We start from the raw sequence: 132310 nt of genomic DNA, 5'->3' as shown, positions 1-132310 counted from the left end.
TAGGGAAAACGACGCATCGCCAGGGACTCGCCCTGGGGAGAAAACGGACCAACACAGATACTGTGGATCAAACGGTTTCTCCGTTTATTAACTGCACAACACTCGGTTATATATGTTTCTAGTATCTACTCACACATAAGCCATTTGTTGATTGGTTAACATGTGCCGTTCATGCGCTTAAACAATAGTCTAATTGGATAAAGTCTTCTGATCATGCGAATAGTTCCTCCACCTGCATGCTGTCTTGCACCCTGTCTTCAGTCACGTTGCCCTCCTGTTATCAGTCACGTACACCTGACCTTGTTCTACTTTTTGTGCTTACTTCAACAAACTTATAACAAAGAACAGTAGCGTCTTGTGCTAGCAAACAGAGAATAACAGTTGTGCCTTATGCAGTTTCCCTCGTTCTCCCACAAGTTCTCCCACACTTCTCCCACACTTATCACAACTGCAAACGGTCAACACATTCCTTAAACTTAGTTTCCCAGGCATGCTTCTCATTCTTTCTTGTTCTCTCATGGGAACACTGTAATCTTGTCAAGGTCAATATCCTCCCCAGGCCCCTCGGTCCAGCCGAGGTCCTCCACAGATAAGGTCTCCCCTCAGCTTCCTTTTCCCCAGACTAAACAACCCCAGTTCCCTCAGCCGCTCCTCATAAGACTTGTGCTCCAGGTCCCTCACCAGCTTTGTTGCCCTTGAAAACAGGGTTTTCAGAGAGGTCTCATCTGCCCCTGCTTCCCCCAGGATGATCTGAGCACATAGGTGCTAGGGCAGCTGCTGGGACAGTCCAGGCTATGGCTCTTGCTCCAGTGTTGCCATCCTGGCTGGGTTTGAAGTCAGCACATACCGCATCTTTAATCAGGTGTCTCTGCCGCCTCTTTAGCATCCTCACAGCCTGGGATACATCCACCAGCCCCTTGCTTTGGATCTGCTCACACAGGTAACTGGCAGCACAGAAGATCCCGCTCTGGCTGGCATCATCCCTGCGGAGGAGAGCAAGGGGAGACTCACTTGCCCTGCGATCACCTGGCAGTGCTGAGCCTCAGAGGTGTCCCACTAGCCACGCAGGCTCTCAGGATGGTCTTGTCCACAGATCCCACACCAAGCCAGCCTCCACAGGGAAGCCTTCCTCCCTGAACACAGCTGAATTCATGTCCATATGTCCACCCTTCACCTGAGCTGAGATGTAGCTGTGACCCAAGTTCACTCATAAAGCCTGGGCTGAGCCAGCTCTGTGCCACAGCTGCTCCTCCAAGAGACATCGCTCACCAGGAGGTGACAAGGATATGTCTGTGTTGGCTCTGCTGCTGGTGTCTCCACCTTCCCTAGCAGGCTGATGATGGTGGCAGGGTGCAGGGAAAGATGCTGCTGCATGGGCCAGTCTTTCAGTTGCCAGAACCAGACCTCCAGTACAGACTTCTTGGGCTAGTGGGGAAGAAAGACAGTGGGTTGGACAGAGAAGAAACCCATCGGCTTCATGGAGGGACAGCGTGTGCCAGTCCTGGCTCAGCCTTGCACACTGGATCAAGGGAGCAGCTCCACAGTGGGGTGGCCCAGTCCCAGACAGCAACCCTGCCCTTCTCCATCAAGTGCTCTGTGACCAGCAGATGGACAGAGCACAAGATAAGAACTGACCACCAGGTGCAGCTCAGACTGATGCCAGTCCAGCGCCCAGCTACCCCTGTCCCCATCCACAAACCACCACCAAGATGCACAGACTCTATCCACGGCTGCTTTCCTCCAAGTTATAAAGGTACATAAATGTACCTGTGCTCTGCCTTGTACCTCTGTCTGCAGCCTCACCCTCTTGGGACTAACCTCTCTCCCAAGGTGAAAGGCCCTGCTCTGGCCAGTGCCCTTCCAGGACCTCATCAGATCCTTCTGACTGCTGTGGCCTCTGCCATCCTCAGCTGTGACTTTGACCCCAAATCAAAGCCTACTGATGCTGGAGCCTGTCTGGTGCTCCCAGCTCTTGCAAAGGCTGTTCTCAAAGGAATTCACAGTCTCTGTGCAAAGAGCCCACTTGCTGCTTGTTGGTGAGGGCAAATGTCCAGGCTGTGAAGCCAACTCCAGGCTCTTTTGAGATTGGGTGGATGTGGAAATGGCCATAGGCAGCTTCATTCTGGGTGAGCCAGAACTCCACATGTCTGGGGGGAGACACACACATGATCACACACAGCCCCGACCTGCACACACGGCAGAGCTCAGCACCTCACATCGTTACACTCACACCAGCCCCTCGCCCATAAACCACAGTACGCATGTGGGTGCTCTTCCAGCTGTGTGCTTGGGACCAACCCATGGTGCTGCAGCCAGAAAAATAACACTCCCACAGAGGGGACACCTGGGCACAGATAAGCAAAACCCGAGGGATGCCCCTGTTCCCCCTTGCTGTGAGAGTGGGGATACCCCACCGTTGTAGTGCCATGGTGCTGGGACTGCCCTCATGGCTCTCCCAGGTTGTTATGGAGGCATGCACAATCAAATCCAACAGGTGTTAAAAGTCAGATTTATTCTTCAGTAAAAAGTTAGAACTCCAGTAACATTTGTAAACCACAGGCTCAATGATGTACGGGGAATTAGTACTACACAGCTGACTTAAGAATTCTTAAGGTTTAGAAATGATGACTCAAAATGCGCATATCACTCACCTAAAAGATGAGGGCTCTCAACCTGCAGGAGTTACCTCGGGCGGTGTCCTGACCCAAGGGGGAGTCCCCGACTGCAGACCCACTGCTCCGAGGAAGACCAATTCCAAAAATGCCCTCTGGCGGGACCCCATTTATACCCTTGTAGAATCTGATCTGTGGTCATTTTAATCCCTATTGGCCTAAAGGTCACTTCAGTGTACCTGGCGCATCTCGACTGGTCAGTTCAATTTTCAACCTGCGGCCTCTAGGATTTGGGGTTTTTTCCTCTCTTCCCTGCCTGGAGAAGTTTCGTTTCCTGTCGGGGGGGGGGGGGGGGGGGGGGGTGTACTGCCACACAATCCACCCTGTGACCACAGTCACGATTCGACTGGTTTCCTTGGAGTGGTGGTACAGTCACCTCTTGCCTCCAAAGTTAAAAGGGAGCGCAGTCTGATGAATTTGACGCTCATCGTGGGTCATCATTCCATTCTGGTCTAGAATTAAAGTGGAATATCTGAAACAGGAATATTCAGTGCACAAACAGGTTTTTAAGGGAGTATACTTAACTGTTAGTACAGAATTCACTACCAAGTATTTGATAGAACTTATTGCAATACAGATTACAGTAATCATAACTACAAGCATTATTAAAGATTGGAGAAGGCTGGTCATCCACCCTGTCAAAGAAAATCTGAACATATCAAAACCTTTCCCAGCCAATTAGTCCCTGGTGCAGAAACAATTGCCTCTGAATCTCTTGCCACTTTCTTTTGTTGATTTGATCTTGAAGCTACATTGACACATTTGGAGTGAACACAGCAGTCGTCCATCAACAGGTTCAAAACTCCACATACACCTTTCTCTTTCAGTAGCATCAAACCCAATACGGCTCAATTTTGGATAGTCATTTTAACCGGTATGTTGTAACTGATTGTTCAAGAGTCCCAAACTGGCAGATGTAACATTGGCTAAGGTTGATAGTTGTAAACTCAGTTCTAGAATGCTCTATTGGTGTTCCCTTGGGTACCATATGCAGTTGCCCCCATGGAATTTCAGGGCATGGTGTAGTACCATTCCAACTCCACCCCGTGATCTCATGGGTTAGTTGGAGGATATAGTCACATCTGGTGTTCCATACCGAACTAGCATTTACCACACCTGGTGACCAATTATAAACAACATGAGTATAACCTCCTCCCCCATCCAATCTGAACCTCCAACTATAATTGTTACATTGCTCCCATGTGAGCTCAAGGGCTCGCGATATATTGATGTCCATCATTTTTGCCATGACATTGTCATCCAGATCTTTACCATCCATGCCTGCCACCATCATCGCTACCAGTAGAAGCACTGGAATGTCTCGTTTCTTCATTGTCCTGTAAGAAAGCACAAAACTAGGCCTCGGTCTTAAAACCAGGTCACAGGGTGTCGTGGTTTAACCCCAGCCAACAACTAAGCACCACGCAGCCGCTCACTCACTCCCCCCCACCCAGTGGGATGGGGGAGAAAATCGGGAAAAGAAGTAAAACTCGTAGGTTGAGATAAGAACAGTTTAATAGAACAGAAAAGAAGAAACTAATAATGATAATGATAACACTAATAAAATGACAACAGAAATAATAAAAGGATTGGAATATACAAATGATGCACAGCGCGATTGCTCACCACCCACCGAGCGATGCCCAGTTAATCCCCAAGTGGCTATCCCCTGCCCCCACCCCCCCAGTTCCTATACTAGATGGGACGTCACATGGTATGGAATACCCCTTTGGCCACTTTGGGTCAGCTGCCCTGGCTGTGTCCTGTGCCAACTTCTTGTGCCCCTCCAGCCTTCTTGCTGGCTGGGCATGAGAAGCTGAAAAATCCTTGACTTTAGACTAAACACTACTGAGCAACAACTGAAAACATCAGTGTTATCAACATTCTTCTCATACTGAACTCAAAACATAGCACTATACCAGGTACTAGGAAGACAATCAACTCCATCCCAGCAGAAACCAGGACAGTATCCACCCCTTATTCTATACCACTGACGTCATGCACAGTTCCCATACCTTTAGTTACATCCTGATCAATCATCATCACCTTTCCATCCCTTTAAGACATATGAGCAATGATATATATATATATATATATGTATACACACACAGAGATATCATTCCTTTAGTTCATGGGTCATGTTCATAAAATGTTCATTGAGTTCATTTAGTTTCCGACTCTGGGCTCCATCTGTCATACCACTCTTTCTGGGCAGGAGGGATGGTGCAAAGTCCTCTCAGTTGGTAGAGCAGAATTGGGCTTCAGTGCGGTGTAACGACCAGGTGACATTTGGCGCAGCGGGAGGATGGTGTGCACCGTTGGATTGTTGCATGCTGGAGTCAGTTCTGGTTCCATCACTACTGCGCTTTGCTCAGTTTTATCACAGTTCTTTTCTTGCTTGATCTAAGTGATTCTTACTATAGTACTATGGATATAGCACATAACAATTATAGTAAGGATAACATACAGTAGCAGGGTTATATAGCAACTAATATACAGTTTAATTCTGGCTATTCTCATCTAAAATTAAATCCCCTTGAGGCACACATTGGACTTCCCCATCTTTTCGCATCACCCACCAAGTGCACCCAGGCCCTTGAGCAAAAGCAATCCCACAAATGGGTTTACCTTTGCCTGAGGCAGGAGTAACCCAGACTGTCTTCCCTAACATATTTTTTATGTGCACTACAGGGACTTTATCCCCTTCTACAGTATGTAAAAATTCTGACTGTGCAGGGCCACCCCAATTGGCAGATCCTCTGGTGTTGACTAACCAGGTGGCTTTTGCTAAATGTGTATCCCAATGTTTGAAGGTTCCACCCCCCATTGCTCTCAATGTAGTCTTTAACAGTCCATTGTATTGCTCAATTTTCCCATAGGCTGGTGCATGATAGGGGATATGGTACACCCACTCAATGCCATGCTCTTTGGCCCAGGTGTCTACGAGGTTGTTTCGGAAATGAGTCCCGTTGTCTGACTCAATTCGTTCTGGGGTGCCATGTCGCCACAAGACCTGCTTTTCTAGGCCCAGGATAGTGTTCCGGGCGGTGGCATGGGGCACAAAATATGTTTCCAGCCATCCAGTGGTTGCTTCCACCATTGTGAGCGCATAGCGCTTGCCTTGGCGAGTTTGTGGGAGTGTGATATAGTCAATCTGCCAGGCTTCTCCATATTTATATTTCAGCCATCGCCCTCCATACCACAGGGGCTTTAACTGCTTCGCTTGCTTAATTGCAGCACATGTTTCACATTCATGGCTAACCTGTACAATAGTGTCCATGGTCAAGTCCACCCCTCAGTCACGAGCCCATCTATATGTTGCATCTCTTCCCTGATGGCCTGAAGCATCATGGGCCCACTGAGCCATAAATAGTTCACCCTTACATTGCCAGTCCAGGTCCACCTGAGCCACTTCAATCTTGGCAGCCTGATCCACTTGTTGGTTGTTTTGATGTTCTTCAGTGGCCCGACTCTTGGGTATGTGAGCATCTACATGACGTACTTTTACAACCAGATCCTCTAGCCGGGATGCAATATCTTGCCACAGTGCAGCAGCCCAAATGGGTTTACCTCTGCGCTGCCAGTTGCTCTGCTTCCATTGCTGTAGCCACCCCCACGGGGCATTTGCCACCATCCATGAGTCAGTATAGAGATAGAGCACTGGCCACTTTTCTCTTTCAGCAATATCTAATGCTAGCTGGATGGCTTTCACCTCTGCGAACTGACTCGATTCACCTTCTCCTTCAGCAGTTTCTGTGACTTGTCGTGTAGGACTCCATACGGCAGCTTTCCACCTCCGATGCTTTCCCACGATGCGACAGGATCCGTCAGTGAACAGGGCATATTGCCTCTCATTTTCTGGCAGTTTATTATACAGCGGGGCCTCTTCAGCATGTGCCACCTCCTCCTCTGGTGACATTCCAAAATCTTTGCCTTCTGGCCAGTCCGCGATCACTTCCAAAATTCCTGGGCGACTGGGGTTTCCTATGCAAGCCCGTTGTGCGATCAGTGCGGCCCACTTACTCCACGTGGCATCAGTCGCGTGATGTGTAGAGGAGACCCTCCCTTTGAACATCCAGCCCAGCACTGGCAGTCGGGGTGCTAAGAGGAGCTGTGTTTCAGTACCAACCACTTCTGAGGCAGCTCAAACTCCTTCATATGCTGCCAATATCTCTTTTTCAGTGGGAGTATAGCAGGCCTCAGATCCTCTGTATCCCCGACTCCAAAACCCCAGGGGTCGGCCTCGGGTCTCCCCAGGTGCTTTCTGCCAGAGGCTCCAGGTAGGGCCATTCTCCCCAGCTGCAGTATAGAGCACATTTTTAACATCTTGTCCTGTCCGGACTGGTCCAAGGGCTACTGCGTGAACAATCTCCCGTTTAATTTGTTCAAAGGCTTGTTGTTGCTCAGGGCCCCATTTAAAATCATTCTTCTTTCGGGTCACTTGGTAGAGAGGACTTACAATTTGACTGTAATTTGGAATATGCATTCTCCAAATCCCCACGACACCTAAGAAGGCTTGTGTTTCCTTTTTATTAGTTGGTGGAGACATAGCTGCTATTTTGTTGATCACGTCCATTGGGATCTGACGACGCCCATCTTGCCATTTTATTCCTAAAATCTGGATCTCCCGTGCAGGTCCCTTGACCTTACTTTCTTTTATGGCAAAACCGGCTTTCAGAAGGATTTGGATTATTTTCTTCCCTTTCTCAAAGACTTCTTCTGCTGTGTTGCCCCATACGATGATGTCATCAATGTATTGCAGGTGTTCCAGAGCTTCACCTTTTTCCAGTGCAGTCTGGGTTAGTCCATGGCAAATAGTGGGGCTGTGTTTCCACCCCTGGGGCAATCGATTCCAAGTGTACTGGACACCCCTCCAAGTAAAGGCAAATTGTGGATGACACTCTGCTGCCAGAGGGATTGAGAAAAACACATTAGCAATGTCAATTGTAGCATACCACTTGGCTGCCTTTGACTCTAGTTCGTATTGAAGTTCTAGCATATCTGGAACGGCAGCACTCAGTGGTGGCGTAACTTCATTCAGGCCGCGATAGTCTACTGTTAGTCTCCACTCCCCATTAGACTTTTGCACGGGCCATATGGGACTATTAAAAGGTGAGCGAGTTTTGCTGATCACTCCTTGGCTCTCCAGTTGGCGAATCAACTTGTGGATGGGAATCAGAGAGTCTCGGTTGGTGCGATATTGGCGCCAGTGCACCGTCGTGGTAGCAATTGGCACTTGTTGTTCTTCAACCCTCAGCAACCCCACAATCGAAGGGTCTTGAGAGAGACCAGGCAGGGTAGACAGCTGTTCCGTGCCCTCCGTCTCCAAGGCAGCTATACCAAAAGCCCATCGATACCCCTTTGGGTCCTTAAAATACCCTCTCCTGAGATAGTCTATGCCAAGGATGCACGGAGCCTCTGGACCAGTCACAATGGGGTGTTTCTGCCATTCATTCCCAGTTAGGCTTACTTCAGCTTCCAATACAGTTAACTCTTGGGATCTCCCTGTCACACCAGAAATACAAATGGGTTCTGCCCCTTCATAACTTGATGGCATTAGAGTACACTGTGCACCGGTGTCTACTAGAGCCTTATACTCCTGTGGGTCTAACGTGCCAGGCCATCGAATCCACACAGTCCAATAGACCCGGTTATCCCTTTCCTCCACCTGGCTGGAGGCAGGGCCCCTCTAATTCTGGTCAGAGTATCCAGTATTCACTTCTCGTAAAATTGGCTCAGAAGTCCCTTCAAGAGGATCAGAAATAAGATCAGCCCTTCTACTCTGTTTGGAAACCGGAGCAGCATTTTTCCTGGTAGAATCCTGTTTTGCGGTGGTTTTTCCTCGCAGCTCACGTACCCGTGCATTTAGGACCGAGGTAGGTTTTCCATCCCATTTCCTCATGTCCTCTCCATGATCACATAAGTAAAACCACAGGGCACCTCGCGGTGTGTACCTTCTATATTCTCTCTCTTGGGCAGAGGAGCACTCACTCCTAATAGCTGAGACATTGGCCCTTACAGGTGGGGAGTAGGACATCTCCTCTTTGAATTGCTGGAAATCCTCGGACAGCTTCTCCACAGCCGAAATGCAGGCTTGTAGGGAGGAGGAGAGATTTTCTTCGTATTGACGGAGTTGGCGAGCCACTTCATCCACTGTCGGTGCCTCTTAGTCTTTCCAGGTCATTATTGCCAGTGAGTTGGCATAGGACGATGGTGCGCTCCGTACAAACTTCCGCCACATGGGTCGTGTGCATTGGACTTCGTCTGGATCTTTGGGTAATTGTGGGTTGTCCGGATCATGATGAATTGTCTCTAGCACAGCTAATTCCCTCAGATATTGGATACCTCTTTCCATGGTGGTCCACTTGCTTGATTGACATATAACATCTTCCTTAAAGGGGTACCTTTCCTTCACACTTGACAGGAGTCGCCTCCAGAGGCTGAGGGCTTGTGTCCCTCTTCCAATTGCCTTGTCAATGCCACCTTCCCTGGCAAGCGATCCCAGCTGCTTGGCTTCCCTACCTTCTAATTCCAAGCTATTAGCCCCATTGTCCCAGCATCGGAGGAGCCAGGTGATAATATGCTCACCTATACGGCGGCCAAAATCTTTTCGCATATCCCGCAGCTCACTCAAGGATAGGGACCGGGTTATTACCTCTGGTTCTGCCTCTTCCTCCTGTTCCCGTGATGACCCTGGTTCGCCTTCATCCTTCGCTAAGCGAACTGATTTTTTTGTATATTTCTTTTTCTGTACGGGGGCAACTGATACTGGTGCAGGTTGGTCCACTGGTTCAGTTGCAGTACCGCTCGCCGGGTCTGGGATAACCGCAGTGTCTGTTGCCAAGGTTTGGGTAGCTGCTGTGCTCGTTGCTGGGGCTGGAGGGACCTCAGTGCCCGTTGCCGAGGTTTGGGTAGCTGCCGTGCTCATTGCCGAGGCTGGGGGGGCTGCAGTGCCTGTTGCCGAGGTTTGGGTAGCTGCCGTGCTCATTGCCGAGGCTGGGGGGGCTGCAGTGCCTGTCGCTGAGGTTTGGGTAGCCACAGTGCTCGTCGCCGGGGCTGGAGGGGCCGCAGTGCCCGTTGCCGAGGTTTGAGTGACCGCAGTGCTCATCGTTTTGTTGTTAGGTCCAGAGACCTTCTCTTCCCCTTGAGGGTGCTGAGTGGTGTCGAACAGGGCTCGATAGGCATGGGCCAGGCCCCAGCACGTTGCAGTAATTTGTATCTCTCTGGAGCTGCCGGGGTGACAGCATACCTTTTCCAAATATTTTACTAGTTCTTCTGGATTCTGCACTTGTTCAGGGGTGAATTTCCAAAACATTGGAGGTGCCCACTTTTCTAGGTACTTGCCCATACTACCCCACACACCCTGCCACTCATAATTATCCAGCCTCGGGGCAGATCTCTGGGTGATTTTCTTAAATAGTTGTTTAACCTTAAACGAGAGCTGAACCACATTCAGAAGCATGCTAATTCCTAGCAGTAGGGCTAGGACCGTGCTGGTCCCAACATCCCAAGAGTATTCAAATTTTTCAAAATTCTCAAACACCATTGTAACTGGACTGAAGGAGAAAAGGAGAGGGGAAGAAAGGTATCCCACCCATAGACTGGTTTTCCAAGGAGGAAAGATAAATGGTGTAATTATTAATAGTTTCCCACAGATGGCTTCCACAGTATAAAGGTGACAATGCTGAGTGCAAGTACCGGATTAATCCCACAGCCGACGACTTTATCATACCATAAACCAGTGTTATACAATACATCAAAGCGAAAACCTTAATCCACCTCCCACGGATGATAAGCAGCAGAAGAGGGACTACATACAGCAAGCGAGGTGATACATAACAGAACTTTTAAAACCAGAGCAACAACTCTAAGAACACATAAATCAACATAATGACCAGCGACTATTAGACCAATATAATGAATGCTTATAACAAATTTGTTTTAACAAGCTCTGGTCAGGTTTGTCGTTATCTCAACCCTTCGTGCCCCACGTTGGGTGCCAAAAAGGACTGTTGTGGTTTAACCCCAGCCAGCAACTAAACACCACGCAGCCGCTCACTCACTGCCCCCCACCCAGTGGGATGGGGGAGAAAATCGGGAAAAGAAGCAAAACCCGTGGGTTGAGATAAGAACGGTTTAATAGAACAGAAAAGAAGAAACTAATAATGATAATGATAACACTAATAAAATAACAACAGCAATAATGAAAGGATTGGAATGTACAAATGATGCGCAGTGCAATTGCTCACCACCCGCTGACCGACACCCAGCTAGTCCCCTGAGCGGCGATTCCCCGCCCCCACTTCCCCGTTCCTATACTGGATGGGACGTCACATGGTATGGAATACACCGTTGGCCACTTTGGGTCAGCTGCCCTGGCTGTGTCCTGTGCCAACTTCTTGTGCCCCTCCAGCCTTCTTGCTGGCTGGGCATGAGAAGCTGAAAAATCCTTGACTTTAGACTAAACACTACTGAGCAACAACTGAAGACATCAGTGTTATCAACATTCTTCGCATACTGAACTCAAAACATAGCACTGTACCAGGTACTAGGAAGACAGTTAACTCTATCCCAGCTGAAACCAGGACACCTGTTATGAAAGCAGCAGTGGGGACAGACACTAGCTCCTCACGCTTCCTACAAGGGAAGCTGCTCGCTTCCATTGCACCAGCAGCTTCAGCATGCACAGGTCACACACATGGGTGCTGGGTGCTCACAACATCCATTTGTCTCCAAAAGTGTTTCAAGGGTGTTGGCACACCCTTGAAGAGGGGTGAGAGCAGAGCCCTGCCCAGCAAACTCAACAAGCCTCTCTGCACAGCTGCAGCCATGGGAAGGGAAGGCAGCACCCACTCCCCTTCGTTTGGCTGCAAGGGGGGTCACACCCCAGCCTCCACTGGGTTCCTCTCACAATGGTCCCAGCCCCTGGCGCAGCCCCTAGCCTCCACTGGCCAGACCAGCCCTGCACCAAAACAACCACGGAGGGCCCAGTTGCACAGAGGGCACGTTTTATTTGCGCATCATTAATATTTATTTACACGTCATTAATAAGGAAATGTCCTCACCAGTGTAGATCTGAAGTAGGACAAGGAGAGATGTTCAACAAGTACCACTAAGCTGCACTCCAGGAAAGACCACTTGCCAGCTCAAAGTGTTTCTGCACAGACCTGGGGTGCAACCAGAGCCAGCTGACTGCCTCACCAGCCAGCACAGCAAAGCTTGGGCACATGAGGACATAGCTTTGAAACCAGCCTGCAGCCAGGAAAGCCTTCAGAAGAGCAAACAGCTCTGCTGTTCTCTGCTCCATGCCCCCTCAGCAGTCCAGTTCAATGCATGCCTTCTCTCCCTGAGGCATGGACCAGAAGCCCCGCTCCCAGGGCTGTGGGAGATGAAAGGCTCAGCCCCTATGAAGGGAAACAGTACACATGGCTTGGGAGGGACTCCACAGCACCTTCTCTAGCCAGGCCAGGAGCTGTGCCCGTGGCTCAACACCTAACAGGAACAGGGGAAACACAGGGTCTGTCGCAATGGCAGGACCACTCCCTGCCAGGGCACTGAAGGTCAGCTCTCCATCTCACACCCAGAAATCAGGCAACACTGCAGGATTAAAGGAAAGGGACAAGGGACAGATGCTTGCAGCCACCAGACATGGTAAGAAGCGCAGGACCCAGCCTGTTCATCACCACTCGGGCAGGGAGGAAGCAGGGCAGCAGCATTCATCACCACCTGCCTCCAATCAGACCAAGTATGGGCACCTCAGGCTCGACCGCCTTCACCCTCCATATGTCGCAACCTGTCCCCACAAACCACGGGACACACCCCGGGCTGCAGGCCACATCAGCAGCCATAGCAAAGTTCCCACAATTTCTTACCCCACCTCAGATAGGGTCCTGCTATGGACATACAGAGCAGAGTGTAAAATCAGGTCATCCTTAAAACGATTCCTCCCTGGTAAACCCTCTGAGCTGCCAGCAATCAGGAGTATTCAAAAGCATCTGCTTTGATAGATTATCTGTTAACACAGCTCTGCTTGTCCCTGCCCGGCAGGGTACTTGGTGTCACCCCAACAGGCAGAAGGAGGTGGCAGCCACATCTCATCAGCACGGTGCTGTTGGATGACAACGCTGGCAGTGCGTTCCACCCACTCCTGCCTCTTGGCTTTCTGCGCTGCCGGCACCGCCATGTGCAAAGGGTCATTCTGGAAGTGTTGCTCCTGAGGCTGGGGAGGGCCCAGTTCGGAGCCTGCTGCTGCCAGAGGGTCAGAGGATGAGTTGCTGTTGAAAGCAGATCTGGGATTGGGCTTGGGTGGACTCTGTCCCTCTTCCCATGACTGACTGAGGCTGCCCAACGATGAGGGGTCCTCAGGCTCTGGGCTGAGCCTCTCCAGCGCAGCTTCCTCCTGCACATCAGGTGCTGCCTGCCTAACCTGGTTTGGGAACTCGCAGATCTGCCGTGACAGCACTGCAAGAGAGGTAGAGCCAGCCTTGTCATTCCCACCTTGAGAGCGGGACACACCAAACTCTCACGGTCCTGCTCTGAGCATGGACCACCACAGAGCCCACAAGAAGGGAACAAACCGTTCAACTAGGACTGCCTCCTCCTGGGGAGGCGAGGAGAGGATGCTGCACAGCCGCCAGGCACAAGCACAGCTTGTGCTCCAAGAGGGACTGGATACGTCCAGTTCTGGCACTGTCCTTGGCCCAGGGCCCTGCCCTCAGGCGGGCCTCCACAACAGGACTGAGGAAGAGTCCAGAGCTGGGGTGAAACAGCAAAGCCAAACCAAGTGGTCATCCCAGGCAAGGGGCTGCTAGGTTGGAGGCACCCCAGAGTTCAGGCTGTCTCCAAGGAAGGTGCTCTGCCCCAGAGGGCAGCACTTCACCTGGAACCACACCTCAGCCCCTGGGCACTCACCTCTGAGCTCTGGCTGTAGCGCTCTGCTCCCAAATGAGTAGAGGCTGGGGGAGAGAATGAGGCAGAAGGACAGAACCAGGACCTGGAAACAGAAAGATCAGCAAAGCCCTCAGCAAAGGACATGGATAGGCATCACTGGGTGCAATAAATGCCTCTCTCCCAGACTTATGGGGACAGCAGAAACCCCTTCACAGACACTGGGGCTGAAGCCACTCACCATGATGCAGGTGCTTGCTGTGGTAGTTTTGGTGGCGGACTGTCTCACCAAGGCCTGCAGTTTCCACAGCTGCTCAAGCAGTGACCTGCAGAACAGGCAACACAGGTTAACACAGCAGCTGAACCAAGAGCTGCATTCCCCTCTTGCCCCTTTGCAGCCAGGGACAGACCACAATCCCAAGAAAAGGAACAACCTTCCCCACCACATCTCCTGCCATGTCCAACAATGAGAACTCACATGTTCTGCTTCTGCAGCAGCTGCACCTTCTTCTGCAGCTCGTGGTTCTGAGCCATGCAGGCTGCCACCCTTCCCAGGAAAGATGAACAGCACGGGGGAAAAACAGAGAGATTTTGTTAGTCAACAGCAGGGACTTCACCAGAGTCTCTCCCTCAGGGAATCAGCCACCAACTCCAGGTGGCTGGGGCAGCTACAAGTGCTCCTGGGGTCTACCTGGCACCAGCTGGAGCAAAGCCCAGAGAATGACATCTCACACCAGGTTTGGGGAGGGGTAAGCCCTGCCCAGCCCTGCATTGAAGCACCAGATTAATCCCTAAGGATGCTTGCTCCTAGCAGCACGCCAACCCTGCAGATCAGCAACACCAGGCTGTATTACAAACTGGCCTAACCTGGAGAACATGCTGGACCTGGCAGGCCAGTACCTGGCTCAAATGGAGCAAGCTCTGGGCCATCTCCAAGCTTAAGAGAGCAGGGCAGGATATGCCCTGAGCTTCTGAGCCTCTTGAGAAGACTACAGGGGTCAGCCTCGCTTTCTGCCCAGGGTGGCAAGACCCCAGCAGCAGCACAGCATGGCTGCTACGTGCCCATACCTGTTTTCCAGGCCGTCCACGTAGATCTTCTTCCCGTGACGACTATCCTGGGCTGACTGCTTGTTTTGGATCTTTCGATGCACTTTCTTCAGAAGCCGCTCTTCAGCCTACAAGGGCCATTTCTCATTAGCAGCCACCCCAGGGCATTGGCAATCCAGCCCTCACAAATCCTGCATGCATCTGTGCTCAGCCCTGCTTAGAAAGGCAGCAACCCACGTGCTTTTGTCCTCTGTCCCTCCCACACCACTGAACGAACTGCACGAGCTGCAAGGCAAACTCTAGCCTGCTGATGAGGCCAGCAGCTTCTCCAGTGTAGCAGAAGAGTGAGGCACACCTAAGGGAGATGAAAAGCACACGGCTCACAAGACATGAGGCAAGCAGGAAGAAAAAGGCACTTGTGGTGTAACTGCCTCCTGCAGGCAGTCGCAAGTGGAGAGACTGACAGCAGCCAGGTCTTGCTGCTCTTTGTATCTACCTGACTAGCAAAGCAGAGGCTGCTGTGCATGTGGGCACCCCCCGGGCCTCAAAGGGAGGAGGAAGACACCAAGCCCTGCTGCATGCTGCCCTGAACGCAGCACCTGGGTGCTAATGCTCTCACCAAAGCACCATCCTGCATTTTTGACCCCTACTCTGGCTGAAGGGTTTGAATAGTCTAAGTCTGTTTGGGAGTGACAGGCTGTAGTGAGGACTCACTTTGGTCAGTGGCAGACAGGTTGGTAATGAAACACCTTCTTTCTCCAGGAGCTGCCTCTCCTCCTCTGTCAGGACCAGCTCTGGGAAGTCAGACTAGAAAACAGCAAAAATATGCCCGCTGAGAATGCAAAGGGAGTCCACCCCAGGGCAGAGAGGGCATGCAGAAAGCCTACAGAACCAGGATCAGCTCTCCCAAAGCAGCATCACACTTTCCTCTGAGATATCCCTCACAGAAGCCAAGCCAGGAGAGAAGGGGAAATGTGAGCAGAAGCAAAGGCTGGGGCCCACATGCTTCCTAAGGCATGGCAGTCAGTACCTGCACAGTGGCTCCGGGCACAAGCTGGGGTCCAGTGTCCACAGCCACAGCAATGAAGAAACTGGAGCTCTGTTCCAGTGCCTCACTTGTGCCTTCCAAACCTGTCCATGTCTCTGGGGAAGGAAAGGAGAGCCAAGCTCCGGGCCTCAGTGAGGCAGCACTCGACCAGCCAGCTTTGAGTAGCACGAAACCACAATTTTATGGCAGTAGAAAGCCACCAAACTCAGCTTTCTCCATTGCTGCCTGGCACCTCCCCAAAAACCCCTATGTGGGACTGCTTTTCTGCCTGTAGCCAGGACAGAAAGAGCCCACACACATCACTTACCAAGGTCAATGGAAACATCTCCTTCTGCCATTTCAGACCTCACACTTTCAAGCACAGGCCAATCCCGATGGAGGGAATAGTTATGATCAAACTGCACAATGTCTGAGCTCCAAGGGCTGCTGGCAAAGTCACTGCCAGGGCTATGGGACAGATTCTGATCCTCAGAAATGCTGCTGTCACCGTCAGCAGGTGAATAACCCTGCAGCGTGCCTGGTTCATCTTCAAAGGGGCTCAGCAGGGAGCTGATGAAGTCATCCATCTCCTTGTTCAGGAGCTGCAGAGAAAAAGCTTTTAATAAGCAGGGAGCCAAACCTCCCCACAACCCAGCAGCAATTCCTCCTGAAGAACTCACCTCAGGGTCTGGCAGGCCCCAGTCTTCCAGCAAACTGTTCTCCTCCCCTGGGATTTCAGGGCAGAGAGCATCATCCTTCAGGAGGAAGTCAAACAGGTCCTCATCTGCCAGGGCAGCTGATTCCTCTGGGCACAACATCTGAGCAAGACACCCAAAGTGAGCACAGGCCTCAGGGGAGACACCAGCACTCCTTTGGGATGTCACTCAGCCCCTACTGACAAAGTCTCCCCATGCAACGGCAACAGCTGCCAGGGCCCTGCAGCAACAACCAGGCAATGAGTACTGTCCCAACAAGGCTGTTAGCAGCACCAGTGGCCCCACCAGACTACTGGGACCCAGCCACAGGAGCCAGGCTCCACCCAGAATGCAAAAGCTGCAGGAAGGAGAGGGAAAGTGGAAGGGCCCCAGACTTTTTGCCATGGAGGGTATGCAAGATCCTGCCATTCCACTGAAGCCTGAAGGTGTCATACCCCCGGCATGCAGCCAGCTGGGAAAGCCTCCCCATTAGCACCATTAAGATTTCAGATCTAGCTGACAGGTGTCACAGCCCACAAAAAACCCAAAAAACAAAACAAAAAAAGGCCAGGGCAGACTCCAGTCACAGGGCTGCTGTGCAAGTTGCCTGGGAGCAGGAAGTTGGTGTGCGGGGCTGCCCTGCCAGATAGCACGGAGAGCAGAGTCTAGCCAGCAGGAAGCAGAGCAGTGAGAGGAAGGGGAGGTGGGCAGAGTCCAGGCAATGCTGGGGCCTGTTGTTTCCACAGACATGAGGACTTTATATCTAGGAAGCATGCACTGGGCAGGCAGGAAGTTGATGAAGAGAACAAGAGGAGACAACAGCATGTGAGGTAGAAGGAAGGATCACAGGAGCATGCAGGGCAGGAACCATTCCCCCCACGCAGACAGCCACCCAAATGAAGCCAAAAAAAACCTCTCACAGCCTCAGCTGTGGGGCTGGCCCACAGGCAAGCATGGCGTGCCGCTGCCTGGGGCACAGCCGCAGCCTGCAGCCAGCGAGTCCCTGCCGGGCAGCACAACCCAAGGCCTGACAGTGCAGCCCCACGCAGGAGGAGGACTGAGGCCCCGGGCACCCCACCGGCGGGCTGTCAGCGGTAGGCCACACCACGGCTGCAAACTCCCCTAGCCGCCAGCCCTCGACGCCCAACGCCCCGCAGGGCCCCCCGGCCCTGGTGGGGTGAGGGTGACAATCCCAGCCCAGCCCGTCCCATCCCTCACCTCAGCGCGATAGCACCTGACCGCGCCACTTCCAACACGCCACCAGTGACATCACCTGCCTCCCAGCAAGCCGCGCGCGCACAGCGGCCCTGCCCCTCCCAGGGGTGACGTGGCAGCGCCGGCGCCTATTGGCCGACGGCGCGTGAGGGGGGGGTTACGTCCAGGGGTGCCTGGTGCTGTGCTTGGGTAGGGGCTCAAGGGTGTGAGCAGTGGGCGGAGCACAGCTCCGGGGTGCGGGCGCCGAGCAATGCTGCTCAGGCGCCGGGCAGCGCACAGCTCTAGGTGTGGGACCGGGATGCGGGGGAACTAGGTAGAGCGCAGCTTCAAGATGCTGTACTACGCCGTTCCGAACCGTGTCGCCCGGCGGCGCGCGGTGCCCCGGCGCATGCGCGGCGGGGGGCGGTGGGGCGGGAAGCGGGCGGTACCGCCCCGCCCCACTCCGCACAGCCTTGGCGGGGTCGCCGCGCTGCTCCTGCCTGCGCATAGGTATGGGGATATGGGGTCCCTGTAATCGGCAGCACCCTGATTCTCGGGAGATGTTGGAAGCGAATGTTCTGGGGGGAGCCCCCCGCTTACAGGGGGGCGGGGGGAGCAGCGTCTCGGTTACCGGGGCTGAGCCCTCCCTGCTCCCACTGGGGCGCCTCCCCGGGAGGGAGAGGCTGCGGCTATCCCAGGGGCTTCTGAGGAGACGGTCATGCCTTAGCCTAGTTTTGGGGCGTGCTTTATCGCCCCCGGGGCTGGCGACCCCGAGTGGTGCGGGCAGGCACAGCCGGGCTGGGCCTGGCCTTGACTCCGTTAATCCTGGCTCTGTCCTTGTCCTGCCCCAGAGTAGCCACCACAGGCCTCGGCCTGAAGTCAGTGCTCACCAGGCCCTAGTTGGCATCCCCGCCTCGGGGGGTCCCTGGGGACTGAGGGAGAGGCCTGGGTGTGGCCACAGGCCCTCAAACCAGGGGGATGAGTTTTGGCACTGGTCAGTTACAGCGGTGAAACTTTCCTGCTGCCCTTACTGCCTGTACGTGGGGGGAAATGAGTGGGAGGGGTGTCTCTGGCCCGTGGCGCAGTTTTGGGTGGGGATGCCGGAGGACACGCTCCCCACAGCCGCAACACAGCCAGGGGAGGTAACCACGGTAGCTCCTGATGATTGTCCTGACACAGAAGGCTGGTTTTGCCCCCCCCCCCCCCCAGATGGGGCGCTGGGATGGGATGCGTAGGGCTGGGGTAGGTGCTGTGGAGCAGAACTGACCCCCAACAGGGAAAAGCACAGGTCCCCACCATGCCCTGGCTGGAGCAGCTAACTGGGCAAGGGAAACCCTGCCACATCCTCTGCCTTTTCCCTGCCCAGCCTTGCTCTATGATGACTCCTGCAAGCTCCCTGGCCCATTGAATCTGCTGGCAGGATGTCTACATGCTTCTGCTATGGCTTCATTGCTGGCTGTTAGACCCATGTTTGGTAGCAATAATTGTTTACTCCCTTCTCCTCTTTCCCTGTGCCTCACTGCTGAGAGATGTATTTTTTGGGATCTTTAGCTTTGCTGGAGCCCACAGGTTGTCCGGTAAAAGGTCCGAACTGTTGTGTCCATTCCCCCCACCCCCAGACCACGGGGTGAAACCTCCCAAGTGCTAAATGAGCGGCTGCTGCTGCGCAATGTACATGATGGTGTGTGGTGAGCACCAGCCGAGTGCACGGCTTGCTTGCTGAATGGCAGTGGCGGGAGCTTGGTGCATCCTGAAGTGGCATGTCCTGGCAGATTTGGGGAAGGGGAGCAGGAAGGCTGGGGAACAGGGACCTGTGGGGTGCCCTCCTTTTTGTTGGCTGAGCATGCTGTCCTCCTGCCCTTGCTCACCCCTGTGCCTGCCTTGGTGGTGGGCAGCCTGGGGGTGCTGCTGTTTGTGCCCCCTCCCTTTGGAGGGTAGGGGATGCATGGGAAACACCAGTGGTTAATGGCCAGAGCTGCTTCACCCCAGTGCAGGTGAGCTTGTGGGCTGCCTGCAGCTGTGGCTGTGATCCCTCAGCCCCGATGCCTGTCCCCTGCCTGTTTCCCATGCTGAGCAGGGCTGTCCTCCCTATGGGGGCAAGAGGATGTTCCTGCCCCAGCTGCGGGTAATAGCTGGGTGGTTGCAGAGGTGCTGTGGGGCTGGGCTCACCAGCCACTTACGTTCCCCAGGAGCAAGCTTGGCCCCGGCTGGAAGAAACCATCTCACTGTCCAATGTGGCTACACAGCTGGGAAAGAGGAAGCAGGCTGAATAAGCTCAGCAGTGTGCAGCATTGTCGCTGGCCAGGGCTACTGGCTCAGCCTTCCCATCAGTGTGAGTCTGAGCCACCCATGCCCCCGGTGCCTGCCATGGCTGTGTATACTGGTCCCATACTGGAGGACCTGTCCAGAGCCGGGTCTGGCTTCTTACTGGGTTAATTTTTGACCCAGTTCCTTCTGCTGTTGTGCAAATGCTGGTGTGCAGGCAGAGCTGCTGCTGGCAGGCGTCGTGGTGGCCTGGGACCTGCCTGGCTGTGCCAGCAGCCATGCTGGCTGGGCAGGCAGCCCCGTGCCTATGGAAAGCCCCAGCAGTGGGGTGATTTGCAGCTGATAAAGCTTCCTGCAGCCAGCTCCTGGTGCTGCTTCACCCCCAGCCTGGGGGTGGTCCAGAGCAGGGCCTTTCCCAAATGAAATTTGTCATTGCTGAAAACAAAACAAAAACAAACAAAAAACCCAAACCTCATCCGGAGTCTCCCTTAGAAAGGGCATGTTAAAAATGGCAAAATTGTTGTGTTTGAAGATTTGTGGCTTGTTCTGGAAACTTGCTGAGTGTGCTGGCAGGCTGCTTCGATGCTATTGAATTTTGGTTGTTTGGTGTTGTGTGGTGTGGGTTTTTTGGGTGGGTTTTGTTTTTTTTTTTTTTTTTTTTTTTAGATATAAAACCTCTGTAACCATTCTTGTAGTGCTGAACTCAGCCGATACAAATATAGCAGTTATGTCATGTGATGGAAAACCCACTCTCAGTGGTCCTGCCAATGATGCAGTGGTTCCTCAGGTTGGTGTGGCACTGGGTCCCTGCAGCTGGCCCTGCCTTTAAGCAGAGCCCAAAGCCAGGAGACCTCCACCACTGTGATGGTTTTGCTCACCTAGTGCAGGGTGAGATGGAGGCAGCTGGGACTGCTCCCGAGGGGGTTGGACCCCACCAAGAACTCCCCCCCCATTTTGGGATCGGCTCAGGAGCATGCTCATAGCTCAAAGGGTTGCATGCAGCTTGCCATAAAATGCAGAAGTGCCTTAATCTGGCTGCCAGCTGGCCAGCTTGCTGCTCTGCTGCTTTATCTGCCTTTGTATACCGACAACCGATTGTGAATGGGTTTGCTTGCTCTGGAGGCGAGCTAGCGCAGAAATTTGGTGTGTGTTCATCGAGACTTGGTTTGTTTGGGGGTTTTGTTTTGGTTTTTTATTTCCAGAGGGATAGTTTGATTTTTTGCTGTCCTTTTCCTTTATTTTTCTGGTTTGCAGCACTGGGCTCCCACACTGTCCTGTCCCTTACGTCTAGTCCGGCTTTTCCTTCCCCACGTGGTACCCGGAGGGGAGAGGTCTGCAGGGGCCAAGCCCTACATTGACGCCCTCTCGCAGGAGGTGGTGTGCAGGCAGATTTGCAAACCCCATGTGATTAATTGCCACATTTGCTGACAAATCTCTCCAGGGTTTGAGGAGGTGTACTTCTTATGCAGCAGAGAGCGTTTCTGCTTTAGACATTGATGTCAGCAAAGTTCAATTGCTGGAGCCTGAACTGTTTCTGTAGAATATGGGAATTAAAATGAACCATCTATCTTCCTTTCTTCCGAGGGCTTGCTTGAAAGTAAGCACTTTCCCTTCTAAGCTCTGTCATTTTTGTAAGAGCTCAGGAGTAGGAAGGCTTGAGCAGTCATCTTCCTGCAAGGTCTTGGAAAGCGCGGTGGCCCTTGTGAAGGGCATGCTAAGGGGTGCCTCCAATGCAGCACCTGATTTTGAGTGGCTCTGGGAGGGCAAGAGGAGGCTGCAGAAATGGCCGGGGCAGGAGCGATGCTGGCATGGCCTGGCTCCTCTGTTCCTCTCTGTCATCTGGCATTCTCCCCTCCTTTTCCTTCGTGGTCTCTGACCTTGTCCTGGTGGTGGCATGTTCTCCTTTTCCTGCAGAGGGACAGAGCGCAGCTTTATGCTCAACTCGAGAATATTTTTAGATATAGAGAAGATGTTGAGTACTGGCCTGGTGACCGCAGCAGCCCACCCTGTGCATGAAATATTCAAAAAACCCTTTCTATGGCAGGATGTTCCTTGTCCCTTCGGTTCTGCAGCTTTGCTGGTGCTTTTGGGTGGACAGCTGTTGTGGTTTAACCCCAGCCAGCAACTAAGCACCACACAGCCACTCACTCACTCTCCTCACAGTGGGATGGGGGAGAGAATCGGAAGAGTAAAAGTGAGAAAACTCATGGGTTGAGATAAAGACAGTTTAATAAGTAAAGCAAAAGCTGTGCACGCAAACAAAGCAAAACAAGGAATTCATTCACTACTTCCCATCCGCAGGCAGGTGTTCGGCCATCTCCAGGAAAGCAGGGCTCCATCACACGTAATGGTTACTTGGGAAGACAAAATGCCATAACTCCAAGCGTCCTTCCCTTACTACTTCTTCCCCCCAGCTTTTATTGCTGAGCATGATGTCATATGGTATGGGATATCCCTTTGGTCAGTTGGGGTCAGCTGTCCTGGCTGTGTCCCCTCCCAACTTCTAGCGCACCTCCAACCTACTTGCTGGTGGGGTGGTGTGAGAGGCAGAAAAGGCCTTGATGCTGTGTAAGCACTGCTCGGCAATAACTAAAACATCCCTGTATTATCAACACTGTTCCCAGCACAAATCCAAAACATAGCCCCATACAAGCTACTATGAAGAAAATTAACTCCATCCCAGCCAAAACCAGCATAACAGCAATGGCATGTGCAGGCACCTCTGCTGCCTCCTTCCCGCTGCCAGCAGGCTCCCTTGCTCCAGACCCAAAATGCATTTTATTCCTCATCAGCGGAGCCAGTGGGGGCCATGGGCCTCCGCAGAAACATTGCTGAATGGCTCAGGAATGCGGAGCTGGAGCAGCTCCATGTGCTGGTGGAGGCAGCAAGATCCTCTGTCCCTGCCTCCCACCTGGCTTTGTGGCTCTGCAGGAGCAGGACCCCTGCCCTCTGCCTCTCCTTGTTCTGACTTGCTCCTGCCCAAAATCGGATGCAGGAACTTTTTATCCATCATAGATCCTGTCACTAGCCTGCTTGGGTCCATGGTTGGAAGCAGCCCATACCAGTGTACCCCCTTCCACAGGGGACCGAAGCTGGCAGCACCAGGCAGGGATGCACAGGTTTGCTATCTGCTGCTGTGGTGCAAGGCAGGCAAGGGAGGCTGCTAGCAAGCCTTGCCCAAGAACCTTCCCAGGCCAGGCTGAGGATGCATGTGGCCAGTAACTGAGGAGATTGAAGTAGATGGACGCCTGTAATCTTGAGAGCAGACAGCAGACGACCCTTTATTGTTAAAACACACACATACTTATAGTCACATATTCTGCAAAGTCACTGTACATGCGCACAAGCATAAAATATGATTGGTTATATCAACACTGTACACGCGCATAAACATAAGATATAATTGGTTATACTAACACTGTACACGCACATAAACATAGGACACAATTGGTTATACTAACTAAAACATGCGAAACTTGTCTCAGTCTAATTGGTCAAGATAAACTGCCGAATTGAGGTTCTTTGTGCCAAGTTCCCTTTATCGTGGAATGTGCACCTGTGTTCTTCTAATTGGCATCTTTCTTTTTTTGTCTTCTTGTTTATTCTTTTCAAGGTCTTCTAAAGGCATCTGGAATGCTCTTGCGACCGTTAGCTAAATATGTGTCCACAATTCCCCCTTTTTTGTTTTTCGACAAGTAACAACATGCTGTATTGCCCTTTGCAAAAACCTATGAACACAGATAATTCAACATGGCAAAAGCAACATTATACCTAATAAAATACATAAGAATAAAAGACTGTTCAGGTAATGCCAATGACACACAAAAAGAGGTTTGATTAATAGCTTTAGTCAGTGTCACCCAAACATTCTTACTGTCCCACGGTGTTAAATGATGTGGATCAATCACCGGTGCCACTGTCATACTGCTTACTACAGTCAGCGTGTTCCATATCAATCTCAGCATAAGGTTTCATCCATTTAGTTGGAATCCACTTCGGCCCATTTTCTGTAATGACACAAGCATAACCTCGGCCCCACGTTATTACTTTAAAAGGTCCCTCCCATTGCTGACGCTCAATATTTTTAACCCAGACTTTCCACCCATTATCAATATTTTGAATCCCACTATTCATTGTTTGAAAATGCCGAACTGCAGGGGGAACAACTGACTCTCCACGCAGGGTCAAAAAATTCATCACATATATTGCTTTCATGAGTCTATTTGAAGGAGGTTCCCCTAATTCCCCCGTTTTTTGTTTTTCCAAAAAGTCTTTTAATACTTTATGAGTACGTTCGATTATAGCTTGACCTGTGGGAGAATGAGGAATGCCAGTAATATGAGTAACTCCCCATTGCTGAAAAAATTCCTGAGTCCGTTGTGCTATAAAACATGGTCCATTATCTGTTTTTATCTGGGCCGGGACACCCATTACTGCAAATGCTTGTCGTAAGTGTGTTTGTAGATGTCGACTTGTTTCGCCCGCAAGTGCTGTGGCCCATATCATCAAGGAATATGTATCAACAGAAACATGAACATAACACAATTTTCCAAAAGCTGGTACATGAGTCACATCAGTCTGCCACAATTGCAAGGATTGCAGACCCCTAGGATTTACAGCGCCATCTCCGTGCCCAGATAATTTCTGGCACTCAGCACAGGATTGAATGATGGCTTTGGCATCTGCTATAGAAATTTGAAACTGTTTGGCTAATACTTTCGCTGGTTGGTGGAAAAAACTATGAGCTCCACGTGCCTGTAGAAGTTTATTGGGGGGTGGCCCAGTCCATACAGGATTAGCTAGCAAATCAGCTCGTTTATTCCCTTCTGTGATCCATCCAGGCAAACTGGTGTGACTTCGCACATGCATTATATAATAACACTTTGTCCGTTGGTTTAACAGAAATAGCAACATCTTAAATTTTTCAAACAATGTGATGTTATCAATTTCTTTCAAATAAGCCCGTCTCAAGCGTTTTACTACACCTACCACATCTAAAGAATCAGCAATAATATTGACCTCAACATGCTGCCACTTTTTAAATACTTCTATTACAGCTTGAAGTTCCACCACTTGGGGGGAGCCTTCACATGTGACAATGTGATTTTTCCATACCTGACCTTCTTTCCAAACTACTACTGCCTTTCCTGTTTTTCCACTGCCATCCGTAAATACTGTAGGACCATCAGTAGGTAACTCTGCACACAATTCTTTTTCTTCTAGTTGTATATTTTGTAGCAAGGTAAACATTTTGTGTGCAGGAAGATGAATATCTATCTTTCCTTCAAAATCTGCAAAAGCAATTTGTAAAGTTAGACTATTCTGTAGACACCATTGTAAATATCCTTGAGTCAAAGGAACGACAATCGTGTGTGGTTCTTGTCCACAAATCTCAATAATCCGACGTCTCCCCTTTATAATTAATTCTGAAATCATTTCAGTTCGAGAAACTATGGTTTTTCGGGCCTGGTGAGCTAAAAAGATCCATTCTATTATTAACAAGTCTTTGTGACTCCCCTCCCATTGATATATGATCCCGAGGGGTTGTTTTTCTCAGTTTAAAATGCTAAGATTAATGTCAAGATTTTCTTTAATTCTAAAAGCCTGACTCTGGGATATTATATCTGCTATCTTTTGTAATGCTTGTTTACCTTGAGGAGTCAATTGTCGAGGTGCCATTAAGGTAGTGTCGCCTCGTAACATTTCAAATAAAGGGGTCAGAAGCTCATTATCTATTCCCAACAGTGTTCGAACCCAATTGATTGTCCCCAGTAATTTTTGCACATCATTCAATGTTTCAGTCTTGCCTGTAATTTCCAGTTTTTGTGGAACTATAGTTTTTTCTAAAATCTTCCAGCTTAAATATTTCCATGGTTGCATTTTTTGTACCTTTTCTGGTGCTATTTTTAAACCAAAATCAGACAATTGTGTAGTCAATTCTTTGAGCTTTTCGGATAACTCTCTTTTCCCTGCTATCAAGATATCATCCATATAGTGATAAATAATCAAGTCTGGATTTTTTTGTCTAAACCCTTTTAGAGCTTGGGATACATAGGATTGGCATATGGTTGGAGAATTTTTCATTCCTTGTGGCAGAACTACCCAATGATAACGTTCCATGGGTTCGTGTTTGTTTATGGTGGGGATAGAAAAGGCAAATTTTTCCGCATCTTTTGGGTCTAAATATATTGTAAAGAAACAATCCTTTAAATCAATAATCAAAATGTTCCATCCTTGTGGAATCATAGTAGGCGTGGGTAACCCTAATTGAAGGGCTCCCATATTTTCCATTACTTCATTTATTTTTCTTAAATCATGCAATAGTCTCCATTTCCCAGATTTTTTTGGAATGACAAAAACTGGTGTATTCCAAGGGCTCGTGGTATTCACCAAGTGCCCTTGTTCCAATTGCTCCTGTACTAACTGTTTCAAGATGGCGACCTTAGATTCAGTCAGCGGCCATTGATCTACCCAAATCGGTTCCTCTGTTTTCCATTTCAGTTTTAGGCATGGTCGCCCGTCAATGGCTGCGCCACAAAATTGTCTCCTGTACTAAACACACATCCCATTTGACTTAATGCATCCCTGCCTATCAGGTTCATAGGGATATTGGTTACATAAGGTTTGATATAAGAAACTGAATTTTGACAAATCAATTGAATCATATATTTGCTTTGTCGAGTTTTTGATAATCCTCCCACACCGAACAGTTTCGAATCCATCTCAGAAAGCTCCCAAGTAACAGGCCAGTCCTCCCATGACAGAACTGTTACATCTGCTCCAGTGTCCACTAATGCTTGTAATTTTATTTTTTCTGGCCTGTTCTTTGCATTTTGTAACTCTGCTGATATACTAGGTTTTGTTTTATTGATCTCCATTGACCACATAATTTGAGCTTCTAATCCCGTAGATCCAAACCCTGCATTGCCACGCTGTTGATTAACCTTACATGGTACATTTGTTTTAAAAGGGACTAGCTGTGCAATTCTGCTTCCTTCCTGTATCGATACTGGTGGAGACAGCGTCCAAATCATAGCATAAATGCGGCCTGTGTAGTCCGCATCAATCACCCCGGGAAGCACAAAAATTCCTTGTAATGTTATACTAGACCGTCCCAACAACAGGGCACTAAGCCCATTACCTAATGGTCCTTGTGCGTTTACTGGCACACGGTGTACCTGAGAGTTCCATAGTAGAATGGTTTCTATTGTTGAGACATCCACTCCGTCACTTCCAGCTGTTCGGGCTGGCAATTCTGCCAGACATCCTTCTTGGCGCCGTTCTGGGATCCTTTCGGAGCTGTTGGGGTCATTGCACCGCTCCTCGCACTCTTCTTGTAGTTTCCCGGCAATGGGGTACCTCGAGGTGGCAGAGCTACACCTTCATTTGTGAAACGAGATCTACATTGGTTAGCATAATGTCTCCCTTTATGACAACGAGGGCATATATTAGGCCCAGCTTCCACTTTGTTTCGCCCTTCTTTACACTGAAATTGCAAGTGTCCCGGTTGTCCACATTTATAGCATTTCTTAACATTTTTTGTATCCATTCACATGGCTACAGCAAAAGCATTGGCCATTAATGTAGTTTTATGTTCCAAAGACCCAACTTTGTTACAGGCCTCTATCATATCTACTAGCGTCACTCTTCCTGGCATCGATTGTAGTATTTTTTTTACAGTCTGCATTTGCATTTTCCACAGCCAATTTTATTATCAGTGCTTCTTTGGCATCAGCATTATCTATTTGCTTTTCAATAGCATCTCGCAGACGATCAATAAAGGACATATAAGGTTCCGTATTACCCTGCCTTATACTTGTAAATGATTGTTCTGGCTTTCCAGCTTCAGGCAAGGTTACCATTGCCTTCAGAGCTAAGGAAGCTGATTCTTGTAATGCTTCCACGGGTAGCCTCGCTTGCCTATTAACATCTGCAAAGTCACCAGTCCCCATCATTTGTGCAGAAGTGATCATATACCTCGGATCTCCTTCTGGGCGGTCCAAATTTCTTAATGCCGCTAAATCACATAATTCTGCCCATTTCACCTTCCATAACAGACACTGAGTCGGGGTTAAAATCATTGTAGCCAATTGTGTACAGTCAAAGCCCGTTAAAATTTGACCAGAAAATATATTCTCCAATAACGCCTGACTAAACGGAGCAGACAGTCCATTAGCCATTACTGTTTTCCGTACTTCTTTTATTAAATCCCAATTGAAAGGTTGCCACACGTTTGGGGCATTCTGCCTGACTGTAACTGGAAAAGCCACAGGATTTAGACCTTCGGTTAACATTTTATCATTTATGTCCTTCCATCGCTTTTTTATAGCTTCTCCTGGGGATGTATCTGTCTCATAGGGAGGTGCAGAGGGGATAGGTCTCTGCTCGAGAGGCAGGTTACTTAAAGGTTGATCGTTGCCTCCATTAATGACATCTCCCTCGGTGTTTAATTCCTCATCACTGTCCGAATTATTTACCACCTCGCCACACACACTTCTCTTTTTTTCCGGGGTATCTTCAATTGAAATTTTTACAGCAGCAGCCACCTCCTTTTCTGCCTTAAGGGCTTTCAACGTTTCCAGCACCGATCTCCACGTAGCGGAGATTTTCTGAGCCTTCACGTCCCCACGCGATACAAAGTCCCAAATTACTTTTCCCATTTCTTCCCAATTTTTAACTTAAAAGACTTCTACATTCAAAGTGGGGGCACCATGGTCCTTAAGCCACTTCAGCATCATACGTAAAGTATTTGAATCATACTTAATCCCTCTCTCGGAGAGGATATGCGAAAGCATTTGTACAATTGCCCCTTCTTCCACAGACATCTGGGCACCCATTTTAATCCTCCTAGCCGCTCACCTTACTTCCAAACAAGCAGGGTGATTGATCTCCCAGGAGAAGGTTGTCCGCTCAGTCCAGCTGGCTAGACGATCGTTCGGCTAGAGTCTCCTCCGGACGCACTTCCAGCAATTCCAGCGTTTTCTCGGCCCGCAATCACGTCGGGGTCACCATTTGAGGAGATTGAAGTAGACGGACGCCTGTAATCTTGAGAGCAGACAGCAGACGACCCTTTATTGTTAAAACACACACATACTTATAGTCACATATTCTGCAAAGTCACTGTACATGCGCACAAGCATAAAATATGATTGGTTATATCAACACTGTACACGCGCATAAACATAAGATATAATTGGTTATACTAACACTGTACATGCGCATAAACATAGGACACAATTGGTTATACTAACTAAAACATGCGAAACTTGTCTCAGTCTAATTGGTCAAGATAAACTGCCGAATTGAGGTTCTTTGTGCCAAGTTCCCTTTATCGTGGAATGTGCACCTGTGTTCTTCTAATTGGCATCTTTCTTTTTTTGTCTTCTTGTTTATTCTGTTCAAGGTCTTCTAAAGGCATCTGGAATGCTCTTGCGACCGTTAGTTAAATATGTGTCCACAAGTAACCTTTCCCTGACAGCCGTAATAGGAGGCCTGGTAGGAGAAAATCAATCTAAAAGAGGACAAGCAGATATGGTGCATCCTGCCAGTGCTCTTGTGTCTTCCTACCAGCTGGGGTTTAAGGACAAGGCAGCCTGTGTCAAGGCAGAGCAGGGGACTCCTTCCCCATGAGCAGGCTCGCAGGGAGAGGAAAAGGGGTGTCACTACTGGAGAGCATCAGTTTGGGGCCAGCTGGGGACTGGGGATGCTGAGAAGGGCAGGGAGAAGGACCCGGTGCAGGGACCCCAAGGCATGCATCAACCTGGGAAAGCACTGAAAGCTTCTGCACGGCAGGTAAACCCAAAGGAAAGGGCTCACCCTACAAGCCACAGCAGGCAAGTGTGGGGGGGGCTTATTTACAACCTCCTTTTGTTATTTCTTTCCGATTTTGCTCTGCTGTAAGAATATCGTCGTTCTAATTGGGTGTTGTTAAACCTGGTGTTTCGGAGCCCTGTTGAGGGGTGCTTGCTCTGAAGCCGATCTATGCAATCCTTCAAGCTTGAAGCTGATCCTTAAAGCTGGACCCAGCTTGGGGCCCATTTCAGATGGCGTGGTATGGCTCTCGTGTGCCCTTGCAGCAAGAGCTGCAACAGCTGGGTCCCTCACCCTCCTGCGCATCACCCTGTGCATGGGCTCCCCTGCCCTGGGTTTGTGCCATGGCTGTTGCCATAGACCCCAGTCTCCAAGCACCAATGCAGTACTCGGCATGAGTGGTGCTTTCCCCAGGTAATTATTTTTAATGGCCAGGTTTGGTGCCTGGTGCCCTTATCTCACCTCCCCAAGCGACTCCATGCTTTTCTGTCCCTCCGTGTCCCTCTGTGCTCAGGCTGCCGGCTCAGCACCATCCGCTGGCGACGTGGGGGACCCTGATAGCCAGGGTAGGGCCCCACCAGCTCCAGGTCAAAGCTTGGTTTTCCTCTTGTGGCTTCTGTGTCATGGCAGGTTTAATTATAACCCCTTCCATCACGCTCTCCTGGCTTATCTCATGTGCTCCCGCGCGCTCGCTTCCTCCTTGCTGGCAGCATCTCCGCCGAGTACCAGCCACTGTCACTCCTGCAGGTGAGCAAAATTGGCTTTGGGACCTTGGGATGGGGAGACAAGGGTCCCAATGCTGGCCAGAGACCCCAGGGTCAGCATGGGGCTGGAAAGCAGGACCCCCTTGTGGGCTCGCCAGCGTGGGGTGCAGCCCTTGCTTGCCACTAGAAGCCAGGTCCCAGCTTTTGGGGAGCAGAGGTGCTGCCAGAGGAAGAGGAAGGACCCTGCGCATCGGAGGGGACTGCACAGGGACGGCAGTCAGAGCTAACCTGGCTGTCTCCTCCAGCAGGTGACATAGGAGTGGGTACAGCCAAGCCGCCACCATGGTCGCCCTCTCGCTGAAGATCAGCATCGGCAACATGGTAAAGACGATGCAGTTCAAGCCCTCCACCATGGTGTATGACGCCTGCCGGATGATCCATGAGCGGGTGCCCGAGGCCCAGATGGGACAGCGTAAGTCTGCAGTGGGGCTGTCCGCCGTGCTGCCATGCCAGGGCCACCCCGGCTTGGTTCCTGGCATTTCACCGGCTTCCCTTTCCTCTCTTGTCCCTGTGCCTGTCTGGGTTTTCCCAGCTGGCACAGAGCAGTGTGGGGGTGGGAGGAGCAAGGTCCAAGTCCTCCTGCCCAGTTGAGCTCCTCAGGCTCCCTTCTTGACACCCCAGAAGAAATTTGGGGGCTTGGGAGGTAGGAAAACACATTTGGAAGTGAAATATTCATCGAGCTCTTTGAGCCTGCTGCCCTTTCTGTCTCTGCTCCTCTCTCCTATTTGCATTTATCACCACTATCCAGGACTAGGTGGGTTTAAACAGTCGCAGGGGTCATAGCGAGCATTAATAAACCATATAAGTTAATTTTTCCTTTCTTGGGGAATATATAGTCCTCCTCCAGATCTCTCCCCCCCAGCAGCTCTCTGCCAGACTGTGCTGGTGCTCTGTTACCTTGCTAAGCTTTCTCAGCTCTAATGTTTCCTTGCGGCAGCAAGGCTCAAAAGTATGCTTATGGCACACGAGCTCATGATGCGATTCACGCCCACACGGATGTGGCCTGTCCTCGGCATGAATGGGGGGGGCTGGAGCGCTGGGACATCGTCTTGGGGGCTCTCCTGGGTCCCTGCCACCTCCGAAAGTGGCTCTGCCACGGAGGAGAGCTGGAGGAGAGCCATGCATCAGGCAGGCAGCAAACAGGAGGTCAGGAGTTGTGGAAAGAGGAGGGGGAGTGCTGCGACATCTGGGAGCTGCGAATTCCTCATGGATGAAAGGAAATGCCTTCTCATGCAGTGCCTGGCTAGCCTGTGGGACACGGTCTGGCAGATCATGGCTTTCGGTTTTGGAGAGGGACTGGATGTTTATGTGGATACGGGGCTGTAACTGTGTTGGAAGGAGCATTGCATTTCCTGCTTCTGGGTGTGAGCCAGCCTGCTTATAAAAAAAAAAAAAAAAAAAAAAAAAGGCAAGGGGAAAGCCTTAAAGGGAACTGCTTATTCCCAAGTTCCTTTTCAGTTGCTCACAGCTTTTCTTTTCCTATCAGTTCCTTGCAGCTTTTGTTTCTCTTTGCTCTCCTTACCCGGTGGCACTTGGGGGTCCCTTTTTGAGCTGCCCTAGTTTTTTTGTGACCTTTGGACTGGGGGAGCTGCAGTGTAGGTTTCCAGCCCTGCTCTTGCTCTGGCTTGGGAAGCACCTCTCCCTGCCCAAGCTATGGATCTGGGGCAAGCTGCTCAGTTTTTAGTGCTTTAGAATTATCCTTTTAAAATTTGCTTTGAAAATAGCTTTTTTTTTTTTTAATTAAAAAAAAAGGTAAGCCTCAGTGATTTTTCTGCTCACTGTTTAGTGGGATCCTAACAGCAGTGTTAGCCAGGCAGGAGCAGGGTGCCTCAAGAATTTGTCCCTCCCCTGCAGAGAGCTGCCAACGAGATGACTTATTATAAACTTAGCAGCCAGCCAAGACAGCCTGCAGCACGGGGTTGTTGTAAAGGTGGAGAAGGACCTTTCCCAGGGCAAAGCCAGGCGTGGTCCTGGCCTCTTACAGCAAGAAGACGGGGCTATCCCCACAGGTCCAAGCCAGGGTGCCACTGCCTGGGCATCAGCAGCAGTGCTCTCGCTGGGTACCCCAGCCCTGAGGGAGCAGGATTTGGTGAACAGCACTTCTACACTTTCTCACCACCTCTGAGACCTTGTAAGCTTCGATCCTGTCCTCCTTCGGCCTCCTCCCCAAATGGAGGAGTCCCAACTCCTTTAGTCCCTCATACCAAGGCTCTGTCATTTAAGTTGCCCCTCTCTGTATCTTTTCAAACTCTACCATGTCCTTCTGGGGAGGTGCGGACCACACCACCACAGAGTACTCAAAGTGTGGATGTGCCTAGGTTTTATAGACCAGTTCCCAGCACCCTTCCTGGTGATGCCCAGCATTTTACTACCTTGCTTTGGCAGCTGCTACACGTTGCACTGAAGATTTTGGAGAGCTGTCAACAATGACTCCAAGCTCTTCCTTCAGTTGTGGTCAGTTCCAAGTTTGGCATTGCGTAGGCATGCTTCAGGTGATTTTTTCCATAGATAACTATATGGTAAAACATCTACCTTGAAACTCGTTTGCCAGCTTTTTGCTGGGCTCCAGCATGCATAGTACTGCTGTGCTTCACATGCTGGGCTGTAGGTACATCCCTGGGCACAGGCTGGTGTCTTGGTGGCCCTGTCCTGCTTAGGATTACCATGGCAGAGACTTTACCTGTTTTTCAGCCAATGATTTTGGGCTGTTCCTCTCGGATGAAGACCTAAAGAAAGGGATCTGGCTGGAGGCTGGGAAGGCTCTGGACTACTACATGCTTCGCAACGGGGTAAGCATCCATCCCACATCCTTCCAGCTGGTACCCGCCTCAGCTATGTGGTCAGACGTGCCCACAGTGGGGAGGTGCTGTGGGTGCCTGCTCTGCTGCCTTGCATCATGCCTGGATGTGTACCTGTCCTGGTTTCAGCTGGGATAGAGTTAACTGTCTTCCTAGTAGCTGGTACAGTGCTATGTTTTGAGTTCAGTATGTGAAGAATGTTGATAACACTGATGTCTTCAGTTGTTGCTCAGTAGTGTTTAGTCTAAAGTCAAGGATTTTTCAGCTTCTCATGCCCAGCCAGCGAGAAAGCTGGAGGGGCACAAGAAGTTGGCACAGGACACAGCCAGGGCACCTGACCCAAACTGGCCAACGGTGTATTCCATACCATGGGACGTCCCATCTAGTATAGGAACGGGGAAGTGGGGGCGGGGAATCGCCGCTCAGGGGACTAGCTGGGTGTCGGTCGGCGGGTGGTGAGCAATTGCACTGCGCATCATTTGTACATTCCAATCCTTTCATTATTGCTGTTGTCATTTTATTAGTGTTATCATTATCATTATTAGTTTCTTCTTTTCTGTTCTATTAAACCGTTCTTATCTCAACCCACGGGTTTTGCTTCTTTTCCCGATTTTCTCCCCCATCCCACTGGGTGGGGGGGAGTGAGTGAGCGGCTGCGTGGTGTTTAGTTGCTGGCTGGGGTTAAACCACGACAGTACCCCATGCCCCCCCTCCCTCAATTGCACTGGGGAGATGGGAGCTGTTGGCACAGTGGCAGGATGCGGGCGCCCTGCGCCAGTGCCACTGCTGGGAGCTGTGCTCCGCTGTGCCTGCAGGACACCATGGAGTACAAGAAGAAGCAGCGGCCCCTGAAGATCCGCATGCTGGATGGGACAGTGAAAACAGTGATGGTGGATGACTCCAAAACAGTCATGGACATGCTCATGACAATCTGTGCCCGGATTGGTGAGAGGAGGGGGCAGCAGCAAGGGGGAGGAAGGGAAGTGGGGAGAGATGGCAGCGTCTGGTGGGGGGTACCAGGATACCGGCAGCAGCTCTGCAGCAGATAACCTGACAGTGGGGATGTCCGAGGGGGATGTGATGCTGGGGAGGGGATACCACTCTACACCCCTGCGTCGCTCCAGGCTCTGTATTTGGCAGTGATGTTGTGCTGAGCTTGGTCCGCTGCGCTCCTGCAGGTATCACCAACTATGATGAGTACTCACTTTTTCGGGAGATTATGGAAGAGAAGGAGGAGGAGGTTACTGGCACCCTCAAGAAGGACAAGACCCTGCTGCGAGATGAGAAGAAGGTGGAGAAGCTCAAGCAGAAGTTGCACACGGATGACGAGTGTACGTGCCTGCACGTGCTGGGGACAGGGTCAGCCTGTGCTGAAGGCAAGTGGGAAGGAGAGCTGGCAGGCAAGGAGGGGAGCAGGGGCCCCCCTGCAAGGGGAAGACCCAATGCAGGGGAGTGGAGAGGACTGTGATGAGGGGACATGTGCCCACACTCCTTGGAGTCTCTCCTGTGTGGAGGCCCAGGGCAGAGGGATGAGAGCCAGGATGCACCAAACAAACAGACATCCATTTCTTGCTCTGCGTGAGCAGCCCCGGGGCTGGGACCAGCCTTCCCTGGGTGTCCATCCTTGCTCACACCCTGGTGTTGCCTGCAGTGAATTGGCTGGACCACGGCCGGACCCTGCGTGAGCAAGGCATTGACAACAACGAAACGCTGCTGCTGCGGCGCAAGTTCTTCTACTCCGACCAGAACGTGGACTCGCGAGATCCTGTGCAGCTCAACCTGCTCTACATGCAGGTACAGCCCCCTGGAGCACCTCTCTCCGCTGTCCGTGCCAGCCCCCTGCCAGGGCTGGTGGCTGAGGGTTTTGGCCAGGAGCCACCACAGGGGGCACTTCAGGATGCCCAGTTATCTCCTGGGACAGATTTCCTGGGTAAGAGCCAACGCTGGCAATCCCAGCCCTGCCCTCTGTGTACTCTAGAGCTCCCCAGGGGATCCCGTGTCTCCTCTGCCTGGTATGAACCACCCTGATGTCCTGCTGCTGTTCCTTTCCCAGGCATGGTGATGGTCCCTGTAGGGGACAGCCTGCCCCTAGATCCTCCTCTTTTTCATGGCTACTTCTTTTCTGTCTGGAAAACAGGTCCTGCCTGGTGTGGAGGGGAGCGATGGCAGGGCTGTGTGGCTGCCCAGCCCGCAGCTGTGTCTTCTCTTCCTATGCAGGCTCACGATGACATCCTTAATGGTTCCCACCCTGTCTCCTTTGACAAAGCCTGTGAGTTTGCCGGCTGCCAGTGCCAGATCCAGTTCGGGCCGCACAACGAGCAGAAGCACAAGCCAGGCTTTCTGGAGTGAGTGTCCTGGGGAGCCCCTAGGCTTGTCTCCAGGCGGCTTGAGCAGCTCGGCAGCCCCCAGCACTGTGCCGGCACACAGCGCTTGGGGATGTGGGTGTCTCTGGAGTGACCTCTCTCCTCCCTGCAGCATGGTGCCCAAGCATGGAGGTCCATGCCAGCTACAAGGGGTGCCAGCTACCCATCCTGCTCCCTCTGGCACCTCCCTGGGACATGCAGCCAGCTCCCCTTCTGATGGGGGGGACCTCAGCCTGCCGTACAGCCTCCCATGATGTCACGTGAGGGGCTGCATCCTTAGCACCTCCACCCTGCTCTCAGCAGGATGGCTCCTGAGGCAGCTTTCATTACTGCAGCAACCTCTCCCACATCCTTCCTGCTCCCAAAAACTCCCAGCCCATGCCCTGGCAAGGGTTTGTCCAAGGCTTTGGGTTGGGCCTCTTTGTAGGCAAAGACAAATGCTGGCTTCAGGCTCTGCCACTAACAGCTGGCTTGGCTGTCTCTTGGCAGACTCAAGGATTTCCTGCCCAAGGAGTACATCAAGCAGAAAGGGGAGCGCAAGATCTTCATGGTATGGGGGGGGGGGGGGGGGGTGTTAAGACCTGGGCTTCTTGTTCTTCCTTGCCAAAGGTTAAGGCTGTTCTTGTCCCTGGAGGCAGCATGTAGTGGCTTGGCGGGTGAGAAATAGGAGCATGAAGCTGTAGGTGGGCAGACAAGGCAGCTCCTGAGGTCTCAGAGGGTCAGAGGGATGGTGTAGCAGGGGCAGGGGATGCCAGTGGGGCAGGGAGAGCCTGGAAAGGCAATGACAGGGTGATGGTGGCACAGCTAGGGGACCGTGGAGCTAGCGCGATGTTCTCTCTTTGCTGTTGCAGGCCCACAAGAACTGCGGGAACATGAGTGAGATCGAGGCCAAAGTTCGCTACGTGAAACTCGCCCGTTCCCTCAAGACCTACAGGGTCTCCTTCTTCCTGGTCAAGGTAGAGCAGTGGCTCCCCTGGCCAAAATTTCCCTTCTCCAGCATCTCTCCATCTGTAGTTGAGCTGCTACCCATCAACCTACATTGCTCCAGTTTTCCCTGCATCCCCACTATCTGCCTGTCCCTTCTTGGCCTTCCCTGTGTGCTGCCTTCCCACTTCTTGGTTCATACTTTTTCTCATTTTCAAGCCCCATGTCATGGTTGTCACCACCTGAAAGTGTGGCCTTGGGGGTGTTTGGTAGCCAAGGGAGGCCTTAAAGGTCTCTGCCTGGACGGATCTGTCCCAGGAGCAGCCCGTAACCCTTCTGTCATGGCCCGCAGGAGAAAATGAAGGGGAAGAACAAGCTGGTGCCACGGCTGCTGGGGATCACCGAGGAGTGCGTGATGCGCGTGGATGAGAAGACCAAGGAAGTGATTCAGGAGTGGAGCCTGACCAATATCAAGTGCTGGGCAGCCTCACCCAAGAGCTTCACCCTGGTAGGGGCCAGCCCTGGTCCTCCACCCTGCCTCCCTGGTGGTGCCCCTGTGGGGGGGCTGCTCTCATGCTAACCCCTCTCTTGGGTATTGCCCTGCAGTGGGACAGCCTTGCCCTCCTCCGGTGCCTCTCCCAGCCCCGGCTTCTGTTTTGGAGGCTGGCACTGGGCTGGCTCAGAATAGCTGCCAGTGCCCTGCTCCAGTGCTACCCTGTGCCATGCCGTTGCAGGATTTTGGAGATTACCAGGATGGTTACTACTCAGTGCAGACAACAGAGGGGGAACAGATTGCCCAGCTGATTGCTGGCTACATTGACATCATCCTGAAAAAGGTGAGGATGTGCTGGGAAGGGCAGCCGGGCACTGATAACAGTCTTCTCTCTGGAGAGGGGTGCAGGGTGCCCCTTCCAGCTGTCTCCAGACAGCCGTTGGCACACGGTGCTGCTGGGGGAACCCCATGGCCCTGGTATAGTGCCTGGGCTGCAGGAGGAGGGGGAGGCTGGGAGGTGTGTGCTGGCTGACATGTTTTCTCTTTCCCTCTGCAGAAAAAGAGCAAAGACCACTTTGGACTGGAGGGGGATGAGGAGTCCACCATGCTGGAAGACTCCGTGTCTCCAAAGAAGTCCTCTAGGAACAAGTTAGCTGCCAACCAGAAGTTGAATGGAGAGCAGGCTCCAGCCAAGCTTGCAGTACAGCATGTCTGGAGGAAGAGCTGCCAGTCCTTCAGCAGCAGCACTCCCAGAGAGCCTGGTGCCAGGGCCATGGGCATCCCTTGACCTGGTATTTCTCCCTGTTTCAGGTCAACCATCTTGCAGCAGCAGTTTAACCATGTAGGCAAGGCAGGGTTGGGCTCGGTGGCCCTGCCAGCCATCATGCGGACAGGGGCTGGAGGGCCAGAAAACTTCCAGGTGGGCACAATGCCGCAGGCTCAACTGCAAATCACCAGTGGCCAGATGCACCGAGGGCACATGCCTCCCCTGGTAAGCTCTCCCTGCACCCACCCTAGGGCACAGACTCCGAGAGGTGTCCATCAGGCTCATATAGACCCGTCCATTTGGGTCTGTAGCTAGGCATTTGCTTGCCATGAAGAGCAGGGGCTCTGTGCCGCTGGCCTGGCTGAGCTGGTGTCCTCCTGCAAACTTGAGCTCCACTCTGGCATTTTCCCCTGGCTGGCAGCCATGACCTCTCCTTCAGGTTGTGCCCCCCCAAGCTGCCATGCCCAGCCAGCCCTGGTTTACAGCAGAGCCCTGCATCTGGTGTTGGTGTCCCCCCCTTCTCTGCAGCCAGAGAAGCATTTAAAAAGGTCCCTCTGCATCTGTTCCCTAAGAGCTGCCTAACTGCGGGACTCACTCATGCCTACCCTGGGCAGATGCTTTGCAGTGGGCTGGGGCATTTCCCAGGGGGAGGTGCAGAGGGGAGACCCCCTTTTTGCTGGGTGCACCCCCCTTTTGCAGAGGCACTTGCCTAGAGCGCTGTCATCAACAGCATGTTACACCACGTTGGGGGGGGAGGTGCATGAGCTGAATATTTGAGCCTAGACGTGGAGCCCCTGGCATACCTCAATCTGTCCCTGTGTTGCAGACTTCAGCCCAGCAAGCCCTGACCGGCACCATCAACTCCAGCATGCAAGCTGTGCACACAGCCCAGGCCACGCTGGATGACTTCGAAACCTTGCCACCCCTTGGGCAGGATGCTGTGAGTGCTGGGTGAAGAGGGGGTGCTGGGGGGAACCTCACTGGAGGCTGCTGGCCAGGCTGGGTGAGGCTGGCCACATTCCTAGGAGAGGTGTCAGCAGCTACCAGGAAGATCTGCTGCCTGCAAAGAGGTGGGGTTGTATCCAGCTCTGGGGGCAGAAGCGGAGGGGGGCGCTTGGTCAGGATGGGCTGGGGAGTTTTGGGTGGTGACAGTTCTTCCTTTCTTCTTCCATGTCTCCTCTCTCCTGCATTATTCTGTGTGAGCGTAGGTGCAGCTCCCCACCTCCACCATCACCCCCCTGACCTTGTTCTCCCAATTTCAGGCATCCAAAGCTTGGCGCAAAAACAAGATGGATGAGTCAAAGCATGAGATCCACTCCCAAGTGGATGCTATCACTGCTGGCACAGCCTCGGTGGTCAACCTCACTGCAGGTATATGGAGGGTTGGAGAACAGGGATGCCCCTGTCTCTGGAGAAGGCTTGGTCTCTCTTGTCTGGCTGAAGGTTGTATCTCCTGCCCTCCATCAGAGACTGGAGGAGACAGCCAGACAGCCTGCCCTAGCTAGAGCTAAATCAGCCCCAACTGCTGCTAATGTGCCTGTAGAGCTAGCTGTGCCCCTGCAGCTCGCCCTGCCTTTACATCCCCCAACATCTCTGCCTGTGCCCAGCCCAGTCCTTCCTCCCAGTCCTTGGCTGACCTGCCATCCTCTGAACCAGGAGCGTGTTGTCCAGTCCCTGCTATAGCTCTGAGCACAGCCGCGGCACAGTGTAGCTCTCCTTCCCCAGGCTCTCCTGCCCAAACTCAGCCAATGCGACCGTCTTTTTGGCTTAGGAGCCAGGGTGTCTCTCCCCCCGCTCCTGGGAAGGAGGACCACATCGGTGACAGGCATGGGGATGCTCTTGGGGCATCGCTGAAGCACATCCCATCCTGACTCATCTCCTCCCTGTGCAGGGGATCCAGCAGACACAGACTACACCGCCGTGGGCTGTGCCATCACCACCATTTCTTCCAACCTGACGGAGATGTCCAAGGGCATGAAGATGCTGGCCGCGCTGATGGAGGACGAGGGAGGGAATGGGCGGCAGCTTCTGCAGGCAGCCAAGAACCTGGCGAGCGCTGTCTCGGACCTGCTGAAAATGGTGCAGCCTGCCAGTGCTGAGGTGGGGGGCAGGAGGGGCCGTGGGGCCAAGAGGTGGGTGGAAGCCAAGGGGAACCATCAGGACAGTTTTTAGGGCTTGCTCATGAGCCTGGTGTTGCTTTTGCCTCATTCCTCGCAGCCTCGCCAGAATCTCCTGCAGGCTGCCGGCCTTGTGGGCCAGACCAGCGGGGAGCTGCTGCAGCAGATTGGGGAGAGTGACACCAACCCTCAGTTCCAGGTGAGTGCACCTGGTGGCACCCAGGGACACCTGCTCCCTAAAACCATCAGCCTTTGCACAGGACCAGCAGGAGGGCTCCAGGCCAAAGCTTGGCCCTGTGCATGGCAGTGACTTTGCTCAGGGAAGGGACAGGCCATTGCCCATCTCTGGCCCTAGAGCCGTTGTGATATAATGCCTCTTATCTTGTGGATTTCCATGTAGATCCCAGAAAGCCAGTGTGCTTGGATCCTGCCTGCCTCTGACCCAAAGATGGTAAAAGGGGACTGTAGGCATGGCTTGGTGGTCCCTGACCTCTCTGATGCAAGGAGTGCTCCTCTGGGGATGATCAGCTGAACTCTTTGGAGAAGGGCTCTTGTCAAAAATCTGCTTTTCTGGTGGTCAGCTCTCAGAAGTCCACGCACTCAGGTCACTGCTTGGGCAAGTGCTGCCCCAGGAATCGTCCCTCACAGCTGCCTCAGCTCCTGCCTGCCGCCCCCTGCCCGTGGTCGGGAGCTGCCTGCCTGCCCCCATCGGGGAACTGGGAACCAGGGTGGCCGGAGCCTCGTGGGATGGTTTTTTTGGTTTTGTTTTTTTTTTTTTTGGCTGAGCTGGCTTCCAGCTGGCCTGTTTTCCCCACAACTGCTGCTTCCAGCACAAGGGAGGTAGCACACCATGCTGGGGAGGGGGATCCAGCCGTAGTATAGACCAAAACGGACTCCAGAAAGGAGGAGTTTCTGTTCACTGCAGCCGCATGGCCTCAACATGAGTGGAAAAGCCTGGACAGAGAGCCAAGGGGAGCAGAAAAGCTAGGACCAGGGCAGGGGGCCATGCATGGCCAGGCAACAGTGTCAGGACAGGGCAGCTCCAAAGGGCAGATTTAGGACCTGGAAGACAATTTGCACACGTGGGGTGCTCTGCCCTGCAGCTGCCAGACCCAAGCGTATCTGCTTCCCTCCCTGGGCTCCTCTGGCGGGGTGGCTGCTTCTTTGCCACAGTCAGATGCTGCGGTCTGAGGACTCTGGAGCTGGGTGCATGTGCTCTCCAGCCTCTCCTCCTGTCTGGAAGGTTGATGGTTTGCAATGGGAGTAGTCTTGGCTTGCAGGAGGTGAGGAGATGCTGTGGCATTTTTGGTTTGGTGGCCAGAGGCTTAGCTGCCGTGGGGTGCGGGGCCACTCACCACGGGTCTGGTGCCCAGTGGGGAAGCAGTTTATTGTGTGCTGGTCGCTACCTGTTGCATGCTGGCAGGGTGGCCCTATGCCTTCTCTGCCATCCCTGGGGGAGAGGAGGCTGGTTGCTGTGTCATACCCCTCCTTTAGCCCTGGGAATGACAGCAGAGATGTAGCCTGTTGCTAAAGAGCTAAAAAATAGCTGGCATGCCTGCAGTACAGGTGACCAGTGTGGGCAGCAGCTCCTGCTCACCTTTTGCTGGTGGGGTGAGCCCATGGGCAGGCAGTGCCATGGGATGGCACTGGCTGCTGCCCACAGTGCAGCTGTGCCCATGGCTGGCTTGTGCCTGCTGTTTGGCTAGAGCCCGGCATGGGGTGCAAAGCTGGGCAGTGCTGGCAGTGCCTCACAGCAGGTTGTCACTGTGGTACAGTCAGGGACTCGGTGCGGGTTGTTGCCTGGGGAGCGGGCAGTGAACAGGTCACGGGTGTTGGGGTGATGCTGAGTGTTGCCCGAGCTGCTCTGGGCAGTGGTCATGGCAGCGTCCTGGCACAAGGAGGTGCCACGGTGCAGGCTCAAAGCCAGGTTACAACCTCACTGCCGGCCGTCACACGTGGTAGGGATGGGTTCGAGGTGTTGCCAGCCACTCCAGGTGTTCAGTGCTGGGCTGGAGTGGATGAAAGCCCCCCCCGCTGCTGGTGCTCCCACTGCTGCTCCCGTGCTGACCCTCTCAGTCTCCCCCCAGGATGTGCTCATGCAGCTGGCGAAGGCGGTGGCCAGTGCTACCGCCACGCTGGTGCTCAAAGCCAAGAACGTGGCTCAGAAAATGGAGGACTCGGCGCTGCAGACGCAAGTGATCACTGCAGCCACCCAGTGTGCCCTCTCCACCTCCCAGCTGGTGGCCTGCACCAAGGTAAGTGATGTTAACCCTTGTCTCGGCGTCACTGCAAGCATCACCTGGGTGGTGGTGGCTCTAGCCGGTGGGGTTGTAGGTGTGCCAGGACTACATGTCCTCAGGTGGGATGTTAGGGGTCTGGAACCAGAAGCATGGGCTGCCTCGGGTGTTTGCCACCCCCCAATGCTGAATATCCTTTTTGGAGGAGCAGAAGTTGGGGACAGTTGTCCCTGCAGAGCTCCTACAAGGAACACACCACACTCGCCTCCCAGCCTTTTCTCCTCTCCTCCAGGTAGTGGCTCCCACAATCAGCTCCCCAGTCTGCCAGGAGCAGCTGATCGAGGCTGGCAAGTTGGTGGCCAAGTCGGCAGAGGGCTGCATAGAGGCCTCCAAGGTGGCCACCAGCAATGACCAGCTCCTGAAGCAGGTGGGGGGTGGCAGCCACAGCCGTCACCCAGGCCCTGAACGACCTGCTGCAGCATATCAAGCAGTACGCCATGGGCGGGCAGCCCATCGGGCGCTACGACCAGGCCACCGACACCATCCTCAACATCACCGAGAGCATATTCAGCTCCATGGGTGACGCGGGTGAGAGCGGCTGATGGCACCTGGGGTAGAGCATGATGGGTGGGGAGGTATCGGGAAGCCCATGGGACTTGCTAACAGGCCACCCTTCCTTTCTTTCCCAGGGGAAATGGTGCGTCAGGCTCGTATTCTGGCCCAGGCCACCTCTGACCTTGTCAACGCCATCAAAGCCGACGTGGAGGGAGAGACTGACCTGGAGAACTCGCGCAAGCTGCTGAGTGCAGCCAAGATCCTGGCTGATGCCACCGCCAAGATGGTGGAAGCTGCGAAGGTTCATGGCGTGCAGGAGGATAGGCGCTGGCCCCCATCTGATGCCATTGGCTCGGTGCTGCAGAGGGGACGAGCAGCCTCTGGGTTGGGGAGCAGTTCCCAGAGTAAGGTCCTGCACTGAGCCAAGGACCTGTGCAATGGAGTGGGGCTCCTCCTGAAGCTGTGGATAGTAGCAGAGTAGCTGTTAGATCTCCTGCTGCTGAGCTCTCTAGGAGAGGCTTTAGGCATATCCCCAGCACCATAAGCAGCTGGGCTGCCTGGGGGGTGTTCCCCAGCATCAGGCCAGAGCACAGTCGCTGCTGTCAGAAGGACAAGGGACCCGGTGGCCCCTGCAAGGTGTGATGGGTTTCCTGCTTTCTCCAGGGAGCCGCAGCCCACCCAGACAGTGAGGAGCAGCAGCAGCGGCTGCGCGAGGTGGCAGAGAGGCTCCGCACGGCAACCAATGCTGCAGCCCAGAATGCCATCAAGAAGAAGCTTGTGCACAAGCTGGAGGTGAGATGCTGGGCAAGGGGCTGTGGAGGGCGAGCAGACGTGGTCAGCAAATGAGACCTGGCTGGGAGTCCCCGTGTCTCTGAGCTTTCTGGAGGGATAAAGTCCTCTTCATGTACAGTGTCCATGCTGCATCCTGCAGAGACCTCCCCACTGCTCCCTTCCTTTCCCTTGTGCGCACTGTGTTGCTTTGGGATGACGGGCATCAAGGGTGCTAGGGATGCTCCGTTGTCGCAGGTGGAGACATAGGAGAAGCAGCTTAGGGGGAGCTGGGCCCTGGTGCATGGCAGGAAGGCTCCGGGGTAGGCTGCTCTGCCACTGGTGCTAACTCGTGCTGCCCCCCACCAGCACGCAACCAAGCAAGCTGCTGTCTCCGCAACCCAAACCATCGCTGCCCGCGCAGCACGCTGCCTCCTCCAACAAGAACCCTGCTGTGCAGCAGCAGCTAGTACAGAGCTGCAAGGTAAGGGCCCAGGCCAGATCCTGGCATCTCCTGTGCCACCTGTCTCTGTCCCTTCTCCCGTCAGCCATGCCAGGGCTCTGTGCTTGGCCTCAGTGGGCAGGCAGACCTTGGGGTCCTCATGTGGCTCCCCCGGGAGCCAGTCTTCTGGTCACTGGTCCTGAATTAGATCCATGGGGAGGGCCGTCTCCTCCCAGCTAAGCCTCTCCAATGACCCTCCTCTCTGGCAGGCAGTGGCAGAGCAGATCCCAATGCTGGTGCAGGGCATGCGAGGAAGCCAGTCCCAGATGGACAGCGCCAGCGCCCAGCTGGCTCTCGTTGTTGCCAGCCAGAACTTCCTGCAGGTATCTGCACTGCCCAGAGACTCCTGTGCCAGAGCTGGCACAGGTGTTACAGCTTTCATACCGTGCCTGGCCCTCCTAAGATACTGGGAAACCTACTGCACGTGGGCAGCAGAGAGATGCTGCATGTTTGTCCCCTTCTCACGGCTTTTTCTTTTGGCCTGGCAGCCTGGTGGGAAGATGGTAGCTGCAGCCAAGGCCACAGTCCCCACCATCACGGACCAAGCCTCCGTGATGCAGCTCAGCCAGTGCGCCAAGAACTTGGCCACGGCTCTGGCCGAGCTCCACACGGCCACCCAGAAGGTGAGAGGCTGGGTCCTGTCATGTGGCAGAACCCCAGCTACGCAGAGCAGGGTGGAGACGGTGGGGCAATGAGGACAGCCCGGTGGCAGGTCACAGTCTCTGCTGTGGCAGGGTGGGCTCGGCGGTTGCCCCGCTCACCTTCCCTTTTTCCCCATCGCAGGCTCAGGAGGCGTGTGGACCCCTGGAGATAGACTCCGCGCTGGGTCTCGTGCAGAGCCTGGAGAGGGACTTGCAGGAAGCTAAGGCAGCTGCCTGCGACAGCAAGCTCAAGCCTCTGCCGGGAGAGACGGTGAGGGCATGGGGAAGGGTGGTGTGGGAGCCACCAGGCTGGAGGCTGGAGGTGCAGTCCACCAGCATGTCCCCACTCATCCCCCCTGCAGATGGAGAAGTGTACCCAGGACCTGGGGAACAGCACAAAAGCTGTCAGCTCTGCCATCACTCACCTCCTGGGAGAGGTGGCTCAGGGCAACGAGAACTACACAGGTACTGGTCTCCATGCCGGGTCTGGGAGAGGGGAGGGGGCTGTGCTGGTAGCAACTGACCTCTCCACCCCCCCAGGGATTGCTGCCCGAGAGGTGGCCCAGGCCCTGTGCTCACTTGGCCAGGCTGCCCGCGGTGTGGCGGCCAGCACCCCCGACCTGCAGGTGCGGAATGCCATGCTGGAGTGCACTGGCTACATCATGGATAAAGCCAACAACCTCATCGAGGAGGTGTGGAAAGCGGTGGCTAAGCCTGGTGACCCAGAGAGCCAGCAGCACCTGGCCCAGGTGGGGGAGCCCTGGTGCCCCCCGCCAGCTCATGGGAAGGGCATGGGTCTGGCTGGGGGACAGTGACCGCTCTTTGCTTCTCCACAGGTGGCCAAGGCGGTGTCGCAGGCCCTGAGCTGCTGCGTCAACCGTCTGCCAGGACAGCGGGACATGGACGCTGCCATCTGCATGGTGGGAGAGACCAGCAAGAGGCTGCTCGTGGATTCGGTGAGCTGAGCTGGGGTGGGAGGGGAAGGGGGGAAGCCTTGTAGGGATGCAAGCCAGTCTGTCCGTGCTGGGTTCCTTTCTAGCGTGTCCCCAAGCAGGTGCCAGATCTTCATTCTCCATCTCCATCCTCTTCGCCGCCTCTCCTAACCCCTCTCCCTGCCTTCAGTTCCTTCCCAGCACCAAGAGCTTCCAGGAGGTGCAGAGCCAGCTGAACAGGGCAGCTGTGGGGCTCAACCAGTCTGCCAACAAGCTGGTGCAGGCGTCACGTGGCACCCCCTCAAGACCTAGCCACATCTTCCGGCAAATTTGGGCAGGACTTCAATGAGTTCCTGCAGGTGGGAGTGGAGATGGCCAGCCAGTCCCTGGTGAGAGCAAATACCCGTTGGGGGATCCTGGGTATGGTGAGAGGTTTGGGGTGCCTGGGAAGGCAGCTGACTGCAGGCAGGGTGGCCAGGCAGCAGTGGTTAGGGTGGCTGTGGCCAACGCAGCTGATGAGATGGGGGTCTGGGGCTGTGCAAAACTGCAGCAGCAGGGGGAAAGTGGCTTGGGTTGGTTCAGTGAGTGTTGCTGCCATATATATCCTTGCTGTTGGTGGATGAGTTGGATGAAGGGCTCAGCTTGGAAACCACCAGAGAAGACCCAGGGTTGGTGTGGAGCTTGGAAACCTGTTGCAGGTAACTCTTCTTGGCTTCTTGCAGAATAAGGAAGACCAGGTGCAGGTGGTGTTGAACCTGAAGAGCATCTCTATGTCCTCCAGTAAGCTGCTGCTGGCTGCAAAGGCGCTCTCTGCTGACCCCGCAGCCCCCAACCTCAAGAATCAGCTGGCAGCAGCGGCATGGTAGGAGGAACCACTCCCCGTGAGCTGTTTGCTGTAGCAGTGGGGCTGGGTGACGGAGCCGGCGTTGATCCGTGGGTCTCTCTCCATTGTTCCCAGCAGGGATATGACCAACAGCATTAACCAGCTGATCACCACGTGCACCCAGCAGGCGCCGGGCCAGAAGGAGTGTGACAATGCCCTGCGGGAGCTGGAGGTGAGAAGCTACATCTTGCCAAGGCAGTGGAGGGGCTGAGATGGCTGGGTGCTGAGATGGTGAGGAGGGGTCAGCTGCGCCCCACTACGAGGGGTGGGAGGGAGTGAAGAGGAGGTGCAAGTGGGAGGGCATGGATCCTTCCCCTGGATGTGACAGCCATGTCCTTGCAGACAGTGAAGGAACTGTTGGAGAACCCCACCCAGATCGTCAATGACATGTCCTACTTCAACTGCCTCGACAGTGTCATGGAGAACTCCAAGGTGAGCCCTGAGCTGGGGGTGGAGGTTTAGGGAAGGCTGGGGAGGTTTGGGAAGGATGTGGGGACAAAAGGAAAGGTGGTTCCTCCTCCGTTGATGAAGCACAATGAGCTCTGAGCCTGGGAGCACTGTGGGAGTGGGAGGTAGTCTCTAACTGGTGCGTGGTGTGTCCTGCAGGTGCTGGGTGAGTCCATGGCTGGCATCTCCCAGAACACCAAGAACAGCAAACTGCCCGAGTTCGGCGAGTCTATCAGTGCCACCTCCAAAGCTCTCTGTGGGCTGACAGAGGCAGCTGCCCAGGTGAGACGCACTTGGTCCCAGCCCTGAGCATTACACCTGGTGCATAGTTGCCGTACGCACCCCTCCCCTGCCCCTCCAAGCCTGGCTCCATGGGATGGTGCTGCTAGCCTCCTCCCCAGCCCATGCCTGCTCTGAGCCTCCCCACTGCACGCAAGCTCTCACTGCCTCTCTCGTGCTCCCAGGCTGCCTACCTTGTGGGGGTCTCAGACCCCAACAGCCAGGCTGGACAGCAGGGCTTGGTAGACCCCACTCAGTTTGCTAGAGCTAACCAAGCCATCCAGATGGCCTGCCAGAACTTGGTGGACCCTGCCTGCACCCAGTCCCAGGTGAGCATGAGGTGGGGCACCGTTACGGGCATTTTCTTGCACAAAAGGGAGTGTGAGGCTAGCAGGAAGAACTGTGTTCTAAGAGTTGGCCAAAATTACAGGTAGTGTCTCATCAGGCCCCATCAGCTGTACTGGGAACTAGCTGGCAACAGTGACAATCCAGATGGGGGGGCTGTATGGGTGTGCAGGACCTTAACAATCCTTCTTGGGTCCCAAGAGGGAACTCTGTGGTCACTGGTGCCCCATATGGGGCTGGCGGGAAGGGAGAGCTGTGGGGATGGGGAGACGCGGTGGGTCCTGCTTCACCCTGCTCTTCCCCGCAGGTGCTGTCAGCAGCCACCGTTGTAGCAAAGCACACCTCAGCCCTGTGCAACACATGCCGCCTGGCCTCCTCCCGCACCACCAACCCTGTGGCCAAGCGCCAGTTCGTCCAGTCAGCCAAGGAGGTGGCCAACAGCACGGCCAACCTAGTGAAGACCATCAAGGTGCGGTCTCCCTGCTGGGGCACCGTGGTGGGGATGGGATTTGGGGCATGGTGGCGGCTGGATAACTGTCCTGGTTTCTCCACGCCAGGCCCTGGACGGCGCATTCAACAAGGAGAACTGGGAGCAGTGCTGTGTTGCCACCGCCCCTCTCATAGAGGCTGTGGATAACCTGACAGCCTTTGCCTCCAACCCAGAGTTTGCCACTGTTCCTGCCCAGATTAGCCCAGAGGTAGGATGCTGCAGGGGCAGGGAGGGGATGGCCTGGCTGTGACAGGTGCTGCTGAAGGGTGGGGAGGAGCTGTGCCTTCCCCTGAGCTTGGTATGGGGCTTCAGTGTGGGGCTGGAGCTTGGGGGGGGTGGCAGCAAGCCTTGGGCTTCGAGGGGCTGCTCCAGTGTGAGGGTCATGGGAGAGGGAGGGGGTAACTTCCCACGCACAGTCCCTTGTGTGCATCACCAGCCCATCGTCTCCCCATGCAGGGGTGCAGAGCCATGGAGCCCATCGTCTCTTCAGCCAAGACCATGCTGGAGAGCTCTGCTGGCCTCATCCAGACCGCCCGCTCTCTGGCTGTCAACCCCAAGGACCCACTGCAGTGGTCAGTGCTGGCCAGCCACTCTCGCACCATCTCAGACTCCATCAAGAAGCTGATCACCAGCATGAGGTGAGGCAAGTCCTGCCTGCTTGGCCATGGCCCTGTCCCCACTGGTGGGTACCCCTGCTCAGGCTTACTCCAAGTGAGCATCCCCAGGGACGTTTTGGCTCATCTTCTCAGCCGCTGCTGGGGGGAGGCAAGGGATGGGATGGAAGATGCCATCCCTCATCCTGTATGGGAGCTGCTCCTCCAGCCCTGGCACAGGTTGATGGGGACGCATGCCAGCATGCCTGGGCTCTGACACCGGGTTGCTCCCGGCCCAGGAGAAGGGGTCCTGCCCCTCGCCAGCACCAGCTGAGACCAGGGGCGAAGGGGTGGCATAGTGCCTGCCAGCACCAGGCTGATCCATCTGTCACGCAGGGACAAAGCTCCGGGACAGCGGGAGAGTGATGAAGCCATCAAGGCACTGAACAGATGCATGCGGGAGGTGGACCAGGCCTCCCTCACTGCCATCAGCCAGCAGCTGCCCTCCTGAGAAGATATCTCCCAGGAGGTGGGTTGGGGACACTGCTGCAAGTTCAACTGGGGCGGGTGTCCTTCCCCCTGGCTCCCAGCAACGCGCAGTGACCCCGGCCCCACTGCAGCCTTATGCAATTCTCTCTCTTTGCGACAGGCTTTGCACAACCAGATGATTGCGGCCGTTCAGGAGATCAGCAACCTGATTGAACCCGTGGCCAGCGCGGCACGAGCTGAGGCCTCGCAGCTGGGGCACAAGGTAACGCGGGGATGGGGATGGGGAGCTGCTGATGAGGCGCTCGGTGCATGCGGAGGATCTTGTGGCAGGAGGAGAGGTGCGAGGCAGCCGGGGCTGGAAGCTGCTGGCACTGCTCTTCCCTAGGTGTCCCAGATGGCTCAGTACTTTGAGCCGCTCGTTATAGCAGCTATTGGCACTGCCTCCAAAACACCCAACCACCAGCAGCAGATGAACCTCCTGGACCAGACCAAAACGCTGGCTGAGTCTGCCCTGCAGATGCTATATACGGCCAAGGAGGCCAGTGGGAACCTGAAGGTGAGCAGGAGGGGCACATGTCAACAGCATGCTCCCCTTCGCGCATGGGTGCCACGTGAGAGGCTTGGCCCTGTGCCGCACACGTGTATGCCAGAGACAGAAATCTGGCTGGGGCTGCCGTAAGTGTGTGGCATCCTCGGTGGGAGGGGAGCTGCTGCCTGCTTTCTCTTGCTCTGACTCATCCTTGCAGCAAGCTGCCCACACCCAGGAGGCTCTGGAGGAGGCCATGCAGATGATGAAGGAAGCGGTGGAGGACCTGACCACCACCCTGAACGAGGCAGCCAGTGCTGCAGGTGTCGTGGGGGGCATGGTGGACTCTATCACCCAGGCCATCAACCAGGTGAGGGGAGCACGGAGAGGACCCAGCCAGGGCTGGGGATGGAGGAGAGGAAGAGTCAGTCAAACCCTACAAGGTCTCTGGGCTGGGGCTGGAGCCAGACTCTCCTGATGGTCTCTTGCAGCTGGATGATGGGCCAATGGGTGAGCCAGAGGGGACCTTTGTGGACTACCAGACCACGATGGTAAAGATGGCCAAGGCCATTGCAGTGACTGTGCAGGAGATGGTGAGTGCAAGCAAGCCTGTTGCCACAGAAAGTGGTGCCTGCCACCCAGGCGGGGTCACCACCCTCCTTGCTTGCCTGTCCCAGCGTAGGGCCCCTCCACCTCCTGCTCTTCTTCCATCAGCAGGTCACCAAATCCACAACCAACCCAGATGAGCTGGGCATACTGGCCAACCAGCTCACCAACGACTACAGGCAGCTGGCGCAAGAGGCCAAGCTGGCTGCACTCGCTGCCGAGAACGAAGAGGTGCGAGCGTGGGGTGTACTATGGGGCAGAGCAGGTTTTGCTGGGGCATGAGAGCAGAGGATGGGGGCACTTGAACCTCACGTTGGAGCTGGGGGCAGGCAGCATTCAGACCTCCCTTCCAACACAGTGTGGAAATGCGAAGCAAAGCCATGTTTCCTTTTTCCTCCTCCTGAGCTGGGAGGATTGGGAGAGAGGAGCTGGGTGGGGGTGGCTGGCGTTTCCCACTGGGTATCACGGATGCGGGGCTTAGTTCCCTGCTGGCTCTCTCACGCATGTGTTCCCCTCCAGATTGGCTCCCGCATCAAGCACCGGGTGCAGGAGCTGGGTCACAGCTGTGCTGCCCTGGTCACTAAAGCTGGAGCCCTGCAGTGCAGCCCCAGCGATGCCTACACCAAGAAGGAGCTGATAGTGCGCGCAAGGTTTCTGAGAAGGTGAGTGGCCCGGAGAGAGGTGCAGTGGCGTGGCGAGGTGGGGAGGGATGCTGGATTGAGCCACGTGCCCTTGGATTCACTGCGCTGGGTCCTCCCCTGGTCCTGTTGGGCTCTGTCAGCTCTCTCAGCCACGCTTGCCCTGGCCTGATTCAGCTGATGGGGTGGAGGATGGATCCCCCTCTCCAGGTACTTGTAACAGCAGCTGGTGCTGTGATGGGTGAGTGCGACATCCAGGTGCTGCCTGCTGACATGCCGATGATGTCCTGCCAGGGAAGACTAATCTACATACTGGTGGCAGCCCAAGGCCCTCCAAATCAGCTCTTGCAGCGGTGGGTGTAGCATTTGATGCATCTCTAGCCAGCCTGCAGCTCATGCTGGGTGATTGATCTCTCCTGTACTTTTTGCTGGCATGGTGGAAAGCATCCTGTCCGTCAGTCAATCTAAAGAGCACACTTCTGAATAACAGACAAAAATATGGCTAAAAAACTCTAGTTGATAAGGGTAGAGCAGCAATGCTTATAAGCAAGGTTACAAAAGCAAAACAAACACTTGTTCATAGTGCCTGGCACGTGTCTGCATACTCAGGGCCTCCTGCAAGGTCCTTCCTTTCCAAGATTGCTTTCCAATCAGGAAACGTGTTCTCCTATGAGTGCTTGCCCAAGTACAGAAATTGAGTTGAGCAGTTAAAGAAGGAATGAGCTGCGATGTTCTGATGCCCATTGTGCAAACTTTATTTATTTGGAAACTAGCAGAGTCCAATATCTCCTGGACCCCCAAACACGATAGGTACAAGGTAAAAATATGGAAGCTAAGAAGGGGTGTCCAGACCACATGGTTCCCAATTCCCCTCCTTGGTGTGAAGCAGCTCCATCCTGGGGAGGTATCGGAGGAGGTGTGCGGTGGAGGTTGCCTGAACCTGCTATGCTTCCCCAGTCACCCTGCTCGTACCCTGCAGGTGTCTCATGTGCTGGCAGCCCTGCAGGCTGGGAACCGTGGGACACAAGCCTGCATCACAGCAGCCAGCACTGTTTCTGGCATCATTGCTGACCTCGACACCACCATCATGTTTGCCACGGCAGGAAGCCTCAATTGGGAGAACTCTGAGACCTTCGCTGACCACAGGTACCTGGGTGCCTCGCCCAGCCTCTGCTCAGCCAGAGATAGGGGGTAGGCTATGTCCTGCAGTCTCTCGTCTTTCTGAGCTGTGGACCAGCCCCAAGGAGAGCTGCAAGTTCAGGTCACACTGGCTCTGTTTCCCCTCCAGCTTGTATGTACAGAAGGCAGGGTCTAGAGTCTCTCTACACCCCAAGGAGCATGTGTGTGTGGAGGGCTGTGTCCTCTCTGACTCCCTTCTTCTCCCTAGGGAGGGCATCTTGAAGACAGCCAAGGTACTGGTGGAGGACACCAAGGTGCTGGTGCAGAATGCCACAGCCAGCCAGGAGAAGCTAGCCCAGGCTGCCCAGTCCTCTGCATCCACAATCACCCACCTAGCAGAGGTGGTGAAGCTGGGTGCTGCCAGCCTGGGATCTGAAGACCCGGAGACTCAGGTGGGATGGGGTGTGTGGGGTTGAACAGAGGCTGCTCATAGCTTGCTTGAAGGGGCTGAGGGTTGAAGGTGGTGTGTGGTGCTCTGGGCTGGACTCTGCGTGTTGTGGAGAGGGCTGGCTGGGCTTTGGCTGGTGCTGGCTGAGCTGGACTCCGTGTATACCGTGTGCCCTGGGGTGTCTAAATTTCCCACTGCTGGGCCACACTAGCCCCAGCCTGAGTGTAACCATAGCCAAGCTGTTGCCCTGGTCTTGTTCTCCCCCAGGTGGTCCTGATCAATGCTGTGAAGGATGTGGCCAAGGCACTTGGGGACCTGATCAGTGCCACCAAGGCAGCTGCTGGCAAAGCTGGGGATGACCCTGCTGTCTACCAGCTGAAGAACTCTGCCAAGGTCTGAACTGGATGTGATGGGAAGGAGGGGATGGGGCAGGGGGCTGGAGAAAGAGCAGGGGGGCTTCTCTGCCTGCCTGGGGGCAGGAGGACAACTGGGAGGCAGTCAGGGCAAGGGGGGAGGAAGGGGCACATAAAAGGTGGAGCACAATATGCAGAGGAGACATTGATGGGAGAACAAGATGAGGTGGTGTGAGTAGAGTATGGGGACGGGGCAGTTTTGGACCAAACCACGAGGGAAGGACAGGTGCCAGCAGCAGCCCAGAGCTTGTGTGGGGCTTCACCTGGTGCTCTTCTCCCTTCCACAGGTGATGGTGACAAACGTCACTTCCTTGCTGAAGACGGTGAAGGCCATCGAGGATGAGGCCACGAAGGGGACGCAGGCACTGGAGGCCACAATAGAGCACATACGCCAAGAGCTGGCAGTGAGTACAGCCGCGATGGCGCGGCTGCTGTCCTGCCCACCAGCTGCCCCCACGCCTCACTGCCGCCTCTCACCTCGCAGGTCTTCTCCTCCCCCATGCCTCCCATCAAGGTCTCCACTCCGGAGGACTTCATCCGTATGACGAAAGGCATCATGATGGCCACAGCCAAAGCAGTGGCCGCTGGCAACTCGTGTCGGCAGGAGGATGTCATTGCCACGGCGAACCTGAGCTGCTGTGCCATTGCAGATATGCTGCGCACCTGCAAGGTGCGGCGGGGATCAGCAGGGGCTGTGGGTCTAGCATGGGTTTGTGAGGGGCAGCGTGCACCCTGCAGGGGAGGTGCCTGGATGTGAATTGGGGTTCACTGTCTCTGGGTTTCAGGAAGCCACCTACCACCCAGAGGTGAGCAGGGACATGTGGCAGCGGGCACTGCACTTTGGCAAGGAGTGCACTGATGGCTACCTGGAGCTGCTGGAGCATGTGTTGGTGGTGAGTGTCCCTGCCCTGGTTCCCAGAGCGTGCAGAGGCTGCCCATGGATGCCAGGGTGCTCCTCAAACCCCCAAGGTTCTCTGGGCTCTGCGCCTCCTCCCACTGAGGTCTTTGCACAGCCCCCTTCACTGCCTGTGCCGGCACAGCACATGGCCGAGCCCCTGCCATGGAAGCAGATGTCAGAGAAATGAACAGGTTCTGAAGAAAGGTATTTGGCTAACAACAGATTGAGATTAACTGGCTGTAAACAGGTGGAGGCTGGAAATTTGACAGCACGGGAGCAAAATCCTGAAGCAGCTTCCAGTGAGAGTAGTGGGAGTAAGAGACTTCAGCCAGTGGGAGAGGGGCAGTGCCTGTGATGGCAGAGGTGATGACTGCAAGCGCCAGCTACACCCTTTTGATCCAGTCTTCCTCTAGCTTAGTCCTCCTGAGGACTTCAGCTGGCTGCTTTAATTAACTGCCCTACAAAATGAGTGTAGTTTACAAGAAGTAAATTAAGACTGCATTAACCAAGAGAGTGGTAGAAAGGATCCAGTGAGGTCCTCCCAGCAGTTTGCATTCTTGGCAAGATCACAAAGGTGGAGTTGAGGGTGCTGGAGGGATGCACAGACCCATACCTGCGGAGCTGCGTGAGCCCTTGAACTGGGGTCAGGACAAAGATTGAGGGCGAGTCAGCTCTGCAGCAGGGTTTCACTAAGCTGGTTAGAAGGGCTTGGTAAGTGTGCCATTCAGGTTCACCAGAAAAAGCCCCTTTAGGCAGAGGGTAACCAGTGCTGGCAGCACAAAGAGGAGGTGGGCAGGAATCAATGGCTAGAAATTGAAGCTGGACAGAGGGGAGGTCAAAGGATGGTTTTATCCAAAGGAGGTAACCACTGGGGTACAGTTCCAAGGGGAGCAGCAAGTTTTCCGTCCTCTGCATCTAGATCAAACATCTGTCTGGAAGTCACATAAGTCATTGCAGCCAAGGCTGTAGTGCTAAGGAAAAATTCTCTGGCTGACCTGTTGTTAACAGATGATTGGGCTAATGACTTACTGTGGCAGTGCCCAAGGTCAGCCTACTTGCAGGAACACGCTATTCTGCTGTATTTTGGGTGTAACCGTCCAGCTGCCATGTGGCATCTCTTGAATATCATACATGCGGTACATCCCCTGAAACATTCACTGAAGGTGCATCTTAGTAAGCTCATAGCTTCCAGGCTGCCTTCAGCTCCTGATAGAGATCATTCAGCAGTTTTAAACACGTTTTCAGAGCAGACAGCAGACTTAATAATGTGGCATTTTGTCTGGATGTGCTTATGAGGGCAAACAGTCTGTTGCTGTGTGCCATCAGCTCAGGGACTCCGAGCCACATGCAGCTCTAATGACTTTGCTGGGATGGCCCCACATGAGTGAGTCCAGAATAAAGTCACGACCCCCTGTCACGGGGGGAATTTAAAAATGAGAGAGAGGTTTGGATCACTTAAAGAATCGCCTCCAATTGTATTAGCAATAGAAAAATGATTTAATAGAAATTTGTATAGAAGTGCGACTTCACAGAATTCATTGGCAAGGTTCACTCTATTACTTAGTACATGGATGAAATGCACACAGGAAAATTAAATCAGAATCAAACTAAACTTAGGTATATAGGGACCGAAAACATAATAGGGTAAAAGGAAATGTGGGAAAGGGTAAGCGAGACCCTCCTGTTGAGTCACGAGGTTCAGAGAAGACCCCCTTGCTTTCTAAACTCCTGTCAGAGTCTAGGTGTGGCTGGATCGACTCCTAGTCCCACACTTGGTCAACGGTTTATATCTAAAGGGATTATGAGTATAATAGCAGCCTAAAATTCATTCACAGTTGAATAAAATTCATGACAGTAATTTAAGTATAAATTTGAAAGTAATAACTTATAATATACTTGCTATAATATACTTACTATAAACTATTCAGGTTAGTACACACGTGCATAAAGACACTAAGAGAAATACATGTAAGAGAGAAAAAGAGAATAAAAGAGAGTAAAAGAGAGAGAAAAGGAGGTATACCTGTTAAAAATTCCCCTTGAGGTCAGTGAAAATATTCACGTCAAATGCTTCGGCATTTGTCTCAACAGGTGAAGGGTTGAGCCTCAAGGAGCAAAGAGAATCAGCCCAGGTCGTGTCGGCTTTTGGCGACAGACCTCCGATTTTCGCAAACAGGAAAGTTTGCGAGCTCTGAGAGGCGTCCCACTCAGAGGGAGATGCTGGTCGCAGCCTGCTGCAGTCCAGGAGAGCTCAAAGGGCCTCACTTAGTACCACTGTTTATAGATTCAGGAGATGATTGATTTTCATCATTAACAAATTGCTAGAATCCCAGCTGCGCTGGAAAATTCCGAGACTGTCTGAGAATAACTTAAAACATAGATACGGGATGCTCCAAGATTGTCAGGGGAGGACTGTAATGTCTCAAGGCTGTTATGTGAAAGAACTGGCTGCAGGTTGTTATGAGAACTGGCTATCTCTACTCCTGTCCCCCCACCTTCACTGGGCAGTAGGAGTCCTTGAGACACACAGCATATCTCCCTGTCTTAGCTGTGTAAGAGTTCCTGGCACAGTCAAGGGTCACTTAACTGCCCGACTCATTACACTTATGCTAAGGCCTAGCGAGCCTTCCCGAGTTCGTAAATCAGCCTGGAGAGGGGGAAAGAAATGCACCACCACACACCCCCAGCCTCTACAGCACTCTGGCCTGTGAAGGAAGGAATGAAGCATGTGGGTCACATTTATCAGAGGGCAGCAGGTTCCTGGAAAGCCATGAGCAGGAAGGATGTAGGGGAATGGGAAGGGAGATGGCGGATGCAATGCTGCCTTGCTCCCTGGCAGCAGCAAGACCATTGCTATATACTGGGTCCCCATGGGAACCAGCACCTCACACAGAGCGTGATCAAGTATGGTTAGGGTTCGAGAAAGGGGGTTATTTGATTCAGGATGGAAAACATGGCTCCCGGCAGAATAGTGGGAAAGCCTGCATATTTCACTGGGGAGGGGAAGGAATTCGAACCTCCACACAGACTTGGTATTTGGCAAAGATAGGTCTCTCTCCTCAAAAGCAGAGAGATCCAGTGGCTGAAAACTGCAGTGAAGCAATTCAGGGTGGGAAGAAATAAGGTGCAAAGGGGGATGAGGAAGAGAGTGACTCTGTGGCTGCTCTGGGTGTAGGTCGCTCCTCCAGCCCTGGGAGCCTCTGGGTCTGGGCAGCCAGCCTCCTCCGGGCACCCCAGCTCCCCTGGCCCTGCTGAGGCTGAAGTATGAGCTAATGCTGGCAGCATGGCTCCCCACCTGGGGCCTCTGATCCTTCATTCCCACCTCTCTTGGCTGCCCTTCACCCCTCACCAGAGCACACCCACCTTCCTGTGCTCCCCATCCCCAGCACCCGTGTTTCCTGGCTGGGGCGTTAACTGCTGTCTTCTCTCCCTTCTTCCCTCCCTGTCAGCTGGTGAATAAGATGACATTGGGGTGCCTGCCAGCGTCTAACTTCAGCATGAGCCTTGCTCACGGTGTGTCTGTGTGCCCAGCCCAGTGCTGGGGTGGCACTTGTGTGTGTCCACAAGGACCCCGGTGTGTGTACATGTGTACTCACACCCACTCTAGCTAACGGGGTGGCTGCCACCTGTGCGGTGCAAGTCGGGCCAGCAGTGAGCTCTGCTTGCACATACAGACCCTGTGTGTGCACACACATGTGACATGGTATGTGCATGTCTGCCTCCCTGCCCCAGTGAAGGACCCCTGTGGCTTTGCCTGCCACCTTGTGCTGGTGGGGCCAGCCCTCCTGGGCTGGGACATGGCTCCAGGGTCGTCCCCCCCCTTGCCCAGCTTGTGTTTGCAGACAAACTTCCAAAATGGGGACCAAGGGGGGAAATGCTTCTGGAGCTTGAAATACTTTTTTGGGGGGGGAGGGGGGGGAAATCCTGGAGGGGCTAGCCACTGAGTGCAGGAAGGCTTGCACTGAGGGACTTGTGTCTGCAAGATGTCCCAGAAGCTGTGGATGCTCATCCCATCCTCGGGCAGGAGGAGACCAGCCAGGGTCACTCGAGAAAGCATTGCAGACAATGCCCAATATATGCACACATGCAGTGGGGCTGGGGGATCCCACTCTCCTTCCCTGGGGAGCGCACCCTGAACAGGCCAGTGGGGCCCCCTCTTTTCCAGGTGCTTACCTCTGCTCCTTCCCCACAGATCCTTCAGAAGCCAACTCACAAGCTGAAGCAGCAGCTGGCAGGCTACTCCAAGCATGTGGCCAGCTCTGTCACTGAGCTCATTCAGGCAGCCGAGGCCATGAAAGGTAAGGAAAGGTCCTGCTCAAGGGGGCAGGACTAAGGACTGAGATTAGGGTGGAGGGCTCAGCAGCTGCTGGAGGAGGTAGGGCAAGTCAGAAATGAAGTTGCATGCAGGTTTAACCTGCCTCACTTCCTGGTTTTTCTAGGGACAGAGTGGGTTGACCCAGAAGACCCCACTGTCATCGCTGAGAACGAGCTGCTGGGGGCAGCAGCTGCCATTGAGGCTGCAGCCAAGAAGCTGGAGCAGCTGAAACCAAGGGCCAAGCCCAAGGTGTAGTGGTGCTGAGCCTTGTGCTCAGCTTGGGGCGGGCTGGGGCTCTCCTGCCTGGACCTCGGCCAGATGTGACAGGTCACACATGGGAAGCCCCATCCAAAAGCCAGTCTCTCTTTCTGTGCTCCTGCTGCCTCCCACATCCCCGGCTGGACCTTCCTCGGGCAGCCTGCACCCTCCTGCACCCCATGGCCTTTAATCCAGCTCTATATGTGCCCCCCTCAGCCCCCTGCAGCCATCTTCCTGCTCTGCCCTGTCTGTCCCAGCACCCCTGCCTGGGACTTATGCCCCGCTTTTGCCCACAGCAAGCAGATGAGAGCCTGAACTTTGAGGAGCAGATCCTGGAAGCTGCCAAATCCATTGCTGCAGCCACGAGTGCCCTGGTGAAGGCAGCCTCAGCAGCCCAGAGAGAATTAGTGGCCCAAGGAAAGGTAAGGCTGGAAGGGGGAAAGAAAATCTAGGGCTGTGGTGGGCTCTCCTTTCTCCCAGGGCTGCTTGCAGCCTTTGGGCCCCATGGCAAGGGGTGTGCGGTGCAGTGAGTCTCACTCCTCTCCTGCCTTGCAGGTGGGCGCCATCCCTGCCAATGCAGTGGACGATGGACAGTGGTCCCAGGGACTCATTTCAGCCGTGAGTATCAAGGTCATGCCCGTGGGATGGGGGGGATCCTCCTCTTGGCTCCTGCTGCAAAGATGAGGATGCTCTGCCTTTGCGCTTCTCCCCTGTGGAAGAAGCAGCCTCACTTCTTACTCCCTCTCCCACCAGCTGAGACATGGCATGGAAGCTGGTCATCCCCATCCCATGTCCCACGACCTCCTTGGGGCCGGTCTGGGCATATCCTCTCTGGGGGAGGCTCCTGCGCCCCCCCCTCCGACAGCCTCTCTTGCCACAGGCACGCATGGTGGCTGCTGCCACCAACAATCTCTGTGAAGCTGCCAATGCAGCAGTGCAGGGCCACGCCAGCAAGGAAAAGCTCATCTCATCAGCCAAACAGGTGGCTGCCTCCACAGCACAGCTCCTGGTGGCCTGCAAGGTGAAGGCTGACCATGACTCAGAGGCCATGAAACGGCTCCAGGTGAGTCCCAGGCTGCCCTTCAGCCCCAGCTGCCTCCTCCCAGCTGCTTGAGAGGTGGGTAGGAGTGGGGTGAGGGCACATGGGACTTCAGGATGGGGCCCTCCACAGTGGAGGTGTCTCCCCAAGGCTCACGCTCCCTGCCTGTGTGTATCTGGGGAGCTTGTTGGGGTGCAGGCTCCAGGTAGTTTGGACCTTACTGCTACTGCGTGATGGGCATATGTGTGATGCTGGGCTGCTGAGCCAGGGGGCATTCAGGGCTGATGAACTGGCATGGAAATGCCTGAAATGTGTGCACTGGATCCCTGGCATTCAAGAGGTTAATGTTTTGGGGGCATGTTTTGTAGCACTCTTAATCCTCAGAGGCCATGGCACACAAGAGGTTAATGCCCGCATGTTGGGGGGTTAACACGGGGTCCCAGTGCCAGTCCCACAAGGCGAAGGGCTGGGGAGGGTTAGCAGGGCTGCCCCCAGTCCTTGCCTCACAGCTCAGATGGGAGCCAGAGCCCAGCTGGGAGCAGCAGCACCTGAAATGGTCATGAGTGGGTGGTAGTAGTGTGGCAGTGAGCCATGTAAAGGAATCCCTGCCTGCAGCTCCCAGTATGCCCAGCTGTTTCTCCTGCCTGCCAGCCTGGCCTGGGGCAGGGGTTCCTTCACACACACCCCAGGCAGCAGTTGTGCCCTGGGGCTGGGACATACGCTGCCGCTCCCCCTCTTCCCTGCTGCAGGCTGCTGGCAATGCGGTGAAGAGATCCTCAGACAATCTGGTGAAGGCAGCACAGAAGGCAGCTGCCTTCCAGGATCATGACGAGACAGTGGTGGTGAAGGAGAAGATGGTCGGGGGAATTGCACAGGTGAGGAGTGTGGCTGCTCTCATGGAGCAGGGGTGGCTCTGGCTGCCACTGCAGCTGTGTGTGCCTGTCTCAGGAGTATGTCCTACCACCCACTGGCACAGGGCACATCTCTGGAGAGCCTCAAAAAAATGGTGCGGGTGCACCCATCTTACCCAGTGCCAATTAAACACCATGGCTTCGCTCTTGTCCTGCCATGCGTAGCAGCGGGCACAGCCGGTGACCATGCATGCTCCCAGGAGCGTAACGCCCTGGCTTCTTGATGTGGTGCCTGCACTATCCCAGTGTCCAGGACACGCATGAAGGGCAGAGCATTTGGTAAGGGGTGAGAGCTGCCTGGTATGGGCTGCCACAGGTCCCAGCGCTGCCTCCTGGCCACAGGCTTGCAGCTGAGACCCTCTGCAGGGCATGTGGGGCTGAGCCCCGGGAGCTCTGCTGCTCCCTGTTATCTCCAGAGGACCGCAGTCCCACCGTAGGGACAGTAGCCCTTGTGCCCAGGACCATGCCAGCCTAGGGAGGCTGTGTCTTTGATGGGGGGAAAGCAGCAGCCCAAGAGCCTGGCTCTGGGCTCGGCGTTGCCACAGTGGAGGCTCTGGCCATCCCCGACAGAGGCAGTTGTGACCCCGGGGCACTCGCCATGCTCTCCTGGCAGATCATCGCCGCCCAAGAGGAAATGCTGCACAAGGAGCGGGAGCTGGAGGAGGCGCGGAAGAAGCTGGCCATGATCCGGCAGCAGCAGTACAAGTTCCTGCCCTCAGAGCTGCGGGATGAGGAGCAGAACTGAGCCCCGCACTCTCCTGCCACTCACCGCACAGATTGCTGCCCACCTGCTTCTATTTAAGACAACCTGCCTCAAGTGAAGGGCTGCCTGGGCTAGACCAGAGTTCTGCCTGCACCCAGAGCGCTGGAACTAACCCAGCCAGCACTGCACCAGCAACTCTGCTTCCGTTGCCCAGCCCACCTTCCCATGTGCACCCAGGGCATGGCCAGAGCACCTGGAGGGGCCCAGCTGGGGTGGGAGCTGGGGCTGCACCAGCTCAGGGCTCACCTGCCAGCACCAGGGTGGGGGGCCAGAGAGCTCCCCAGTGCGGGGGATGTTTCCATGTGCCTTCGTCATTCCCATTTGTGCTCCTTTCTTCTCTCTCCTCTGTGTGGGAGGGGAGAGGCAGGCGGCTTGCCCTCTCTGTGCGATGGGGTGCAGAGAGCAGCGTGGTCCTTCACTGAGCTCTTGTATGGAGCCACCTTTTACCTCCAGTGCCTTATTGCTGGCTGAATCTCCCTCCTCTTTCTCTTCTTCCCCAGCTTCCCTGGGAGGCACCAAGCCCCACCACCACCATGAGCATCTTCAGCCTGGGCCCCTCTTGGGAGGGCTGGAAGCTGCACTGCCTCTACTCGGGGTGGGGGAATGCGATGGGTTTGCCCCTGGAGCTGCTCTTTGCCTTCCTGCTGGGCTTTCCCCCCTCATGGCCCCAGCCAGCTCTGCCCTCTTCCTCCTTCCCAAGTGCCTGCATCATTTTCCAAGATCTGCAGTATTTCTGTAACTTTTCCATTTCTCTAGTAACAAGCCTGCAGCTTTCAACGTTCGTTTATTAAGCTTCCCCTATTAAACATTGGAGGAAACCACCTTCCCCCCTAAGGCTCTGGGCTAGAGGGTGTCGATGTCTCCTTGGAAAGACGTGTTTATCAGTGAAATCTGGTTTTCCTGCTTTCTCATCACCTATGTATCAACAAGACCCCCTGGGAGAAAGGGGGGGGCTGGTGGGCAGGGGGGCCTACAGGCCCCTGTCCTCCCGGTGAGGGGGGGGGATGCTTTGTGGGTGCTTATACAGCATGGAAAATATTTGAGGCATGTCCAACCCCAGGTGGCTGTTGGGCTGGACCCCTGCTGCCAGCCATGTGCCAACCCTCACAGGTGCTGCCAGGGGGCTACTGCTGTGCAAGGGGGCCCTGGGGATTTTGTTGCTGGGGGATTTGGGCTTCAGGGGGGGACCAGACAGGCTCCTGGCCATAGTCCTGCCACCAGCCAAAAATATCCCTGGGTAGGGTGCTATGGGGGTGCAGGTGGGGGCTCCCCTGGTTACCATCAGCCTACCGCTGGGGAAGCAGCAGCACTTGGCATGCAGCAGGGATGGGAATATGTCTGGAGCCCTCCTGCCTGCTGGCACTGAGCTCAAGCCCCAAAATAGCCCCCTGGGGCCAACCTGTGTGGGTGGCAGCTGTCCTGAGCATGTCCCCACCTGTTCCCACCCTGTCACGCAGCAGGGGTTGGGGGGGGCCCAAGCAGTGGTGGGGCAGGCAGGGATACTGTGGGGTGGAGCAGGGACATGGTTGGGCTGGCATGTGTCCCCTGTCTCTAAGACCCGTCCACAGCAGCATAAGTTACAAGCATCGTGAGCAGCAAAGGCAGCATCCCGCAGCATCACTGCCAGTGACCCCCTGTCCCCCCACAGGCATGTCCCTGGGGGTGCAGAGGGGCTGTCCCCCTGGGACACTTGCCCCTGGACAGGCTCCAGGATGGATTTGTGGCTCTCACAGGCATCCCAGTCCTCCCAGCTGTCCCCTGACAATCTGCACTGGCCTGACTTGGCACCAGGCTCTCACCCAGGTACCAGCTGGACACGGGGGCCCCTCTGAGCAACCAGCAAGGATGGTGAGTGGGTGTGGCACAGCAGAGGCCCTGGCCTCATCTGGGCAGCCCGGGGCCACAGGAGCTCCAGCACCCCTGGCACGGGGCTGCAAGTACACACACACACACACACTCCTCCAGGCTGGGGTGCAGGCAAGGGGTGGTGGCACAAACACCAGGGGAGGGACACAGGCCATGAATTGCCCCAGCCCCCTAAATCTCCCCGGCCGGAGTGAGGGGTTATTTTGGCAGGCAGATTTGGGCAAGTGCACGCGGGGGCTTGGAGCTGGAACACTGCGGTCACAAGGCACCAGCACCTCTGTGGGGACCCAAATCCAGCCGAGCTGGAAGCGGGCAGGGAAGCCACAGCCTGACTTCTCAGGGAGCCCAAGGACGAGGCAAGACACTGAGGCACAGGTTGCACCCGGGAAGTTCCTGTTAGATGGTGGGACAAGCCTTTCCCCAGGAGCAGCAGTTGGACCCTGGACTGGGGCATGGAGGGGGGATCCCCATCCTTGGAAACCTTAGCCCAGGTGTTGTAGTTTAACCCCAGCCAGCAACTAAGCACCACACAGCTGCTCACTCACTCCCCCCAGAGTGGGATGGGGGGAAGAATCAGAAGGGTAAAAGAAAACTCATGGGTTGAGATAAAGACAGTTTAATAGGTAAAGCAAAAACCCCATGCACAAGCAAAGCAAAACAAGGAATTCATTCGCTACTTCCCGTCAGCAGGCAGGTGCTCAGCCATCTCCAGGAAAGCAGGGCTCCATCGAGTGTAACTGTTACTTGGGAAGACAAACATCATAACTCTGAACGTCCCCCCTTCCTTCTTTTTCTCCCAGCTTTATATGCTGAGCATGACATCATATGTTCTGGAATATCCCTTTGGTCAGTTGGGGTCAGCCGTCCTGGCTGTGTCCCCTCCCAACTTCTTGTGCACCCCCAGCCTACTCGCTGGTGGGGTGGTGCGAGAGGCAGAAAAGGCCTTGACTCTGTGTAAGCACTGCTCAGCAATAACAAAAACATCTCAGCATTATCAACACTGGTTCCAGCACAAATCCAAAACATGGCCCCATACCAGCTACTATGAAGAAAATTAACTCTATTCCAGCCAAAACCAGCACACTGGAGCAGGGCTGGGCATGGGGCAGCAATGGGAGGGATGCACACCCACACCCCTCTGCACCCCCTTGTCCTGGAGGCCACCCCAGAGGACAGCTTTGAGGGCAGACTCGTGGGCCCAGGCACCTGGATGGCCCCAGCTGTGCTGGTCAGATGTGACCCTGATGCCTGAAGCAAAGAGAAGCGGGCAGCAAGGGGGAACTGCTCCTTCAGGGGGGACATTCGAGGGCTGAAGCCCTGCCTTGCCCTTCCTGGCTGCTCGCACCATGCACATCATCATCTTTCCCCTGAGCACTGAGCCCATGAAGTTGCTCCAAGCCAAAGCATCTCACAGAAAGCCATCCATCCTCGCCCAGGAATGACGGGAGACGCATCTTCCCCCTCCCCTCAGAAGCCATGTGCTGGCAGTTACTGACTCTCCTTGTCCAAATACGTGCCTAATTCGTCAGTATTAATAGTTGCTCTCCAGAGCCCAGCAGTGGCTCTTCTGCTGCTTTCTCCACGGTGCCAGCAACCTCTCGGTCCTTGGCTGCTCCTGTCCCTCCTATACTCCCTGCAACCCAGGGCTGAGCAGTCTTAGAAAGCCACTTTCTCCAGCTCTCAAAAACTTTTTGCTCCTCTCTGCTTGGAGCACTGATGCTGAAAAGTTGTGGCAGGCAAGGGCTGGCTGGATGCGGTCCCAGGGCGATGGGCTGGGGGAGCCTGCGCACCCCTCCTGTCCCCATCCCAGCCTCCTCACATGCCACACAGCTCCTGCAGCCCCTCTGACAGCTCCTTCCAGCCCCCCCCGGGTCCAGAGCCCTCCCTGCAGCTGGGTATTCACCAGAAGCATTTATGAGTGTTATTAAAGTGCATGTTAGTTTTGGAGGAGCCGGGATCTGAAAGGTTTGCATTTTTTTGCCTGTGGAATATAGTTTATTCAGAGCAGAAAGACAGTGGGGCAGCGGGCTGCCCGTGCACCCTGTGTCGCCCTGAAATGCCACGCTATGGACTGTGCACAGGCTGGGTGTTCCTGTGGGTGCCAGGGACAGTGGCACCAGGGTGCAAGGCAGTGGGGAGATGGGTGCCAGGGAGCCTGCGCAGAGCAGAGGCCCTCCTGTCCCACTGTGACACAGGAGCTGGACAGGGAGGTTGGGGGCTCAGCTCACTTCTCTCCTGGAGGATTTTCCCCCATGTGGGCAGTGCCAGCCCACGCTGTCCCCAAGCTCAATCACAACTCATGGGTGTCCCTGAGTGCACTGCCAGCCTGTGACGTCCCCAATTGCAATCACAGTTTATGGGTGTCCCCAACTGCAATCACAGCCCGTGGGCGTCCCTGAGTGCAATCAGCCTGTGAGTGTCCCCAAGACTGCAGTGCCAGCCCATGGGTGCCCCCAACTGCAATCACAGCCCGTGGGTGTCCCTGAGTGCAATCATAGAATCATAGAATCATAGAATCATTTCGGTTGGAAAAGACCTTCAAGATCATCAAGTCCAACCATTAACCATGCCCCCTAAACCATGCCCTGGAGTACCCTGTCCACTCGCTTTTTGAATACCTCCAGGGATGGTGACTCAACCACTTCCCTGGGCAGCCCATTCCAATGTTTGACAACCCTCTCAGTAAAAAAATTTTTCCTAATATCTAACCTAAATCTCCCTTGCCTCAACTTGAGGCCATTTCCTCTTGTCCTATCTCCAGACACCTGACAGAAGAGACCAACACCCATCTCACTACAACCCCCTTTCAGGTAGTTGTAGAGAGCGATAAGGTCTCCCCTCAGCCTCCTCTTTTCTAGACTGAACAACCCCAGATCCCTCAGCCGCTCCTCATAAGACTTGTGCTCCAGGCCCCTCACCAACTTGGTTGCCCTTCTCTGGACACGCTCAAGCAGCTCAATGTCTTTCCTGTAGTGAGGGGCCCAAAACTGAACACAGTACTCGAGGTGCGGCCTCACCAGTGCCGAGTACAGGGGAACAACCACCTCCCTGTTCCTGCTGGCCACACTGTTCCTGATACAGGCTAGGATGCGATTGGCCTTCTTGGCCACCTGGGCAATCAGCCTGTGAGTGTCCCCAAGACTGCAGTGCCAGCCCATGGGTGCCCCCAATTGCTGTGCCAGCCCCTGAGGTGCCCCCAAGCCAGTGCCAGGAAGCAGGGTCCCAGGCCCCAGGGTACAGTGACAGGGCATGCCTAGGACAGTGCCAGCCTTGCGGTGTCCTCTAGCACAGGGACAGCTCTGGCCAGAGCAGAAGCAGGTCTCAGGCCCTGGGGGTGGAAGGCTGGTGGTGTCCCTGGGGCACGGTAACAGCACACTGCCAGCCCATGGGTGTCCCAAGTGCAGGGCCAGCTGCGGGATGTCCCCCACAGTGGTGAGAAGCAACAGGGTGTCCCTGGGGAAGTGCCACTAGAAACGCCCCTACGAAAGTGCTCCGGGGTGTCCCTAGCACAGTGCCCCCGGGGTGTCCCTAGTCCAGTGCCCCCGGGGTACCCCTAGTGCAGTGCTCTGGGGTGTCCCTAGCACAGTGCCACCAGTTTGTCCCTAGTGCAGTGCCCTGGGGTGTCCCTCACCCGGTGCCACCGGGATGTCACTAGCACAGTGCCCTCGGGGTACCCCTAGTGCATTGCCCCGTGGTGTCCCTCGCCCGGTGCCCCCGTGGGTGCCCGGCGCCGGGGCTGCGGTGGCGCCCGCCGGAGGTGCCGCCCTCCCGTCCCGCTCGGCGCGGCGGGGCCGGTGGCGAGCCTGTCCCTAAAAGGTGCTGGCGGGCGGCGGGGGAGGTGCCGGGTCGGCCCTCGTCCGGCGCGGCCCCTCCCCGGCTCTTAGGCGGCGCAGCGGGGCGGGGGGGCGCAGTGTCGGTGCTCCCGCCGCCCCCGGTGGTCCCGCCGCCCCTGGTGCTCCGCGCCCCGCCGCCGCCCCGCGCCCCGCCGCCACCATGGAGGCCATCAAGAAGAAGATGCAGATGCTGAAACTGGACAAGGAGAACGCCATCGACCGTGCCGAGCAGGCAGAGGCCGACAAGAAGCAGGCGGAGGACCGCTGCAAGCAGGTGGGTGTCCCACAGACCCCCCTGGCATTGCCCAGGGACCCCTGCCTTAAGGGTGTCCAGCCCCGGGGATCCCATCCTACTGGGTGTCCAGCCTGGGGACCCCTGTCCTAGGGGTGTTCTGCCCTGGGGACCTTGCCCCACTGGATGTCCAGCCTGTGGATCCCAGCTCTAGGGGTGCCCAGCCCTTGGGATCTCACTCCACTGGGTGCCTGTACCTGGGGACCTCACCCCACTGGATGTCCAGCCTGTGGATCCCAGCTCTAGGGGTGCCCAGCCCTTGGGATCTCACTCCACTGGGTGCCTGTACCTGGGGACCTCACCCTGCTGGGTGCCCATCCCCAGGGACCAGCACTCCAGCCTGTTGCCCCTGACCACTCACATCAGTCCCCCCCAAACATGCCATGTCTCGGTGGGATATCACAGTGCCACCTCCCTAGCCCTCTGCCGAGGAGACCCTTGGGGACAGTGTATTCCCACCCCAGCCACAGAGATAGGAACCTTCTTGGTGCCCCCTGGAGCTGTGTCCCCCAGTCGGAACCTCTCCAGTCCCTTGCACAGGGAGGGAGCCCACCACCCCCTTACCCCTGCTGGGCTCAGGGATGCTTGGGGGCTGCTCTGGCCCTGGGAACCAAGGGCTCTCCGAGGACGTGTGGCCCCAAAGTCGACAGAGTAAGCGTGTCTGCATGCTCCTGCTGTGCCCCCAGCCTTGGCCACCCCAGGAGGAGGATGGCCATCCCCTCCCCAGCCTTGCAGGCACTGCCATCCCCCCTGACACCTGCCCTCCGTCCCTTCTCCAGCTGGAGGAGGAACAGCAGGGCCTGCAGAAGAAGCTGAAAGGCACAGAGGATGAGGTGGAGAAGTACTCCGAGTCTGTCAAGGAGGCCCAGGAGAAGCTGGAGCAGGCGGAGAAGAAAGCTACAGATGTACGTAGGCGTGTCAGCAACTCCTCCCCTGCGCGGGCACCTGACCTCCGGGGGGTGAAGGAAGAGGGGGGCCTTATATGGAAAGCGTCCGTGGGGAAGACTGTCAGGATCCCATTCCTGCAATGCTGACACTGAACCCGGCTGAGATGCAGGGCAGGGACCGTCCGGATCCCGCTCAGGGTGTGGGGGCCAGGCAGGCTGCGGCAGGCACCGCTTGGTCCACTCTGGAGCTTCGTGGGCAGCCGCCTGCCTGGCTCCCCAAAGCTAACTGGGACAAGTGTCCCGAGCTATGTCACCAGTCCCTGGGCACATGCCTCCATGATGCTTGTAGAAAAAAAGTCTGTGGTGCTTGCTAAACTGGCAGGAAAGCAAAAAAGAGCAGAGAAATGGAAAAAGAGCTGACTGTGAGGAAGGATGCTTGGGGCGTGGGGGGGGGGGGCTCAGTCATTTTGGGGTCCAATGTGCCACCCTGTACCCTGGGAAGGGCAAGGCCAGGAAGAGTTTTATTTAGTGCCATGACTGATGTTTCTCCTGGGAAATGATCCTGCCAGGGAGATGTTAGGAAAGTGTTGAAATTAGCTTGTGCCTGGTCAGGATGAAGGGTGGAACAGCTGTGTGTGTCCACAGAGCTGCTCGAGAACAGGGTATAATGACCTGTGGTGCCACACAGGGTATTTGACACCCTATAAATAAATCCTCCTTTTGATAGCCAGCCCTTCTTTGATGAAAACTAACCCTGGAAACTGGAGGAGAAGCTAAAGGGGAGCCGGCTGGACTGCAGCCAGCAGGGCATGGCCAGCCTTTTTAGGACTGAGAACAAAAAATTCAATCCCAGCTGGTTTATGGAGCTAAATGGGGGAGATGCATCAAATCTCTGAGGCAGCCACCAAGGACAGGGGTGAGCAGACAAGGATGAGCAGCAGCAGCACAAGTCCCTGGGGTGGCCTGGAGCCCCCAGGGAGCAGCTGGGGGGCTCCCCAGCCTTGTTTGCTGACCATACAGACCTGCCCCAGTTTAGTTAGATACTAAACCAAGTAGTTAAAACATCAAAAATCCTCTGGAAGGGCACATTTATCCTGGCGTGGGGCAGGCATGTCAAGCTGGGCAGGACAACTGCCGTGTGTAGTGGGGGCCTGTACTGGTCTGACTGGATCCATGCTGGTGTGGGATAGGGCAAGCTTGGTGTGGGATCTGGCTGAGCGTGGACGGGATGTCCCCGGTGAGGAGCTTGGAGGAAGGAGCAAATGGTGGCACAGGGCAGACATCGGCTGCAAGGTGTGGAGCAGTTTGCTGCTGGCAGCAGGCAGTGCGATGCCGTCCTGGGCAGGGAGGGTACATTGCCATGCTCTTGGTCCACAGTGGCTCAGCAAGTCTGTGGGCTTCGGCAAGGAGAGTCCTGTCCCAGCAGATATGGGAGATGGGAGCCACTAACCCCTCCAGGGAAGGGCTGGATAGGGAGGCATGGAGAAGGAGCACTCCTGCAGTGTCAGGGAGGGCAGGCTGGCTGCAGGTGGGTGTTGCGGGCAGGGCTGGGAGCCCATCATCAGCACAGCTGCCCTGGGGACATGCCAAAGCCTGGACAGGCTGTGCCGTGTGTGGGGCACTGGGAGTCGCCAAGTCCCGGCACCAGGGACCTGAATGTGCCAACAGCACTAAGTGCCAGGGCTGGTGTTACCTCCTCCCCAGGACAAGGCGCAGCACTGCTCCCAGCTCTGGCAGAGGAAGCACAGGGTAGACCCCCGGAGCCCACCCTCCTGCCTCCCTGGGGACCCTCGTGCCCCCCTTGGCTGCCAGAACAGTGTGTGCCTGTGAGCACAGAGCATCCCCATCCCTCGACCGGGTTAGGGTCCATCACAGCAATCCAGGCAGGCTCCTGGTCTTGGCAAAAAATGTCAACGAATGCCTTAAAAGAATAAATCTCCCCCTGCTCCAGCATTGCCCTGCCTCTGACATGGGGTGGCAGCGCACAAAGCCCACAGGACTGCACTAAGAGGTGCAAATGCAACCTCCCCAGGCACTAGGAGGGGGGGTCAGATGGTGGCACAGACCGGAGAGCACCTGACCCCAGATTGGCAGCACCACGGCGCTGGCAGCCCCTTCCCAGCAGCTCTGTGAGGCCACTGTGGCCCCACCACCTCCTTGTTCCCAGGAGGGACAGCCCGTGGGGCCCGCGGCAGGATGCTGCCAGGGGCTGCTGGACACGGTGCAGCTGGGACAGTGGGTTTAGCCAGAGCAGCCCCCTCCAGCCCCCTGCATCCCCAGCTAGTGGCCTGTCCCTGGCCACCTCTGCAGTTCCCAAAGGCTTCACCCAAGTTCCCGCCCCGGTTGCTCTCCCCAGCTGAGACTTTGCTCTTATTTGGCAATTCCCTGAGCCGGTGGGAGGGAACGGGGCTCTGCTGGGAAGTGACTGCATCCCTGGGTGGGGCACCTCCCTGACTGGGAGGCACCCAGCCCGGCCAGGCGGCTGCCCCCCAACCTACCCCCTTCCTGCCTGCAGCCAGCTCGCCCCTGCCCCTTTTTTGGCGGGGACCCCGCTTTCTGCTCCAGGCCTTGTGTGCCGGCCTGGGAGCACTCGCGGCACCCAGGCGTCGGGCTGGGAGTGGTGCAGGACCGGCCAGGACTGGGGCCAAGCCCGAGGCCACGTGCTCCCAGGGGATCTGCAGCGCTGCCTCTTCCACCGCCGCTTAGCAGGGGAATATGGGGTTGCAGGGCTGTGCCGGCAGTGTGGTCGGGTCCCCCCCCCCAGGCCCCCTGACCCTGGAGCCAAGGGCAGCCGGCGGGGTCAGCCAGGAAATTAGTGTCCCTGGAGGCAGGTGTGAAGTGCAGCTGGGGCTGCCTGGGAGCTGTCAGAGCTCCTTAAGGGAGGATTGAGTGCCACCAGCGACAGCCCCTCCTGATGGATCAGGGCATGTGCCCTGGCCAGGATGCAGAGCCGGGAACTGGTCTCCCCTATGGGGCAGAGCCCCCAGGGCAGCTGGGGGGTGCAGGGGGCTTCATGGGCCTCATGGGTCTCTGCGGGGCTGCCATCCAGGTCCTCGTTTGGGGGAGTGGATGCCAAGGGGCTGAGTGGGATGGCTGCTGGGGACCTGGCTGTGGCCCCACAGCTCCAGTCCCAGGTCCCCTGGGGGTATGCCTGAGAGTGGGCTCTGCTCCATGACCCCCCCAGCTCTGCAGCAGGGGGTGTGGGGGGCAGAGCTTGGGGAGCACCCGTGGATTGCTCCCGTGTCCATGGGGGCTCGCAGGGTCCAGGCTCTGGCACCCCCAGACTCCCTGGGCTCCTCTCCATCACTCTGGGGGAGCTTGGTAGGACTGTGCACCCCTGTCTGGGGGGGCACCATGTGCCCTTCTTGGGGGGGGACTATGTCCTGTATCCTGCGGGGGCACCATGCACCCTGCTCAGGGAGGGGACTATGTGCCCTGCCTTGGGGGGGCTGTCCCCTGTATCCTAGGGGATGCCATGTACCCTGCCTGGGGGCACCATGTGCCCTGCCCATGGGCACTGTGCATCTGCCGGGGGGGGCACCATACACCCTGCCTGGGGTGGGAGGACAGTGTGCCCTGTCCAGAAGCCACTGTGTATCTTGCTTCGGGGGGGTAGGGGCAGTGACCCCTGCCTGGGAAGGACCATATGTCCTGCCCAGGAGGGCACACTATGTCCTATTTGGGGTGGAGGGGACTGTTCCCCCCACACCTGATGGGGGACTGTTCCCTGCCGGGGGTGGGCACCGTGCACCCTGCCCTGGAGAGCGGTGGCCCAGGTCGGTCCGTGGCAGCAGGAGGAGGAGGAGGAGCAGGAAGGGATGGAGGCAGGGCGGGCGGTGGGAGCGGCTGCTGCCTGATCGCTTCCTGCCTGAGCCGGGCGGATCCCACGAAGGGCTCGGCGGCGCGGCTTCCCTGCCGGCCGCTCCGCGCCATGGCCGGCACCAGCTCCATCGACGCCGTCAAGAAGAAGATCCAGAGCCTGCAGCAGGTGGCCGACGAGGCGGAGGAGCGCGCCGAGCACCTGCAGCGGGAGGCCGATGCTGAGCGGCAGGCCCGGGAGCGGGTAAGGCGCAGGGCGGGGGGGCCGCCGGGGAGGGGGGCGCCCCGGCAGCTCCCCGGGATGCCCCACCGGCTCCGACAACGCCGCCGGCATCCTTCCCCGTGGGCTGGCCCCGGCCGCCGTCCCGTCCCGTCCCGGTAGCCGGGCTGGCTGCCCCCGGGACGGAGCGCCGGGAGGTCCCGGGGGAGCTGGAGGGCGCTGCCATCCAGGTGCCGCGGCAGCGTCCCTGCCTCTGAGCTGCCTCCTCCAGCTGCATCCTTCATGGGTCTTGCTAGGGATGCTCCGTGCGGCGGGGTTCCCCAGGACTTCCCCGGCTGGTGGGGCACGGGGGAGCAGTTAGCAGCCAGCTCTGCCTTGGCTCTGCTTGGGGTCGGGCAGGTCCTGGGAAAAGATCCTCTCCCTCGAAGGCCGGCTGTGTGCACGGCTAAAAATCCCACACCCAGGCTCTTGTCTGGCTTCCAGCAGGCTCTGCGGTCTGGGCCACAGCAGCCACAGAGCCTTTGGCTCTCCAGCATGTCCCTTTGCGGGGACAAGCCACCCCTTTGCACTGCCATGGACCAAAATTTCCACTCTGTGGCAGTGGGACAGCATTTCCAGTCTGCAGCTTGTTCCTGGTTTGGCTTTTTTATTATTGTTAGAGCTTGTGAGTTTTTTTCTCTCTTTTTCCTATGCCCACTCCTTTAACATCCTCACCATATCAGGGGCAGCAGAGCTGGGTGTGGTACCTGGGCTGTTGTCACTTGGGCTGTGTGCGGAGGAAATGGCCCCTTCCTGCAGCTGCAGATCAGGTTCCCTGGTCACTGGGCACTGCCGGAGAGCTCATGTTCCCGAGCGTCCATCTGGGCAGCTCTGACTCACTTTGGGGACGATTCTCTGGGAAAAAAGCTCCTGCTGGGCTGAGGCAGGTGCCGCAAGCAGAGCATTGCCCTGGCGGGGGCCAGCCCCAACTCCCCATTGGGTGGTTTGGCTGGGGATGAGCTCTTGGTGAGCCCAGAAAGAGGGTGTTCACGGGGTGGAGGTGGCTGTTGTGCCAGCCATGGGGCTAGCCGCCCACCCAGCACACTGTCAGGCTGCCCTGCTTGGAGCAGTGCCGGCTGCGCCCATCCCCACCCTGCTGGCTCGCCACAGGGGACCACGGGTGCTCAGCGGGGCTGCGCAGGGTGACAGCCCCTCACTGCTCCCACAGCCCCCCTGCTTGGCCAATGTCCCCCAGGGCATTCCCGGTGCTGGAGCACGAGGCTGGCTGGGGCCAGGCGCTGCAGCTGGCCAGGCCTGCTCCAGCCTGTGAATAAGCAGGAGACATTATCCCCCAGGTTGGCGCATGCCTCCCTGTGTCTTGGTGCATGGGGCTGCTCCCCGCAGCAAGGTCTCATTGCCGCTCATCTCTTTGCATCTGGGGTTTTAATTCCCTGCAGTCCCCCTTCCCACACACCCCCCCAGAGCAGGGAGCGGGGCCAGGAGCTGCTGAAGCAGCGTTTCCCGGTGGTGGCGATGGAGCAGGCAGGAGACCTTTATCAAATGGAAAGAGCGCGGGGCCAGGCATCAAGGGGCTGGTGGGGGCCAGGGCCACTGCTCCCGGCTGGCCCTGGCTCCTGGCCCTGTGCGTGGGGAGCCTGGGAAAGCAGGGAGCCCTGGTCCCATGCTGCCCCATTGCACAGGGCTGGAGGGGTCCCCACAGAAGAGGCTCCCGGCTTGCTCCACCGCCTCTGTAAACAGGAAATCCACAAGTGGCTCCAATCTCCTTTTCGGGAGCGAAGCTGCACAGGGCATTCCTCCCCCTTTACTCATTGCTCCACAAACCCCAAATACCATCCCCATGATGGTGCAGCCGCTCCGGCCACCCTACCCTGGCAAACGTGCCTCATCCCTCTTTAAGGCAGAAGCCAGAGGCGCGAGGACGCAGTGGAGGGGCTGCACATGCCGGGCTCGGGTTGCGTGGCCGGGAGGAGCCAGTGTCAAACAGGGCGCTAGGGATGGAGAGCCCCATTGTCCCTATAGAAAGGTGATGGGATGCGTGCCCCAGCCGGGCTTGTTGCACAATGCCAAGGGGTGTTCTAGATAGCAAATGCAAAAGTAACTGCTGAAAATGCTTTTTATATATAGATATAGATATATATACGTCACATGGGGTGACCAAGGGGTTTCTGCTCCCCCAGGCCGAGGCTGAAGTGGCTTCTCTGAACCGCCGTATCCAGCTGGTGGAGGAGGAGCTGGACCGAGCCCAGGAGCGCCTAGCCACCGCCCTGCAGAAGCTGGAGGAGGCTGAGAAGGCGGCTGATGAGAGTGAGAGGTGTGACAGGGAGGGATAGCGAGGGTGGCGTCGGGTCACCCTTGATTGCAGGCAGCCCCCTTGGTTTCGCAGTGGGGTTTGGGGATCCCCCTGAAGTGATCTTATAGGGTTTGCGTTGGTTTTTCTGCAGACCCTGAAGGGAAAGAGCAAAGCCACGATGCAGAGAAGTCCCCCAGACATGGGCGTTCTTGGCATGCTTTGAAATTTCCAGGGCGCCCATAAAATCCTGAAAAATTTGATCTGGTGCTTATACAAATATCAGTCTGTAACCGAAGCCAGAGGGTGCTCGGAGCCTGTTTTCTGCCCCAGAGCAGCCTCCTCTGCTCAAGAGCTGAGCAATGGCCTAGGAGGAGACTTCTGCTCCTGGGAACTGTGGTTGACCTTTGAGAATGAACCAGCCTCATTCAAAAAAAAGTCCTGCAGAGTGTGTTTCCCCATCCTCGTGGCAAGCAGGTTTACTGGGCAGGAGCCGTGCAGGTGAGGGCACTCAGGTTGTATGGGAATGCCCGGACACGTCACAGCATTCCTGACAGTTACATGAGCTTTTCCCTCCATTGGCAAAGACCAGTTTGAGCAACAGCATCTGAGCGAGAGGAGAAGAGTCTGCAGGAGTCCCTGCCGCAGGGATTTGTGGGGGTTTGGTGACCCCCTACTTGTGAGCATCACCCCTGAACGGGAAAAGGCTTTGCCACAGGATGTTTTCTAGCATTTCCTAAAGGTTGCTGGTCTGTCAGGCTGCTTTTGTGGAGGTTGCAGCCAGTTCATCCTGGGCTGCACACGTTTTTACCCCCCGGGATGATGGGTTCAGGACCTGCCTGGTTGAGAGGCACCATGGCCACATCTTGCTCTGGGACGTGGCCCTGGGGTGGCCTTGGGGTTAGCTCCGCTGCTTTAATTGTGTGCAGGAGCATCCTCGGGGTACTGCTGGTGTGACCCTACCATGTGAGGTGGCCAGCAAGTGCCAGTGTCCCAAGTCTCCAGGGCTGGAGGATGGCAGGGTCAGGGCACAGTGGGTGGGTGAGAGGTGCAGGTGCCACCTCGACCCACAGCAGTAACATCTTCTGGCTTGGGCCTTCCTCAGAGGCATGAAGGTCATTGAAAACAGGGCCATGAAGGACGAGGAGAAGATGGAGCTCCAGGAAATGCAGCTGAAGGAGGCAAAGCACATAGCGGAGGAGGCTGACCGCAAATATGAGGAGGTGCGTGCTTGCCTCCGCGTACCCCCTTCCCCCAGTGCTGACCCCCCCGGCAGCACCTGGGGCTGCCTCCCCACAGCCCTGTGCCCTGAGCCAGGGCAAGCGTGGGGCTGACACATGCCCCTTGCTGCCATTGACAGGTTGCCCGCAAGCTGGTTGTCCTTGAGGGAGAGCTGGAGCGCTCAGAGGAGAGGGCAGAGGTGGCAGAGAGGTGAGCGGGGCTCCCAGTGGGCAGTATGTGGGGGTCCCATGTGGCCCTTGCCCTGAGTCCCTGGCAGCTGGGGGCAGCTGTGTGTCCGTGTGGGGATGGGGATGTCCTTCCCTGGAAGCAGCAGGTTCTGCTGTCGGGGTGGTCCCTGGGCTCGCAGGCTGGGGGCAGGGGTATGCCAGCCTGCCAGCAGCACATCCTTGACCCTGTTCTCTGCTGTCCCCCCCCGGGGTGCCCCTCTTCCACCCTAGCCGAATGAGACAATTGGAAGAAGAGCTGCGGACCATGGATCAGACTCTCAAATCCCTCATTGCCTCAGAGGAAGAGGTACTGGGGCAGGGGCGCAGGGTGATGTGCAGCAGCCCCCCTCTCTCTGTTGCTGTCTCTTGAACCATGTGAGCCACCTCTCCTCTCTGCACCTCTGCCACCGACCTCCCCTTGCCTCCCTCTCTGGTGGGTGCAGGCTGGACATGCTCCTCCATCCCTCCATGTCTGCTCTCCTTCTCGGCAGGGCTGGCGGGAGCCCAGCCGGCAGCGATGCATGGGGTGTCCGTGCGAGGAGGCATGAGGAATGGATGAACGGATGCATCCCGGCAGCTTCCGCTTGTAGCGGCTCTGCTCCTTCTCTGCCTGCACTGCCTGAGTTTTCTCCTCTCAACTTGTTCTCTCTCTTTCTTTCCTCCTTCCCCATGCCTGCTCTTTCTGCTCCTTCCTCTCACCTGCCCCTTGGCCCTGCTCCCCCGCCTGGCGGCCCCTGCTTGGGATGTAGTAAATGTGGTGACCTAGAGGAGGAGCTGAAAATTGTCACCAACAACTTGAAGTCCCTGGAGGCCCAGGCTGACAAGGTAGGACCTGGTGGGGCTGCTGGGGCTGGGCAGAGTGCGTGGGGTCTGGGGGTGCTGGGGTCCCCCACCGGAGTGAAGGGTGGCCAGAGATGTCCTGTGGGGCTCATGGGTGCCCATCTCTGTCTCTGCAGTATTCCACCAAGGAGGACAAGTACGAGGAGGAAATCAAGCTTCTAGGAGAAAAACTGAAGGAGGTAAGGGCTGTGGGGCTGGGACCCCTAAGAGGGGGGCTGGCACTGCATCAGTGCAGGCACGAGTTTGCCATCCCATGTGGGTTTTGACCCTGTTATGCCCTTGTCCTCTCACCCTTCCCCAAATTGCAGCCCTGCAGCATGGCAGGTGGCTGTGTCTGGGATGCCCCCATGGGGTCCCACTACCCCAGAGAGGGTCCCTGTCCCATCTGGAGGGCTGATGTTTGCATCCCCAGGGAGCACAGTCCCACTGGGGTGCATCCTGCAGCCCCATGCTGCACTCTGCTCCTGCTCAGCTTGCCTCTGCCCCATGTGGTGTCCTGCTCCCAGGACGTGCGCTGGCAGGAGCTCGTGTCCTGCACACACCAACTTCAAGCCATGTCCAATTTGGGGTGATCCGTCTAGTGTTGGTTGCACACAACCTGTGAAGCATGCAGGCTCCCATGACATCTCTGCTTTTGGTGGTCAGGACAGGTTGGGATAAACAGGAAGCCCAACATGGAGGCACTTTGCCCAGCTGCCTCCTTTGAGGGCAAGCTCTCACCCCTGCTGCTGGTTTAAGGCATGGGGGTCCATGGGGCCCTTGTCCCTTGCCTTTCCCAGGGGAGGGCTCATGCGGGGGGATGTGGGAGATGCAGACGGGGCAGATTTGGGGGGCAGTGCAGCCTGTGCCATCCCCGTTGTGCCCCGCAGCTCACCCTCTCCCCCCTGCACTCCTGCAGGCTGAGACCCGGGCAGAGTTTGCAGAGCGGTCTGTGGCGAAGCTGGAGAAAACCATCGATGATCTAGAAGGTAAAATGTCCTCACCGGCCCCATGTCCCTCTTTCCCGGGGAGCACTGCCAGGATGTGCCCCCGGTGGGGCCAGACAGGGCTTGGCTGGGGTGAAGGGGTGGGCAGGTGTCCTGGGAGGGGGGAGGCTGGATGCCGGATGCCGTGATGTCTGGTGTGGGGGCGCAGAGCTGCTGGGGTCTGTGGCTCTGCCCTCAGGTGGGGAATAGGGCTGCATTCATACCACCTGTGTCCACATGCTCCTGCTGCCCTCCTCCCCCCCCCCCCCCCCCCCCCCCCGCTCACAGCCACTCTCTCTCTCTCTCTCTCTCCCCGCTGCCCACCCCCCAACCTTGCTCCACCATCTGCCCCCTGCCCACCCCCTGTCTGCAGATGAAGTGTATGCGCAGAAGATGAAGTACAAAGCCATCAGCGAGGAGCTGGACAATGCACTTAACGACATCACCTCCCTCTGAGCCACCCACTGGGCACCATCACTGCACCCCCCACCTGCCTCACCCCTCCCCAGTTCAGCTGCTTGCCTGCCCAGCATCACACCGCTCTCCCTGCCTGCTCTGTCCCCTCTGTCCTTCCCAGCCCGCACCTGTCTGTCAGCTCCTTTGGGACAGGAGCCAGCCCAGGGTGTTCCTGCAATACCCCTCTTTGTGGGGAGATGAGGTGTAGGTGCTTAGGGGTGTTTGGCGGGGAAGGGGAGCAGCCCCCAGGACCCCCGCATGCTGGGTGCATGGTGCCCACACAGTTGCAGGTCCATTCCCCAGCATTGCCCGGTAGGGAACAGAGCTGTGCCCAGGAGCCCTTTGCTTCATTAGCTCCCTCCTTGGCTCCCTGGCAGCACAAGCACCAGGGACCCCACAGCTCTGGTGCTGGGGGGACACCTGCCCCCCACATCCCCCCAGCAAAGCCCCCTGGTTCTGCTTGCTGAGCCCAGGGCGGGGGGGACCCACGCAGGGGAAGCAGCACCTCCACTGCCAAAACAGAGAGGAGGGCTTAGGCCTGGGGGACAGAGGGGGGGGTCCAGCTGTACAGGCAGCCCGTCCCCAGGCAGGCAGCCCCCAGACCCCTGCTCCTCCCTCGCCCTTGCCTCCCTTCTGTCCTTTGCACATCACTCTTCAGTTTGTATTTCATGACTTTTTCTTTTCTGTTCTGTCCCTCTGGGTTACTGAGTTGGTCTCAATAAAGAATTTTCTCTCTTCCGTTTCTCCTTTGTTTTCTTCATGCTGCTCTGTCCCTCATCTGCCTGTCTCATGTGGGTGCTGGCAGCCGGGTGGTAGGAGGTGGTTGCAGGCAGCTTGCGGCTGCGGGACCCCTGGGACGGCTGTGGCTGAGCCCTGAGCAGCTCCCGCACTGCCAGGCTGAGTGGGACAGGGCCCTTTGTGCCTCTGCCCAGGGGATGACCCCCCACCACCCCCTCCCAGCTCTTGGACACAGCTTTCCTCATCTTGTGCCGCCTTCTTCATGACTCTTTTGGCCTGAAATAGCAGGGTTAGACCTGGTCCTATCCATTCCCTGTCCCCACTCCCAGACATTGCCCACAAGCAGCAGTCTCAGCCCTGGTATCTCTCCTGCATCACCCTCCCACGCCGAAGGGGCTGACCCTACCCTTCAGCAGTGATCCCTGGCCCTAAACGGGTCCCTGATCCTCATCTGCCTTCTCCTTCCTCAGCATCCTACCCTGCCCCACAACTCTGTCCCTGAATTGATGGACCTGCAGCCCCGTTCCTGCCCCAGGACCGGCTGCCTCTTCCTGCTGGCCCAGCTTGTTCTCCACTGCTGGCTGGGCAGCAGCAGGATTTCCAGCGAGGGCTTTGGGGAACGCTGTCTCTTTTCACTAACTCACCTTTCTCTCTCTCTTCTCTGCTGCACTGACGTCTCCGTTTTCTCTAGAGCGCTCCCAGCAGGAGGTCAAGAAAAGCCGCATTCTCACTAACAAGCTGCGGGTCACCCTTACCGAACTTAGCAACTGAGCTGCCGAGAACTCTCGGCCCCAGCCCAGCCTCCCGCACCCGGGCTGCCACCGGCCCCACTCCCTGCCTCATTTTGGCCAGGCTGGCTCAGGGCTGGGACCTCCTCCTCACTCCCTGCTGGGGTTAGATGGTGCGTGGAGCCTTGGCTTATCCCCCTGGGGGTAACCGCCCTGCTTGGGGGGGACAGGGAGTCCTCTGGAGCTGATCAGTTTTTCTTGGGAGAGGAACGAGGGTTTTTGCAATGTCCTGGGATGCCCACGCAGTGATGGCTGTCCCCCGACATCAGTCTGGCCCCGCTGGAGAGGGATATGGTGGCTCGTATCGCTGCCTTACTCCCCTTGTCCCAGGAGTTGGTGGCCAGCCTCTTCCCCCTCACTCTGGTCACCCCAAACTATGCAGGGGGGATCCCCTTAGAGCGGGGTCTCTGCAGGGTGCTGGGAGGGCTGGGACAGGAGCTGGGGACCCAGCAGCACCCATTGCCCCAAACCTGGGGCGGGGGATGGGGAAGAGCCTGGCCGGGAGCGCTGGGAGATGGGGCTGGGTGGGCAGAGCTCTCGTCCCATCCCCATCTCTAGAGGGAAGGAGGATGCTGTTTGGAAGTGAGTGCTGGAGGAGGCTGCCTTGGCAGCAGGCTGCCCAGCAGAGCTCATCCCTGCAGCCTTGTTAGCTCTGCTCCTTCTCTCTCTGCTGTTCTCTCTGCCTGCCTTCCTGGGCTGCTGTCTCACTCTCTTCTTCACAGAGCACCGCTGGGTCATGCAGCAGGCACTGGCTCTCCTCTTTTCCTGGCCAAGGGTTTGTGTGTGAGCCCACAGCTGGACAGTGGTGATGCCCCGGGGCAGGATGTGCTGTGGGCAGAGCAGGGAGACAGGGCCGTGCTGGTGGCTGGCCAGAGAGGGGTACCCATCAGCAGTATCCATGCTGCAGAGGGCCTGGCCATGGGCAACGGGGTGCCATGGGAGGATGGAAATGCTGAAGAGTGGGGACTGCCTGCCCCGAGCGACTGGCCTGGCCGGCCTGGCTGCCCCGGCAGATCCTGGAGTGGCTAGACTCATCCCTGCTGGTGGTGGGGCTGCTTGAATGGACTCTGCTCTGCAGGGACACCCTGAGCAGCTGGAGGCTCATGTCATACTGAAATGTCTGTCTCTGTGTATGTGTGTGTGTGTGTGTGTCTGCTTGGTGTGGTGTGCATGGGTCCGGCTGTGCCTGGGTATGCTTGGGCTGTGTCCGTGTGTGTGGCTGGCTGTGTGTCCCTTGTGTTCACAGAGAGTCTAGCCAATGCCAAAGAGGAGAACGTGGGCATCCACCAGGTCCTGGACCAGACCTTGTTGGAGCTGAACAACCTCTGAGCTGCCCTGGGGAGCCCCTGTCCCTCTTCCCTACCCCACACGTGCACCCCACTGGCACGCTCAGGATGTCATCAGCTGAACTGCATCTTGGCCAAATCCACACTCCCATTGGGAAGGGAAGCCCTGCAGCCTTACACCATGGCTCAGGGGTGTCTTGTTTGTGCACAGCCTGACTGGCTCTGTCCTGTCTTTGTGTCCGAATATTAAAGCAGTTTGACAAGATGGATAGGTGTGCTTGGTCCTTGCAGGTGGGCACAGGCACTGGGAGATGGGGGGGGGGGGTGTCTCCCTGCCCAGTTCACACAAGGAGGCTCTGCAGGGTCTTGGGTCTGAGGTGGGTATGGCCAGTGTAAGGATGTCCTCTGCGGCCATGGGGGGCTGGGAGCGATAATGCACATGGTTTGGGCTGTGTTCCCATGTCTCCATCACCTCCTTGGGATGCACAGAAAACCTCCAAGTCTCAAGCTCAGTCCAAACTGACCATTCTCTTCAAGTGCACAGTGAGAGAGATATGTCACTGGTGTGTCCCCTTCCACAGCTGGCATGTTACCTGCTGTCATGGTTTAACCACAGCCAGCAACTAAGCACCACACAGCTGCTCATTCACTCCCACACACACAGTGGGATGGGGGAGAGAATCAGAAGGAAAAAGGTAAAACTCGTGGGTTGAGATAAGAACAGTTTAATAGGACAGAAAGGAAGAAACTAATAAGGATAATAATAACAATACTAAAATGACAATAATAATAATAAAAGGATTGGAATATACAAAACAAGTGATGCACAATGCAATTGCTCACCACCTGCCAACCGACGCCCAGTTAGTTCCCAAGCAGCGATCCCTCCAGGCCAACTCCCCCCAGTTTATATACTAGGCATGACATCACATGGTGTGGAATACCCCTTTGGACAGTTTGGGTCAGCTGCCCTGGCTGTGTCCTGTGCCAACTTCTTGTGACCCTCCAGCCTTCTTGCTGGTTGGGCATGAGAAGCTGAAAAATCCTTGACTTTAGACTAAACATTACTTAGCAACAACTGAAAACATCAGTGTGTTATCAACATTATTCTCATGCTGAACCCAAAACATAGCACTATACCAGCTACTAGAAAGAAAATTAACTCTATCCCAGCTGAAACCAGGACACCTGGTCAGCACTTGGGGAAGCCACAAGGTCTTTGATCTCTTCATGTGTTGCGGACACATATTTAGCTAACAGTCGCAAGAGCATTCCAGACGCCTTTAGAAGGCCTTGAACAGGGTAAACAAGAAGACAAAAAAAGTTAGTTACCAATTAGAAGAACACAGGTGCACATTCCATGATAAAGGGAACTTGGCACAAAGAACCTCAATTCGGCAGTTTATCTTGACCAATTAGATTGAGACAAGTTTCACATGTTTTGGTTGATATAACCAATTATGTCTTATGTTTATGCGCGTGTACAGAGTTAGTATAACCAATTATGCCTTATGTTTATGCGCATGGACACTGTAGGCTTGCACGCAGCAACCAATCAGAGCTTTTGAGGAACTTAGAGAATTGTATAAGAATGGTCTGCTATGCTCAATAAACTGGCGACTTTGATCATCATATTGGTGTGCTGTCGTCCATCCCCACATGGAATTTCCCTACATCTGGCGACTCCGACGTGATCCGGTAAGGAACAAGAGGGGAACGCTAACGACTGAAAAGGCGGGGGAGATTGCCGCGGATGCCGGTGGGCTTATAAGAAAGCGCCGGGCTGCTCAAGAGAGGCAGGAATCGTAAGCTTACGTGATAAAAGGCGGCATGGGTATCGCAGCATCTGCGAAGGAAAAGGCAGCTGTAAAGACATTTATGAGGCTGGTTGAAAAAACAGAGATTGGAGGATCCTGACTGAAAGACCGGCTGCCCCGGCTGGTGTGCCCATAGAGGCAGATAAGACAGCGCTGTCGTTTTTTCGCCCGTTGAGGTGAGGACTCGCCCGTAAAGGAGGTGAGCGGTCGGGGGAGGAGATGGGGTCTACACTTTCCAAAGAAGAAGAAGCGGTAGTTAAGCTCCTCCAACATATACTCTCAAAGAGAGGCATAAAATATGATGAAGCTTGTTTAAAGCGGCTTTTACAATGGAGCAAGGACAGAAACCTTTTAATTAGTGTGGGTACAGCTTTTGAGCTTAGTACCTGGGAAGCTATCGGAACCTCCCTATGGGATGAAATTAGTGACGGGTCTAAAGAAGTTAAAGGTCTTGCAACTTTATAGAAAGTAATTAAGACAACTCTGCAAGAAATGAAAGCAGATCGTAAAGCGTCTGCGTCTGCTTTTGCTGCTCTCTCTGCCACCGCAAGCGAAGGGGAAACGTGGGGAGAAAAACATAATGCAGCGAGAGGGACTTTTGGCTTCCCTGGAGCTTGTCCGCCTGCTCCTGTGCCCTTGACTTCTGCTCCACTCCCTGGGACTGCCGATATTAATCAGCCATCTGACAGTTCCCAAGCCTCCCTAACCGTACGCTTAAAGGAAACCCTACAGAATCAGGAAGCGAGTAAAAATCTGCCTACGAGAAAACAGCCCCCAGATATTGCCACTCAACATGAACAAATTATACCTAGCATATACCCTCCGTTGCCTCCGTCTACGCCTGGATCATCTCAAGAGCATGAAGAGGTGCCAGAGCCTACTTCGCAGCAGTTGCAGTCAGTAATAGAAAAGCTGGCACAGCTGGAGGCTGCCGTGAAGCGAGAAAAACCGCCAACCGTATCCTTCAATGCACCCCTTTTCCACCCCCCCCTCGCTTTCCTCCTCCTCACTGCATTTGGCCTGTTATGGGTGACACACATAAGTGAAGAATGGATGATCCAACAACCAAAACAGAATGTACGGGTAACTTTGGCAAACATAACGCATCAAGAAGCTATATGTCTTTCTGTCGCTACCCCTGAAAACCCTTTTTCTACCTCTTTGGTGGGGTTACCTCTAGACACCTGGCCAGATCCAATGCCTGAATTTTCCCTTTGTACTAACCCACAATCCTGTGTCGATAATTGGGACGGTGTGTATGCACGCCTGCCTCAAGTAATGCAAGAACCTCAAGAGTTAGAGTTGTTAGGATCAGTCATCGTGAATGCCTGTGTGATGTTTAATTACACCTATAACACCACTCGAAAGGGTCAGAATGTAAATGCTATTTTGCCTGTATATAGAAATGCTACAGCTTGGTGTAACTATATCTATTCCAGAATATCACACTCCTTTTTTCTATTCCAGATGCTTTACCTGCAGGGATGTTTTTAATTTATGGGGATAGAGCGTGAGGGTGAATTCCATCGAAACTTAATGGGAGGCCATGTAGCCTCAGACAACTTACGTTACTAACACCCAATATCAATATGATTCACAGTCAAAGGCTCACGATAACTGACACAGGGTTAAGTGGATGGCTAGCAAGTTTGGGAATTACGGGATGGTTGAAAGATTTGCTTATACATGGCTTAGTTATTTTAATTGTAATATTAGCAGTTGTAATGATTGTACCACGTTTCATAAAAATAGTTGAACATATGATTGCAAAAGCATTTAATGTAACTTGGCTTGCGCAAAAACAAAAAGGGGGAATTGTGGGAGATTTCATGGAAAATGGGGGACATTTCTTTGAGCCTGATTATTTAGAGTTAGCATAAGTAGGCCACAGTTAGCATGAGTGGGCCAGAGTACGTGACAGCTGCAGTATGAACGGACTTTGAACCACCAGAAAAACAACGGACATGAGGAACTTGGACAGTGGAGCAATTAATAAACAAGATAACAGAACTGCAGAGGCAAGAAGGGGCTGCAAGAGCTTTAACGCAATTAAGAAAGCTGTCATTTCGGCTTAGAGCATTTAGCTGCGGGATGGGGACTTAGGAGTTGGTTTGTATCTTTGTTAAAAATTGGGGTTTCTTTTATTCTTGTGTATTTTATTAGGTATAATGTTGCTTTTACTGTGTTTAATTAATTGTGTCCATAGATCTTTGCAAAGGGCAATACAGCAGGTGTTAATTGACGAAAAACAAAAAAGGGAGTAGGGAATCTCTCTCCACAAGAAAAGTTAGCTAAAGCCACTTATGTTTTAAATTTTCTAAATCGTTGGTCTGATGCAGGCGGTCCACCGATATTTAGACACTTTTTATCCACATATCAGGAACGGCTGGAAATTAGGGATACAGGCCCATGATGGACTCCCGCTCGATTTGTACGACCATCATCATCTGGAACATCCTAGATGGTGCAGCAATATGGATACCACCTCAGCCAAAAACTAACGTGTAGGTCACCTTGGCCAACATAACAGGTCAAGATTCTCTGTGCATTGCAACTGCATCACAAAACCCATGAACCAGTAGACAGGATGGCTATGCCTCGTGCAGCGCGCCTGGCCAGCGAGCGCATGCGTCATAGGCTCCCCATGTTGCAACCGAGGTGGATTTTGGCACCCGCTGGCCATGTGTGCTGAAATCCGTTCCTCTGCAAATGTATAAATACCGGGATTTTCCGAAGAGCATCAGGCTGGTGTATGGCAAGGCCATTGTTGCCTCCGTGGGGACGCCCACATAAAGCTGGCACCTACCGATTGCTGGGCTGAGTTTGCGGCGCAAGACAGCACAAGAATGTACGTATGGTCCATCTTCCTCACAGTCCTCGGATGGATGTAGTCATGGATACCGCCGCAAGCCAAAGAAAACATCTGGATGACCCTGGCTGACGTGACCGGACAAGATTGCTTATGCCTCCGTACAGCAGCACCAAGCAATCCCTTTTTCACAGGTTTAATAGGGGGTTCCACTGGCATCAACGAAGTTTAAGAACTTATTGATGGAGACTCCTGTGCAGCAGGTCATGGACTCAATGGATGGGAATGCCTGGTTTCCACGGATCGGGCATTCACCCTCATTGCCACCCCAGGAATCAAAAATTCTGGGGTCCCTGAATACAGATTGGTGTAGTATTATCTGATTTACTGTTAGATGTAGATAGTATTAGACACACAACCTTACAAAATAGAGCTGCTCTTAAATCATTAATTAAGATAGTTTTGATTTATCTCGTAGTGTTTTTATGTATTTTGTGTGCCTTGTATGTTGCAATGTGTTTAAAAATTAATTGATAGATCAAGTAAGGCTGTGTTAATTGATGAAAAACAAAAAAGGGGGAAATGTTGCGGACACATATTTAGCTAACAGTCGCAAGAGCATTCCAGACGCCTTTAGAAGGCCTTGAACAGGGTAAACAAGAAGACAAAAAAAGTTAGTTACCAATTAGAAGAACACAGGTGCACATTCCACGATAAAGGGAACTTGGCACAAAGAACCTCAATTCGGCAGTTTATCTTGACCAATTAGATTGAGACAAGTTTCGCATGTTTTGGTTGATATAACCAATTATGTCTTATGTTTATGCGCGTGTACAGAGTTAGTATAACCAATTATGCCTTATGTTTATGCGCGTGGACACTGTAGGCTTGCACGCAGCAACCAATCAGAGCTTCTGAGGAACTTAGAGACTTGTATAAGAATGGTCTGCTATGCTCAATAAACTGGCGACTTTGATCATCATATTGGTGTGCTGTCGTCCGTCCCCGCATGGAATTTCCCTACATTCATGGCGTCTGCTTCATGGTTCATGTTGCCATCTCAGCACACATACAAGTGTGTGACCATGCATGCACATGCTATTACTTACCAGGGTCTTCTCCAGGTCTGTGGTTAGCTGCTTACCTGTATTGGGTTTGTGTGGGAAGGTTTTGGTAGCAGGGGGGGCAACAGGAGTGGCTTCTGTAAGAAGCTGCTAGAAGCTTCCCCTGTGTCTGACAGAGCCAATACCAGCTGGCTCTAAGACAGACCTGCTGCCAGCCAAGGCCGAGCCAATCAGCAATAGTGGTAGCACCTCTGTGATAACATATTTAAGAAGGAAAAAAAGTTGCAGGACTCAGAAATGGCAGCCAGAGAGAGAAGTGAGAACATGTAAGAGAAACAACCCTGCAGACACCAAGGTCAGTGAAGAAGGAGGGGGAGGAGATGCTCCAGGCACCAGAGCAGAGATTCCCCTGCAGCCCGTGGTGAAGACCATGGTGAGGCAGGTTGTCCCCCTGCAGCCCATGGGGGTCCACGGTGGAGCAGATGTCCACCTGCAGCCCGTGGAGGACCCCACGCTGGAGCAGGTGGGTGCCCGAAGGAGGCCGTGACCCCGTGGGAAGCCCGCGCTGGAGCAGGTTCCTGGCAGGACTTGTGACCCTGCGGGGGACCCACGCTGGAGCAGTGTGCTTCTGAAGGACTGCATGCCATGGAAGGGCCCCATGCTGGAGCAGTTTGTGAAGAACTGCAGCCCATGGGAAGGACCCACATTGGAGAAGTTTGTGGAGGACTGTCTCCCATGGGAGGGACCCCATGCTGGAGCAGGGGAAGAGTGTGATGAGTCCTCCCCCTGAGGAGGATGAAGCGGCAGAAATAACATGTGATGAACTGACCGTAAACCCCATTCCCCGTCCCCCTGCACCGCTGTGGGGGGTAGGTAGAGAATCTGGGAGTGAAGTTGTGCCTGGGAAGAAGGGAGGGGTGGAGGGAAGGTGTTCTGAGATTTGGTTTTATTTCTCATTGCCCTACTCTGGTTGATTTGTAATAAATTGAGTTAATTTTCCCCAAGCTGAGTCTGTTTTGCCTGTGACAGTAATTGGTGAGTGATCTCTCCTGTCCTTATCTCAACCCATGAGCCTTTTGTTATATTTTCTCTCCCCTGTCCAGCTGAGGAGGGGGAGTGATAGAATGGCTTTGGTGGGCACCTAGCATCCAGCCAGGGTCAACCCACCACATTACCCCATGTACTAGTTGCATTTTCTATTACCAGTCACTGAACACCTGCCTGAGGGACAGCTGTATAAACTAGCAAATATTAATGCAGTAGGCAACCAATTTCCAAATCATTCAGGAAGTTTCCTCCTGGCTTTCTGTCTTTTCTCCAACACAAAGAGAAGAGTGGCAGGATGCGTCTCATTGCTGTCACCAAAAAAGGCTGGATTCCCTGGGGATGCCCAAAGTCATGATCTAGTCCTGCCCTCCGCTTCGGGCCCCTCCACGATGTGTGCTGAGCCCTGTTCTCCCACGCTACCCAGCGAATATCCCTCTAAAAGCACAGCCTCATGCTGCCAGGAAACATAATTCATGCTGACCCCTTGCTGAGCCAGGCCACCACCCCAGCGAATGGCTGGCAGGGATAGCTTTCGTTATCTGCTTTCCTTTATTTGCTGCATATCTCAGCTCAGAAAAGGAGGGTGGTGAGATTGTATCTCTTTCCTGCCCAGGTGCTGCCGGCCTCCTGCCCTCCCCCTGGCCCAGTACCTCTGGTTTGTGGCTCCAAGACCACCTCCTACAGGGAAAAGGGCTCCCCTCGCATGGGGTACTCATTTTCTGGTTGTCCTCCTGGGGTGCAGGACCTGCTGGGAGCCACAGCCTTCCTCCCTGGGATGTACTAGAGGGGAAGGACGGTGCACAGCTGTCCTGGCCGGTAGAGCTGGCCCTGCACAAGGGCTGGGGCTCCTCCTTGGGTCCTCCTTGCTTTTCCACAGTACAACAGCTGAGCCATTCTGTTGTTTGGTCAAAGCACCTTCCAGGCAGGGGTTTGTCTGGCTGCAAAAGGAACAAGAGTGCAAAACCACTTCTGTGGGAGCCTGTCCCAGTGAGCAGTGCCCCGCACTGCAAACAAGCCTGCCCTGCACTCTTATCAGGATGGGTCCCCTGTGTCCAGCCTGTGCGCGCCCTTGCCTTCCTGCTGGGACAAAGCCCTTTCACACCCAGTGTTTTTCCCTATAAGCTGTCCAGCCTCCTGGTTTGGACCAGTCCATTTAACTTAACCTTTTACACCCTGCTGCAAGGGCCTTTTTTCCCCTCTGAACTTTCTGTGGTTTGGCAGTGAGATCCTGGCTGCTATTCCCAGGTGATGCTCTGCCCCAAAGATGTGAGGCTATCATCTTTCATGGTTGAGCAAAGCTTTGCATTTTCTCCATCCTCCCACCCATCTGCTTCCCCTTGTGGTCCTGCAGAGAGATGCAGGCCAGGGGAAGCTCTGGGAGGCCGGGCAGCAGGGGGGCTCGACCTGGAGGCACATCTCCCCACTCAGATCCACGCTGAGGACCACAGGGCCTGTCCCCTCCTCCCTCCCCTTGCACCTCCTCCACTGAATTTCAACCTTTGGATTTGTTTATCTAGGCCTGACAGACTGAAGATCTCCCCAAAGTGCTTTCAGCCCTGGTGTGGGCTGCCACCCCTTTGATAAACCACCACATTAACCTCCAGCAGCCTCTCACCTCCACACTCTTCTCCAGTTTCCTCATTGCTCTAGTGCCTCATCTCATCTCTGAATCCTTCCTGTTCAATATCCTTGAACAATGTGCTGGAGGGGAATGACCACACAAAGGGCATCACAGACACATTTTGATGAGACATGTTGAGCTGCGCAGAGCAGGACACAAACCACTGCTGCCCCCCCAGCCCCTCCTTTGGGTGTGATTACCCCCGCATTTACAGCCCAAGACATTTGGGTGAGGGTGGGAAGAGCTGTGTTGCTGAGCTGTGTGGGTTTTGCAGGGCTCTGGGTGATTTCAGAACAGGTCAAGCCACATAAAGCCAAGCACCACATGAAGCTCCCAGTCAATATAATCAATATTACTGATTTATCAATCCCACCAGAGAACAACGCAACTGGAGGAAAACACAGTTATAATCACGCAGTGCTGTCTCATTTCTGTATGAGTTACATCCCATATGCAATGCTCGGTACTGTGCCCCACATAGGGGCTGCGCTGCCTGAGCTGTGAATGTGGAGTGGGCACTGCAGGAGGAGCAGTGTGCGGGGCAGGGGGTGTGTGGCCCCTGCCCTGCATGCTCAGGGGCTGCAAGGGGCCTGGGGGCAGTGCCAGAGGCCCCCTGCACCAAGGCAGGCCTGTGGTGGGGTGACAGGCAGTTAGGGACCCTTGGGGACAGCCAGCATACCTCACCCAAGCCTGGGCATCCCCAGCTGGCCCAGGTTCTGGGGGGCAGTGCAAGGCCCCCCTCACTGGGTGGCCCCTGTAAGGGTACCAGTGACAGGGCCAAGCTCCCCTGGGTGCAGGCCACATCCCCCCCAGTGCAGGCCTTGCCCCTCCGTGACAGACCTGAGCCCCCTGGTACAGGCTGTGCCCCCTGGTGACAGGACCAGGTCCCTAACTGGTGCAGGCCATGTCTCCCCATGACAGGCCCTGCTCCCCCATGACAGGCCCAGGTCCCCCCGATGCAGGCCATGTCCCCTGTGACAGGCCTGAGCCCCCCAGTACAGGCTGTACCCCCCCCCATGACAGGCCAAGAACTCCCCCCATGACAAACCCAAACCCCGAGGTTCAGGATGTGCCCCCCCATAACAGACCCTAGCCCCGCCCCACTCCGGCTCAGACCCCGCCCCCGCCCAGCGCGGCCCTTCCGGCGGCGGCGCGCGTGTGACGTCAGGCGGCCCCGGAAGGGCGAGGGAGGGAGGGAGAGGAGGGGTGCGGGGCTGAGCTAGGCTGAGCTGAGCCGCCGGGTTCCGTTCCCGGTCTCGTGTCCTGGGCCCTGCTGCCATGACGCTTGCCATCTTCTTCGGGTGCACCTTCATCGCCTTTGGGCCGGTGTTCAGCCTCTTCCTCTTCACCATCGCCCGCGACCCGCTCCGCATCATCATCCTTATTGCTGGGTCAGTCCCGCACCGGTACCGGTGCGGGAGGGGCACTGGTGCCACCGTGGATACTGGTGTGGGCGTGGAGGGGACACTGGTATTGGTATCGGTACAGGTATGGCACCAGTATTGGTGCTGGTACCAGCATGGGCGTGACAGGAACGTGACTGGTACTAGCAGAAGCGCAACGGGGGGACTAGTGCTGGCGCTATTGTGGGCACGACAGGGGTACCAGTACCAGTGCTCGTACTGGTGCTGTTGCTTGTATGATAGGGGCACCAATACTGGTTCTCTTACTGGTACCATCATGGGCACAACAGGGACACCAGTACTCATGCTGGTGTGGTTGTGAGCATGACAGGAGCACTAGTACTGGTACTCCTACCCTTGCAAATGTGACAGGGGCACCAGTATCCATACTTGTACTGGTACCATTGCAGGCACAACAGGGGCACCAGTACTCATACTGGTACTGTTGTGGGCATGACAGGGGCACCAGTACCAGTACTCATACTGGTGCCATTCCTTTCACAACAGGGGCTCCAGTACTAGTATTGTACTGGTACCATTGTGGTCACCACATGGCGTGGGCATGATGGAGAGGGACACTGGTATTGGTAATGGCATGGGGTCAGTAGAGCACTGGTTCCAGTACCAGTACAGGGTCAGTAGTGGTACTGACGTGCACAGCAGGGGCAGTGGTACCAGTACCACCGTGGGATCAGTAGGGTATGGTACTGGTACTGACATGGATATGAGCCTGGCACTGGTATTGGTACTGGTGTGGGCTTAGCAGGGGCATTGGTACGGGCGCTGATACTGGTGTGGGCTTGGCAGGGGCACTGGTGCCAGTTCTGGTTACCAGCAGAGGAGGAGTGCAGGCACAGCAGCAGTACCAGTACAGGCATCACCTGCCCAGCACTGGTGCCAGAACAGCGCTGGTACTGGTAGGAGAGTGGGCAAGGCTAGGGTACTACTGCCAGTGCTAGTACCAATAGAGGGGTGCAGGCATAGTGCTGATGGGCACGGGCATGGCACTGGCACTGGTACCGGCACCAGTCCTGGCATGGCACCGGTGCCAGCAGGCGCTCTCTCTCTTGCAGGGCTTTCTTCTGGCTAGTGTCACTGCTGCTCTCCTCCCTCATCTGGTTTATCACCGTTAAAGCCAGCGACCCCCGGGATGAGCCGTTGCAGAAGGGGCTCTTGATATTTGGGGTGATGTTCTCTGTGCTGCTGCAGGAGGTTTTCCGCTTCCTCTACTACAAGCTCCTCAGGTAAGGGCATCTCCTACCCTGCTCCAGCACTGCCAGATGGTCCTTCTGCCCTCCCACCATAGCTGGGTCCGGATTTCGGCTGGGAGGGATGCAGAGAGTGGCACCAAGCTGCCTTGATCCTCGCTGGGAGCACGCAGGTGGTACCTGTGTCAGTACATTGACCTCGAGCAGGTCTCGAGTGGCAGGGCAGGGCAGAGCAGCCCTAAGGTCTGGAGGACCCAGGGCTGAGGTGGCTGGTAGTGTCTCTCTGAATTCGGGACAGGTAGGCTGTGGGTTTGGGCTGCTGCAGGACGTGTAACATCCTCTCTGCCCCGTCACCTGGTGACTAGCGCCAGCAGCGCTCCCGCAGATCAGACAGAAGCTGGGGGTATGCCAGGCACCAGGAAACGCCCACTTTGCTGCGTGGGGGATGGGGAAGGGTTAGGGATCTGCCCTCATCTCCTGGCAAGTCTTGTTCCTTTCTTAGGGACGGCTTTGGCTTTGTGTCAGCGGGGACAGCCTGAAAGTGGTTTCGGTGCTCTGCGGGGTGGCGCATCATTGCAGGGCCGTGCTCAGTGCCCTGGCCAGCCCGGGGCAAAGTCTAGGCGCAGCCTCAGCAGCTCCCGGCCTCCCTGGCACCGCTGGCCCCGGAGTGCAGGGGCTTGTGCCGCCTGCTGGGTGAGCACGCGCTGCACCCTGTACTGTTTTTGGATGGATGGATGGATGGATGCTGCGCTGGACCAGGGAGGCAATGCGGGAGTTGGCATCCCTCGTTGCCCCCCCCCCAGCGGTCCCCACCTTCCCAGCTGGCTGGGTGCTGGCGTGGGGCAAGGGGCTGGGGGGCCAGGTACGTAGGCTTGCACCGCTCCCTGCAGCAGGGCGCTGCTGGAGGTGGGCAGGCAGAGGGTAGCAGAGCTCCGCGGAGTGGCCTCTAACACAAACCACTGCATTTCATTGCCCTGTGGATCTCCAGCTGCAAACGCTGCTGTCCTCCTGGGGCTGTGGAGCCATCTGGCATCCTCCTCACCTGCCATACCTCTAGCTGATAAAACTTATGAAGCCTAGCTCTCTCAGTTTCTCCCCCCAAAGAATTTTTCTAGCTCTTTGAGCTCTTCCCTGCACTCTCTCTGTTTTTTTCCCAACATCTAAGAGTATAACTGCCAAGATCAGGTACGCCCTTCTGGCATGCACCTCCCGTGCCAGCACTGGGGCTGTTTTCTGTGCGGGGGTGCTGCTCGCTTTGCACCTGATGTCCCACTTGCCCCACCCCTGCTCTGCGGGGCTGGCTTGCACTCACGTCCATCTGTGGAAATCTTTCTATGTGGCTTCGTGTGGTTTTCACGTGTGTGGTTTGTCCAGTGGTTTAGGGTGGTCCTGCGGATGCTCTCCACAGCAGGTGTGGTTCAGTGATGGGGAGGTTACCAGGATGGTGGGATGGTGCAGAGTGAGACCCTGGCTCCCGCCTACTCTGTCCTGGTGCTGCACTGTGCCCCAGGAGGTGGCCAGGTTGTGCCGGTCTCCAGCGTGCTCTCCCCTCTGCAGGAAGGCCATTGAAGGGCTGGTGGCCCTCAGCGAGGATGGCTGCTCCCCCATTTCCATCCAGCAAATGGCATACGGTGAGTGCTGCACAGAGCGGCCAGGCAGGGCTGGGCATGGCGCTGGGGGGAAAGGGAGGCTTCTCACCTTGAAGCTGGCTGGGTCCCCTGAGGGATTGGGAGGTGCCTGGGGTGGCCCTGGGTGGCTTGGGGCTTGACGGCATCCCTGTCCCAGCAGTGGCTGGCGTGGGCTTTGGGCTCATGAGCGGCACCTTCTCCATGATCAATCTCCTGGCAGACGCATTAGGGCCCGGCACCACGGGCATCCACGGGGACTCACAGCTCTACTTCCTGACCTCAGGTGAGTGACTGACACCCTTTGCCCACATCTCTGCCCCACCACAGAGGCGGCAGACCTGGAGGGCTGGGGCTCAGTCCCCTGTGCTCTCCCCTCCATGCTGCACCCCGCTGCCACTCCCCATACCCATCTGAGCCCTTTGTGGTCCCCTGTCACATCTCTCTGTGCCAAACCCTTCTCTCTGTCCCGTGACCCTCTGTCGTGGTTTAACCCCAGCCGGCAACTAAGCACCATGCAGCTGTTCACTCACCTCCCTCCAGAGTGGGATTGGGGAGAGAATCAGAAGGGTAAAAGTGAGAAAACTCATGGGCTGAGATAAAGACAGTTTAATAGGTAAAGCAAAAGCCGCGCACGCAAGCAAAGCAAAACAAAACAAGGAATTCATTCACTCCTTCCCATCGGCAGGCAGGTGTTCAGCCATCTCCAGGAAAGCAGGGCTCCATCATGCCTAATGGTTACTTAGGAAGACAAAACGCCATAACTCCGAATGTCCCCCCCCTTCCTTCTCCTTCCCCCAGCTTTATATGCTGAGCATGACATATGGTCTGGAATATCCCTTTGGTCAGTTGGGGTCAGCTGTCCTGGCTGTGTCCCCTCCCAACTTCTTGTGCACCCCCAGCCTACTCGCTGGTGGGGTGGTGCGAGAGGCAGAAAAGGCCTTGACTCTGTGTAAGCACTGCTCAGCAATAACAAAAACATCTCAGCATTATCAACACTGGTTCCAGCACAAATCCAAAACATGGCCCCATACTAGCTACTATGAAGAAAATTAACTCTGTCCCAGCCAAAACCAGCACACCCTCCCTGCTCCTCTCCCCCATCCCTCCCAGCGCTTCCAAGTCTGACCCAGCAGTGCCCCTACTCCCCTTCCCCGGCTCCTTTCCATCCCTTCCCAAGCCTGCGGGCTGGGCCAGGGCGGGTGGCTCCCTGGTGACACCCCTCTGCTGCTTCCTGCAGCCTTTATGACCATGGTGCTGATTTTCCTTCACACCTTCTGGGGGATCCTCTTCTTCCACGGCTGTGAGCACCGGCGCTGGTGGGAGATCACAGCTGTTGTCATCATGCACCTCGCCGTTTCGGGGTCGGTGAGTAGCCAGGAGCAGAGCTCTGTGCTGGGACCTATATTCAGGGATGGCTGTGGTGCGTGCTGGTCCCTGTGCTGGGGGGGTAATAGCCTTCGGCACTAGCGAAGCAGTTGGTTTTTGGGGGATTTGCAGCTGTCCCCACACATCCCCTTTGCAAACTAAATGCCAAAGCTGGTGTCCCCTGTCCGATTCCGCTCATTGAAGTGGTGACACTGCCACCCATCCTGGCCCTGTCTTCTCCTGCCTGCTCACCCCTTCCCTCTCCCACCTCTCTCCCTAGACGTTTTGCAACCCCCTGTACATGGGCAGCCTGGTGCCCTCCTACCTGCTGATGGCCACCGCCGCCACTTGGGCTTACCTGCTCTCAGGGGGCTCTGCCCAGAACCTGCGGCGCTTCCTGCTCTGTAAGTCCTGTTCCATAATGGGGACAGGGGACCCTGCAGGTTCCTCTGGGTACCTGGACCAGCGCTGGGGCGGGGAGAGGGTGCCTCAGGGGCTGGAGCAAGGGCATCATTCCCTTGGCTGCCAGACTAGAGGAGATGCTGGGGTTTGGGGCTGTGGTCAGGTTGTTGCCTCTCCTGGGGGAAGTGAATAGGGTAAGGAGTCTGGTGAAAACTGCCCCCCTCCCCTCTTGCTTCCTGCAGGTCTGTGGAGTGGAGCCAGCCCTCAGCTGGAATCCTGAGGCCCCATGGGATGTTCCTGTCCCCAGCTGCCCCTGCCCTCCCCTCCATCCTGGTGGCAAGAGCAGCCATCACCTTCTCTGCAATATCTTTTCTCCTGGACTGGTGGACCCTGGCCAGTTCTGGCAGGACAGGTGCTGGGGTCTGGCTGCAGCAGCCAGCTGACCGGTGTGGCTGGAGCTGGCTTGCTCTGCCACCCCTTTGGGAGCCCCCAGAGAACAGCTCGGTTTTGGGGAACTTGGCTTTGCTGGCCCTGCTGCGAGTGGAGCCCCAGTTAGCTTGCCTGGGAAGGATGCTACCTTGGACTGCCGGAGGCCTGAGCCCAAAGAAACCCATCACTTCTCCCTCTGCTGCAGAAGATGTGCTGTCTCCTGTGCCAGGGCAGGGGGAAACCCATGCCTCCTCCTTACTGCAGGGTGAAGGAAGTGGCTTTGCAAAGTGCTGCCAGGCTCTGGGCTGGGGCTGATCACTATGGTGCTACTTTCTCTGCCTCTTGGCCCAGCCTTGCTGCCCTGGGAGCCATGCCCCCCCCCATGCTGGACTGTGGTAACTGCAGTGAGCTGGCATCCCAGCATGGGAAGGGATGGTGTGTCGGGAGCACCCATGGGTACTGGGCGACTCAAGGGGGCTGACAGCATCCAGGGCAGGAGGAGGACAGGAGAAGACAGTGCCATATGGAGGGTGGCAGAGGGCTTGGGAGGAGATGCAACCCCGCAACCGGTACCAGCACAGCTTGAGGAGGGGGGTTCAGGGGGCCATGCCAGTGGATCATTGCCCTCTCCTGCCCTCAGAGGGGGATTTTCAGGCAGGCACCAGCCCTGATGCTGCGCCACAGGGCTGGGAGGGAGAAACTGCCATCAGGCTCAGGGCTGAGAAGTCCACAGTGGGCTTTTATACCAATAAAAAGAAGTACCATAGGTGAGTGGGGGTGTGCGTGCCAGTGCTGGTGGCAGTGGCTCATGCTGGCATGACTATGGGGGGTGTCTGGCAGTTGCAGACCCCAGTTGCCTGAAGGTCTTGCTCCTGCTCTGTCCATCTCTGGTTTTACCACTTTGAGGTGGAGGCTGCTGAGAGCTAGAGACCTGCAGGTTCCTCCCCTCTCCCAGGTCCAGCCCATTTCTCTTGGCTTCTGTGGAGCTGTGGAGCTCTCCAGGGCTTGGCTCTGGCTGTGCTGGAGCTGCCAGGAAAGGTGGGAGGCAGCCGTGGATCAGGGATTGCTCCAGCTATGTCAGAGCTGGGTGGGGGCTAGCCAGCAAGGAAGCTGTGGCTCTGCCAACGTTCAGCTCTGGCTTTCTCCAGCCCTACCAAGCCATGGCTATGTTTTTCCAACACTGCACAAATAGGAGGAAGTCCCAGAGAAACAGAGGGCAGGGCCAGGCTGTGCAAGGAGCCCTGCGCTGCTTGCTCTAGAGCTCTGCCCGGGGCACAGAGGCTGATGCTGTCTCTGCTGGTTGGGAAGGGCTTTTTTTTTTAAATAACAAAAATATCTGCTGAGGCCAGATGCTGCCCCAGGCAGTCCATGTGGGCAGCCTGTGTGGCCAAGGGATGCTGGAGCACCTGCCCTCCCTCAGCCCGGGGCAGGAGTGAGGGGAGGTGGGGTGGGACAGGCTGAGCCAGCAGGGCTAGGACCTCCGCAGAGGCCCAGGGCTCACACGGTGTTGTTAGTGGTGGCTGCTGCGTAGATGACCTTGGATTTGGTCGGCAAGTCGAGCCTGGTGGGGGAGGAAGGGTGTGTGTGTGTTGTTAGAGCAGGCGGGGGGGGCCCTGCTAACCCATGTTGCTGCCTGAGAGACCCCCCTTCCCATGCCCCAGACTGACCCCTGCCACCCCCTGGGGCCCCTTCTGCAGCTCCCTGTCGCTCATCATGCATTCTGACTGCAGTGCTTGTAGCTGTACAGCAGGAAGGCTAGTGCCGTGATGGCAAAGAGCACCCTGAAGAACACGACCAGCACATCCCCTGCAAGTGAGCCGAGCACAGGCATGTTACGCTGGGGACAGTCCCTTGCAGCTACCGGACGAGGGAGATGGGGCAAGGCTGGAGAAGGCTGGTGGCCCAAAGGCAGAGGGGACATGAAGGCAGCAACCTCAGCTGAGCACGCTTACCTGTCTGAAATGAAGATCTGGAATGTCCTGCAAGAGACAAAGACAAGAGGACGCTCGTGAGAGCCAGCTGTGCAGATGCTAGGGCAGCTCTGCACCCCCACCATGGCTGCCTGCCCCCCGGCTCAGCACACAGCTGCCAGGACCCCTCTTCCCAGGTAGGTACGCCCCCTGGCTGCCTTCCCCTCCTTCGGGCCAGCACCTCACCTACCTCCTGCTGCTGAGCCGTTGCTACCTGGAAGAGAGACAGGGCAGTCAAGAGGTTGCCCGAGATGTTTGGGGAGGGAAGCCTGCAGGGCTTCAGGCCATGCTGCCAAAGCAGGGCTGCCTGCAAGATTCCCCATCGCAAGCCTGGCCCCAACGCCCCGCCAAAAGCATTAAGGGAAAGGAAGGAAAAAAAATACTCCTTGAACCACAGCCCACACAAAAGCCTCACTGAATCCAGCCAGAAACTCCCTCACCGCGGCTGCCACTGCCCGGGAAGTGGGCAGGCAGGGAGCAGGGCACCGCAGCACCCTATGACTGCACCAAGCCCTGCAGGAAACCCTGTAGAGGGGCATGGGGCGAGCCTAGCAGGCAGCAACCACAGGGACAGCTGCCTGCAGCAAGATGGTGAGCAGCTCCCCAGTAGGAGGCAGCTGGCCACTGCCAGTCCCCATTGCCCCAGCCTCAGTGGCTGGAGGCTTTGGGACAGCTTCCGCAAGAAAGTAGCGAAAGAAAGGCTTGGAGGTAAGTGGAAAATATGATAAAGTATCTAACAGGTTTACCAAAGATAGAGCATGCCAGCCTAACCTGATATCCTTCTTTGATAAGTGATATTCTAGACAAAAGAAAATGCGGTAGATTTTATCTCTCCCAACTTCAGTGAAGCATTTGATGTGGTGCCACATGGGAAACTGTTAGCTAGGCTGAAGACCACAGTGATTAAAAGCCTATGGCCATTAGCGAGCTGGCTGCAAGTGGGAAGTGCCCTGCACCATGGCATGTGGTTACTGAGGCATTGCCTAAAGACCTGCGACCAAGCCTGTGTGCTGTTTCTAGTAGTCACTGTTTTGGGTTTGTGTGGTGGGGTTTTGGTAGTAGGGGAGGGGGCTACCATCCCTGAGGCAGAGGCAGCAGATGGAGGCTCCACAAGAAGCGGAGGTTCCCCTGTCCTCTTGCCACCAGGCAGGAGGGGACCTAAGAGATGGAGGGGAATGGATACAGGTCCCTGCTCGGGGAGGCAGGAGAATCCCCTCCCGGTCTCCCTCACCTTCCCAGTTGCCCCTACTCAACAGGTATGGGGCTCTGGAACTTGAGGACCAGGTCAGTGAAGATCAGGGTGTAGATGAAGCCCTATCTAGGGAGGTGCCTAGGCTCAGTCGGGCAGCCCCACGCATTCTGACAGCCTCTGAAAAAAGAAAAAGGAGGGTAATTGTCATAGGCGATTCCCTTCTGAGGGGGACAGAGGGCCCAATATGCAGACCTGACCCATCCCACAGGGAAGTCTGCTGCCTCCCTGGGGCCCAGGTAAAAGACATTACCAGGAAACTCCCTGGTCTGGTTCGGACCTCTGATTATTACCCATTGCTGGTTGTGCAGGTTGGCAGTGATGAGATTGCAGAGAGAAATCCAAAGGCAATCAAAAGGGACTTCAGGGCACTGGGACGATTAGTGGAAGGATCGGGAGCACAGGCAGTGTTTTCCTCAATCCCTTCAGTGGCAGGGAAATATACTGAAAGGAACAGGAAAACACACCTGGTTAATACGTGGCTCAGAGGCTGGTGCCATTGGTGGGATTTTGGGATTTTTGATCATGGGGAGGTTTACACGGCACCGGGCTTGCTAGCGACAGATGGTATCCAGGTATCTCAAAGGGGTAAAAGAATCCTCGCTCGTGAGATGGCGGGGCTCATAGAGAGGGCTTTAAACTAGGTTTGAAGGGGGTAAGGGATAAAACTAGGCTCACCAGAGATGAGCCTGGGGGCAGCACGCCAATGTTAGGGGTGGATTCGATAGGCCAGCTCAAGTGCATCTATGCCAATGCACGCAGCATGGTCAATAAACAGGAGGAGCTGGAAGCCATTGTGCAGCAGGATAGCTATGACTTAGTTGCCATCACAGAAACATGGTGGGACGACTCCCATGAGTGGAGTGTTGCAATGGATGGCTATAAGCTCTTCAGAAGGGATAGGCAAGGTAGAAGAGGTGGTGGGGTGGCTCTCTATGTTAGGGAATGTTTTGACTGTTCAGAGCTACACGATTGTGATGACAAGGTGGAGTGCTTATGGGTGAGGATGAGAGGGAAGGCCAACAAGGCAGATATTGTGCTGGGAGCCTGTTATAGACCAACCCAACCAGGTTGAAAAGACAGATGAATCGTTCTACAAGCGGCTGGCAGTAGTCTCAGAATCGTGTGCCCTTGTTCTCGTGGGGGACTTCAACTTTCCAGATGTCTGCTGGAAGTACAACATGGCAGAGAGTAAACAATCTAGGAGGTTCCTGGAGTGTGTGGAAGATAACTTCCTGACACAGCTGGTAGGTGAGCCAACCAGGGGAGGAGCCTTGCTAGATCTATTGTTTACGAACAGGGAAGGACTGGTGGGAGGTGTGATGGTCGGAGGCCGTCTTGGGCTTAGCGACCGTGAAATGATTCTCAATTCTTGGTGAGGCAAGGAAGGGGGTTAGCAAAACCACCGCTATGGACTTCCGGAGGGCAAACTTTGGCCTCTTCGAGGCACTGGTTGAGAGAGTCCCTTGGGAGACGGTCCTGAAGGGCAAAGGGGTCCAGGAGGGATGGACATTCTTTAAAAAGGAAATCTTAATGGCTCAGGACCAGGCTATTCCCATGTGCCGCAAGTCGAACCGCCGAGGAAAACGACCGGCCTGGCTGAATGGGGAGCTTTTGCTAGGACTTAAGAAAAAAAGGAGAGTTTATCATCTCTGGAGGAAAGGGCGGGCAACTTGGGAGGAGTACAGGGATCTTGTTAGATCATACAGAGAGAAAATTAGAAAGGCGAAAGCTCAGCTAGAACTAAATCTGGCCACTATCGTAAGGGACAACAAAAAATGTTTTTACAAATATGTTAACAGTAAAAAGAATCCCAAGGAGAATATCTTTCCTTTAATGGATACAGAAGGGAACGTAGCAACCAGTGATGAGGAAAAGGCTGAGGTACTTAATGCCTTCTTTGCCTCAGTCTTTAATAGTGAGTCCAGTCATCCTCAGGGTACTCCACCCCCTGAGCTGGAAGGTAAGGATGAAGAGCAGAATATACCCCCCTTAATCCAGGAGGAAATAGTTAGTGACCTACTACGCCATCTGGACACTCACAAGTCTATGGGACCCGATGGGATCCATCCAAGAGTACTGAGGGAACTAGCGGAGGTCCTTGCCAAGCCACTCTCCATCAGCTATCAGCGATCCTGGTCAACAGGGGAGGTCCCAGAGGACTGGAGACTTGCTAATGTGATGCCCATTTACAAGAAGGGTCGGAGGGAGGATCCAGGGAACTACAGGCCTGTCAGCCTGACCTCGGTACCAGGGAAGATTATGGAACGGTTTGTCTTGAGAGCACTCACATGGCAAGTCCAGGACAAGCAGGGGATCAGGCCCAGTCAGCATGGGTTCATGAAAGGCAGGTCCTGCTTGACCAACCTGATCTCCTTCTATGACCAGGTGACCCACCTAGTGGATGAGGGGAAGGCTGTGGATGTTGTCTACCTGGACTTTAGTAAGGCCTTTGACACTGTCTCTCATGGCATACTCCTTGAGAAGCTGGCGTCTCATGGCTTGGACAAGTGTACTCTTTGCTGGGTGAAAAACTGGCTGGCTGGACGAGCCCAGAGGGTTGTGGTGAATGGGGTGAAATCCGGTTGGCGGTGGGTCACAAGTGGTGTTCCCCAGGGCTCAGTGTTGGGACCCATTCTGTTTAATATCTTTATCAATGATTTGGATGAGGGGATTGAGTGCACCCTCAGCAAGTTTGCAGACAACACCAAGTTGGGAGGCAGGGTCGATCTGCTTGAGGGTAGGAAGGCTCTACAGAGAGATCTGGACAGGCTGGATCGATGGGCTGAGGCCAATTGTATGAAGTTCAACAAGGCCAAGTGCCGGGTCCTGCACTTAGGTCACAGCAACCCCATGCAGCGCTACAGGCTTGGGGAAGAGTGGCTGGAAAGCTGCCTGGCAGAGAAAGACCTGGGGGTGCTGGTTGACAGCTGGCTGAATATGAGCCAGCAGTGTGCCCAGGTGGCCAAGAAGGCCAATGGCATCCTAGCCTGTATCAGAAATAGTGTGGCCAGCAGGAGCAGGGAGGTGATTGTTCCCCTGTACTCAGCACTGGTGAGGCCGCACCTCAAGTACTGTGTTCAGTTTTGAGCCCCTCACTACAGGAAAGACATTGAGTTGCTGGAGCGTGTTCAGAGGAGGGCAACCAAGTTGGTGAGGGGCCTTGAGCACAAGTCTTATGAGGAGCGGCTGAGGGATCTGGGGCTGTTTAGTCTAGAGAAGAGGAGGCTGAAGGGAGACCTTATAGCTCTCTACAACTACCTGAAGGGGGGGTTGTAGTGAGGTGAGTGCTGGTCTCTTCTGTCAGGTGGCTGGAGATAGGACAAGAGGAAATGGCCTCAAGTTGAGGCAAGGGAGATTTAGGTTAGATATTTGTTGACATGGAAGTTATGGATACTGTATACAATTAATATGATCAAGTAGATGTCACCTTATTGTCTAAACAGTTCGGTTTATATACTTATTCTGGTTCTTGTTTACGTATAAGCTGATTAAAGATTGGTTAGCACGTGTTGTTCACGCGTTTAGTTACACCTAATGATTGGTTATATCAACACTGTATACACGCATAAACATAAGATATAATTGGTTATACTAAAACATGTGAAACTTGTCTCAGTCTAATTGGTCAACATAAACTGCTGAATTGAGGTTCTTTGTGCCAAGTTCCCTTTATCGTGGAATGCGCACCTGTGTTCTTCTAATTGGTATCTTTCTTTTTTTGTCGTCGTCTTTATTCTGTTCAAGGCTGCCTAAAGGCATCTGGAATGCTCTTGCGACCGTTAGCTAAATATGTGTCCACAACAGATATTAGGAAAAATTTCTTTACTGAGAGGGTTGTCAGACATTGGAATAGGCTGCCCAGGGAAGTGGTTGAGTCACCATCCCTGGAGGTATTCAAAAAGTGCGTAGACGGGGTACTCCAGAACATGGTTTAGTGGGCATGGATGATGGTTGGACTCGATGATCTTGAAGGTCTTTTCCAACCTAAATGATTCTATGATTCTATGACTTCAGCAGCTCCCTGGTTATTTCAGTCATATTATACATATTAATTGATAACAATTTCCCCCCTTTGAGACTTGTGAAATCTTAATATTCTTCAACAAGTCTCATTTTCTCTCTCATCATTAATACATATGATTGAGATACCTGTCTCATGATGATACTCTTAAGACATCCAAGCAAAATACAAATAAAAATCACTATAATAACCAAAATGATTAGTGTTCTGTAGTAAACTCTGTAGCCATCCAGTCAGGGAGAATCCAAACCCATGCAGGATTTCATTCAACCACCCTGTCTCCATTGCCTCTCTTATATTTCTACAAGATTACTTTACCACTGGACTGTGGATTCCAATGGGTATGTAAATCCCATTTAATATCCAAAAATCTAGAAACTTCTTGTACTATTTCTGTAATAAAATGGGGTCCTTTATCAGAAGAAATACTGTCCCATTCCGAAGGTATGGAAGGGGGTGTGTGTGTGTGTGAGAGTCGGATACACCCGAAGCGACATAAAGACACAAACGAGGTCAAATGTTGATATTCAAAGGTTAATTCATTTTATTGCTTACAAAAAGAGAAAAGAGGGAAATGATAGAAAAGGGGGAAAAGAAACAGAGATTTCCTGAAGAAAACCAAGTGATAGTCACCACCACGGATCCAGCGGCATCCCATTGATCCTCTTCTTCGGTGGGGAAAGCTCTGCCCGTGCTTGCCTAGTACCTGTTTTATGCAGTCCCGCCGGTGGGCTTTACGGTTGCTTTTCAGCAGTTTTGCTCAAACTAGGTGGCCATGGTAACGGCACGTCCGCCTCGGAGGCTTCGCGTGCGGACACCTCGTTTAGGGGGTCGTTAGGCGCCAGATCTTCCTCTAAGTGCCATGCCCTCCAATTAGACCTCCAATCTTGCAGGAGTAAATTAGGCTGTTCACAAATCACTGCCGTTATCATTGTGACTGTTTAAGGATAAGCCTGTTTTTGCTGTTTATCTTCCCATCGGAAGGCCAGCCAGAGCATGTAGGCAGAGCCAACATTAATCAGGCAATGGCGAGACAAAGTCCTTGTCTCAGTCCTTTACAAATACCTTTACAAATACCCAAACCTAGGGATAATTTCTTTTAATAAGGCCTTAATTACTTCTCTAGCCTTGTTGGTACGACATGGAAAGGCCTCTGGCCAACCAGAAAAGGTATCTACTATCACCAATAAGTATTTGTATAAATTATACCTTGGTGTAGTGGGTTGACCCTGGCTGGATGCCAGGTGCCCACCAAAGCCACTCTATCACTCCCCCTTCTCAGCTGGACAGGGGGGGAAAAAATATAATAAAAGGCTTGTGGGTCAAGATAAGGACAGTTTAATAAAGTGAAAGCCAAGGTCGCGTGCGAAAGCAAAGAAAAACAAATGATATTATTCTCTACTTCCCATCAGCAGGCGATGTCTAGCCACTTCCTGGGAAGTGGTTGCTCCGGAAGACAAAAAATGCCCCCCTTCCGTCTCCCTTTACTTAGCTTTTATATCTGAGCTGACGTCATATGGTATGGAATATCTGTTTGGTTAGTTTAGGTCAGCTGTCCTGGTTATGTCCCCTCCCGAGATCTTGCCCTGCCCCAGCCTGCCATTGAGGGGGGGGCAAAAATGTTGGAGAGACAGCCTTGATGCTGTGCCAGCACTGCTCAGCAGTAGCCAAAACACTGGTGTGTTATCAACACCTTTCTAGCTACCAATGCAGAGCACAGCACTACGAGGGCTGCTCTGGGGAGTATTAACTCCATCTCAGCCAGACCCAATACACTTGGTCATTCTGTAAAATCTATTTGCCAGTATTCCCCAGGAGTTATTTCTTGTTTCACAACTCCTCCTATAACCCTCTTGGTAATTTTTGGATTATTAGCATGACAAATAGCACATCTTTTATTTGCTATTGTTCCAGCTCTTTAGCCAGTATGTTACCAAACAAGGTGGGGCTATTCTTGAGTCCTTGGGGAAGAACAGTCCAACATAGTTGCATCTTTCGCCCTGTAGGTGGATTTTCCCACTCAAAGGCAAAGATGGTCTGGCTTTGCTTATCCACAGGAATACAAAAGAAAGTATCTTTTAGGTCCAACACTGTAAAATAAGTATTACTGTCATTGATTGAAGCAAGGAGAGTGTATGGTTTCGGAACCACAGGGGGAACATCTACTGTTCTCACATTAATTTCTCGTAAATCCTGTACCAGTCTATACTCTGAAGAATGAGGTTTCTTTACAGGTAAAATTGGCGTATTATATTCTGATTGGCATTCTCTTAACAGTCCATATTCTAAAAAGGAGCTTATCATAGGTTCTAAGTCCTTCCGGGCTTCTAGCTTAATAGGATATTGTCTTTTTCTTACCAGCTGGGCTCCCGGTTTAAGTTTAGTCTTTACCGGAATCACATTCTTCGTTCATCTGGGTATCTTCCATGCCCACACTGTTGCAAATATTCTGATAAAGAAATCAAAATTTAATCACATAGAAGAGTTAGGTTTGATTAAGAAGTAAAATTGTGAAGCACAATGTATAGGATTGTTAAGTCTGAAATGTAGCCATAGAAACTTTAGGAACTGTGTTATGTGTGACTATAGGAACCTTAATATTGTTAAAGTTTGAAATAGCTAACCATGGAAACCTCACCAGGAAGTTACTGGTTTTTCTATGTTTTGTTTCAAGAAACTAAGGAAACTGTCATGGACACCAGTTTCCTGCTTGGAAACCCCTTACCCTTCCCATCTCGATTTGAGTATTGAAGATTCCAATCAGTAGAGCTAAGTGAAATTGACCAATGATTGTTTTTAAATAAGAATATTGATAAGGTTATATAATCAAAGGACCAATCATTATAAAGGTTAAATTTAAGAGCGAGCATAGTATGCATTTTTATGTAAAGAGCTTATGTAACAATGACCAGACAGAAAAAGTCTATAAAAACTGATGGATTTTGATACTAAGTTGGACACACCTTTGGAGGAGCGATCCCCCGTGTCCCCAGCGCTGCAATAAACAAAGTGCCTGCTTCTTAACTTCACATTGGTGTTAAGGAGTTTTATTCCGGATTTCAGTAACACCACCAAAGGTATAACTGCATTTAATACTTCTTCTGGAATATCCATTTCTTCATCAGGTTTCTCTTCAGTTATTAAACATATCTGGGCTTTCCAAGTTGTCTCTGGAGGAATATGCAACTGAACAGAGTCTTCAGAAAAGGTTAGTTGTGTATTCAACTTACAAAGTATGTCCCGTCCAAGCAGTGGTAAGGGGCATTCTGGCATATAAAGAAATTCATGAGTTAATTTAGTATCACCAATTTAACACTCCATAGGTTTTAAAAACGGTCTTAAGGTCTTTTTCCCTGTTGCACCAACAACATTTATTTTAGTTTTACTTAAGGGTCCCTTACAACTAGTTACTACAGAATGTGTGGCTCCACTATCAACTAAAAAATCTATTATCTTATTCCCCAGCTTAACTGAGGATTGGCTGGGGAGATTTTAATAGATTCCTCTGGTCCCCTTCAGTCTAACCCGATTTCTGTCATTACTTCAATAGCCTCCTTTTTCTTCTTTCCCTTATCATTAGAGTGATTAGGGCATTCCTTTTTCCAGTGTTCCTCCTGTCTGCAATATGCACATTGGTTTGCTCCTAAAGGGATGTTGTAATTTTCTCTATCATAACTTCCCTGTCCTTTTCCCCTTCCTTGAAATCCACTTCTTCCATGTCCCCTTCCTCGCCCTTTACTTCTCCCATCATTTAGGGCAGCTACTAGGGACACCTGAATTTTTGCCCATCCTCGTTTTTCCTTCTCAGCCTCCTCATCTCGATTATTATATACTTTATATGTAATGGGTAATAACTGTGAAATTGTCATTCCATCTGCCCCTTCTACTTTTTGCAATTTTTTTCTAATATCGATTGCAGCTTGACTGATAAATAACATATTAAGCAACTTCAAATTGCTGGGATCTTCTGGATCTAAATCAGTCCATTTTTGTGTCACTTCACACAATCTCTCATAGAAAGCAGAAGGGGTCTCTTTATCCCTTTGTCTTACTTCACATAATTTGGATACTATGCATGCCTTCAGGATTGCTTTGATATGATCCAACCACCTGTTTCCAGTTTAACAAATCAGAGGTGGTAAATGGTACATGTACATATACTGGTGTTTATTCTGGTCCCACTGCTTGTCTAAGGGGAGCCTGCACTATAGGTTTCTGCTGTCTTGTTCTTCCTGAGACTGGACTCATATTATTACTTTCTTCATCACACAAACTATTTGCCTCTGAATTCTTAGGGGGGTATACTAGTAATTGTACATCCTCTTCATATTCTCCAGTCTCAGATTTTCCACCCCCGCATTCAGTATAACAAGATTTAGTTTCTTTTTCCATTTTTTTTCTTTCAATTCATATATACCAATTTGACATTTAGAATCTACTAAGCCACATTTTTTTTCAAACATCCCAATGATTCCTTAAAGTAAAGAATAAATCAACATAAGGTACCTCATCACATTTTTCAGTCCTATGACAAAACAACATTAATTTTAATATCGTATTATATTTCAAAGATCCATTTTCTGGCCACTTCTCACCATCCTCTAATTGGTATTGTGTCCACCACTGATTACAATAATGTTTTAATTTATCTTTTGTCAGGGGATCCCCACCAAATTTATTCCAATTCTTTAGGATGCATCCTAAGGGAGAGCAGGAGGATACTTCCTGGGAAGCAGTAGCACCCATTTCGGTACCGAAAAAAATTTATGAGGGAAGTCTCTCTTCATCTTCTGCTGCTGTTACAGAGGCACGCACAATCAAATCCAGCAGGTGTTAAAAGTCAGATTTATTCTTCAGTAAAAAGTTAGTTAGAACTCTGGTAATATTTGCAAACCACAGTCTCAATGATGTACGGGGAATTAGTAATACACAGCTGACTTAAGAATTCTTAAGATTTAAAATGATGACTCAAAATGTGCATATCACTCACCTAAAAGATGAGGGCTCTCAACCTGCAGGAGTTACCTAGGGTGGCATCCTGACCCAAGGGGGAGTCCCCGACTGCAGACCCGCTGCTCCGAGGAGGACTGATTCCCAAAATGTCCTCTGGCGGGACCCCATTTATACCCTTGTAGAATCTGATCAGTGGTCATTTTAATCCCTATTGGCCTAAAGGTCACTTCAGTGTACCTGGCTGTCCTGGGTTCAGCTGGGATAGAGTTAATTTTTACAGGAACCTGGGAGGTGGGGGGGGGGCATAGCCGGGGCAGCCGACCTGAACTAGCCAAGGAGCTATTCCATACCATGTGACATCATGCTCAGTATATAAATGGGGAGCGGGCCGGGGGGAGGGCTCGGGACTTTCGGTGGCGGAGCGTCGGGTTCCGGGTGGTGAGCAGTTGCACTGTGCATCACTCTTTTTGTGTATTCTTTTATTAGTACCGTTGTTGTTGTTGTAACTTCTCTCCTTGTGTTGTCCCAGTAAACTGTCCTTATCTCAACCCTCGAGGTTCCGTTTTTGTTGTTTTTTTTTTTTCTCTTCTCCTTTCTGATTCTCATCCCCATCCCACCGGAGGGGGGCGGGAGGAGTGAGCGAGCGGCTGCGTGGTCCTTTGTTACCGGCCGGGCTGAAACCACGACAGTCCTTTTTGGCGCCCAACGTGGGGCTCGAAGGGTTGAGATAACGACAGATCTGGCCAGAAGGCAAAGATTTTGGAATGTCGCCAGAGGAGGAGGTGACACGGGCTGAAGAGGCCCCGCTGTATAATAAACTGCCAGAAAATGAGAGGCAATATGCCCTGTTCACTGATGGGTCCTGTCGCATTGTGGGAAAACATCGGAGGTGGAAGGCTGCTGTATGGAGTCCTACACGACTAGTCGCAGAAACTGCTGAAGGAAAAGGTGAATCGAGTCAGTTTGCAGAAGTGAAAGCCATCCAGCTAGCGTTAGACATTGCTGAAAGAGAGAAGTGGCCAGTGCTCTATCTCTGTACTGACTCATGGATGGTGGCAAATGCCCTGTGGGGGTGGCTACAGCAATGGAAGAAGAGCAACTGGCAGCGCAGAGGTAAACCCATCTGGGCGGCCGCACTGTGGCAAGATATTGCTGTTCGGCTAGAGAAGCTAGTGGTAAAAGTACGTCACGTAGATGCTCATGTACCCAAGAGTCGGGCCACTGAAGAACATCAAAACAACCAGCAGGCAGATCAGGCCGCCAAGATTGAAGTGTCTCAGGTGGACCTGGACTGGCAACATAGGGGTGAGCTATTTATGGCTCAGTGGGCCCATGATACCTCGGGCCATCAGGGAAGAGATGCAACATATAGATGGGCTCGTGACTGAGGGGTGGACTTGACCATGGACACTTATCACGCAGGTTATCCATGAATGTGAAACATGTGCTGCAATTAAGCAAGCCAAGCGGTTAAAACCCCTGTCGTGTGGAGGGTGATGGCTGAAATATAAACAGTGGGAGGCCTGGCAGATTGACTATATCACACTCCCACGAACCCGCCAAGGCAAGTGCCATGTGCTTACAATGGTGGAAGCAACCACTGGATGGCTGGAAACACATCCTGTGTCCCACGCCACTGCCCAGAACACTGTCCTGGGCCTTGAAGAGAAAGTTTTATGGCGACACGGCACCCCAGAAAGAATCGAGTCGGACAACGGGACTCACTTCCGAAACAACCTCATAGACGCCTGGGCCAAAGAGCATGGCATTGAGTGGGTATATCACATCCCTTATCACGCACCAGCCTCCGGAAAAATCGAACAATACAATGGACTGCTGAAAACTACATTGAGAGCAATGGGGGGTGGAACTTTCAAACATTGGGATACACATTTAACAAAAGCCACCTGGTTAGTTAATACTAGAGGATCTGCCAGTCGGGCTGGCCCTGCCCAACCAAGACTTCCACATACTGTAGAAGGGGATAAAGTCCCTGTAGTGCGCATGAGAAGTATGTTAGGAAAGGCAGTCTGGGTTAGTCCCCCCTCAAGCAGAGACAAACCCATCCAAGGGGTTGTTTTTGCTCAGGGACCTGGGTACACCTGGTGGGTGATGCAGAAGGATGGGGAAGTTCGATGTGTACCTCAGGGAGATTTGATTTTGGGAGAGAATAGCCAGTGAATTAGGCTGTATGATATTTAACTGCTAAATAACCTGCCAATGTATGTCATTGTATCTATAGTGTCTATATGCCATATCAAGGGTATTACTGTAAGAATTACCCAAATGACTGAAGGATGGACTTTGAAACTGAGCCAAGTACAACAGTGATAGAACTTGAACTGGCGCCCAGCAATTTCCTGAAGATCAACCTCTTCGACCTGCAGGCCAAGGGTGTGGGTTGCACCAAATGTACCGGCCACAAGTTCCAGAGGCAGCATACAACAACCTAACACCTCACACCATCTCTCTTATCCTGAAGAACTGTTACAACAGATGGAGCCCCAAAGTCATGGACTAAATGAAATTGATGGACACATTGGAGGGATAGCCCATCGACTAAGGGAATACTATTTGTGTGTGTGTGTGTGGGGGGGTGTGTGTCCATATACATATATGTATATAAGACAAGGAAAGTGGTAGTAGTTGATTGGAAAATATAAGATCTGGGCATGATGTAGATGGTATAGAATAAGGGGTGGATAATGTCCTGGGTTCAGCTGGGATAGAGTTAATTTTTACAGGAACCTGGGAGGTGGGGGGGCATAGCCGGGGCAGCCGACCTGAACTAGCCAAGAAGCTATTCCATACCATGTGACATCGTGCTCAGTATATAAATGGGGAGCGGGCCGGGGGGAGGGCTCGGGACTTTCGGTGGCGGAGCGTCGGGTTCCGGGTGGTGAGCAGTTGCACTGTGCATCACTCTTTTTGTATATTCTTTCATTAGTACCGTTGTTGTTCTTGTAACCTTTTTTTTTGTGTTGTCCCAGTAAACTGCCCTTATCTCAACCCTCGAGGTTCCAGTTTTTTTTTCTTTTCTCTCCTCCGTCTCCTCCCTATCCCACCGGAGGGGGGCGGGAGGAGTGAGCGAGCGGCTGCGTGGTCCTTTGTTACCGGCCGGGCTGAAACCACGACACTGGCGTATCTCGACTGGTCAGTTCAATTTTCAACCTGCGGCCTCTAGGGTTTGTTTTTTTTTCCTCTCTTCCCTGCCTGGAGAAGTTTCGTTTCCTGTCGGGGGTGGGGTGGTGGTGGGGGTGTACTGCCACACAATCCACCCTGTGACCACAGTCACGATTCGACTGGTTTCTTTGGAGTGGTGGTACAGTCACCTCTTGCCTCCAAAGTTAAAAGGGAGCGCAGTCTGATGAATTTGACGCTCATCGTGGGTCATCATTCCATTCTGGTCTAGAATTAAAGTGGAATATCTGAAACAGGAATATTCAGTGCACGAACAGGTTTTTAAGGGAGTATACTTAACTGTTAGTACAGAATTCACTACCAAGTATTTGATAGAACTTATTGCAATACAGATTACAGTAATCATAACTACAAGCATTATTAAAGATTGGAGAAGGCTGGTCATCCACCCTGTCAAAGAAAATCTGAACATATCAAAACCTTTCCCAGCCAATTAGTCCCTGGTGCAGAAACAATTGCCTCTGAATCTCTTGCCACTTTCTTTTGTTGATTTGATCTTGAAGCTACATTGACACATTTGGAGTGAACACAGCAGTCGTCCATCAACAGGTTCAAAACTCCACATACACCCTTCTCTTTCAGTAGCATCAAACCCAATACGGCTCAATTTTGGATAGTCATTTTAACCGGTATGTTGTAACTGATTGTTCAAGAGTCCCAAACTGGCAGATGTAACATTGGCTAAGGTTGATAGTTGTAAACTCAGTTCTAGAATGCTCTATTGGTGTTCCCTTGGGTACCATATGCAGTTGCCCCCATGGAATTTCAGGGCATGGTGTAGTACCATTCCAACTCCACCCCGTGATCTCATGGGTTAGTTGGAGGATATAGTCACATCTGGTGTTTCATACCGAACTAGCATTTACCACACCTGGTGACCAATTATAAACAACATGAGTATAACCTCCTCCCCCATCCAATCTGAACCTCCAACTATAATTGTTACATTGCTCCCATGTGAGCTCAAGGGCTCGCGATATATTGATGTCCATCATTTTTGCCATGACATTGTCATCCAGATCTTTACCATCCACACCTGCCACCATCATCGCTACCAGTAGAAGCACTGGAATGTCTCGTTTCTTCATTGTCCTGTAAGAAAGCACAAAACTAGGCCTCGGTCTTAAAACCGGGTCACAGGGTTAGAAGTCCAGGATTATCCACCGGGCACTGATGCGGTGAGTCTTTCCGCTCCCATCTAAGGCTTCCCAGGCATACTAGCCTCTGGGTTTTGCTAAGGTCATAGGAACAATGCCAATGGAGGGCAGTTTCACCATGACAGGTTGGCCCACATATGTCCCCAGGAACTGGCATCTCTGATCCTCTGGTATAGAGTCATTGCCCCTTAATGGTCCTGTAGGACAAAATGCTCAAATTTTTGGACTTCCATAATTTCCCCATTGGTTATTAATAGTAAAAACTGCCTGTGGTAATCATGTGTCCCAGTTATGGCATGAGACATCAGCATGTTTTTTGATCAAGCCATTGGTTTGCTCAGCTATACCATTAGCTTGGGGGTATATATGGTGTGTGAAACACCCATTTGATGCCTTCCCCTCGCACCCAGTCTTGTACCACTGTGGCTGTGAAATGCAACCCATTATCACTTTGAATACATTCAGGAATAGGTAGAATACCAAACCATTCTCGCAAAACCTGGACTGCCTGGTCTCCAGTAGCTGTGCCAACGGCCGTTGCCATAGACAATCCTGATACTACCTCCACTTCTACCAAAATATATTTCCTCCCATGGGATGCTTTCAGAGGACCAATGTAATCAACCTGCCACGTGCTCCAAAGAGCCTTGCCTTGTCTGATATGCTGGGCTGGGGCTTGATTTGGGTGATTAGCCTTAAGCCTTATTCGGCATTGCGGGCAAGCTGTAAGAATTGCTTCACAGGTTTTCATAGACACTGGCCAACCCCGAGATCAGCATTCATAATAGAGATCTGCTTTCCCTGAGTGGCCTCGTTTGATATGCAACCATTCTGCTAGTCTATCCCAATCTTCCTTCTCACTGGTGACCATCCTGATTTGGGCCAGGTGGTCCACCTGCTGATTCCATTTCGCAGCTGGGGTTCTATCCCAAGCATGTCCCTTCACCCATCCCACCTTTAAAGGTCGGGATCTCCCTATTGCCAGGAGACATTGCCAGTCCTCTGTCCTCCACACTTTCGCATGACCTACTTCCCACTTACTAGATTCCCACTGACATATCCACTCTGTAGCACCCTTAAAGGTTGCGTAAGAGTCAGTATAGACGATGGTAGCACCATTCTCTACGGCCAGTAATAAAGCCCATAGTTCTCCTACTTGTGCACTACCTTCACCCTCTTCCTCGACTGTCTTCCCAGTACCAATTTCCAATGCTTCTGCTTTTGTCCTGATTTCAACTGGGATAGAGTTAATTGTCTTCCTAGTAGCTGGTACAGTGTTATGTTTTTGAGTTAGGTATGCGAAGAATGTTGATAACACTGATGTTTTCAGTTGTTGCTAAGTAATGTTTATACTAAGTCAAGGATTTTTCAGCTTCTGATGCCCAGCCAGCGAGAAAGCTGGAGGGGCACAAGAATTTGGGACGGGACACAGCCAGGGCAGCTGACCCAAACTGGCCAACGGGGTATTCCATACCATGTGACATCACATCTAGTATATAAACTGGGGGGAGTGGGGGTGGGGGGAATCACCACTCGGGTCTAACTGGGTGTCGATCGGCGGGTGGTGAGCAATTGCACTGTGCATCATTTGTACATTCCAATCCTTTTATTATTACTGTTGTCATTGTATTAGTGTTATCATTATCATTATTAGTTTCTTCTTTTCTGTTCTATTTGATACCTAAAAGCCGGTTGAAGAAACTCTCTAAGACTTGTTTTGGAGTTTTAGAAAGCAGGCATTCTTTATTGCAGCACTGGATGCACGGGGGATAGTTCCACCTAGCGTGCATACCACAGCTTTAGCACAAACAGGTTATATAGAATAACTAATTGCATATTCATCAGATTAGTATACATATACATAAAAATGATTGCAACTGATTATCTTAGTACTGCCTACATCCGATCATGCGCAATGAAGGATGCATTTGAGTCGAAGGGCTGCTTTTGCGACCACCGACCCATTTGAAGTTCTTGTTGGCTGTCCTTGAAGTCTTTGTTCTTGTCCTTGTTCTTTGATTTTGAAGCTTAATGCAGTTTCAATCACATGTGGTCAGTTTCAACATTGTTCTCATCTAGCGTACAGGAACATCTAGTCATAAGAGCAAAGAACTGCAAAACTTATGAATAATTACTAGTTAATCACTTGACTAGACTTTGTAATTATCTCCCTGGCTACCCTTTGTCTATTGTTTCAACCATAATGTTAATATATGATCATTTATCAAATCTCACTTGCACAGTCACCTAGCAGCAAACCAGTTTTCATAGAAGGTACAAAATATTAAAACCATAAAAATTTCAACAAACCACACGAAATGTATGGACGTATGCTATCAGTTCCCCCCTTTCTGTTTGAGGCTACTAATTCTTTTAGTAGTCTCACCTGAATACAGATCATGTCACAGCTCATTTAAGACAGCTAAAAGCAACACAGATTATAACAATGATGATAACAATCACAATTACATTTTGCAAAAGCCCAGCTAACCATCCAGTCAGAGAAAATCCAAAGTTTTGGAATATTTTGTTTAGCCAAAAACTTTCTATGTTTGATCTCAGTTCTCTACTACTTTGAGCTACATGTCTTATTCTGTCTATCTGATGGTTTAAATCATCTGTCTCATTTGGTATGTGGATACAACACGAATCATTTGAAAATCCAATGTACCCACATACTCCATGTTCTTTTAGTAGTAGGAAGTCTAAAGCTAACCGATTTTGCAATGCCATTTTACTAGTAGCCTGTACTTGTGCATTGAGTTCATTTAGCCCACTTCGAGTAGCATTAGCTAATGTTTCTACTTGGAGTGAAAGATTGTGGAGAGTAATTTTATTTTGAAGAGTTGTTAACTGTGGTAAGAATATAGATTTTAATACCCATCCTATTTTGGTTCCAGTACTTGGTGATTGCCAGGAATCATCTTCTCGCTTTACCTGATTCTACCATCGAGGCCGCAAGGGGGATTTCTTCCAGAGAGGGCATAAAGTTAGCAAGCCTAAAGTCCATTGTTTACTCTTGTCCTTCATGGGAAGGTGAGTGGACCACGTACCATCACTACTCACCCAGACAGTTAGTCCTAAACTTTCCACCTGTCCTTTAATACAGTCAATTCCAGGCCAAATTTTCCTTCCATTATTAAGAGGGGACCAAGTATCATTTAAAACATTACTATAATTTCTACAAGCACATCCCCATCTTAGAGCTTTAGCTACTGGATAAAGTGTTTGAACTTCTGGGTCAGAGGAATTACAAGTATAGACTTTCGTACAGTTCTACTTAGGATGTGTGATTTTCTCTGTTTGTCTAGTCCAATCTAAATTTCCATAGATAGTTCTGGCTCTGGGTGGATCTAACAAGGTGTCGTGGTTTAACCCCAGCCAGCAACTAAGCACCACGCAGCCGCTCACTCACTCCCCGCCCCCTGCCCTGGCTGTGTCCTGTGCCCCTCCAGCTTTCTTGCTAGCTGGGCATGAGAAGATGAAAAATCCTTGACTTCAGACTAAACATTACATAGCAACAACTGAAAACATCAGTGTTATCAACATTCTTTGCATACTGAACTCAAAACATAGCACTGTACCAGCTACTAGGAAGACAATTAACTCTATCCCAGCTGAAACCAGGACACAAGGGCCCTGTAACTCCAGTAAATTCCAAACACCATTCTATATTTTGAATATGATCCCAAGTTCCTCTCTGCACTTGTCTCCATGGTATTGGAAATTGGCAGCCCCAAGGGGTGTTTGTACAAGTTTCTCCTGAAGGATGATAAATTAATTCTTTTGCCCATGAGGTGGATGGTTTGGTAATGTTACAATTCAAAATGCTATAATTCCTTCTTTCAAAGTTTAAAGAATAATTGCCATCCAAATCTGTCCAATTTAATCTGCTAAACTGATTCTTATTGTCCCACATCTTTTCCCAAGTTTTGGTTAGATTCAATGTCAATATTCCCCATGGAATTGGATTTTCAGCTGACTTTGGAATCGGAAGGTAGGCTGTTATTGAGGTTAAATATTGTACCTTCGCAAAACCTTGAATCAATTGTAAAACTAGATTGTCTTTTATCAAAATCACAGGGATGACTAGTATCAGGATTAGTAGCTCAAACAATAATTGCTTCATTTTGTTTATCTTATACTACAGATTCTTTTATCATGTCAATCCGTGATTCTGCCTTTGTAATTTTACATCTACTATTATTTATCTTATGTTTAGAACAACTTAAAAGAAAATATTTAAACCTATAACACACAAAAGGATTACTGCCCCTGACAATATCCCTAATAACAACCCCAATATTATAAGCTTTACACAATTGTTCTCCCAAGTACATAGCATGGAACTTATTTATAGATTTTCAATGTCAAAGGACCGGTTTCTTTAGACTTCCGGTTCCCTGTTGGTGCTTTCTTTATTCTTGAATAGTGAAGCCAAGGTCCTTTTCCCCAGACCTTTACTGCTGTATATGTTGTTAAAATGACTTGATACCATCCTTTCCACTTCTCAGCTAGTGGTTCTGAAGTCCACGATTTTACATATACCCAATCTCCTGGTTGGAAGGGATGCGCTGCTGTGTCCAATTCTAAGGGTCCAGCTGTGGAGACATACTGACGAAGTTCTTGTAAAGAGTTTCCTAAAGAAATCATAACACCCTTAAAGACATATCTCCAAAAGCGCTCAAGGTATTTGGAACATAGGACCCTTGATATGGTCTTCCATATAACATTTCATAAGGACTTAACTTTCCTTTCCCTTTTGGCTGTACTCTGATTCTTAATAGAGCCATGGGTAATGCTTTAACCCATGTAAGTGAGGTTTCCTGACAAATTTTACTCAGCTGTTGCTTGAGAGTGTAGTTCATTCTTTCTACTTTCCCACTTGCTTGTGGTCTATATGGGGTGTGATAGTCCCAATCTATAGACAATACCTTGCTCAACTGTCTTACAATCTTTGCTATAAAATGAGGGCCATTGTCAGATGACATTCCTATAGGGACCCCAAATCTTGGTATTATCTCTTTGAGCAAGACTTTAACTACTCCTCTTGCTTTGTTGGTGCGACAAGGGAAAGCCTCAGGCCACCCAGTGAAAGTATCAACTAGAACTAGGATATATCGATATCCTTCTTTTCGGGGCAATTCTGTAAAATCAATTTGCCAATATTCTCCTAGAGAATTTCCTTGTTTTGTAATTCCAAAAGTAATCTTATTACTGGTTTTGGGATTATTGCGTATACAAATTCCACATCCCATTGTAATTGTTTGAAATTCTTTGTCATATCTCTACTCAAAATACACTTTTGTAGATGCTTAACAAGGTTTTCTGTTCCCCAATGTACTTTGTTATGTTCAGCCCGGGCAATTTCTCTCATTATTGCAGGTGGGACTACTATTTGACCTGTTGGTGTTACAGCCCATCCTGTTTCATTTTTATTAGCCTGCAATTTAATAATTAATTCTTCATCTTTTTCATTATAATTTGGAGCATCTTTAGGTAAATTTTACACTTTTCTCTGGAACTAGTGCTAGGATGCCTTTTTCTGCAGCCTCTTTAGCAGCTCTATCAGGAATCGGTTACCTGTTTCAGGAACAGTCCTACCTAACTGATGTGCTTTACAGTGCATTATCGCGACTGCTGTTGGCTTTTGAATGGCTTCTAACAATTTCAGTATTTGTTCTGCATGCTGAATGGTGGTTCCTTGTGCAGATAACAGTCCTCTTTCTTTCCATATTGCTCCATGTGCATGTACTACTCCAAAAGCATACTTTGAGTCTGTCCAAATGTTGACTCGCTTTCCGTGACAGTTCCAGTGCTCGAGTAAGAGCTATCAATTCAGCCTTTTGGGCAGATACATTCGAAGGCAAAGCTCGTGATTCAATTACCTCCTCAGTAGTGGTTACCGCATATCCTGATAGACGTTTTCCTTCATGGATGAAACTGCTTCCGCCGGTATATAGTTCCCAATCTGTTTCTTCCAGTGGCGCATCTCGGAGTTCCGGTCGGCTGGAGTAGACTTCTTCGATTGTCTGCAGGCAGTCATGTTCCAGTTCTCCTTCAACTTGATCAGTTGTTAAAAACACAGCAGGGTTAACGGTGGTAGTAGATTTTAAGTAAACATCATCTTGCTCCAGCAACACCACTTGGTATTTCAGCATTCTACTAGGGGATAACCAATGCCCCCCTTTCTGTTCGAGCACAGTGATTACCATGTGGGGAACGTACGCTGTAATTCTTTGTCCTAAGGTGAACTTACGAGCTTCTTGGATCAGTAGCACAGTTGCAGCAATGGCTCTCGGACAACCAGGCCATCCCAGACTCACATTGTCTAATTGCTTCGAGAAGTAGGCCACAGCTCGCTGACTTGGTCCCAGATATTGGGCCAGGACACCCAGAGCTATACCTTTTCTTTCATGACTAAAGAGTTCAGATGTCTTTGTGAGATGTGGCAGGCCTAGGGCTGGTACCCCCATTAAGCCTGTTTCAGTTGTTTGAAAGCAGCTTTCCCGGCATCGGTCCAATCTATAAATCCATTGTTTGAGGTTTTGAGCTGCTCGTATAAAGGTCGGACCAGCAAGCCGTAATTTGCAATCCACAGGCGACACCACTCAACCATTCCCAGAAAGGCTCACAATTCTTTTAGAGTCTTAGGCTCAGAGAGATGACAAATTGCCTCTTTTCTCTCAGTTCCTAATTGTCTCTGTCCTTTCAGGATTTCAAAACCCAAATAAGTTACTTCTTTCTGGGTTATTTGGGCTTTTTCTTTTGACACTCAATATCCACTGATTCCCAAAAAGTTCAAAAGGCTAGTAGTTAACTTCTTTGTGCATTGTTCTTCTGTCTCAGCTGCAATTAACAGATCATCCACATATTGCAACAAGATTCCTTCATTATTGTCTTTCTTCCAAATCTCTAATTCTCGTGCCAATTGATTTCCAAAAATGGTAGGGCTGTTCTTAAAGCCTTGAGGCAAGACTGTCCATGTATATTGTGTTTTTCTCCCAGTCTCAGGATTTTCCCATTCGAAAGCAAAAAGCTCTTGACTATTGGGATCCAAGGGAATACAGAAAAAGGCATCTTTTAAGTCTAACACTGTGAACCATTCTTGTTTCTCTGTTAGGGTTGTTAACAAAGTATAAGGATTTGCTACTACCGGATGAATATCTTGTACTATTTGATTTATTGCTCTGAGGTCTTGAACTAATCTGTAATCTTTTCCATTAGCCTTCTTAACAGGAAAGATTGGGGTGTTATATTTGGATTCACATTCTATTAACAATTTATACTTTAGAAATTTTTGTATCATCAGTACTAACCCTTTCCGACTTTCCAGTTTTAGGGGGTATTGTTGAATTCTTACCGGACTTGATCCTGGCTTTAAATCAATTCTCACAGGCTCTGCTCTTTTGGATTTACCAGGAACTTCCCCAGCCCAGACGATTAGAATTACAGCATTATCTACTTCAACTGGTATGATCTTCTGCCTTCGGTGACTGTCCTGTAACAACAAAGCCGCTGCTTTGATATGTTTAGTTTCTGGAATTAAAATTTTAATCTCTCCATTTTTAAATTTAATTTCTGCCTCCAGTTTCTCAAGTAGGTCTCTCCCTAACAGGGGTTTAGGAGAATTTGGCAAAAACGGAAACTGATGAGTGACCCATTGCTTTCCTAATTTCATTGTCAAAGGTTTAAAGAAGGGTCTAGTCTCTCATTCACCTGTTGCACCAACAACACTAATTTCTTCAGAACTTAATTCCCCCTCTAAGGTATTTAAAACTGAAGAGGTGGCTCCAGTGTCAACTGCGGCGACTGAAGGAAGCGCTCAAGCTCTCTGTGCAGGATTCCCTTCATTTCACAAAAGGATCAAACTTATATATGTTTCAACAAAGGTCTAGAAAGAACTAACGGCATACAGCCAATACTACCAACACAGGAGGGCATATCTGGCCCAGCTGGGATGTTTGCCAGTCCTCAGAACAGTTAAAGATAAAAACATTCCATAGACATACTCGTGACAGTCTTCAGCCACATCTTCCCAGGCCTACAGAAGGCCATCCTCCAACCTGACCCTGTAAAACTAGTTCTTCAAAGGCTTGGCAAACATGCAGCACAAGAAATTCTAACGGTTCACTCTTGAAAACAAATGCCAGGTGTTCCGAGCTGCTCCCACATCAACTAAAATTTGATTTTCTGTTCTCCCAGGTTAGCTGTAACCAGAGGTTCTGCTGGGACACTCCCCTCCGGTCCCCGTCAAATGCTTTCATTCAATTTTCCCAGGAAAGGGGGAACTTGCTGAGGTCGCGCAGTCAGAATTGGGATCACTTGTGACCCTGTAGGTCTCAAAAGGGCATTCCCATTTCCAGTGTCCTCCTTGTTTACAGTATGCACACTGATTCGGTCCCAGGGGCTGATTTAATCCCACTGGCGAGCCCAATCCAGTTCCTCTCCCTCGTCCCATTCCTCGACCACATCCCCTTCCTCAGAGGATAACTCCTCTGCCTCGTCCCATGCCAGCTCCTACTTCCAGAGCAGCTACTAACCTTGCATTCATTTTACTCTGTAATTCATCTCTATTTCTATATACCACCCAAGCAACCTCTAATAATTTTCCCCAATCTCAAGAATCTGCTCCTTGTAATTTTTGTAATTTCCTTCTGATATCATCAGAGGATTGTCCTATAAATAAAGGAGCCAATTGAGCTTTTCCTTCTTCAGACTCAGGATCCAGATTAGTATATTTCTTAGCAACGTCTTTAATCTACTCAGAAATTCAGTGGGAGACTCTTTTCTATCTTGTTTAATTTCATATAATTTAGACACGTTAATTGCCTTAGGCATAGCAGTTCTAATTCCGAATAGAACCCATTTTTTATATTGATCTAGCAGTCTTCTCTGAGCCAAATTATTAGGATCCCATCTGGGATCTGTAGATAGAAAATTTTGTTCCACTGTTCATTGTAATACTCCAGAAGCTACTTGTGTTTCTGCCTGGGTTTTAGCAGCCCTCTGGATCATTTCTCTTTCTGCACTATCAAAAAGTACATCCATTATTACTTGTACGTCTTTCCAATCAGGATCCTGAGTCTGAATCATTGTTTCAAAAGCATGGGCTGTTTGATCAGGGTTTTCTCCATAGCGCCCAGCTGCTACTTTCCAATTATTTAAATCCACAATAGAAAAGGGTACTTTAATAGTTGCCACACCCTCAGTCCCAAGTGCCTGACGAAGAGGAGCTTGAATAACTTTGCTCTGTTTAGCTCTTGTTCACCCTGCGACAGGACTGTTCATGGGCTCTCTTTCATCACTATTTCTGGGAGCAGCTCTAGATGGGGCCCTTTGAGATCCAATTATCATTTCAGTATCATCCTCCCGTTCTTGCTCGTATAACTTTAAACATCTTTGCCCAATACTGCATGCAGAACAACACCTTTTGAGGTTATTGTCATCTTTTTTCTTTTTCTCTTTTTCCAAAGATAGCACAAAAGGATCGCTGAGTGGCATATTAATTCCGCAATCCTTTTGCCACTCAGGATGATTCTTTAAGGTAAAGAACAAATCACAATACATAACTTCATCCCATTTTTGCTCACGTCTCAAAAATAACATAAGTTGTAACATGGTGTTATAATTTAGTGTCCCATTCACAGGCCACTTTTCCCCTTCATCGAGCTTATACGGAGGCCACCAATGATTACAATATTTAATCAAATCTTCTCTCCACATGTTACCACCCGGGACACCCCCCAGCTGTTTCCAGTGCTTTAAAACATACCCCAGAGGTGATTTTTTAGGGAGTTCACTCGATTGCCCCGTTCCCATTATCAATACCTTCAATATACAAAAATCAAAATCGGAAAATCAAATATCAAAGCCTAAGTCAAAGTACCAAACAGAATCAATCAGAGATCTAAGGTCATATCCAAAATCAATAGTCAAATCCCAAAGCCTTAATCAAAGTACCGAGACCAAACCAAATGGGTATCTGTCCTGGTTTCAGCTGGGATAGAGTTAATTGTCTTCCTAGTAGCTGGTATGGTGCTATGTTTTGAGTTCAGTATGAGAAGAATGTTGATAACACACTGATGTTTTCAGTTGTTGCTAAGTAATGTTTAGTCTAAAGTCAAGGATTTTTCAGCTTCTCAAGCCCAGCCAGCGAGAAAGCTGGAGGGGCACAAGAAGTTGGCACAGGACACAGCCAGGGCACCTGACCCAAACTGGCCAACGGGGTATTCCATACCATGTGACATCACATCTAGTATATAAACTGGGGGGAGTGGGGGTGGGGGGAATCGCCACTCGGGTCTAACTGGGTGTCGATCGGCGGGTGGTGAGCAATTGCACTGTGCATCATTTGTACATTCCAATCCTTTTATTATTACTGTTGTCATTGTATTAGTGTTATCATTATCATTATTAGTTTCTTCTTTTCTGTTCTATTAAACCATTCTTATCTCAGCCCATGAGTTTTACTTCTCTTCCTGATTTTCTCCCCCATCCCACTGGGTGGGGGGAAGTGAGTGAGCGGCTCTGTGGTGCTTAGTTGCTGGCTGGGGTTAAACCACGACACAAGCGATCAGAATGACTTCGGAGGTGGTCTGCCGCCGTGATTCACAATTGAGCTGTCCTTCACTCATGTCCTAAGGACTTCAAAAATAATAATAAAAAGTCAGAATCTGCCCCCAAACCTCTGGTATTCGTGGTAATGACCCTTAAATACAGAAGGTCATAAAAAACAGCTCTAAATGTTGGGTTGGAAGTTAAGTGGACGGTTGGGATGTGTTCATCTTGACTTCATCCTGTAAATCCTCATTCCATAGTAAGATCGTACTGATGGTAAAAATCATCTAGATTGAGCAATTTCTACACACAGTGGAAAGTACACCCTTAGCCTCTCTTTTTCTGGCCATTGAGTCATTTCAAACTTGCTGCAAATTATGTTTTTAAAGACTCTTCTGTTCTTGGCTGAGAAATACACAGAGAAGTTCCACAAAGCAGAGAGCTCATTCTAATAATGTGAATTATCCTGTTTAAGATCCCTGTTTACAGTAGTATAGAAAAGATGTATTTTGTCTTCACGTGCCCTTAAGCAAACCCAGGGTCTGACCTTGCACCCTCTGGAACAGAGTCATGTCTGTTCTGGAGATAATATCGCTCATGTCGCTCCTGTATCAGCTTTCTGCTGGCATTGGTTCAGTTCTTATAAGCAACAATCTCCCTTTTCTCAGCCCTCAGCTCATTTGAAACTTTTATTGGTGTAACTGCTGCCTTCTCAGTTATTCCAACTTTAAGGGTCACTGGAGAGTCAACCTCCAGGTCAACTCTTTGCCCTGTTACTATTTGGTAATAAGCATCTGTGAAAATCACCTAAAGAAGACAACCCACCTCTTCACTCTCCTAACTCTCCTAAAGACAGCAAAGCCAAAATATCCCAACCTGTATACCAGCAGCCTCTGGATTGGATTTGAGCAGCCAGCATGCATACAAAAACCTCTCTTTTTACATGTGTCTTGATACATCTAGTCCCAAAACTGCCACTTGGAACAACTTCATAAAAAGCAAAAGTTCTGTTCTTTAAATGACACCATGGGCTAGTCCCCAAAACTGCATCCCCGGAGATACTATATGATTGATGCTCAGATCTGTGGATCAGGTACTGAGAAAAGCATACTCAAACATTTCTCTCCACCCTCAAAAATGACTACAATAAAATACTGTTAACTAATTAAAAATCTAATTTTTCAAGAAGTCCTGCACATTCATGACATTAAGGCTCTAAGTCTATTTCAGCTTTTAAATCATTCTGTACAAAAGACTTATCATGATTTAGGTCCATGAAAGAGACTCTGACATTTAAAAAAACCCACCACTTTATCCTGCTAGGATTCAGAAGGAAAAGTCAACATTCAGGACTAGACAAAGCATGCTCTGCTCTAAGCATGTATTAATAAGCTCCTTGGGAAGACCCTCAATTTAAACACAATTCTGTTTTATAGCAAATATTTTCTATATTTCCTTGTTTTGTTTGTTTCCAGGGATATTTGTTCCATGTTAACAATGACAAGGGAGACATTCATGGAGAGACAGCACCATCACAGAACGTTGAGCACAGATATGGAAGTCATTCAGACAAGAGATAAGATTTCCCATGTTCACCACTTTCAATAACAAAACGAAAAGCCCAGCCAAAACGCCAGAGAGGAAGGGGCACCCAATACTAAGGTACCAGGCCATGATTTTTGAGAATGACGATTTCAAGCCTGCAGAAGTCAGTGGTAAAACCACAGGCACTAGCACTAGTGTGAGGCATAGAGCTGGTGTCCTTAACAGTCTGCTTGTGCTGACCTCAAACACCTCCAGGCTGGAATAAGCATAACCACAGCCTGGGGATTGCTGGTTTGTTAGATGTGAGGGTGGTACTAGCACTTCCTGCGTGAGCTGGGAATACACTGGCTCAACTTAGCCAACTAGACAATTGGTTACATGACATACATAAGGAAGAAAATTACTCTGCACACAGTTTTGCAAGCTAGTGAAAGAATCTGAGCTATGCAGCAGAGGGAAGACAACTTCTCCAAGTTAGGTGCTTGCATATAGATGCCTGCAAGGCCCCATGACCATGCCCAGACTTCCTAGTGCAAACCAGTTCCAAAACCATAAGCTGTATTTCCACATGAATATGGCACTACACCTGACAAGACCAATGTCTTAAAGCTTGGTACTTCAGACTCATCATCACTCAAATAGCTATACAACTTTTAAACTAGGACTGGCTTGTACCTTTCTAAAAGGGATGTTGCTTCTTTCGTCTCTAAACTGCTTCCCTCTTCCTATCACATGCACTGACCATGTTTCTGAAGGCCTTGACAGCCCTCCCCTTCATATGTCCTAGGTGTGACTCCTCATCCTTGCAAGTTAGCATCCAGAATTGCACAAGCTATTCCAGCTGATGTCTCACCAAAGATTTGCACAGTAGCATTAAAAATTTCTCACCACCACTGAAAATACTTCACTACATACAGTGTGGCACTACACTTGCCTTTCTCATTTCCAGTCCCTGGTTGTCCTGTAACCAGATCTTTCTTCCTGTGCCTTTGCCAGCTGATGAGCCTCTCACTTCCAGCATCATGTCCTGATAGAGACAGTTGCCCCGATAATCCCACTGGGCCAGATAAATTTATTTTACCTACAACAAGCTGCCTCTTTAAATGATACATGGAACAGCAAAGGGTTTAGGTAATCCCTGTTGTGGATCAATTCCTGCCAAGTTTTGACCACTATTTATTTTCTCTCATTCTGAAACATCTAAGTACCAGAGGCGATGATCCACCAAGCAAGAGTGTTAGAAAAGCACAAACATTCCAGCGACTGCATGTATTCTTCTAGGAAAACATTGGAGAAAGTATGACTGGAGTGACATTTCTAAAGCAGACAGAAAATGCACAGTTTTCTCCATGGAGGTGCACATCCCTTTGCTCTTCTCAGACAACTGAACAAGGGACATTTCAAAGCACCTCGTCATGGTTCTGGATGCCCACAGGGAAACCCCACCTCAGTTTCTCTCTGAATTCTAGCAAAAATCTCAGAGTTTTCAAAGACAGACATTGTTTTTCCCTTATTTATTCTTCCTTTTTCCTCTTTGCCACCATGCTTTGGCAGATTGCAGGTTTCAGGGAGGCTCATCCTGCATCTCTGCATTTCCAACTCCGCACATCCCAGCATGGAAATTATCCTTTAAGGTTGGGATTTCCATAGCCCTCTTCCCAGCTGCTACATTTCCTGGTTGAGTTTTTCTAGCAGCCTTGTTCAAGGTGACATGGGGCTCCTTTTTGAGCCACTCCATGAATCTGGCCCCAGCAGGTCTTGTCACCCCAAACATCTGCCTGCCTACCCAGAGATCCTTCCCCCTCCACTCGGCCGGGCTCCTACGCTCAGACAAACAACAGCCTAGCATGACTGCTGTACGAGCAGGAATATAATAAAAAGACTTGTAAATTAAATGGAACAGGATTAAATTTCTGTTCAAAATCTGTGCATCTTTGCATTTGTGATCAGATCCATGTCTTAAATTTTCTCTCAGACTCATCACACTGTCTCATGTCACACAGCACAGTATGAGGGACTGTGGGGAGGACAGTGTAATCCTGCCATGGATGGTAGTGGTTATGTCACTTCCAAGTTCAGGAGGCTCAACATGTAATCTGGTACAATTTATTAATTGGAGTTGCCCCCTTTTTAAAAATCAACAAAACTTGATCACCTAACTAATTATATATACTAACTGTATATTAGGAGAGTGTATTGGCTTTGTGTGGCAAGGTTTTGGTAGCAGGGGGGGTTACAGGGGTGGCTTCTGTAAGAAGCTGCTGGAAGCTTCCCATGTCCGACAGAGCCAATACCAGTTGGCTCTAAGACGGACCCACCGCCAGCCAAGGCTGAGCCAATCAGCAATAGTGGTAACACCTCTGTGATAACATATTTAAGAAGGAAAAAATGTTGCGGGACTCACAGAAACGGCAGCCGGAGAGAGGAGTGAGAACATGTAAGAGAAACAACCCTGCGGACACCAAGGTCAGTGAAAAAGGAGGGGGAAGAGATGCTCCAGGCGCCGGAGCAGAGATTCCCCTGCAGCCCGTGGTGAAGACCATGGTGAGGCAGGCTGTCCCCCTGCACCCATGGAGATCCACGGTGGAGCAGATATCCACCTGCAGCCCGTGGAGGACCCCACGCCGGAGCAGGTGGGTTCCCAAAGGAGGCTGTGACCCCGTGGGAACCCCGCGCTGGAGCAGGCTCCTGGCAGGACCTGCGGATCTGTGGAGAGAGGAGCCCACGTTGGAGCAGGTTTTCTGGCAGGACTTGTGACCCTGTGGGGGGCCCACGCTGGAGCAGTCTGTGCCTGAAGGACTGCACACCGTGGAAAGGACCCATGCTGGAGCAGTTCGTGAAGAACTGCAGCCCGTGGGAAGGACCCACGTTGGAGAAGTTCATGGAGGACTGTCTCCCGTGGGTGGGACCCCACGCTGGAGCAGGGGAAGAGTGTGATGAGTCCTCCCCCTGAGGAGGATGAAGCAGCAGAAACAACGTGTGATGAACTGACCGTAAACCCCATCCCCCTGCGCCTCTGGGGGGGTAGGTAGAGAATCCAGGAGTGAAGTTGTGCCCGGGAAGAAGGGAGGGGTGGAGGGAAGGTGTTCTGAGATTTGGTTTTATTTCTCATTACCCTACTCTGGTTGATTGGTAATAAATTGAGTTAATTTTCCCCAAGCTGAGTCTGTTTTGCCCGTGATGGTAATTGGTGAGTGGTCTCTCCTGTCCTTATCTCAACCCATGAGCCTTTTGTTATATTTTCTCTCCCCTGTCCAGCTGAGGAGGGGGGAGTGATAGAATGGCTTTGGTGGGCACCTGGCATTCAGCCAGGGTCAACCCGCCACAGAGAGCTAAATATAACATCCAGTTAGAATTCAGTGAGAGCAGTGGAAATGATTCAGAGTGACAATATACAGACTTAACAGAAACATTTGGCAGATAATGGGAATATGGAGTTGGATTAGAGTGAACACAGAAAGGAAAAGTTTTGATTGTTGCTGCAGTGCCTTAAAAAACCAGGATTTATATCCAATATGTTGAACAAAACATGCTGACAAAAGGGAAATTGTAGAGAAAAAATTCCTTTAAAAAAAATATCCCTGAAAATGAAAGAATCTCAAAGATGCAGTCAGAAGCGCTGCATATGCGTTCCTGCTCATCAGCTCTGTATTCAGGAGGGGTTTGGGCTGGAAGAGAGGACCTCACCACAGGGGAGCTTCAATACTGAATGATCAGAGCTTTAGGGCAGAGAACTGACCTGAGTTATACCCCATTTCTCAGTGACTAGGAGGGGAGGGTTTTTTATTTTCTGGTGGCTTAGCTGCCTCTGCTGTGTGTGTGAGCTGAAGGCTGAGATGGGAGGATTTGGATGGACTTCCTAGGGAAATCAAAGGGGGAACTCAGAAAAAAAAACATTAGAGGAAATCCTGTGTCAAAATCTGCCAGGCTGTTATTCGCTCTCTGTATTTCTGCTGTCAGTGTCCAACCCCCAAGCAGCTTTACTAGCACTCGTAGTGCTGTTGTCCTAAAAGTGGATTCATTACCCGGTGTGCAACAGACCAATCTCATACACTCAGGAGAGATATTGCTTTATTCTGCGCAGGGTGCTCGGTGGACTTTCCACAAATCAAGCACACCAGATTCATCAGGTGTGTCCCTTTTATACAGTAACGATTGCATCTAATTTATTAAACTACTCCTACCTAATACATATTCAAACTATCTGATGCATATGCATAGGATTATGTAACCATAACACATCAGATGCCTTCTCCGCATGCGCGGGTGTCTTGGGTGGTCTTCGGTGGTCGTTTGAGGAGGTATCCCCTCCTCACTTTGACCGCTAAGTCGCTCTGTATCGAGTCAGTGGTTCATTTTCCTGCCAAGAGGGTTGCACCATCAATCAGGAAGAATAGAAAGGATCAGTAGTGGTGCTCCAGGTGAGGCACCATTAAACAGGAAGAATAGAAAAGATCAGAATGATCTTGGCTAACTAACTTAATTTAAAACAGGACTTTCTAATCTACCACAGGATTTTCTGTATCTGACATCAGTGCTGGGGAGGCCCAGGCAGACTGCTTCCAACATTCATAACCCAGTTTGTTTATTGGGAGACTGACATGTAGGAAGATCTTAATTTCCTTCTGACCGCTACGACGACAGCTTAATATGAAATAAAAGAACAATGTAATATTTTCACTATTTATTGCTAGGGGAGTTGTTTGCTCCTAATGGATAATTAGTGTACATGTTAGCTTTTTCCTGCTGTTTTCCTTATTTGCCTTGCTGGTTTTCGGTTTCCCTTTAATGATCAGTTTCCCTTCTCACAATCACGTTGTACTTCTCACTGCAGTAGGTTGAGAACAAAATACTGATTACTGCATACTGGCAGGTATCTTATCAAAGATACCTCCAGGGCATTTGAAGAGAGTTGTTTCATTAGCCTCAGTCTAATGAAATAGATTAATTAGAATAATTAGTATTTTAGGGCTGCTTTAAGTGAACTCTGTTCAGTAAGTTAGGAGGACAAAATACATTAAACAGCTTTGGGTTTGGATGGTCTCTGCCAGCTCCCGCTGGAACGACCAAGGGGTCAGTCAGCATAAAAGGTTGCTCGAGCTGCTAGTTGCTGGCAAAAATCAGCTAGCAGCAGAAAAATCTCCAATTCCTGTTGGGTTTGTGTGCATAATACATCCCAGATACTTCCATGATGTACTGTAATAAGATTAAAACTTATTAAAAACTTCCCCTGACCCAGAACAAGTCCAGCTGGTCTGAAGTCCAGCACAGGTTCCATTTGTCAAATAAAGCTGTTAACAACTGGGACCCAAACCCATCCTTAGGTGCCTAAATAAAGGACAAGTTGTTTTTCTCCCTTTTTATAATAGCAGTCCCATTTGAAAATTAGGCCTTGCCTCCATATGAAAGCCTAAAGCAGTCAATGGGACTCTTTCTATTAACTGCAATGAGTTTGGGATCAGGCTGTAAATTATTAAGAGGAAAACTTTTGACAGCAGTTAGCAACAGCCTCTGCAAAACCTCTGTTCATTTATTCAGGAGCTGCTGTTGAGCAATGCAGAATGTTTTGAAATTTCCTCTCCAGGTACAGCTATGCCTAGGTGGGAGAGACCGTAAAAAAGCTGCCTCAAAGCCTGTGTTCAACTTTATTGTGTAAATACCTGAACTCTTCTATTTCCTTCCTATGTTGTGTTCTAGATTGTTTTAACAGGCAAACCTTGTTCCAGTCTTTGCATATTTGTTTTTCATTTGAACTCAGATTAGATACTGTGACAGAAAGGCTAATATGCTCCTTTCAGCCAAGTTTTCATTCCAGAGATGGCTGTTGATTAGCCAAAATATGATCCTGAAAAACTACTGAGATGCTTTGAAACAGGCTCTTGGAAGTGCTGAATTGGGAAAAACAAAAGTGTACCAGATATTTTACCTACTTTTACTTTTTAGGGACTGCCAGCATGTGAGCCCAGGCAATGGTGACATCAAGTTTGTGATGGTGTCCGCATACCCTGCTGTTTTATCCTTAGTGTTACCCTAGTAGAATTAGGTTCCTGGGCTTTGTAAGAGAAAAGTAACAAACAATAATGGAAATTAGAGTCATTTACAGGTGAATCAGAAGTAGTGAAGGAAAGTTGCTGCCTAGTTATGCTTAGATTTTGAAAGGTGTTGCAAATGATTATTAATTTGATTTAATATGCTGGATTTAATTCAAGGTTACTGGAACACATTATAAATCAGAATGTAGATACTTGTGAGTTTATCTTTAAATATACCTGACTACTTCACTTTCTACCACTGCAAAGGTCAAGGCACACAGTCATAGTCCAAGGAAACATGAGTCAACCTATAATTGTTTTTAATCTCAGACTTCTAGGACAGTAGCAATCTGCTCTGCATCTTCAGATGTCTGCTTAAACCCCTAACTGCAAGTGCATTTATTTATTGGTCTTTAAGAAGTGGTTTAGTTCTGGTGTCACAGACATTCCCATGGGGGTTTTACCAGGGGGTATAACTGAAAGGTTAATCCTCAAAATGAAGCTGATTCTGCTGAATTCTGAGCAAAACACTTTCCTTACTGGAACTGGACTGAATTTGCACTATTAAAGGGGTGCATCTGTTCTGCTTTAGCCCTGATTAGGAGAGCCTCACCTCTGCCAGTGTCGCTAACCCCTTAGGCAGGAAGAAGGATCAGAGCCCAGCTGGTGAGAATCACATCAATAAAGTGAGATTGATTTATCAGAGTTGGAGGTGATTAAAGTCTGTGCTACAGTGGTTACTCCAAGCAATAGCAATTTTTATGTTGTAGCTGTAGGACTGGTATCACCAATAAAGGAGGTAAACATCCAGGTTTCAGCCCCTTGTTCAAGTGTGACTGAAAACCGAAGGTGAGCTTTTAATTTAAATATGTGTGGGTTTATTGCAGGAATTATGCAGCTGTCACCTACACCATGGTAGGAATTATACAGATGCTACCTCCCATCTGGGTCACCAAATCTGTTGTGGGACTTATGCCACCACCACCTAGACCATGGTAGGAATTATGTAGATGCCACCTGTTGTGTGATTTGGTATACTACTTCTATAGAACTTGTTTAGCATAACTTGCTTAGCATTAGTAGCTAAATTTGCTGAAGCCTTAGGCTGCAAGCTGTGAACTTTCACCTAGATATTGTGAAACGTATATTGGCTTTTGCAAAATGAGAACACTGAAATTTGCCTAACTACTGCATAAGCTACATCCCGAAAGGATGTTTACCTCACTGCCACTAAATTAGGCCTTAACATGGGAAATATGTAGTTGATACATTCCAGACATCAATTGTATTTTATAGTTTGTAGGCAATAAATGGGCACAAGCAGAATATATAGTTTCTTCTGATGAGATAAGACATCCTGTAACTCAAGTAATTAAAGGATGTGGAGATAGATTTGTGAAAACACAGAAAAACAGACACATGGACTCAAGGACGAGTGAAACTGAGAACACAAGTAAGAAGATAAGGAGTGATTTGTTAACATGAGAACAACATTTTGGGGGTCAAAGATTATTTGACATGAAAGATACGAGAAGAACAAAGGAAAAACAGAAGTTTAATGTGAAAATATTGAAAAGTGTGACTGGAGGAAAACGACAGGGTGAAAAGTGCAGCCAGAGGAAGACTACTGACTTCATCCCTTGCAGATCCCTGAAGGCCCCTCCGAACCACAAGAGACGCGCGCAAGTGGGGGTGGTCTGGGGTGGAGTTATGTTAATAGATACCTGAAATATTAAAATAACCCCTTGGAAATGCCACGAACACAGTGTATAAAAAGGCGAGTTTGGGTATAACCGGTGCGCCTCTGGTTTTGACCATGCGCCCAGCGCTGTTTGCCTTTGTTCTATAATAAACTTGTAAAATTCATGAAATTCAGCGTGAGTGCATTTCTCACAGATATGTTGAACTTTTACTAAGTAAAAGAAGGCCCCAGAGCTGGTTCAAGCTAGAAGATAAGGAAGCTACATTCATCAACAGAAGCTGCAACCTTGGAGATAAGAAAAGAAATAGTCCACTTAGAAACAATGAAAGGAACCAATGAAGAATGGGAAGACCCCAGACCCTAATATTACTACTGGCCTGAACTGTTGCATTGTATCAGGTCTGGCCGAGATGGAGTTAGTTCTCCCCATAGCAGCCCTTTGTCGTGGCTTAAGCCCAGCCGGTAACAAAGCACCACGCAGC

The 132310-nt window shown here is 52.4% G+C and overlaps 4 protein-coding genes across 25 annotated transcripts; 3 read left to right on the top strand and 1 right to left on the bottom strand.

Moving 5' to 3' along the window:
• Nucleotides 1–11961: 11961 nt before the first annotated feature.
• On the bottom strand, nt 11962–17639 carry LOC128136217 (cyclic AMP-responsive element-binding protein 3-like). The gene is made up of 10 exons (XM_052775423.1): nt 17547–17639; nt 16314–16451; nt 15962–16235; nt 15637–15749; nt 15321–15413; nt 14628–14734; nt 14038–14106; nt 13801–13885; nt 13584–13665; nt 11962–13133 (listed from the first exon to the last, which is right to left on the bottom strand). The coding sequence occupies exons 2-10, from the start codon at nt 16449–16451 to the stop codon at nt 12688–12690; spliced, it is 1407 nt and encodes a 468-aa protein (XP_052631383.1). The 5' UTR covers nt 17547–17639; the 3' UTR covers nt 11962–12687.
• Nucleotides 17640–17943: 304 nt separating this feature from the next.
• LOC128136223 (talin-1-like) lies at nt 17944–61863 on the top strand. Its single transcript, XM_052775453.1, is given in 60 exon segments — nt 17944–18032; nt 30607–30773; nt 33053–33150; nt 33975–34104; nt 34338–34490; nt 34811–34953; nt 35377–35504; nt 36012–36072; nt 36374–36478; nt 36799–36954; nt 37181–37282; nt 37496–37572; nt 37750–37930; nt 38532–38645; nt 38968–39076; nt 39597–39805; nt 39923–40021; nt 41910–42077; nt 42352–42489; nt 42491–42647; nt 42749–42915; nt 43278–43406; nt 43752–43799; nt 43801–43866; nt 44094–44207; nt 44373–44507; nt 44668–44796; nt 44888–44990; nt 45066–45274; nt 45362–45481; nt 45648–45761; nt 45763–45846; nt 46180–46319; nt 46419–46512; nt 46683–46772; nt 46947–47069; nt 47252–47395; nt 47719–47880; nt 47969–48109; nt 48358–48539; nt 48891–49023; nt 49144–49245; nt 49369–49539; nt 49730–49879; nt 50001–50102; nt 50227–50346; nt 50635–50781; nt 51733–51899; nt 52141–52324; nt 52588–52713; nt 53021–53137; nt 53218–53403; nt 53519–53626; nt 57824–57929; nt 58071–58195; nt 58501–58626; nt 58760–58822; nt 59085–59267; nt 59993–60118; nt 60768–61863. Coding segments are annotated over 59 exon segments (7626 nt in total). The 5' UTR covers nt 17944–18032; nt 30607–30643; the 3' UTR covers nt 60900–61863.
• A 4837-nt stretch (nt 61864–66700) lies between these two features.
• Nucleotides 66701–80911, top strand: LOC128136220 (tropomyosin beta chain). Of its 15 annotated transcripts, none has more exons than XM_052775449.1 (9): nt 66701–66890; nt 67688–67813; nt 74012–74145; nt 75227–75344; nt 75482–75552; nt 76319–76394; nt 76526–76588; nt 77308–77377; nt 79260–80734. In XM_052775449.1, exons 1-9 carry the CDS (start codon nt 66777–66779, stop codon nt 79337–79339), a joined length of 852 nt encoding a protein of 283 aa, XP_052631409.1. In that variant the 5' UTR covers nt 66701–66776; the 3' UTR covers nt 79340–80734. The 15 variants fall into 15 exon arrangements, with proteins under 15 accessions (XP_052631409.1, XP_052631407.1, XP_052631406.1 ...); XM_052775447.1 differs by lacking the exon at nt 79260–80734 and adding an exon at nt 77748–78569; XM_052775446.1 differs by having other exon boundaries at nt 66704–66890; nt 80603–80911.
• Nucleotides 80912–90181: 9270 nt separating this feature from the next.
• LOC128136219 (gamma-secretase subunit Aph-1b-like) lies at nt 90182–98474 on the top strand. 8 transcript variants are annotated; one of them, XM_052775433.1, is made up of 7 exons: nt 90182–90391; nt 91477–91647; nt 93169–93242; nt 93400–93522; nt 94477–94604; nt 94885–95008; nt 95249–95415. In XM_052775433.1, exons 1-7 carry the CDS (start codon nt 90279–90281, stop codon nt 95284–95286), a joined length of 771 nt encoding a protein of 256 aa, XP_052631393.1. In that variant the 5' UTR covers nt 90182–90278; the 3' UTR covers nt 95287–95415. The 8 variants fall into 8 exon arrangements, with proteins under 8 accessions (XP_052631393.1, XP_052631392.1, XP_052631387.1 ...); XM_052775432.1 differs by having other exon boundaries at nt 93397–93522; XM_052775427.1 differs by lacking the exon at nt 94477–94604 and having other exon boundaries at nt 93460–93522; nt 95249–98474.
• Nucleotides 98475–132310: the final 33836 nt, after the last annotated feature.

Source organism: Harpia harpyja, chromosome W (genome assembly GCF_026419915.1).
Source record: "Harpia harpyja isolate bHarHar1 chromosome W, bHarHar1 primary haplotype, whole genome shotgun sequence".
NCBI lineage: Eukaryota > Metazoa > Chordata > Aves > Accipitriformes > Accipitridae > Harpia > Harpia harpyja.
This window is presented reverse-complemented; position numbering and strand designations above follow the sequence as displayed.

Excerpts from the sequence above, each read along its gene's own strand:
- LOC128136217 (XM_052775423.1), bottom strand. The coding sequence starts at position 16,451 with ATGTTGTGCCCAGAGGAATCAGCTGCCCTGGCAGATGAGGACCTGTTT. Across the intron at positions 13,886-14,037 it reads CTGCTGCAGAAGCAGAACAT|GTCACTGCTTGAGCAGCTGT; the intron begins GTGAGTTCTCAT and ends CCTGTTCTGCAG. Across the intron at positions 13,134-13,583 it reads GCTACAGCCAGAGCTCAGAG|TGCTGTCACGGCAGATCTGC; the intron begins GTGAGTGCCCAG and ends CCTCTCTTGCAG.
- LOC128136220 (XM_052775437.1), top strand. The coding sequence starts at position 71,508 with ATGGGGGACTGTTCCCTGCCGGGGGTGGGCACCGTGCACCCTGCCCTG. Across the intron at positions 74,146-75,226 it reads GCGGCTGATGAGAGTGAGAG|AGGCATGAAGGTCATTGAAA; the intron begins GTGTGACAGGGA and ends GGCCTTCCTCAG. Across the intron at positions 76,589-77,307 it reads TAGGAGAAAAACTGAAGGAG|GCTGAGACCCGGGCAGAGTT; the intron begins GTAAGGGCTGTG and ends GCACTCCTGCAG.
- LOC128136219 (XM_052775425.1), top strand. The coding sequence starts at position 90,279 with ATGACGCTTGCCATCTTCTTCGGGTGCACCTTCATCGCCTTTGGGCCG. Across the intron at positions 93,243-93,396 it reads CATCCAGCAAATGGCATACG|CAGTGGCTGGCGTGGGCTTT; the intron begins GTGAGTGCTGCA and ends TCCCTGTCCCAG. Across the intron at positions 93,523-94,884 it reads GCTCTACTTCCTGACCTCAG|ACGTTTTGCAACCCCCTGTA; the intron begins GTGAGTGACTGA and ends CTCTCTCCCTAG.